Source organism: Coregonus clupeaformis, chromosome 19 (genome assembly GCF_020615455.1).
Source record: "Coregonus clupeaformis isolate EN_2021a chromosome 19, ASM2061545v1, whole genome shotgun sequence".
Lineage (NCBI taxonomy): Eukaryota > Metazoa > Chordata > Actinopteri > Salmoniformes > Salmonidae > Coregonus > Coregonus clupeaformis.
This window is the reverse complement of record NC_059210.1, coordinates 36,176,165-36,320,343: the sequence shown is the minus strand read 5'-3', so window position 1 is coordinate 36,320,343 and position 144,179 is coordinate 36,176,165. Positions and strand designations below refer to the sequence as shown.

At 41.9% G+C, this 144,179-nt stretch overlaps 2 protein-coding genes across 2 annotated transcripts; both read right to left on the bottom strand.

Moving 5' to 3' along the window:
• Positions 1-1,611: 1,611 nt before the first annotated feature.
• LOC121532045 lies at positions 1,612-3,993 on the bottom strand. The gene is made up of 6 exons (XM_041837689.2): positions 3,861-3,993; positions 3,657-3,789; positions 3,050-3,382; positions 2,615-2,810; positions 2,385-2,512; positions 1,612-2,301 (listed from the first exon to the last, which is right to left on the bottom strand). Exons 3-6 carry the CDS (start codon positions 3,188-3,190, stop codon positions 2,137-2,139), a joined length of 630 nt encoding a protein of 209 aa, XP_041693623.1. The 5' UTR covers positions 3,191-3,382; positions 3,657-3,789; positions 3,861-3,993; the 3' UTR covers positions 1,612-2,136.
• Positions 3,994-26,273: 22,280 nt separating this feature from the next.
• LOC121531197 (chemokine-like protein TAFA-5) lies at positions 26,274-136,501 on the bottom strand. The gene is made up of 4 exons (XM_041836461.1): positions 135,649-136,501; positions 99,465-99,614; positions 26,709-26,836; positions 26,274-26,297 (listed from the first exon to the last, which is right to left on the bottom strand). Exons 1-4 carry the CDS (start codon positions 135,737-135,739, stop codon positions 26,274-26,276), a joined length of 393 nt encoding a protein of 130 aa, XP_041692395.1. The 5' UTR covers positions 135,740-136,501.
• Positions 136,502-144,179: the final 7,678 nt, after the last annotated feature.

The window sequence follows — 144,179 nt, the reverse complement described above, 5'->3', positions numbered from 1 at the left end:
GCCATCTTGAAGCATGTGTGGACAGCAGTTAAGTCCTTTGTTTTGTATCCTGGCTTCGGGACCACCAGTAAAGATCCTTGTTTCACCATCTCTGCCTACTGCCTACTGTCTATCCTGCACCGCTCCTGGGTCACACCTCACACCAACCCTTACAATGAAGTGGTATTTCGGTAACAGATTTCTATCAGGAAACAAATACTTGAAAAGCCTTTGATGTTCAGCAATTAAGTGCTTCAGATAGCTAGTCATGCCCTACGTTAGTATAGGAGAAAACACAATATTTACAATTTGTAGTAGTAACAGAAGCAGCTGCCAGTACCAGATCACCAAATATCAATGGCAAATTACGGAGAAGACACCAAGACTGAATAGCATTTAGACCCAAATCATTGCTCCCATCATCCAATTTGACTGCAGGTGGACAATTCCTCCTCTCTGTGTAGCCATAGTTAAATGAATGAATTCTACAGTACACATCTTTATCAGTCACAAAGTTGGCTTGTATATTCTGTAACACAAGTTTTATCTCAAATTGTGCAACTCCTTCTAAAATGTCATGCATTATATCAACAGAAAAATTGTCTGTAGTATTGGAGTACTGCAGAGAGTTCAATAAGAAAGCATGCTTCACACCGTACACATGAGGTAGTGTTGGGTTTGACTGAATAGTTTGACAATGGTCTGAGTGCATGTGTTTTGTTCGTAAAGTCACTCTTGGGTCATCCTCAGAGAATACAGTTTGAAAATCCACTTTCTCAGTGAGGCAAAAACGGCAACAATAACAAGCACTAAATGATTCCACAAAACCAAACAGGCAATGTATACCAAGATTATCTCCAGTTACTTGGACAATACTGCCATGTATACGACCACTGAAGGAGGGAACTTCAATACCCTCAGTCTCAAGCACTTTCAAATCGCTTACTATTGGCTCAAGAATGGAATGAAATCCATAAGTTTTAAGGTCCTGGGTATGGAAGAGTGCACATAAGTGAATATTTACCAAAATTGAATTAAACTTTGGGTGAAAATGTCTCAAAGTAAAGTATATACCTCACAATTTATGAATACCCTTTTTTGATCCCAATGGATTAGCAGTCTCAAAGTCGTCAGAAAATAGTTGAATTTGCAATGCATTTTTTCCTTTAGAAAAGAGAAGATGTCTCTTCATATATAGTCCATCTTCCAAATCAAAGTAAACTCCATCTTTAAAATTGTGCCCTGAGTTAAACATGCCACTCGTTTTGGTTCTACAAAATTGACTGCAATGTCTCCAGAATTCGAACGTAAGAACATTTATCAGTTATGACTATTTGATCATAAGTTTCAGTAGTTTTGTTTCTTCTACTGTCAAATCTAACACCAAGGACTTTCTCAACTGGTTGAACTGTTCCCCATTTTTGTATGAAATAAGCACTTCGTTTTGTTACTGAATTCAACAATGTGAAATGATTTTCAATATCCTGAAAAGAATGTTGGATTTTTCTGACAGTTTCTGTGTCTTTTGAAGATATTATTTTATATGTAAGAGTGGTCGCTTTAGCTTGACCCTGTATCTCTTGAACTGCTTCTTCCATGGAAGATACAAAACTATTTACAGTCGTCTGACCAACACCTGCAGCCTGCAGTTGTGCAATAGCAGACGCACACATATCAAGTGTGTTCTTGTTAGATATTGGTACAACATGGTTACAACTAGAATTTGAAGGAAAATCAGCATTACTTGGCTGATTATCAACGGCTGTATTAGCATCCAAGTTAGCGTTTAACTAAATTTGACAGTCTCCGGAATGTGACCTGTTCAAATACTTCCTAAAGCCTGAAAATGTACCAAATACACGACAACAATCTGCTTGACCACATTTTAATCTAAGAGTTCTACCAGGGCACATTCCATGCATCAACTTGAGATGCCTCACAAGCAAGTTGGTACTTCCATGACTAGCATGGCAAACAAAACATATCATCATAACTTAATCGGCATTAGTGCAGGAGTCTAGCTCTGAGCTCAGCAACCCTTGGAGTCTCCTTAACCTTCCCAATGTCTATGTTGTACACGGTTGACTGTATGAAGGTGTACATGTTGCGCAGCATTTTATTGTAGGCAGTACCAAAAACAAAGCGAGTCTTGAAAAGCTAATCGAAGGCACCAAGACCACTCGTTGACTTGCACGGCAAGGCTCGCTTGTCCAGGATGATGAAGTAAGCATGGATGCTGCTCTTCCTGGTCCCGACTGCAAGAAGATATGGTTGGCGGCTCTGGTCAATCGCATCAAGGTGCTCCTGGATACTGGTTCCTGCCTGAAGACGACAAAAACTAACTCCATCATTAGTTCATCATAACGGCTGCAGCACTGTCCAAGAATGAGAATGCCAATACAAACCTTTTGGAACATCACAAGATGCTGTTCAGCTTGGGATGCAGGCATCTTGCCTGTTTTTTTGCAGCCTTGTGATGAAGGAGGAATCAAATGGAGCATGAGAAGGATGGAGGAAAGGTCAGCGTCCCATCCTAAACAAAGAAGAGATCTTGATTAAAATGGTAAATTCCATCAGTGACATTAACATTTCAGAGTTATTTGAAATATAAATGATAAAATTATTATCATCTAACCATCAGCATTCGTGTCAGCTCCCTCATCAACTGCAGATTCTGCCATCTGGATCAGCTCCTGAAGTTCAGCTCCCTGAGTGGCCTTGCTTAGGGTCTTCCTTAGCATGATGATCTTTTGCTTGAATGTGGTTGGCCACCTTTCCAGAAACTTGGCTGATGTTCCCTCTCCAAACAGCAGCACAAAATCCTGTTCAATCTGAAACAAATAAGACAAAGAACAAAACATTAGTTTTGTGAAAGTCAATTGCTTTCTCACAAAATATTCCACTTTAAACTCCAAAGCAGAGTTTGAGTAAATCACCAGCATACACATTAATTGAACTACTATTTTCGGAAGTGTTGTTTTTGTTTAAATTTACTGGCCAACCTGAATTGGCATCTAGAGATTAAATGCAATTTATACAATTTAAAACTGTTCTTTAAAAAAAGTCTTACCAAGCTCTTCACATCCAGAAAGCGTGGAAATTCGGTTAGGATGGTGGAGCATTTACTCGGGTCGTGGGTCATCTTCTTCCTGTACTCAAAGGTCAATTTCATCTTCTGTTTGACTGTTTCTTCATCAGAAGAATGCTTCATAAGAGAAATGGCCTCTCTGCACTGGTCTTCATTCAGGGTAACCAAGGTGGATGGACTGGACTCCCTCTCAGCAGTTGACCCTCCAGAGTATAGTTGAGTGGGTCATTTCTCAGATGAAGCCAAATTCCTCTGAACGGTTTTGATTCTATACGAGAGGTACCCTTCTCCAATATTAGGGTCATAATAATGATCCTTAAGAAAATGAACATGGTTACTAATCTTGAAAGAAAAAACAAATAACCAAACAGAATCTCCCGTCAGCTACATATCAGGAGTGATTTCTGAAGCAGTATCATGCCCATCAAGTTTGGTACAAGATAAATATTCTACCAATAGTAGCGGATGGTCAGCAGTAGCCTAACCAATTATGTGACTGAGATCCTGATAAGAAGTCATTAACATTCAGCAGATATGGAAGCAAGTAATGCTCAACAATTTTCATTACGAATCTTTCCTTTAAACTTACCTGTCTCTGTCATAGCCGAAACAAGAATGTTGATCATCTTTCGTCTGGTGCAGTCAGTCAGGCTTTTAGTTTTGGAGTATACCTTGATAACAACCTCTCCACCAGACTTTTTCTTCAGTATGCTCTCTTTTAGCTGTAAAAAAAAAACAGCAGTGAAAAAGCCATTTGATGGCAAGTGAATTGAAGAATGAATTACAAACTTACATTTTTTGCTTCATCATTAGATATTTGACGCTTTCGTGAGGGGCTTCCATCCTCGCTCAAAATGATTGTATCATCCGACTCATGGTCTGAACCACCGATCACAGAACTGGCAGAGACAGGACTCATCAGGGAATATTCTGAAATACACAAAGATGACAATACAGGCATGTCAAATGGATGTTTATATTGAAAGTGACCAAGACTTGAAAACCAGCACATACCTTTAGCATGATTGTTCAGTGTGAGCTTGAAAACACCAAGATCTGGCCATTTCACCACCTCCTCAAACACATCCCCATCAACTTCAGTTCCAGACCCATCATCCAGCTTTGCCTCTGATAAACTAGTAAGTGGGATCTCAAATTTCAGGAACGCTGTGACAAACATTAAAACAACAACCTACAATTATAATTGCAATCTTAATGGTAAGAGTAATCAGACTGACTTGTAAATGTATGAAAACAATACATTTATTTCCAATACAAAATTACAAGTTTACCTCCAATCAAAAGGTTTTCAAGTGTCAGGTCAATGATATTGACATATTTTTGTTCACCATTGAATTTCACCCTGATCAGCAAGACTAGGTCTGAAAGCAGTTAATGGTATGAGATAAGGCCAAAATGGATGAAAAAGCATTACATTTCTATTTCAATCATGACAAATTATAAGGATGACTACAAATGTTTTCACCAATACTCCTTTACTTAGCAATGCTAATTTCAAAGTATATTATGAAAATATTGGATCATGACCACAACTTGTATGATATTTCTTGAAGCAGGTCCCAAACTACAGCAAACAGACTATTCAACTCAAAAATATGGACACGGCCTAATTAGTCCAGTAAAATACACTCATAATTCCAGCTAGTCACTATATTATGTTGTCATGTTCTAGGAGCAGTCTTACAAGACCGCCAAAATGAACTGTTGATAAAGCGAGTGGGAAACACAGTTATCTAGACTAGCTAGCTGCCGATACAATGGCCACAATATTTATCTAAAAGCATCACCCACAAGTCGAACATTCAGTTATAATTTGGCTAAATAAACAACTCACCTTAATCAGATTAGTTCTCAATATAAAGTAAGCAGTTGAAACAAAGAGAACAAACTAGCATGAGGCTAAAAAAGCTTGGTGCTGAAATGAGACGCGCCCATGGAACCATCACATGGAGCAGACTAACTGCACAGGACAGGGGCGAGCTAGTTAGCTAACATGCTAGCTATCTAGCAAAGACGTGCAAAAAGTGAAACGCATTAGCTGCACACACACTAACATTAGCTGCACACACACAATCAAAACTGTTAGATATTTTATGTTACACTGCAATCTGACAACCAAGTATCAAGTATTTAAATTAAAATAGCTAAATAATATCAGTGAAATAATTGTTTAAAACTCACCTTTGCGTGGAGCAAATTCAGATTTTGTTGATCCAACAATTGGGTCGAGAAAATAGGAAACTTTTACGCAGAAACTGAATTTATGGGCAGGGTTGTGATGATGTTTACACTTACTGAGTAAAAGTCTACACTTATAGAGTAAAATGTTATACCTTAGCAATAAACACCCATTTTCAGCACTGATGCTAGGGGTCATTTGGCACTGCCAGTTGCTAAAACAACTCTATGGGAGTTGACCACTTTTGACACTGTGAATTTAACACTGTTGATTTTACTGTATAGATATTACTTTAGGATATTTTTTAAGGTCTGTGTTTTTGCATGTACATTGTTTGATTGGTTAATCTTATGCTACACAAAGATAAATAACATATATTTTTCTAAACTCGTACAAACAGTTAGTTAGATTTACTCCACCTGTTACTGCAATGGTTATTCTGAATGGTTACTGAATGGTTTGTCAATTTTCCTGACTTTTACATTCATTCTGAATACAGGTTGCGGGTGAATACAAATCCAACTGTTGGATATCATAGCTCTGGTTGGATTCTAATAGGAATTACATATCACTTTGCAAGACTGCATAATGTAACTTGCAGGCCTGATGTGGCCTGTAAAGCATGAGTTTCAGGCCACTGTATTTGGGTAACACTAGGCCTCAAACTAAGTCTTTATGAGATATGTAATGTATTGTCATAAAGAGGTTTTAATGACATTTGCCTAGGAAATCACTAGCTGAAGGCCACATGATTGAAGATGAATGAATTCAACAACCATGTCTCTGTCACTAACAAATAAAGTATTAAATCCAGTCGAAAAGGCACACTGGGAAATTATATTTGAGGTGTGGCTTAGTCGGGGCGTTGCTGTCAGTTCATTATTTTTGGCCACCCATGAGTGGAAGTGTTGTACCAGTTTAAGTGGTGTATGGTTATGTTCATTGAAGTCTGAGCATGTCTGCTGCCAGTTCTGAAGTCTTTGTAAGTTCTTATGTAAGAGCTTTTGACAATAATGGTTTGTAAATAATATTACATTTACATTTTAGTCATTTAGCAGACACTCTTATCCAGAGCGACTTACAGTTAGTGAGTGCATACATTTTCATACTGGTCATACACGATGTGTAGATGATATATCTCTGTTACATACAGTCTGTCTGTCTGTCTGTCAGTCTACTGGTCTTTCAGTCTGTCTACCTGTCAGTCTGTCTACCGGTCAGTCTGTCTGTCTACCTGTCAGTCTGTCTACTGGTCTGTCATATTGTATTGTCTTTAAGGTTAACCACATTACAATGATTTTGAGCTACAAAGGCGATGTTTTAATATATATATATTTTTTTTTTATATACATTACCAGTCAAAAGTTTGAACACGCCTACTCATTCCAGGGTTTTTCTTAATTTTTACTATTTTCTACATTGTAGAATAATAGTGAAGACATCAAACCTATGAAATAACACATATGGAATCATGTAGTAAACAAAAAAGTGTTAAACAAATCAAGATATATTTTATATTTGAGATTCTTCAAAGTAGCAAACCTTTGCCTTGATGACAGCTTTGCACACTCTTGGCATTCTCTCAACCAGCTTCATGAGGTAGTCACCTGGAATGCATTTCAATTAACAGGTGTGCCTTGTTAAAAGTTAATTTGTGGAATTTCTTTCCTTCTTAATGCGTTTGAGCCAATCAGTTGTGTTGTGACAAGGTAGGGTGGATATACAGACGATAGCCCTATTTGGTAAAAGACCAAGTCCATACTTTGGCAAGAACAGCTCAAATAAGCAAAGAGAAACGACAGTCCATCATTACTTTAAGAAATGAAGGTCAGTCAATACGGAACATTTCCAGAACTTTGAATGATTCTTCAAGTGCAGTCGCAAAAACCATCAAGCGCTATGATGAAACTGGCTCTCATGAGGACCGCCACAGGAAAGGAAGACCCAGAGTTACCTCTGCTGCAGAGGATAAGTTAATTAGAGTTAACTGCACCTCAGAATGCAGCCCAAATAAATGCTTCACAGAGTTCAATTAACAGACACATCTCAACATCAACTGTTCAGAAGAGACTGCGTTAATCAGGCCTTCATGGTCAAATTGCTGCAAAGAAACCACTACTAAAGGACACCAATAATAAGAAGAGACTTGCTTGGGCCAAGAAACACGAGCAATGGACATTAGACCGGTGGAAATCTGTCCTTTGGTCAATGAGTCCACATTTGAGATTTTTGGTTCCAGCTGCAGTGACTTTGTGAGACGCAGAGTAGCTGAACGGATAATCTCTGCATGTGTGGTTCCCACCATGAAGCACGGAGGAGGAGGTGTGATGGTGTGGGGGTGCTTTGCCGGTGACACTGTCAGTGATTTATTTAGCATGGCTACCACAGCATTCTGCAGCGATACCCCATCCCATCTGTTTTTTGCTTATTGGGACTATAATTTGTTTATCAACAGGACAATGACCCAAAACACACCTCCAGGCTGTGTAAGGGCTTGTTGACCAAGAAGGATAGTGATGGAGTGCTGCATCAGATGACCTGGCCTCCACAATCGCCCGACCTCAACCCAATTGAGATGGTTTGGGATGAGTTGGACCGCAGATTGAAGGAAAAGTAGCCAACAGTTGCTCAGCAAAGACTGTTGGAAAAGCATTCCTCATGAAGCTGGTTGAGAGAATGCCAAGAGTGTGCGAAGCTGTCATCAAAAGGGTGGCTACTTTGAAGAATCTCAAATACATTTTGATTTGTTTAACAGTGTTTTGGTTACTAAATTATTCCATATTTACATTTTAGTCATTTAGCAGACGCTCTTATCCAGAGCGACTTACATGAGCAATTAGGGTTAAGTGCCTTGCTTAAGGGCACATCGACAGATTTTTCACCCAGTCGGCTCGGGGATTAGAACCAGCGACCTTTCGGTTACTGGCACAACGCTCTTACCCACTAAGCTACCTGCCGCCCTAGTTTTGATGTCTTCAGTATTATTCTACAATGTAGAAAATAGTAAAAAATAAAGAAAAACCCTTGAATGAGTAGATGTGTGGCCGATTTAAACAACCAGAATATTTTTTTACATTACAACAAATGGCTGCTGGGTAATTTAATATGCGTCAAAATAATTTCGTTCGCAGGTATCGAATTGAGCGGATGCAGCAGGTTCACTGAGTTGCAAACCAAATGGATAGGTTTAGCTCATTGATTTGTAAATCAGACGCAGTTACTACCTCAGATTATGAGCCTAGCAAATGTCGCGAAGGAGCTTGTGGCGGGGCTTGTTGAGTTGGCTACTTCTGCGAGAAGGCAGAGCGGCTCGATGCTGGTTGATGAATTTGACAATGAATGTACTAGGAAATATGTTTTTCTTGACCAGAGGTGACTGAATTAATGTTCAGAATTATTGATAATTGTTATTGAAATAGTAATCAAGCATAATTTCATAACATGAGCATGAAAATAGGTAATAATAAACCTGAATAATCATTATAGTAATTCACAGTAATCTGTTAAAATAATGTTTCAGTCTTTCCTCTGCGTTAGCAGTGTGGAAAGGGACAGGAAAAAAAAGCGTGGGTGTTTTCCTATGAGGAGGAGTGGTGTATCCAGGGAGAAAACGGATCTTATGAAATTTAATTTGTTGTCTTATGCAGTCCTCTATTGGAAGTATTTAGCAATTGCAGTTCATAAAGTTTTTGAAACAATGTGATCAGACATCAAAATGATCAAGGTCACTGAATAAAGTGTAAATCCTTTCTGAAGTAGAATTGCTAAATATAAAATATTGACTAGTTCATTTTATCAATTACAACCATAAAATAACAATTCATAGCATAACAATAAAACTGACGGGCCATATGCATTAACCAAAAACACCATACATTTAGTTAATTATATATATTTTTCAAACATTCTTTACATGGGTAACATTATCTGTCAAAGTAACACCCCCTTAACATATAAACACATAGACACTGGACACAGACACTGAACATGAGCTTTTTTTAATAAATATGGTATCTCTGAAAAAAGCCTTTGCTTTGCTGAAATTCAGGTGTGCAGCCTGCCATCAGAGGAGTCTGCCTGTCTGCGTGCCTGCCATGTCATCAGAGAAGTAAATCTGTGAATAATGAAAAGTGAATAAGTTATTGCCACGCTTTCACATGGAGGCCTAGTTCAAACCACAAAATGTTTAACACAAAAAGGCAAATGGTAGCAGATAAATGTTAAGCTGGTTAAATAAAAGACTGCTATTAGAACTTTCAGATTGCCATTGTTTTGGGGAAATTGGGAGATGTCTGTCTATTTCGCCAAATATCTCAAAATGTATGTATTTTTATGCTTTAAAGTTCAACACCATTTTAATCAGGATAACCTATTCTTTCTAATGATGTAAGTTTGGGCAGCGTACTATGCTGTGACCAATTGCTGGTAGTTAAAACGTCAAAAATATAAAAAATACTCATGGACCTCTGAGGTCGTCCCATTGTTTTCTATAGGGGAAATGTCAGTTTTTTTTCAATTCGGACACCATTTTAATAATGAGAATCTCCTATTTCGAATGATGTAAGACTGGGCAGCGTACTCCGTTGTCATCAAACGCTAGCCCCAAAATACAGTGGGGAAAAAAAGTATTTAGTCAGCCACCAATTGTGCAAGTTCTCCCACTTAAAAAGATGAGAGAGGCCTGTAATTTTCATCATAGGTACACGTCAACTATGACAGACAAAATGAGAATTTTTTTTTCTCCAGAAAATCACATTGTAGGATTTTTTATGAATTTATTTGCAAATTATGGTGGAAAATAAGTATTTGGTCAATAACAAAAGTTTCTCAATACTTTGTTATATACCCTTTGTTGGCAATGACACAGGTCAAACGTTTTCTGTAAGTCTTCACAAGGTTTTCACACACTGTTGCTGGTATTTTGGCCCATTCCTCCATGCAGATCTCCTCTAGAGCAGTGATGTTTTGGGGCTGTCGCTGGGCAAAACTGACTTTCAACTCCCTCCAAAGATTTTCTATGGGGTTGAGATCTGTAGACTGGCTAGGCCACTCCAGGACCTTGAAATGCTTCTTACGAAGCCACTCCTTCGTTGCCAGGGCGGTGTGTTTGGGATCATTGTCATGCTGAAAGACCCAGCCACGTTTCATCTTCAATGCCCTTGCTGATGGAAGGAGGTTTTCACTCAAAATCTCACGATACATGGCCCCATTCATTCTTTCCTTTACACGGATCAGTCGTCCTGGTCCCTTTGCAGAAAAACAGCCCCAAAGCATGATGTTTCCACCCCCATGCTTCACAGTAGGTATGGTGTTCTTTGGATGCAACTCAGCATTCTTTGTCCTCCAAACACGACGAGTTGAGTTTTTACCAAAAAGTTATATTTTGGTTTCATCTGACCATATGACATTCTCCCAAATCTCTTCTGGATCATCCAAATGCACTCTAGCAAACTTCAGACGGGCCTGGACATGTACTGGCTTAAGCAGGGGGACACGTCTGGCACTGCAGGATTTGAGTCCCTGGCGGCGTAGTGTGTTACTGATGGTAGGCTTTGTTACTTTGGTCCCAGCTCTCTGCAGGTCATTCACTAGGTCCCCCCATGTGGTTCTGGGATTTTTGCTCACCGTTCTTGTGATCATTTTGACCTCACGGGGTGAGATCTTGCGTGGAGCCCCAGATCGAGGGAGATTATCAGTGGTCTTGTATGTCTTCCATTTCCTAATAATTGCTCCCACAGTTGATTTCTTCAAACCAAGCAGCTTAACTATTGCAGATTCAGTCTTCCCAGCCTGGTGCAGGTCTACAATCTTTGACAGCTCTTTGGTCTTGGCCATAGTGGAGTTTGGAGTGTGACTGTTTGAGGTTGTGGACAGGTGTCTTTTATACTGATAACAAGTTCAAACAGGTGCCATTAATACAGGTAACGAGTGGAGGACAGAGGAGCCTCTTAAAGAATAAGTTACAGGTCTGTGAGAGCCAGAAATCTTGCTTGTTTGTAGGTGACCAAATACTTATTTTCCACCATAATTTGCAAATAAATTCATTAAAAATCCTATAATGTGATTTTCTGGATTTTTTTTCCTCAATTTGTCTGTCATAGTTGACGTGTACCTATGATGAAAATGACAGGCCTCTCTCATCTGTTTAAGTGGGAGAACTTGCACAATTGGTGGCTGACTAAATACTTGTTTTCCCCACTGTACTTTTTGCCCTTGGAACGCTGAGCTCCCCCCATTGTTTTCCTATGGCGAGGCATGCTGGTCTGTTTTGCCAAATATCTCACAATGTGTATATATATTTTTTTTTTTTTTCAAGTCTGACACCATTTTAAATCAGGATAATCTCCTCTTTCTAATTACATAAGGTTAGGCAGCGTACTCTCCTGTCATCGATCGCTAGGCCAGAAATAGTCAGAAGTTGCAATTTCTTTATATTTCCCCCTTACGCAGACATAAGCACACGTGACAGTATTGAAGTGCGGATGTTTACTTTCTACACAAGTTGTTACTTTTCAGACTCGTCGGGTGGCAGGTAGCTTAGTGGGTAAGAGCGTTGTGCCAGTAACCAAAAGGTCACTGGTTCTAATCCCCGAGCCGACCAGGAGAAAAATCTGTTGATGTGCCCTTAAGCAAGGCACTTAACCCTAATTGCTCCTGTAAGTCGCTCTGGATAAGAGCGTCTGCTTAAAATGTAAAAATAATGTTCTAAGAACAGATTGAAGTGGTACAATAAAAAGGTAGAAATGTTTTGGTGCCATTTAGGGAAAATAAAATTCTAGGCATCACTCCAGTCAGAAGAGGCTCAGCGAAGGTTCGTTTCAATTATTTTGCTATGGCCTTGCGCTAGTGTTCCAGCTCAGCCAATGTGCTTTGGCCATTTTTCAGCCTTGGGTGAATTTTGACTCATTCTATTGTCCAGCCTAACTTTGTCTGCTTCCTCCAAAATGCAACTATATTTTACCCAGGTGAATTGCCCACTTAGTTTCAATTAAGAAACATACTGTAGTTTTAATGAAACACTAGCTTGTGCTAACCAAGTATTATCGACCTTCCGTTACTAGACCTAGCTAGTGGTATGAAGTGCTGTTGTGGACAGGGGTTGCATCCTAGGGCAGTCATAAAGGGATTGTTACACCCACACCAATGATCAAGGACATCCGCTGCAGCTGCAAATCAAAATGAGAGTGAGTGACAACCAAATAAAACAGACAAACAGTGAATGTTCAAAAACCAAAAAATACACTAAACTTAAATCAAAGAATCAACACTTTATTTCATATCATACAAAAATAATGCCTATGTAAATGGTTAGTGGGTTTAGACTTTCATCTTACTCCAAAACAAGAGATGATTGAATATTTAAATGAATAGTGTCTAATACAAATAATAAGCAGAATGTCAGGGCTGGAAAAACTACCTGCACACCCAGTAGCTAGATCTCTAAGAGCAATGTTCTAGGTCTATGCATTGTTACTTTTAACAGTATTTGAGTAGTCCTACAACCAATTGTAACAATAAACCAATAGCATATATAACCCATTGGAGATATACCCTTCAGTCTCTCCAGGACTTGGGACTTTCTTTGGGACCTTCATCTGCAGACAGCTTAGACCAGGACTTGCTTCATTATTCTCAAGTGATATAGCATTTAATATTTAGTTGGAATTGTGTTTTTGTATTTTCATAGTTCTCTCTTTGGGACTAGAAATCTGTTCATTAGCTAGCTAGCTTAGCTACTGGCTAGGTAACTAACATTGTTGTTTTTAGCAGATCAAGCTAACGTTTGTGTCATTAACATAATATTGAATGGCTGTCTATCCTATTTATATGTAGCTAGCTGACGTTATCTAGAATAGATGGTTAACTTGATAAACAACTTACCTGTGTGCTACACATCCTCCTGGCGCCGCCACCTCCTGCTGTTAACGTTCCATGCAGCCCGCAACGATGCTTCTTTGGGAAATCTATTAACTTTAATTTTCAAAAATAGATTCATCCCGTGACGTAAGGACAATCCCACCTGTGAATACTATGGTAATTTTGACCTTGAGAAAACAACTAGACTAAATTAGATATCTTAGCTAGCTGTTTACAGCCGCAATGGAACAGCTGTTGTTTACAAACTCACTGGAAGTTATTTGGGGTTTCTTGGGTTCACTTCTGCTCCTCCTTAAAAAGCAGTAAAAAAGGTCTATATATAACCATTTGTTTTTAGTGTGCATAGCAAAAAAACAAAGGCATTTTTCTGAAAACTTCCACAGCAGCAGATTTGTCTGCCATTGTTAGCCCATTATACTGTCAGAAAAGTCAGCAGATAGCCTGAGGTGATTTGGCTGGTGACTCATCTCACCCCAGTTTTCTAGCTACTTCCTCTCTCCACGCCTCTCTTTTTTTTCTTTCTTCCTGAATCTCTCTCAGCAACTGAGTCATGCAGGGAAGAACAGCCTCTCCCATTTTTTATCTGCCCAAGAACTGGTGGTGGGCACAATTACATGTGCACCATTTTAGATTGCCCATGACACAATATGCAGGTGCAAGCACAAGGAATTTGGTTTGAGCATGATACATTTTTACATTTTAGTCATTTAGCAGATGCTCTTATCCAGAGCGACTTAGAGTTAGTGAGTGCACACATTTTCATACTGGCCCCCCCGTGGGAATCGAACCTACAACCCTGGCGTTGCAAACACCATGCTCTACCAACTGAGCTACAAGGACTGTGTATGATTCAGCACCCACTGAATGACAGAAGACATTGTCTTGCTGTGAGGCACATTAAATCAGGGGAAACAAAAGAGCCAAGAGACAGAGAATGGGTGTACCGAGATACAACAAATCTGCCATTTCCAAGGAAGTTGAAATCATGCTTGTTAATCTCAGTAAAACATGGATCTGTACAATAAATATGGAAATTGAATTGCAGAATATGAAGATGTGCTTAAGGGCCCATATGAGAATGTTGTTGTAAGAAGATCAGTTCAATGAGTCTAACATTGTAACATTCACACTGTAAAAGGCCTTTTTGATAAATTACAGTAGTATGCTGTTAAAAATATATTGAGGCTGTTATTCATTTTTACAATCTCATAAAAACTGAAAAACTTGTATACACATAAATTTAAGCTGCACATAATTGTTTATCATGTACTAAGCTAAAGTATATGTTAAACCTCAAATCAAATCAAATTCAATTGTATTTGTCACATGCGCTGAATACAGCGGGTGTACACTACAGTGGCGACCCGTCATTCTGTTTTGAGATACACCTGTTTAGCTATTTGACTGTTTTGCATGTTAATTTTACATATCAGTTTGTAAAAAAAAAAATCATTGAGTTAGTAAAGCTGCATACAAACATGGTATCTTTCTTGGGCAGCTCCAAAATGCAGGTGTTTCAGCCTAGCTCAGTGCTTCCTGTGGTGGAGCGGCAGCTAGCAAAAGCACAGAGCGTAGGCGTTGGTAATCTAGCCCCCTTGAACTGCCATAGATTTACATTAGAAGTGCCAAGAAGGCTCAAGGTCATTGGCCACAGATAAAATGATGTCAAATCACGTTATATCTACTGTAGCTTTGATTGGACTGATCATGTCAACATCATACATTCAATATCTTAGCTGGCAAGCTAGCTAGCTAGACAAGCAGTCATCACCATGAATCATATCGACAATCTACTGGCAAATCCTTTTCAACCCTTGTCATATCAAGATAAATTATAGATAAAATGTATCGGTGCTCATCGGCCATTGGACATAAACATTACACAACAAGTCAGAAATTGCAAATTCAACAATGAGTGGTTTGGAAGGAATCAGTGGCTAACTGCAAGCGTTGCAAAGCAATGACTATTTTGCTTCCCCTGCCTGCTATTAGGTGGAGAGGATGTCTGGTCCAAGTCTCGATATAAGGATTTAAAACATCTGTCTGAAAGGGTCTCTTTTCCAAGCTTAAAATTATAAACATTCAAACTCAACACCATGGGCCAGAAAAGGTTGAATACATTGGCCATGCTGTCAATCCAGCATGACTTCTGCCGCGTTCAAAACAACAGGGAACTCGAAACTGGGAAATCTCGGACTTCCGACTTCAGTGCTTTCATGACAACTGGGAACTCGAACTGGGAAAATAAGTTTGAACGGTCATCCAACTCGGAATTCCATGTCGGGAACTCGGGCCACTTTCTAGAGCTCCGACTTTCCGACCTGGAGATCACGGAAGTCATGATTCGACCTAATTTCTTTCCCGAGTTCCCAATTGTCTTGAACGCACCATAGATCCAGAGAATGCAAGACTTTGATGACAAAGTTTGATGACAAAGTTTGTCCACCAGAAGGACCGCCTCACCACCTTCCTGTTTAAGTGAGCACAACAACAGTGAGTCCAAAAATATGTATTACATGCTGCATAAATGATGTAATATGCCAGGATATGTATACTGTAGCTAAGAAAGTAATACTAAGTGTATGTTGTGTAGTAAGCTGTTAGTAGCCCATGTGTCTCACCGTAAGAATTTGTCCCTCTCCCCCTCAGGACTTAGCCTACTGTTCTGACTTGGTGGTGTACACTGTTTTAGAGAAATGTCATCATCGAATATTGTAAGAGCTTTCATTATCTGCTTTTATACAACGGGTGGTTCTAAGCCTGAATGCTGATTGGTAAAAACCGCATTCCAGACGTTTTTTTTTTTCCGCACTCCAGTATGGCCATTTCTTTTAGACTAACATTTCTTTTTCAACAGCCGAGATTTGTATATACAGTGGGGAGAACAAGTATTTGATACACTGCCGATTTTGCAGGTTTTCCTACTTACAAAGCATGTAGAGGTCTGTAATTTTTATCATAGGTACACTTCAATTGTGAGAGACGGAATCTAAAACAAAAATCCAGAAAATCAAATTGTATAATTTTTAAGTAATTAATTTGCATTTTATTGCATGACATAAGTATTTGATCACCTACCAACCAGTAAGAATTCCGGCTCTCACAGACCAGTTAGTTTTTCTTTAAGAAGTCCTCCTGTTCACCACTCATTACCTGTATTAACTGCACCTGTTTGAACTCGTTACCTGTATAAAAGACACCTGTCCACACACTCAATCAAACAGACTCCAACCTCTCCACAATGGCCAAGAACAGAGAGCTGTGTAAGGACATCAGGGATAAAATTGTAGACCTGCACAAGGCTGGGATGGGCTACAGGACAATAGGCAAGCAGCTTGGTGAGAAGGCAACAACTGGAAGAAAATGGAAGAAGTTCAAGATGACGGTCAATCACCATCGGTCTGGAGCTCCAAGCAAGATCTCACCTCGTGGGGCATCAATGATCATGAGGAAGGTGAGGGATCAGCCCAGAACTACACGGCAGGACCTGGTCAATGACCTGAAGAGAGCTGGGACCACAGTCTCAAAGAAAACCATTAGTAACACACTACGCCGTCATGGATTAAAATCCGGCAGTGCACGCAAGGTCCCCCTGCTCAAGCCAGCGCATGTCCAGGCCCGTCTGAAGTTTGCCAATGACCATCTGGATGATCCAGAGGAGGAATAGGAGAAGGTCATGTGGTCTGATGAGACAAAAATAGAGCTTTTTGGTCTAAACTCCACTTGCCGTGTTTGGAGGAAGAAGAAGGATGAGTACAACCCCAAGAACACCATCCCAACCGTGAAGCATGGAGGTGGACACATTACTAACCCTTTTCTGCAAAGGGGACAGGACGACTGCACCGTATTGAGAGGAGGATGGATGGGGCCATGTATCGCGAGATCTTGGCCAACAACCTCCTTCCCTCAGTAAGAGCATTGAAGATGGGTTGTGGCTGGGTCTTCCAGCATGACAACGACCTGAAACACACAGCCAGGGCAACTAAGGAGTGGCTCCGTAAGAAGCATCTCAAGGTCCTGGAGTGGCCTAGCCAGTCTCCAAACCTGAACCCAATAGAACATCTTTGGAGGGAGCTGAAAGTCCCTATTTCCCAAATTACAGACCTCTACATGCTTTGTAAGTAGGAAAACCTGCAAAATTGGCAGTGTATCAAATACTTGTTCTCCCCACTGTACCTTGCTGTCTATCTCGCCGACATTTGCAACATTGTTTTAATATTCAAATTCGATCTCCAGCTGTCCCATAGTAATGAACGTGTCAGGAGTTGGGATGAGACAGACAGGCAGCGTTTCTCAGCCAGTCGAAATCATGAACCAGCTGGCATGATTTGTATGGATATATACAAAGAAAAGGTCAAACGAAACTAAGTGCAGCTAGTTTGCAGTCTTTCCAGCTTCAGTTTGAAGTGATTGTGTTAGCTGTGTTGTTGGCTAGCTCCTCTGAACAACACTGTCCTGACGAGAGAGCACATTTTCTATGCCAGGCGCATTGTTATGGATGTATCCAAATAATTGTAACAAAAAAACAGCTTATGCAAATGCAGCTACTTTGTTGTTATTCTGTCTGCACTGTTTGATGTGACTGTAAGTTAGCCGTAGTTGGCTAGCTAGCAAGCAAGGGATAAGAACGTTGCCAGCCAGTATGGCAATGGAACATTTAGAATGAATGACTGGGTCGAGTCCATAGATACAGAACAAAAATACTGAACGACTGGGTTGCGTCTCTGGCAACCGAACCGATAGAACGAATGACCAGCCGACTGGGGTAGCAACCCTAGATTTGTGTCGGGATTATATCTTGTGGAAGGATGAAATAGCAAGAAAAAATTCATTAAAATAACATTTTCTATGAAAATATGTCAATCATTATTTGAATATGTTGGTAAGCCGTTGTATAAAAGTGATAATGCCCTCGAAACTGGTGTTTGGAGGATATATTGGCACGGTCTCGGGCCCAACATCACCCGTGACAATATATCCTCCAAACACCGACTTCGAGGGCATTATTACTTAAATATACCCGCATTATTTGTCCTATGGTTCGTACTTGGTGTACAGGAAGAAAGGCCCATGTTCTGAATTCTTTCGCTGTCCATTTCAAAAGTGCTGAACAAATAGGCATACCGACTATGTCCATCTTAGCTCGCTCATTAATGTCTTAATCGAAATTACAGCTTACCTCTTATCCACTCATCATTCCCGTTATGTCATAGTTTGACCATCTCAATTATTATATTACTTACAGTGGGGAAAAAAAAGTATTTAGTCAGCCACCAATTGTGCAAGTTCTCCCACTTAAAAAGATGAGAGAGGCCTGTAATTTTCATCATAGGTACACGTCAACTATGACAGACAAATTGAGAAAAAAAAATCCCAGAAAATCACATTGTAGGATTTTTAATGAATTTATTTGCAAATTATGGTGGAAAATAAGTATTTGGTCAACTACAAACAAGCAAGATTTCTGGCTCTCACAGACCTGTAACTTATTCTTTAAGAGGCTCCTCTGTCCTCCACTCGTTACCTGTATTAATGGCACCTGTTTGAACTTGTTATCAGTATAAAAGACAACTGTCCACAACCTCAAACAGTCACACTCCAAACTCCACTATGGCCAAGACCAAAGAGCTGTCAAAGGACACCAGAAACAAAATTGTAGACCTGCACCAGGCTGGGAAGACTGAATCTGCAATAGGTAAGCAGCTTGGTTTGAAGAAATCAACTGTGGGAGCAATTATTAGGAAATGGAAGACATACAAGACCACTGATAATCTCCCTCGATCTGGTGCTCCACGCAAGATCTCACCCCGTGGGGTCAAAATGATCACAAGAACGGTGAGCAAAAATCCCAGAATCACACGGGGGGAACTAGTGAATGACCTGCAGAGAGCTGGGACCAAAGTAACAAAGCCTACCATCATTAACACACTACGCCGCCAGGGACTCAAATACTGCAGTGCCAGACGTGTCCCCCTGCTTAAGCCAGTACATGTCCAGGCCCGTCTGAAGTTGGCTTGAGTGCATTTGGATGGTCCAGAAGAGATTTGGGAGAATGTCATATGGTCAGATGAAACCAAAATATAACTTTTTGGTAAAAACTCAACTCGTCGTGTTTGGAGGACAAAGAATGCTGAGTTGCATCCAAAGAACACCATACCTACTGTGAAGCATGGGGGTGGAAACATCATGCTTTGGGGCTGTTTTTCTGCAAAGGGACCAGGACGACTGATCAGTGTAAAGGAAAGAATGAATGGGGCCATGTATCGTGAGATTTTGAGTGAAAACCTCCTTCCATCAGCAAGGGCATTGAAGATGAAACGTGGCTGGGTCTTTCAGCATGACAATGATCCCAAACACACCGCCTGGGCAACGAAGGAGTGGCTTCGTAAGAAGCATTTCAAGGTCCTGGAGTGGCCTAGCCAGTCTCCAGATCTCAACCCCATAGAAAATCTTTGGAGGGAGTTGAAAGTCCGTGTTGCCCAGCGACAGCCCCAAAACATCACTGCTCTATAGGAGATCTGCATGGAGGAATGGGCCAAAATACCAGCAACAGTGTGTGAAAACCTTGTGAAGACTTACAGAAAACGTTTGACCTGTGTCATTGCCAACAAAGGGTATATAACAAAGTATTGAGAAACTTTTGTTATTGACCAAATACTTATTTTCCACCATAATTTGCAAATAAATTCATTAAAAATCCTACAATGTGATTTTCTGGATTTTTTTTTCTCATTTTGTCTGTCATAGTTGACGTGTACCTATGATGAAAATTACAGGCCTCTCTCATCTTTTTAAGTGGGAGAACTTGCACAATTGGTGGCTGACTAAATACTTTTTTCCCCCACTGTATATAGGTCTATCTCATTAGTATCTAATTCATCATTTTAGGCAGTGTTGGAATCATGCATTTCATTGCTTACTTTGTGTATTATAATTAGCTTGTGATTTTCTCCACAAGGAGGGGATACTATATAAGGTTGTTGGGTCTGTAACCATGTTTGCCAGTGACAGTCTCTTCTCTCAACAGTAATAGACCCATGTAATTCCAATTGATATTGCGAGGGTTGTTTTGTTTGCACAATGCGCTGTCTGTGTGTCGGTATATTGCCTATAAAAGTGGATCCTAGTGATTGTATTTTCCATCCTTTTTAGAACACATAGGCCTAATAAAATACTTCAAATGGTAGGCTAACCGCGTCTCCTTCTCTCGCTCTCTCTCTCTGTGTGTGGTGACTTAAAGAAGAGTAAAGTTAAGGCCTCAACATCTTGCTGAGTTTACCTGAACTAACATCTATCTGAATTTCTGTCGGTGTCCATTTTGAAAGTGCTGAACGAAGGCGTACCTCGTCGCAGATCGTTTGCTTGCACTTGCTTATACTTAGAGATAATTGAATTTACTGAATATAAATGTAATAATGTTTGTGTATAGTTCAAAAGTCAAAACTTATGTCGGCATTCGTTATTATTCAAGGAGAATGCGGTTCTTATCGAGTTAGACAAACTTGAAGAAGGTAGTAAATGAGGCTGAATGAACTGTTTTGCTGCCAGACAAGGCTCCGCTGATAGTCAGGTGTAGTGGTGGTAAGGACTCACTCCATGCTGCTGAAAGGAAAGCTCCGCTGTCAGAACAGCTTTATGTAGGCCCTAACAGTTTGTGGGCACCGTCTGTCACCGTTATAATGCAATTCATGAATTGTGTAGTGTTGTGTTGTTGTGTAGTGGCTTTGCTGAGTTTTCCCCGTGAAATGCGTGCTTACGAGCCCTACTATGCAGAGTTAAATAATAATAATAATAATAAAAAATAGTATCACAGGAGGAGTAAAATAAAAAACACAACAATGGAGCTATATACAGGGAGTACCAATAACAGATCAATGTGCAGGGGTATTACATTTACATTTACGTCATTTAGCAGACGCTCTTATCCAGAGCGACTTATGAGGTAATTGAGGTAGATATGTACATGAAGGCAGGTTAAAGTGACTAGGCATCAGGTTAGATAATAATAAGAGTCAAATAAAGAACAGAGTACTCTTTGGCAATTTTTTGGAACTTCCTCTGACACCGCCTGATATAGAGGTCCTGGATGGCAGGGAGCTCGGCCCCAGTGAAGTACTGGGCTGTCCACACCACCCTCTGTAGGACTATGCCATTCGAGGGCGGTGCATTTGCCATACCAAGTGGTGATGCAGCCAGTCAAGATGCTCTCGATGGTGCAGCTGTATAACCTTTTGCGGATACGAGGGACCATGCCAAATTTTTTCAGTTTCCTGCAGGGGAAGAGGCACTGTCATGCCTAGGGCTGTTGCAGTGACCATATTACCGCCACACCGGCAGTCATGACCACAGTCAAATTCCACGTGACCATTGAGTCATGGTAATCTCCTCTTATGCACTCTGGACATGCTTTGGTAGTACCCAACTTGCTAACCACCATCAGGTCCTAATGGCCTGGTACTCAGGGCTCTATTGTCCCTCTAACCACTCTGACATCAATGCAAATGCAATCGAAAATCATATGAAACACTTATCATCAAAACAGCAACCTGCTTTTAAAAATCACCTCACTGCATCAATTTGAAGAAAGAAGTTCAACAGCAGTTTGAAACTGAGTGTAAAATACGGTCATTGTGAATGTTGTTTCAAAGCCTAACACAATGAAATGGACAGCGCGTTCTAAGGTAATGATTAATTCAAAACACCCGTACACATATTAGAGCTTATGCATACACATTGTCTTATGAGCCCAAGCCCGAAAAAAAAACCTGAATTAAAATTATGATTGTGCCTTATACAATACATAGCCTAATGCATTTTACGCATGGCAGCAAAATCATGAAGCAAAACTGATTTTAAGATGTCTTTGGTACATAATTGGTCTACCCTACACTACAAAATTAAACAAATTCAAGCAAATTGCCTTTGAGTGTGGACTATATTATTATGCATACTGGTGCTACGCTCCAAAATGTCTACCAGGAGTCTGGGAGAGAACGTATAGCCCTAGGTGATGTGGTTGGTTCATTGATTGAGCAGGCCGGCTTACAGGTAGGATACAATTATAGTGAATTTGTATTTGATTTTGAATAGCCTAGTAATAGGAAATGTTTTATATTTTCATTATTAATTGGGTGGTACAGAATATCTCACCACCATGCGTTTCCATCTCCTCCTCTCTCTTCTTTATTCCTTTCTTGAGCGTGCAGAGAAGCTGTCAACAGTTTAGTGAAATATGTTTGGTTACGAAAACATGTTACTATTGATGTTCCCAAACAGATTTCACTTGGTTTCCCAAATTAAGCACTGGGTAGCTGTAGAAACAGGGTTGGAGAGCCCATGGCATGCAGAGTTTGGGCTGAATATCACCTGTCACGCAGCCAGAGCATACTCCTCAAACAGTGGTTGATGAGTGGAGTGAAATAAGTGTTCTTATATTTATTTGTCAGCTGGTCATATTAGGCACAGCTCCGCTATAAAACCGAAGTAGCCTACCAATCAAAGGGTCTGAGGTATTTTATATCAAGTGAGCAAAAGCTTGAGATTTCCTTCACATTGGAAGCAGCACACCAGTTGTTGTTTGTGAAGAGGCACACCGCTCCCCCTTTGGACTTGCCTGAGGTTGCCTTCGTCCAATCGAGCTGCTGCATGGAGAAACCACTAAGTTCTATGTACATAGAGTCATACAGCCACGTCTCTGCAAGGCATAGAATATTGTAGCTTTTCAAGTCTCTGATAGGAGACTCTCGAGCAAAGCTCATCCAGTTACTGGACATTTGCCAATAGAATGGAGGGGGGTGCCCGTCGGTTTTCCCTTCGTCTCAATCTCACCAGGATGCCGTCTACACCTGCGGCGCTTTGGTAGCCCATGAAACAAAGAAATGGGGTCCTGTATGAACAAGGGAACTCAAAGTTGAAGTCGGATTTAAAGTCGAAATCGAGGTTAGTAACTGTCGACGGTCAAGTGTTTGACGGTCATATGTGATAATAGTACGAACTTGCTGTACAGAAAAAGTAAAGATAATACCCCAAAAAGTCACTAAATAGCAAAGTTAGGTTGGAACTCATAAGATGTTGCCCTTCTCCGTCTGTGCCATTTTTCATGATCTTTCATGACCTCAGAGTCCTGTAGCAGGGTTTCCCAAACTCGGTCCTGGACCCCCCAACCCCCCCGGATGCCCTCTCTACTAATTAGCTGCTCACCAGGACCTTGATTAGCTATATCAGGTGTGTTACCATGGGGCTGGCTCGGAAGCTTGCACACCTAGACCAATTAGTGGTAAAAATATCAGAATTGGGCTGCCTGTTTAAACGCAGCCCTAGTGGAGCTCCATGACCACTGTTGGATAACTCTGACATTTTGTAAGTATGTAAGGACTGGTTTACATAACCACTCCTTATTTCATGAATTACAAAATAATGTGCAGTTCTTCTGGGTCCTAGAATCATTGTGTACTACTTAGTACTGTATAATCAAGTAAATGTGTAGTAACACTTGGAGAATGCATAAAGTGATTTTGTTTACATGATTTTAATGTAATGTGTTAATGTCCTGTATGTGTTTATAAGATAAATTGAATGCAGTCAAAACCAATCCATAGTTTTGAGACAATCTGTAGAAAATGTCACTGGTTACATTATTGTGACTTGCACAATCCTTTTGCAACGTTGTTTACTTTTCAGTCTTTGGCAAAGGGGTTCAACATAATTGAGTCAAATGTATTCTATAACAACATCCGAGGCAGGGCTTACTTTGGAGGTTTGCTTGTAGTTAAGTTAGAAAAAAAGGCTTGTTTGTTTTTCCCTATTAAAGCCTTGTGGTTACATACAGCGAGGGAAAAAAGTATTTGATCCCCTGCTGATTTTGTACGTTTGCCCACTGACAATGAAATGATCAGTCTATAATTTTAATGGTAGGTTTATTTGAACAGTGAGAGACAGAATAACAACAAAAAAATCCAGAAAAACGCATGTCAAAACTGTTATAAATTGATTTGCATTTTAAAGAGGGAAATAAGTATTTGACCCCCTCTCAATCAGAAAGATTTCAGGCTCCCAGGTGTATTTTATACAGGTAACGAGCTGAGATTAGGAGCACACTCTTAAAGGGAGTGCTCCTAATCTCAGCTTGTTACCTGTATAAAAGACACCTGTCCACAGAAGCAATCAATCAGATTCCAAACTCTCCACCATGGCCAAGACCAAAGAGCTCTCCAAGGATGTCAGGGACAAGATTGTAGACCTACACAAGGCTGGAATGGGCTACAAGACCATCGCCAAGCAGCTTGGTGAGAAGGTGACAACAGTTGGTGCGATTATTCGCAAATGGAAGAAACACAAAAGAACTGTCAATCTCCCTCGGCCTGGGGCTCCATGCAAGATCTCACCTTGTGGAGTTGCAATGATCATGAGAACGGTGAGGAATCAGCCCAGAACTATATGGGAGGATCTTGTCAATGATCTCAAGGCAGCTGGGACCATAGTCACCAAGAAAACAATTGGTAACACACTACACCGTGAAGGACTGAAATCCTGCAGCGCCCGCAAGGTCCCCCTGCACAAGAAAGCATATACAGGCCCGTCTGAAGTTTGCCGATGAACATCTGAATGATTCAAAGGAGAACTGGGTTAAAGTGTTGTGGTCAGATGAGACCAAAATCGAGCTCTTTGGCATCAACTCATCTCGCCGTGTTTGGAGGAGGAGGAATGCTGCCTATGACCCCAAGAACACCATCCCCACCGTCAAACATGGAGGTGGAAACATTATGCGTCGGGGGTGTTTTTCTGCTAAGGGGACAGGACAACTTCACCGCATCAAAGGGACGATGGACGGGGCCATGTACCGTCAAATCTTGGGTGAGAACCTCCTTCCCTCAGCCAGGGCATTGAAAATGGGTCGTGGATGGGTATTCCAACATGACAATACCCCAAAACACACGGCCAAGGCAACAAAGGAGTGGCTCAAGAAGAAGCACATTAAGGTCCTGGAGTGGCCTAGCCAGTCTCCAGACCTTAATCCCATAGAAAATCTGTGGAGGGAGCTGAAGGTTCGAGTTGCCAAACGTCAGGCTCGAAACCTAAATGACTTGGAGAAAATCTGCAAAGTGGAGTGGGACAAAATCCCTCCTGAGATGTGTGCAAACCTGGTGGCCAACTACAAGAAATGTCTGACCTCTGTGATTGCCAACAAGGGTTTTGCCACCAAGTACTAAGTCATGATTTGCAGAGGGGTCAAATACTTATTTCCCTCATTAAAATGCAAATCAATTTATAGCATTTTTGACATGCATTTTTCTGGATTTGTCTGTTGTTATTCTGTCTCTCACTGTTCAAATAAACCTACCATTAAAATTATAGACTGATCATGTCTTTGTCAGTGGGCAAACATACAAAATCAGCAGGGGATCAAATACTTTTTTCCCCTCACTGTAGCTGAATCCCATAGCATCGTCCACAATTGACAGAGATTGGAGTCTGCTGCCGCCATACAGGAGATGGCTCTAATTGTCCACCAAGACACAACTGTGAGTTATTTGAAACATAATTTACAGGGTTAGCAGCTTCCTTGCCCCCTGTCCATCTTTAAAACAAGCCCCATTAAAAGCAATGGTACCTGAACAGAGGATTTCTGCACATAAAATGCTGGACTTTGAAAGCGATCCTTGAGTTGACAGGTTTCATTATTCAGTGACTAGACTGACAGCCCACCAGCCTCCAGTCTCAGCCCACGAACCATGGCACTGAGGACCTGAGCATGCATGACTACCCTTCAGCCTTCAAGACACTTCTGGAGGGAAATTCAGAGAACTCTGCCTGATTCTTTACAATGCAGAAGAATATCACAGTCGGCAGATCACTATATATACATGTTAGGAGGATGTGTATGTTAAATGCTATAGATAGGTAACCGTAATTAATGCAATAACACATTTTTAAATTATACATGAATGCCTTATCTTTGAGCATGTACAAATGTTATTTTTTAAAAAAACTATTAGGTTGATTAGCAGCAGTGCAGGTGGCATAGATTTAAATGCACAACCTTCTGCTACATTTATGAACATCAGACAACATGCCAATGATAGGGATGCAAATTAATGCTGCATAATGAACCTATTGAAATGGAGCTCCTTAATCAGCTGTGAAATTGATGCCCTGACAAGATAGCGACAGAAGCACCATTTAGTGAGTGACATTAAGTGTGCATGAGTGAGAATTATTTCATCAACACACTTAAGTTTTGGTTTTCTTTCTGTTACCACATATAGACATAAATAATGCATACTGTAACACATTCAAATGGCTAAGTGATGCAGTCATACAAACAACTGATTATATCAGGCAATGACCACATAGACATAGGTGGAAAAGTGTTATATTCAATTAAGTTCTCCAGTAAATTAATAGTTGGCAGCTCTGAATGTTTCCACAGGGACCTCTACGCCATTCCCAGAAACACATCAAGGCCAAACACAGGTCTCTGGACAAGTCTTATGACTATACGGACTCTGGTCACACTAACTGTGACATATTGTGTGGTTAAGTAGCTTGGCAGTCTTGTCTTACCGTGGTGGTCTTCACCCGGCCCCCAGGCTGTGTGCAGGTCCAGCCCGACTGGTTTACTAAGAGGTCACAGCCCTCGTCTTCCAAGCAAGGCATCATATCACACCACTGCCGGCTCCTCACAATGCGAGCTGTGGGGAGAGGAGAGGAAGAGGGACAGTGGCTCAGTGGCTGATATACCATTAGCTTATCTACAGTTGAAGTCAGAAGTTTACATACACCTTAGCCAAATACATTTAAACTCAGTTTTTCACACTTCCTGACATTTAATCCTAGTAAAATGCCCTGTCTTAGGTCAGTTAGGATCACAACTTTATTTTAAGAATGTGAAATGTCAGAATAATAGTAGAGAGAATGATTTATTTCAGCTTTTATTTCTTTCATCACATTCCCAGTGGATCAGAAGTTTACATACACTCAATTAGTATTTGGTAGCATTGCCTTTTAAATTGTTTAACTTGGGTCAAACATTCCGGGATGCCTTCCACAAGCTTCCCACAATAAGTTGGGTGAATTTTGGCCCATTCCTCCTGACATAGCCACAACTTTGGAAGTATGCTTGGGGTCATTGTCCAATTGGAAGACCCATTTGCGACCAAGCTTTAACTTCCTGACTGATGTCTTGAGATGTTGCTTCAATATATCCACATAATTTTCCTTCCTCATGATGCCATCTATTTTGTGAAGTGCACCAGTCCCTCCTGCAGCAAAGCACCCCCACAGCATGATGCTGCCACCCCCGTGCTTCACGGTTGGGATGGGGTTCTTCGGCTTGCAATTACCCCCCTTTTTCCTCCAAACATAACGATGGTCATTATGGCCAAACAGTTATATTTTTGTTTCATCAGACCAGAGGACATTTCTCCAAAAAGTACGATCTTTGTCCCCATGTGCAGTTGCAAATCGTAATCTGGCTTTTTTATGGCGGTTTTGGAGCAGTGGCTTCTTCCTTGCTGAGCGGCATTTCAGGTTATGTCGATATAGGACTTGTTTTACTGTGGATATAGATACTTTTGTACCTGTTTCCTCCAGCATCTTCACAAGGTCCTTTGCTGTTGTTCTGGGATTGATTTGCACTTTTCGCACCAAAGTACGTTCATTTCTAGGAGACAGAACGTGTCTCCTTCCTGAGCGATATGACGTTTACGTGGTCCCATGGTGTTTATACTTGCATACTATTGTTTGTACAGATGAACGTGGTACCTTCAGGCATTTGGAAATTGCTCCCAAGGATGAACCAGACTTGTGGAGGTGAATTTTGGCCCATTCCATTTTTCTGAGGTCTTGGGTGATTATTTTGATTTTCCCATGATGTCAAGCAAAGAGGCATTGAGTTTGAAGGTAGGCTTTGAAATAAATCCACAGGTACACCTCCAATTGACTCAAATGATGTCAATTAGCCTATCAGAAGCTTCTAAAGACATTACATTATATTCTGGAATTTTCCAAGCTGTTTAAAGGCACAGTCAACTTAGTGTATGTAAACTTCTGACCCACTGGAATTGTGATACAGTGAATTATAAGTGAAATAATCTGTCTGTAAACAATTGTTGGAAAAATGACAGTACATTTTTACAATAACCCGAAAAAGCTTGTATCTCGGTTATGAGAAACCAGATAAGATGCCTGGAATATGCTGATCTAAGACAGGATATTGTGGCATGTACACACCTTATCTTGGGTGAATATTTTATGTGGTTGAAATACTGCCTGCTTGCATAACAGTGTCAATATATTACGCTACATGTGAGAGGTTATATGCCTACAGTCAGTTACTATTATATTTAACCCATATGAACTTAAATTAGGAAACTTGTGTTTATTCATGGATACAGGGACACTCATGAGCACGATATCAAAAGTGCATGTAAACAGCTTATCCCGAATAAGACCTTAAGCAGGATATGAGTTAATATTCGGAATACTGTATGCATGTAAACATGGTCATTGATGTCACTTGATAAATCCACTTCAATCAGTGAAGATGAAGGGGAGGAGACAGGTTAATGAAGGGGAGGAGACGGTTAAAGCCTAAAGACAATTGAGGATGGATTGTGTATGTGTGCCATTCAGAGAGTGAATGGGCAAGACAAAAGATTTACGTGCCTTTGAACGGGGTATGGTAGTAGGTGCCAGGCGCACAGGTTTGTGTCAAGAGCTGTAACGGTGCTCGGTTTTTCATGCTCAACAGTATCCCTGTGTATCAAGAATGGTCCACCACCCAAAGGACATCCAGCCAACTTGACACAGCTGTGGGAAGGTGTTCCTAATGTTTGGTATACTTAGTGTATGTTTTTAAATAACATTCTTAGAACGTTCTTTGAACATTACTAATGTTTTCGTCTGTTTTTCATTGAACGTTTTCTTAATGTTCTGAGAACATGACTTTAAATAGAACCATGAGGAAACCTGTAGGAAACGTTTTGCTGAAGTACTGAAATAACGACAGAATATCGTTGTTTCTTAACGTTCACTGAACTATTTGAGAACATTCCCAATGGCAAACTAGTTGGAGAACATTCCTAGAACATTACCAAAAATGTAATTAAACATAAACATGTTTGAACTTTTAGGAAACGTTCTGTTAAAGTAATGAAATAACAAGAAAATAATATTTTATATAGAAGCAAACCGGATGGACATCATGAAAATGATCGGAGAGGTTGAGAGTAGAAGAAGTTCAGGAGCAAAAACAAGCAAAATAGAATTCTTGTAAAATTGACTGTGTCCATAAAATGTAGATAGTAAGTATAAGCTGGAAGTAGAGGCCTAAGCATTGTTGTTCACTAATTTACCCCAAGTAGGGAAAGGATGGCGGGGTTGAAAAGTAATAAAGGGGAGTATATATATAAAAAAAACATGGGGGATTGGAAGTGATGCAGACAATTACATTGATGGAAGTTACAATCTATCTGCAATATTAAGCTGATCTACCCCCAAATAGAAAAAAATATAATATATATATATATATATATACACTGCTCAAAAAAATAAAGGAAACACTTAAACAACACAATGTAACTCCAAGTCAATCACACTTCTGTGAAATCAAACTGTCCACTTAGGAAGCAACACTGATTGACAATAAATTTCACATGATGTTGTGCAAATGGAATAGACAACAGGTGGAAATTATAGGCAATTAGCAAGACACCCCCAATAAAGGACTGGTTTTGCAGTTGGTGATCACAGACCACTTCTCAGTTCCTATGCTTCCTGGTTGATGTTTTGGTCACTTTTGAATGCTGGCGGTGCTTTCACTCTAGTGGTAGCATGAGACGGAGTCTACAACCCACACAAGTGGCTCAGGTAGTGCAGCTCATCCAGGATGGCACATCAATGCGAGCTGTGGCAAGAAGGTTTGCTGTGTCTGTCAGCGTAGTGTCCAGAGCATGGAGGCGCTACCAGGAGACAGGCCAGTACATCAGGAGACGTGGAGGAGGCCGTAGGAGGGCAACAACCCAGCAGCAGGACCGCTACCTCCGCCTTTGTGCAAGGAGGAGTAGGAGGAGCACTGCCAGAGCCCTGCAAAATGACCTCCAGCAGGCAACAAATGTGCATGTGTCTGCTCAAACGGTCAGAAATAGACTCCATGAGGGTGGTATGAGGGCCCGACGTCCACAGGTGGGGGTTGTGCTTACAGCCCAACACCGTGCAGGACGTTTGGCATTTGCCAGAGAACACCAAGATTGGCAAATTCGCCACTGGCGCCCTGTGCTCTTCACAGATGAAAGCAGGTTCACAGTGAGCACATGGAATAGACGTGACAGAGTCTGGAGATGCCGTGGAGAACGTTCTGCTGCCTGCAACATCCTCCAGCATGACCGGTTTGGCGGTGGGTCAGTCATGGTGTGGGGTGGCATTTCTTTGGGGGGCCGCACAGCCCTCCATGGGCTCGCCAGAGGTAGCCTGACTGCCATTAGGTACCGAGATGAGATCCTCAGACCCCTTGTGAGACCATATGCTGGTGCGGTTGGCCCTGGGTTCCTCCTAATGCAAGACAATGCTAGACCTCATGTGGCTGGAGTGTGTCAGCAGTTCCTGCAAGAGGAAGGCATTGATGCTATGGACTCGCCCGCCCGTTCCCCGGACCTGAATCCAATTGAGTACATCTGGGACATCATGTCTCGCTCCATCCACCAACGCCACGTTGCACCACAGACTGTCCAGGAGTTGGCGGATGCTTTAGTCCAGGTCTGGGAGGAGATCCCTCAGGAGACCATCCGCCACCTCATCAGGAGCATGCCCAGGCGTTGTAGGGAGGTCATACAGGCACGTGGAGGCCACACACACTACTGAGCCTCATTTTGACTTGTTTTAAGGACATTACATCAAAGTTGGATCAGCCTGTAGTGTGGTTTTCCACTTTAATTTTGAGGGTGACTCCAAATCCAAACCTCCATGGGTTGATAAATTTGATTTCCATTGATAATTTTTGTGTGATTTTGTTGTCAACACATTCAACTATGTAAAGAAAAAAGTATTTAATAAGATTATTTCATACATTCAGATCTAGGATGTGTTGTTTAAGTGTTCCCTTTATTTTTTTGAGCAGTTCCTTAAATGTGCTGATGATGTTGCAAAGCCAAGCAACTATGCTGCACCATTCCCAGAACATTGTGGGAAGGTTGAATGCAAAATAACCATAGGAGAACCACGCTCTCACCAAGCTCTAAGAAACATATGGTTCTCAGAACGTTATGTGCTAGCTGGGTAACTAGAAAAACACCTGTGACAGACAACGAAATAGAGCGAGACAGAGGGGAGAGAGAGGGAGCGAGAAAGAGTGAGTGAGAAAGAGAGGAGAGAGAGAATAATCTATTATATACAGGGACACAGGGACTTCAGTCTCCTTAATGGAGCATGCAAGATAAAGTTTGTGAGAAGAAAGTGATAACATTAGAGAAAATGTAGGATTTGCAGCACATGGATGGAGAGGGGACATGTAATGCATGAAATACCATGATCATTGAAGTTATGAAACAGGAACGCTCTAATGATCAGCACACTGCTGTACACCATCTGAGCTAGGGTTGTAATTATGCATAGCCCACTGGAGGGAACCAACCAATGCTTGGGTTTACATCTCACGATGGGTTGCGGCAAGGCTCCCTTATCTAATCCGTCGTGGACAGATTCACGTGTACATGGCAAGAATCTGTCAAGACTCACGTAGAATTATGTGATTACAAGCAGCAGTTCCTCGTTTTGGGGTTTTCTTAACTTTTTATTTGGACAAATCAGGATGACACAAAGGCGGTGCTTAACCTGGGGCGGTGATTTCAAGCCCTGTGAGCAGTAGCTATTGTATCCCTGACAACAATAAAATTGTGTTTGAAAAGGGTCAGGTTTTTGCTGTGAGCCAATGGAGTAACCTAGGTAACCACATGTTGTTTTCCCCACATGCGGGAGTTCTATCTAATACCGACTTGGACTACTGAATGGACACTGCTAAGATTCGAAATAGCTGGGTTGAAAACATCCTCACTCACTTCTTCCATGTTTACTGCTTCGTACGTGTGTCCACACGGATCATAAACACGGGTGAAATTAGCGAAAGGGAGGGATTTGGCCGAGAGTTTCCTTTTGCGAGGGAGGAGACTTCGCTTCCTTCCTTCAAACAATGGAAATCACAATTGTTAATGTCATTCCCCACAGAAGTTAAATGGGAATGACAACTTTCGCGAAAATTTTACTTCTGGGTAACCGATATTAGATTAGATTTTATCAAACAAAGTGAAAGGTGTTTGTGTCAGTTGCAGAGCGTGGATAAAATAGCTGGGGAAGCCAAGTCAGGAAAAAAGCCATATTACAACCTGTTGTGATAATTTCGTTGTTTGCTCTATAGCCCATTCGTTCATATACATAGATAATAAAAAGACAACAATCACACAGTGGCTAAATAAATTCAACCACACATATGTTTGTTTCATCACAAAACCGGAGAGCAGTATCTGTCCGGTGAAGTCCACAAAGCAAATATTGCATCTAACAAACAGTTACATGACCTACAACATGGTCAAGCATTTTAATGTTTCCGACAGTTTACTAAACAACTACTGATTTAGAACCACGGAGAGTTACAACAAGTCAGCACAAAGCCAAAGGGAGCACTGCCTCCGCTATTCCAGCACCATTTCAACTTAAACATTTAAACATCAAATCAACTAGATTATATATGATTAGTCTAACACAGTGGAAACAAACTTAAAGATACCAAAAATAATTAAGCCCAATCAACGTTGCTAAATATCATGTGGCTGTCCATGGGACTGATTTCTATGTGTGTGCATGCACGCACAAGTAGAAAAGATTTGCCAAAACGGTCCATGGCTGTCATACTTAAGTACACGTTTTTAGCTTTTGATGGCCTTGACTAGCTACCTAGCTAAAATGCTTGCTAGCCTAACTTCCTAGCATGGGCGCCAGGGCTACCCACAGTTGAGCTCAGCTCAACGCTGATTGGCTAATTATTTTATATCTGTTTTTATCAACAGAGGCCAAACGGGGTGGCAGGTAGCTTAGTGGTTAAGAGTGTTGTGCCATTAACCGAAAGTTTGCTGGTTCTAATCCCCGAGCCGACTAGGTGAAAAATATGTCGATGTGCACTTGAGCAAGGCACTTAACACTAATTGCTCCTGTAAGTCGCTTTGGATAAGAGTGTCTGCTAAACGACAAAAAAAGTATTATTGCTGGCATCAATCAATCCAATGCTACGGTGGCAACATGTCTTACTCCTTTTGTCCAGACACCACCTATTGACATAGATAGAGGACTCATCTTTGTATCTGTGCCATTATAGCGTCTGTGACAGCATGGGCATTGCCATTGAGCTAATCTCCATTTGGAAATAGTACATTTTCTTCTTCACGATTGGCTGATCCCTCCTAATGACCCAGTTGGACATGACTCCAACAGGGTCACCAGAAGGGATCAGCCAAGGAATTTTGAAGTCCCACCCAGTTGACTACATACAAATGGTGGAAGCCCTCAATGGCGCTGCCCATGCTAATTCAACCTTTTAGTATTAAAACACAGAGAGACGAAAGCGAAATTGTTAAATCATTAACAAACAAAAAAACTAAACAAAATCGGGGGGGAATCCTGGCTTCCCTTGGCAGCCATGAATACACACACGCCACTGGTGAGACACCTGCTCGACACTGGAGACTGCAGGCCTTCACCACAATACCACAATACCACATGTTGGGAGAAGGTGTGTGTTCAGCCCAATTCCTGTTCACTAGCATGCTCAGGGGTGAAAACAACACACATCAATGACAAAGGGAAAGAAACATGGCAGAATAAAACACGCCAATGAATAATTAGATCTGTATTATGAAACAGATCATTTTAGCTCTACAAAGAGCTTTCTCCTCTTGAAGTAGACCTGTTTTAATACTTGATCATACACAAATGTCTATTCATAGGAAAGTAGGGCATTTGCACACTTGCATTTGCATATCATGACACCACAATTGGCCCTCAGAGCGAGAGAGAGGGATAGGGAGAGGGATAGAGATGGAGAGAGACCAAGAGAGAGAGAGTTACATATTTAGGTCAATGGGAAAATAATAATTGAGCAGAATATAGCTAATAACAAACTAGCACATACAGCAAAGGGGAGAAACGAATCACTGTTGCATGAACATAAAGCCAAGGGCAATGTTATTGTGTTCACACAGAGAGCAATGTCAAGGAAGCAATCTCAATTACCACGACAAGCAGTACAAACAAATCAATTGTACAAACTTAAGCTGTAATGGAGCGATAAAAAAACATGTCTTCCTCCAACAGAGGATCACAACAGAAACATCAGGGTAGAGGTCTGCGCAGGAGAGATTTCTTCACCCCGCTTCCGCCCGCCCGCACCAGCAGCTTTTCATACCGCACCCGCCCGCTCCCGCTGGCTTTCTGTTCACTCCCAACTGCTCCAGCAAGAACTGGTCCCGAATCCAACCCCAGTCCTGAATGTTATTTTAGGCGTATGTGACAGCTCACTTGCCATCCATGGTCCAGCAATTTTGCGTCCTGTAGGCAATATCAAAATGAGCAAAAATAAGAAATAGCTTAAATTACCTGAGATTCTCACGTGGACCATTATATTAGGCTAGCGGTATTACTGGGCTATATCAGCCAATAGGCTAGACGTAGTTTGAAGAGAGCAGAGTTGGAGAGACCATGGGGCGGCGCAGAATTGGCCCAGCGTCGTCCAGGGTAGGGGAGGGAATGGCCGGCAGGGATGTAGCTCAGTTGGTAGAGCATGGCGTTTGCAACGCCAGGGTTGTGGGTTCAATTCCCACAGGGGGCCAGTATGAACAATTAAAAAATAATGTATGCATTCACTAACTGTAAGTCGCTCTGGATAAGAGCGTCTGCTAAATGACAAAAATGTAATGTACATGTAAATGAGAGAAAGCATATAAATTCACATCCCCTCAATGAAATTTAACATTGCCAGGGATGCTGCAGATATACTTCTGGAAATGAACAATTCACATGGGGAGGTATTTGACAGCCAGAGATCTAGATAACACATACAGAGGGAGAGGCAAAAAACATTTATACTATTCAAAATGCACTCGGATAACCTGCACTAAATTACAATTCGGTAGGGTGACCAGAGCATGATGAAGAACATTTCATCGTATACAGACTGCTTAATAAGGAAATACATTCTCCAGTGGCTTTTGAGACAGGCAGTTTGATAGTGACTGTAATAGCCTCAATTATCAATAACATTTTCAGTTGAACAACACGAATGGTCCTTAATTCAATTCTTACATTTCCCCATACCTTTATCTGATGGGGAGTGGGTTGTGGAAGTGATACATATATCACTAATACCAAAGCACCATGGAAACAGAAATAACCTAGATATAAAATGTATGCACACATGACTGTAAGTCGCTTTGGATAAAAGCGTCTGCTAAATGGCATATTATTATTATTATTATTTATAATCTACCTTCATGAAGGTGTGTCAGTGCAGATGGAGAGTAGGTGGGGGCGGATGGTGGCACAGTTCTTAATAATAATATGCCACTTAGCAGACGCTTTTATCCAAAGCGACTTACAGTCATGCGTGCATACATTTTTACGTATGGGTGGTCCCGGGGATCGAACCCACTACCCTGGCGTTACAACCGCCATACTCTACCAATTGAGCTACAGAGGACCACCTTGCAGAGATAAGGCAGAAATAACATTATTACATCCACCAGTGGGGCAGTATGTCTGTGAAATAGCATATCAATCAGCCATCAACAGCTGGCCACCCTGGGTGATAAATACTGCTTAAAGACCCAGTGCTGTCAAAAATGTGATTTTGCTGTCTTTTGAGTGTACAAAACATTAGTAACATCTGCTCTTTCAATGACATAGACTGACCAGGTGAAACCAGGTTAAAGCTATGCTACCTTATTGATGTCACCTGTTAAATCCACTTTAATCAGTGTAGATGAAGGGGAGGGGAAGGATTTTCAAGCCTTGAGACATGGATTGTGTATGTGTGCCATTCAGAGGGTGAAAGGTTTAAGTGCCTTTGAACGGGGTATGATAGTAGGTGCCCGGCGCCTGGGTTTTTCACACTCAACAGTTTCCCGTGTGTATCAAGAATGGTCCTCCACCCAAAGGACATCCAGCCAACTTGACACAACTGTGGGAAGCATTGGAGTCAACATGGGCCAGCAACCCTGTGGAACGCCTTCGACACCTTGTAGAGTCCATGCCCCGATGAATTGAGGCTGTTCTTAGGGCAGAAGGGGGTGCAATTCAATATTAGGAAGGTGTTCCTAATGTTTTGTACACTCAGTGTATATTTCCACACTTTGAGGTGTGGAAGAGCTGTTTGAAAAGACCGCCTGAAATTTCTGTCTCTTTTGGAGGGATGGAGTTTTGGCCTGCCTGGTGACATCACCAGGTGGTACATTTGTAAATAGACCAATAAAAAAGAGAGTTCCATACCTCTCTGCCAATAACAGCTAGTTTTCAGTTTTCCGCTCCCCACTTAGACCACTCACAGACAGTTCTTTCTTGAGAAATTGCTCTGTGCTAAGAAGCTTTATTATTTTCTATTTTTTTACCATTTTAACTGAAAACAATCACAGTAAGGTATTTAATTGTTACCCAGAAATGATTTGATATTGAGATAGAAATGGCTTCATTGGACCTTTTAATATGGTAAGAAGCTAGGGTCTGCCAAGAGAGGGTCTGGGGCTGCTAATCTGCCCGAAGGACAGGACAGGGAATACTCAGAGAAACACCTCTGCTCTTCATATAACACTCTATATTTACTGATTACCAGTCATCACCTTAAATGCCTCTCCAGAGTAGCTCTCCAGGAACAAGGTTCGCAGGCATTGCTCTAGACTCTCAAAAAAAGGTGCTAGTTAGTACCAAAAAAGTGTTCTTCATTTTGTCACTCTATTGGTTCTTTGAATAACCCTTTGTATAACCATTTGTAAATGGAAAAATCACATTTACATAAGTATTCAGACCCTTTACTCAGTACTTTGTTGAAGCACCTTTGCCAGCGATTACAGCCTCGAGTCTTCTTGGGTATGACGCTACAAGCTTGGCAAACCTGTATTTGGGGAGTTTCTCCCATTCTTCTCTGCAGATCCTCTCAAGCTCTGTCAGGTTGGATGGGGAGCGCTGCTGCACAGCTATTTTCAGGTCTCTCCAGAGATGTTCAATTGGGTTCAAGTCGGGGCTCTGGCTGGGCTACTCAAGGACATTCAGAGACTTGTCCCGAAGCCGCTCTTACATTGTCTTGGCTGTGTGCTTAGGGTCATTGTCCTGTTGGAAGGTGAACATTCGCCCCAGTCTGAGGTCCTGAGAGCTCTGGAGCAGGTTTTCATCAATGATCTCTCTGTACTTTGCTCCGTTCATCTTTGCCTCGGTCCTGACTAGTGTCCAAGTCCCTGCCGCTGAAAAACATCCCCACAGCATGACGCTGCCATCATCATGCTTCACCGTAGGGATGGTGCCAGGTTACCTCCAGACGTGACGCTTGGCATTCAGGCCAAAGAGTTCAATTTTGGTTTCATCAGACCAGAGAATCTTGTTTCTCATGGTCTGAGAGTCTTTAGGTGCCATTTGGCAAACTCCAAGCGGGCTGTCATGTGCCTTTTACTGAAAAGTGGCGTCTGGTCACTCTACCATAAAGGCCTGATTGGTGGAGTGCTGCAGAGATGGTTGTCCTTCTGGAAGGTTCTCCCAACGCCACAGAGGAACTCTGGAGCTCTGTCAGAGTGACCATCGGGTTCTTGGTCACCTCCCAGACCAAGACCCTTCTTTGCTAAGTTTGGCCGGGCGGCAACCTCTAGAAGAGTCTTGGTGGTTCCAAACTTCTTCCATTTAAGAAAGATGGAGGCCACTGTGTTCGTGGGGACCTTCAATGCTGTAGACATTTTTGGGTACCCTTCCCCAGATCTGTGCCTCAACACAATCCTGCCTTGGAGCTCTACAGACAATTCCTTCGACCTCATGGCTTGGGTTTTGTTCTGACATGCACTGTCAACTGTTGGACCTATATAGACAGGTGTGTGCCTTTCCAAATCATGTCCAATCAGTTGAATTTACCACAGGTGGATTCCAATCAAGTTGTAGAAACATATCAAGGATGATCAATGGAAACAGGATGCACCTGAGCTCAATTTCGAGTCTCATAGGAAAGGGTCTGAATACTTATGTAAATAAGGTATTTCTGTCTTTTATTTTTAATAAATTGGCATACAATTCTAAAAACCTGTTTTCACTTTGTCATTATGTGGTATTGTGTGTAGATTGCTGAGGAAAAAGTCAAGGGGTCTGATTAATTTCCGAAGGCACTGTATGTTACACAGTATACGACTATGGCAAGTGATAGTGATGGGAAGTTCGGCTCTTTTTACTGACTCAGATCTTTTCGACTGGTTCAGTCCAAAGAACAAATCTTTCTAATCATTTCATTTATTTAAGTCAGTAATGCCCAGAGCATGCAGGACCCCCTACCGGTGAACAATGAACTGAAAACTTGATTTTACAAGCCTCTCGTTCACATGTCGTTCACCATAAGGGGCTTATTAGAGCTGTCATTTGTGGCTAAGACTTGTAAATGTGTGCTTTAAACAATGCATATTTGTTGATTGCTAGGCATACACATACAATTATTTATTGATACATTTGAAACAATGTCTAGTTGTGGCCGCAACCGGACTAGATTGGCGGAATGCATTGCTTGCTGTGAGGGTGATAAGTACAATATCATTCGAACTGCAGCACCCCAAACAATTTGTTCTCGAGTTCAAGTTTGTTGAGCAGAGATTGTGTTTACACTACCGGTCAAAAGTTTTAGAACACATACTCATTCAAGGTTTTTTCTTTATTTTTACTATTTTCTACATTGTATAATAATAGTGAAGACATCAAAACCATGAAATAACACATGTAGTAACCAAAAGAGTGGTAAACAAATCAAAATATATTTTATATTTGAGATTCTTCAAATAGCCACCCTTTGCTTTGATGACAGCTTGGCATTCTCTCAACCAGCTTCACGAGGTAGTCACCTGGAATGCATTTCAATTAACAGGTGTGCCTTCTTAAAAGTTAATTTGTGGAATTTCTTTCCTTCTTAATGCATTTGAGCCAATCAGTTGTGTTGTGACAAGGTAGAGGGGGGTATACAGAAGATAGCCCTATTTGGTAAAAGACCAATTCCATATTATGGCAAGAACAGCTCAAATAAGCAAAGAGAAACGACAGTCCATCATTACTTCAAGACATGAAGGTCAGTCAATATGGAACATTTCCAGAACTTTGAACGTTTCTTTAAGTGCAGTCGCAAAAACCATCAAGCGCTATGATGAAAATTGGCTCTCATAAGGACCGCCACAGGAATGGAAGACCCAGAGTTACCTCTGCTGCAGAGGATAAGTTCATTAGAGTTACCAGCCTCAGAAATTGCAGCCCAAATAAATGCTTCACAGAGTTCAAGTAACAGACACATCTCAACATCAACAGTTCAGAGGAGACTGTGTGAATCAGGCCTTCATTGTCGAATTGCTGCAAAGAAACCACAACTAAAGGACACCAATAAGAAGAAGAGACTTGCTTGGGCCAAGAAACATGAGCAATGGACATTAGACCGGTGGAAATGTGTCCTTTGGTCTGGAGTCTAAATTTGAGATTTTTGGTTCCAACCGCCGTATCTTTGTGAGACGCGGTGTGGGTGAACGGATGATCTCCGCATGTGTATTTCCCACCGTGTAGCATGGAGGAAGAGGTGTTATGGTGTGGGGTTGCTTTGCTGGTGACACTGTCTGTGATTTATTTAGAATTCAAGGCACACTTAACCAGCATGGCTACCACAGCATTCTGCAGCGATACGCCATCCCATCTGGTTTGGGCTTAGTGGGACTATCATTTGTTTTTCAACAGGACAATGACCCAACACACCTCCAGGCTGTGTAAGGGCTATTTTACCAAGAAGGAGAGTGATGGAGTGCTGCATCAGATGACCTGGCCTCCACAATCCCCCGACCATAGTTTTGATGTCTTCACTATTATTCTACAATGTAGAATATAGTACAAATAAAGAAAAACACTTGAATTAGTAGGTCTTCTAGAACTTTTGACCGGTAGTGTATGTTTTGGTTCTACAAAGCTGTGTGCATCATAACATTCAATGATCCATTAATTGAACGGTTAACTAAATCAGCGGTTCTCAATTCTCTCCTCAGGGACCCCAGCCGCTCCAGAGCTAGCACACCTGATTCAACTTGTCAATAAAGACAACAATAACCTATGGAATTTCAACAATATAATATGGCTAACCAGAATAAAAAACCCTGTATGGTTATTCAAAAGGATTTACAAAGAACCTTTGAGATTTAGAAAGGTTCTTTATAGAACCCATCTCCATAAAGGTTCTATAAAGAACCCCCCAAAAGGTGTTCTATATACTGTAACACCAAAAATGGTTGTAACTAGGGCTGTTGCGGTGACCTTATTACCGCCACACCGGCGGTCACGAGTCATGAAGGCAGTCAAAATCCACGTGACATTTAGTCTTGGTAATTAGGCTTCTCCAAGCTCTGATGCTGCTGATTGTCATTAGTACCCTAACAAACTTGCTAACTGCCTGGTCCTCAGCACTCTATTTTCCCTCTAATCACTCTGACATCAATGCAAATGAGTTCGAAAATCTAATCAAACACTTCATGAGAGCCCATGAGCTCATGTTGCTCAACATTTCTATAGGCCATGCAATTGCGCGAGAAAACAGAGTGATGGCCTCTACTAAAAAGAGGAGGATCCCATCAGCTTTCTATAGGCTAAGCCTACTATATTTATTTCTCAACTTTCCTAATATTAAGCACTTTGTTTATCTTTACAACAGGAGTATAGCCTATCTGGCTGGAATGAAAATTAACCATGGGAAAAGCGTCCTCCATTCGCTATCTATGTGATTGATGACGTATTTTTTACACACTGCCACTGTTTCGAGACAGGTGCATGATAATGGTCCATTCTAAATAAAAACGAATTTCACACATATATTATTTAGTATATGTAAAGACAACATTATATCAAGAATAGTCTGATGGGTGACAATATTAGCCTATCACTTGTGAATTATATATTATCACTTGTGATGATAACCAGCATAAGAAACTGCCTTTTTTAGGGCAACTTTTTCGAATCTCAGTCGCACACCTCATGTAGCCCAGCCCGTAGGCCTATATATTTGTATCACAACTAAAGTGGCCAAATAACTACTTAAAATTAAGCACATTAATCCGCTTTACAAGGGTTTTATAGCTTAACTGGTATACAGTGGGGGAAAAAATTATTTAGTCAGCCACCAATTGTGCAAGTTCTCCCACTTAAAAATATGAGAGAGGCCTGTAATTTTCATCATATGTACACGTCAACTATGACAGACAAAATGAGAAAAAAAATCCAAAAAATCACATTGTAGGATTTTTAATGAATTTATTTGCAAATTATGGTGGAAAATAAGTATTTGGTCAATAACAAAAGTTTCTCAATACTTTGTTATATACCCTTTGTTGGCAATGACACAGGTCAAACGTTTTCTGTAAGTCTTCACAAGGTTTTCACACACTGTTGCTGGTATTTTGGCCCATTCCTCCATGCAGATCTCCTCTAGAGCAGTGATGTTTTGGGGCTGTCGCTGGGCAACCCGGACTTTCAACACCCTCCAAAGATTTTCTATGGGGTTGAGATCTGGAGACTGGCTAGGCCACTCCAGGACCTTGAAATGCTTCTTACGAAGCCACTCCTTCGTTGCCTGGGCGGTGTGTTTGGGATCATTGTCATCCTGAAAGACCCAGCCACGCTTCATCTTCAATGCCCTTGCTGATGGAAGGAGGTTTTCACTCAAAATCTCACGATACATGGCCCCATTCATTCTTTCCTTTACACGTATCAGTCGTCCTGGTCCCTTTGCAGAAAAAACAGCCCCAAAGCATGATGTTTCCACCCCCATGCTTCACAGTAGGTATGGTGTTCTTTGGATGCAACTCAGCATTCTTTGTCCTCCAAACACGACGAGTTGAGTTTTTACCAAAAAGTTATATTTTGGTTTCATCTGACCATATGACATTCTCCCAATCCTCTTCTGGATCATCCAAATGCACTCTAGCAAACTTCAGACGGGCCTGGACATGCAGGGGGACACGTCTGGCACTGCAGGATTTGAGTCCCTGGCGGCGTAGTGTGTTACTGATGGTAGGCTTTGTTACTTTGGTCCCAGCTCTCTGCAGGTCATTCACTAGGTCCCCCCGTGTGGTTCTGGGATTTTTGCTCACCGTTCTTGTGATCATTTTGACCCCACGGGTGAGATCTTGCGTGGAGCCCCAGATCGAGGGAGATTATCAGTGGTCTTGTATGTCTTCCATTTCCTAATAATTGCTCCCACAGTTGATTTCTTCAAACCAAGCTGCTTACCTATTGCAGATTCAGTCTTCCCAGCCTGGTGCAGGTCTACAATTTTGTTTCTGGTGTCCTTTGACAGCTCTTTGGTCTTGGCCATAGTGGAGTTTGGAGTGTGACTGTTTGAGGTTGTGGACAGGTGTCTTTTATACTGATAACAAGTTCAAACAGGTGCCATTAATACAGGTGGAGGACGGAGGAGCCTTTTAAAGAAGAAGTTACAGGTCTGTGAGAGCCAGAAATCTTACTTGTTTGTAGGTGACCAAATACTTATTTTCCACCATAATTTGCAAATAAATTCATTAAAATTCCTACAATGTGATTTTCTGGAATTTTTTTCCTCAATTTGTCTGTCATAGTTGACGTGTACCTATGATGAAAATTACAGGCCTCTCTCATCTTTTTAAGTGGGAGAACTTGCACAATTGGTGGCTGACTAAATACTTTTTTCCCCCACTGTAGCAGGGCTGTCAGCCAATTAGCATTTAGGGCTCGAACCACCCAGTTTATAAAGATCCTCATACCAAAGCATTGTTGAATACTCGTTTCTGATTGGCTTGAAGGGCATTCTAGAGCGTGCATTATTTCCCTATAACACACAGTATATTTGCACGGTAGAATTCAATGGCTATAGGTTTTACATGCTTTTCAAAGCAAAAGTTGAATTGAAAACATTATTGGCATTGTTGAATTAGATTTTCAGAATAGCAAGATTGACTGATGGTTTGGTTAGCTAAACTAGCAAGTCTGTTTCTTTGGTTACCAAGGCAACTACTGTCGCTATCTAGTAAACTTGCTAGCTAATTCAGTGGATGTTGAACACATTTCTACCTGCAAATGAACACATTTCTAGCGGTAAATGTGTTAAATTATAGCCATGGTATAAAAGGGATGATCAACTCAGGGCTTTACGGGTCATTCTACAGATTCGGTGCCTTTTGTGATTGAGGAGGATGAAACAATGAACATTAAAATCTTAAGCTTTTTTTTATTTGATGTGACAAAGTAATGTGTGTACTTGATAAAAAATACCTTTTCCCATCTCAATGTAGAGTATTAAGTTATTATTCTGTATTATTTTCTCAAACAAGTCCCAATTTAATTCAACCCCGTCACAGTCATTTTGTTATTCAACTATTCATTTTTCCAATAAGCTTGAGATCAGCTTCTGGCATAATCTCACAGTTTAGATGTCCCTTGTAAATAATGGCATATTGTAATTAAAGAGAAAATCAAGAAAAACTGACCAGCACCATCCTTTCCAGTTTACGATGAAGAAATGTCTAATCTAACTCCACATTTGCGCAAGAAATGTGCAAGAATGCTGCATAATTCCTGACAAAATTGAAATAGCCTTATTTACCCTGATTTAATACACACAATAAAAACACTATTGATGTTATATTTTGTGTATTTAATACAAAAATGTAAAAAAATAATCTCGTAACAGGGATGAATGCACCGCAACAGGGTTGAAAATCATGTAACAGGGTTGAGTGAAAAGCATCACGTGTCATATGTTTTATCTTTTGAGATTACTAACATGTTGCCATTTTTTAAACATTTTAAACATTTTTAAACCTACTGTCAACATAGCTTTTAAAATCTAAAGAATCTAGATGAAAGCTAGACAGAGTAAAACACATTAATGAACTAATAACAGTAACAACATTTCATTGATTTCATAAAAAATCTTTTTCCCAACCTTGTGGGCTCATGTGACATCACCACGTCTCTATCAGGACTTTGTGGAGGGGTGGCAATAGTATTAACAGCCATTTCCCTTTGCTTTTGCCGCTCCTTCGCTTTTCTCCATCCCTTTCTCCTCATCTTTTGACCTCTCTTATCTAGATCTCCTATTCCTTTCTTCTTTCCTGCTAAAACATATTTTGTCCATCTCATGCGTTCACTCCTGAGGTACTTTTCCCTTCGTTCTGGATCAGCATTTCTTCTTGCCCTGTACTCTCTTTGCCTTTCTGCTGCTGTTTTTGCCATTGTTGAATCTGAAATTGTAGGTCAAGGTCAAGTCAATGACCAGTTTACTCTCCAAAACTAATTACTGTATCCTTTTAATCACTATGTAGTAAAATGAACGTGAACTTGCAGATAATACTCCTAAATATGTCAGTACAAACCAGTCGGCTAGTGAACATGAACCCCTCACGCACCAGTTGCCAAGGCAGTATACTGTATGTCTTTTTAGACTAGTCTTCATTTACATTCTCTAGTCTTTTTATGCATTACCAAATTATGCTTTAAAGCAACAAAACTTTATTTTCTGTTGATTGTGTGTCCATGACCACCACCACCTCGTGTCTTAAAGATCTTACATTTCCAGGAGAATTACCTGACCACCGGCGCGCGGATGTCCCTCACCTTCCTCTCTATGTGTGTTTCCTTTCTGCTGCTGTTTTTTCCATTGTTGAATCTGAAATTGTAGGTCAAGGTCAAGTCAATGACCTGCTTACTCTTCAAGACTAAATATTGTATCCTTTTAATCACTATGTAGTAAAATGAACATGAACTTGCAGATAATACTCCTAAATATGTCAATGTATATAGGAGAGAGAACAAATTAATTGTCACTTTTTTTTAAGTTATTATTTTCAAAAATTCCTCGTACTTTTAGTTGATACTGTAAAACCGTAAACAACAAACATTCAACAAGAAAATATGATTGGTATTAAGCAATATACATTAAATATTGCTAAGATTTAACAGCTATTCAACCCTGTAACAGCCATTCAACCCCGTAACATTGAAAAATGTGATGGGGTTGAATGTGACAGGGTTGAAGATTTTGTGCTAATCTGTTGCTAATTCGGGATGCTAGCAGCTAGCAGTGTGCCACATGGCCTTATTCAACAAAATACATTGTTATACTTCATAGCTACAGTGGGGAAAAAAAGTATTTAGTCAGCCACCAATTGTGCAAGTTCTCCCACTTAAAAAGATGAGAGAGGCCTGTAATTTTCATCATAGGTACACGTCAACTATGACAGACAAAATGAGAAAAAAAAATCCAGAAAATCACATTGTAGGATTTTTAATGAATTTATTGGCATATGATGGTGGAAAATAAGTATTTGGTCAATAACAAAAGTTTCTCAATACTTTGTTATATACCCTTTGTTGGCAATGACACAGGTCAAACGTTTTCTGTAAGTCTTCAAAAGGTTTTCACACACTGTTGCTGGTATTTTGGCACATTCCTCCATGCAGATCTCCTCTAGAGCAGTGATGTTTTGGGGCTGTCGCTGGGCAACACAGACTTTCAACTCCCTCCAAAGATTTTCTATGGGGTTGAGATCTGGAGACTGGCTAGGCCACTCCAGGACCTTGAAATGCTTCTTACGAAGCCACTCCTTCGTTGCCCGGGCGGTGTGTTTGGGATCATTGTCATGCTGAAAGACCCAGCCACGTTTCATCTTCAATGCCCTTGCTGATGGAAGGAGGTTTTCACTCAAAATCTCACAATACATGGCCCCATTCATTCTTTCCTTTACACGGATCAGTCGTCCTGGTCCCTTTGCAGAAAAACAGCCCCAAAGCATGATGTTTCCAACCCCATGCTTCACAGTAGGTATGGTGTTCTTTAGATGCAACTCAGCATTCTTTGTCCTCCAAACATGACGAGTTGAGTTTTTACCAAAAAGTTATATTTTGGTTTCATCTGACCATATGACATTCTCCCAATCCTCTTCTGGATCATCCAAATGCACTTCAGACGGGCCTGGACATGTACTGGCTTAAGCAGGGGGACACGTCTCGCACTGCAGGATTTGAGTCCCTGGCGGCGTAGTGTGTTACTGATGGTAGGCTTTGTTACTTTGGTCCCAGCTCTCTGCAGGTCATTCACTAGGTCCCCCCGTGTGGTTCTGGGATTTTTGCTCACCGTTCTTGTGATCATTTTGACCCCCCGGGGTGAGATCTTGCGTGGAGCCCCAGATCGAGGGAGATTATCAGTGGTCTTGTATGTCTTCCATTTCCTAATAATTGCTCCCACAGTTGATTTCTTCAAACCAAGCTGCTTACCTATTGCAGATTCAGTCTTCCCAGCCTGGTGCAGGTCTACAATTTTGTTTTTGGTGTCCTTTGACAGCTCTTTGGTCTTGGCCATTGTGGAGTTTGGAGTGTGACTGTTTGAGGTTGTGGACAGGTGTCTTTTATACTGATAACAAGTTCAAACAGGTGCCATTAATACAGGTAACGAGTGGAGGACAGAGGAGCCTCTTAAAGAAGAAGTTACAGGTCTGTGAGAGCCAGAAATCTTGCTTGTTTGTAGGTGACCAAATACTTATTTTCCACCATAATTTGCAAATAAATTCATTAAAAATCCTACAATGGGATTTTCTGGATTTTTTTTTCTCAATTTGTCTGTCATAGTTGACGTGTACCTATGATGAAAATTACAGGCCTCTCTCATCTTTTTAAGTGGGAGAACATGCACAATTGGTGGCTGACTAAATACTTTTTTTCCCCACTGTATAAAAACAATTCTTGGTAAAATCTTAACTATGAATTCCCCCCCCCCCAACAGAGTTGAATACCTGAGATTGACAAAGCCCATATGTGCTTAAAAAACATGAAATATTTATAAAAAGTGAGAGAGCAGCTTACCACTTGTCACACCAGGCTTCTCTGAAGACTTGTATGATGTCACTTCCTCATAAATGATGTCCACAGGATCAAACCATTATTTAATTGTGAGTGGGGGTATTGTTGCGTTACGGGGTTGAAAGAAATACAAGGACAGGGGTAAAAGCCTGAATTTCTCAGAAAATAAAATGTCTTATGCTGAGAAAATGGATTATGCATAATAAGGGGGCATATACAATTAATTTAACAAAAAAAAAGCATTATTATTTAACACTGTGTACTCAAAATGAGTCACACCATTTGCATGATGGTCAATAGGGACAGGCGAAATTCTTAACACTCCTAAGAAAAGCAAACATATAAGTATTGAAATTAATCTCTGTTTAAAATCATATTCTCTACTCCATATTAAAAACATGTAAAACTTTGAAATGTTGTACTTTAAGTGTAGTTTGATAAATGTTCTGACAAGTTATAACACTAGTACATCTTGGGACACTGACAATACTGAAATGTCACGGAATCTGTAGAATGACCCTTATGCGTTCTCTGGAAAATAATACAACTCCGTGGAAGGTCAGTTCCACTCTGCTAGCATGTCATGGAACACACCCTCCATGTCGTTCATTATTTTCCAGAGAACGCATAGCCCCTCACTATATAACAAATGGTTATAAATAATATGCCATTTAGCAGACGCTTTTTTCCGAAGCGACTTACAGTCATGCGTGCATAAATTTTTCTGTATGGGTGGTCCCGGGGTTCGAACCCACTACCCTGGCGTTACAAGCGCCGCGCTCTACCAGCTGAGCTACAGAGGACCACGTTATATATAGCACTATATATAACCATTTGTTTTTAGTGTTTACTGGTTGTAGTGAAAATACGGTAAATATACAAAAAGTAATTGCATTTTTAGAGCTGGATGAAGGTATTATTGCTGTAAGTAAGGGACAATATGTTGCTTTATTCTGATAACTTGTCAGTTAACCTCACTTGGGATTTAAACTCATAACCTCTCAGTTGCCAGAGACCGGAATTTCCATCTACGCCAATGAGTCTGTGGGTATGATAGATTGTTAAAAGATTAGAACCAATAGACATTCTGTCATTTGTCCCTATGGAGAACCCTTTTAGGTGCCATTAGATGTTTTAGAACCCTCTCACAAGGAACCCTAGGTGGGTTATTTGTTTTGTCCTTGCAACCCCATTTAGAACCCTCTCATGAAGAACCTTCTGCACAGCAAATTGACCAGTGTTAAATTGTCAGTTGAACATTTCTAGTGTTGATTCAGGAGTTAAATTCACTCTGTAAGAGTGAAATTAACACTCAGTGGTGTAAAATACCCCCAAAGTTGGTGTTAATAACCAGAGTATTATTTTACACTTAAAAGTAAAAAGGTCCCATCAAAACCATCCTCATCATTATTGTATTTCTCAGCATGCTCTACTACCGGTTGACTTTTTAGGATAGTTTTTTTAAATCTGTGTGTTTGCATGGACATTGATTGATTGATTATTTCAATGCTACATAAATATTGATTAATCCTATGGACAGTGATGCCGAAACGTTGGTGGTTTACCCAATAAATAACTGGGAGCTTGTATATAGAGTGTGTGACTATCTTTATTTCTTTTTACACAAAGAAGAATGATGTAAAAGGGGCTTTATAAATACATTTGATTGATTTAATAAAAAATCCAACTGTTGGATATATTAACTCTGGCTGGATTCCAATAGGAATTACACATCACTAGTGATGTTATGTTTGATGCCGGCACTCCAAGGTATGCGTTGAAGTACTTCAAAGCAGTGTGCCCATGCCTGTATCACTTTATCAGAAGCACGTGATCAATGACGTCCGAAGCTTCGCTTCATCAAACAACCACCTGATTAGTTTGGTATTGGTTTGGTAGAAAACAAAAGGGCTACACTGAGCACGTGCAACGGGGTGTGGGATGTCGTCTTTAATAATTTGGTTGCTCTAAATTGTTTTGAACATCAGGTGCCACTAGTGTTGGTCAAAGCCTTGAGTAATGAACCTATTTTCAACACAATAGGCTGGAAACCTCAATGATTCAGGAAGCTTTAATTTCTCCATCACTACACATCACATTGCAAGCCAGAATAATGTGACTTGTAGGTCTCATGTGGCCTGTAAACCAGAAGTTTCCGAGTGGTGTTAGGGTAAAATTAGGCCATCATAGTAAGGCGTTATGATATACAGTACCAGTCAAAGGTTTGGACACACCTACTCATTCAAGGGTTTTTCTTTATTTTTACTATTTTCTACATTGTAGAATAATAGTGAAGAAATCAAAACTATGAAATAACATGGAATCATGTAGTAACCAAAAAAGTGTTAAACAAATCAAAATATATTTTATATTTTAGATTCTTCAAAGTAGCCACCCTTTGCCTTGATGACAGCTTTGCACACGCTTAGCATTCTCTCAACCAGCTTCATGACGTAGTCACCTGGAATGCATTTCAATTAACAGGTATGCCTTGTTAAAATTTAATTTGTGGAATTTCTTTCCTTCTTAATGCGTTTGAGCCAATCAGTTGTGTTGTGACAAGGTAGGGTTGGTATACAGAAGATAGCCCCATTTCACCAAGTCCATTATGGCAAGAACAGCTCAAATAAGCAAAGAGAAACGACAGTCCATCATTACTGGAATCACTGATCCTGGCGCCGACGAAGATGGCGGCCTCGCGACTAGCTCTTAGGAAACTTTGCGGTATTTTGTTTTTTTATGTATTACTTTTAACATTATTAGCTGAGAAAGTGTTTTGTATCATTACATACTGCCGGAAAAAACTATTGGATATCAGAGCGGTGGTAACTCACCAGAACTACCAGGATTACGACCAGGAATATTACTTTCCCGAAGCAGATACTTTGTTTGCTCTCCACAGGGCAATTGAACTGATTCCAGCGGCTGACCCAAAACATCGCCAGCGGAGGAGAGGCACTTGGTGTGGCCTGCTGGTTCGACTTAGGAGGCGCGCACACCACCCACCACTTCCAAGTATATTACTCACTAATGTTCAGTCTTTGGATAACAAAGTTGACGAGCTCAGGGAAAGGATTTATTTCCAGAGAGACATCAGGGCCTGTAACATACTTTGTTTCACGGTAACATGGCTCTCTCGGATATTCTGTCGAAATCGTTCCAGCCAGATGGGTTCTCAGTTCATCGCGCTGACAGAAATAAATATTTCTCCAGGAAGCAGAAGTGCGGAGGTGTGTGTTTCATGATTAATGACTCATGGTGTAATTGTAGTACCATACAGGAACTCAAGTCCTTTTGTTCACCCGACCTAGAATACCTCACAATCAAATGGCAACCGTATTAGAATTTTCTTCGGTTATAGTCACGGCCGTGCATATCCCCCCTCAAGCCGATACCACGACGGCCCTCAAAGAACTTCACGGGACTTTATGCAAACTGGAAACCACATATCCTGAGGCTGCATTTACTGTAGCTGGGGATTTTAACAAAGCAAATTTGAGGACTAGGCTGCCGAAATTCTATTAACATATCGACTGTTTTACTCGGGCTGCTAAAATTCTCGACCATTGCTATTTGAACTTCCGGGATGCATATAAGGTCCACCCACGCCCTCCTTTCGGCAAATCTGACCACGACTCCATTTTGCTCCTCCCTACCTATAGGCAGAAACTCAAACAGGAAGTACCTGTGCCAAGGACTATTCAATGCTGGTCTGACCAATCGGATTCCACGCTTCAAGATTGTTTTGATCACGTGGACTGGGATATGTTCTGGGTAGCTTGCGAAAATAATTTAGACGAGTACACTGAAATGGTGAGTGAGTTTATCAGGAAGTGTATAGGAGATGTTGTGCCCACTGTGACTATTAAAACCTACCCTAACCAGAAACCGTGGATAGATGGCAGCTTCCGCGCAAAACTGAAAGCGCGAACCACCCCATTTAACCATGGCAAGGTGACTGGGAATATGGCAGAATACATACAGTGTAGCTATTCACTCCGCAATGCAATTAAACAGGCAAAACATCAGTGTAGAGACAAAGTGGAGTCGCAATTCAACGGCTCAGACACGAGAAGTATGTGGCAGGGTCTACAGACAATCATGGACTACAAAAGGAAAACAAACCGACGTCTTGCTTCCGGACAAGCTAAACACCTTATTTGCCCGCTTTGAGGATAACACAGTGCCACCGACGCGCCCCACTACCAAGGACTGTGCGCTCTCCTTCTCCGTGGCCGACATGAGTAAAACATTTAAGCATGTTAACCCCCGTAAGGCTGCCGGCCCAGACGGCATCCCTAGCCGTGTCCTCAGAGCATGTGCAGACCAGCTGGCTGGTGTGTTTACGGACATATTCAATCTCTCCCTATCCCAGTCTGCTGTCCCCACATGCTTCAAGATGGCCACCACTGTTCCTGTACCCAAGAAAGCAAAGATAACTGAACTAAATGACTATCGCCCTGTAGCACTCACCTCTGTCTTCATGAAGATGTCCCGTGTAGCTCAGTTGGTAGAGCAAGGTGCTTGCAACACCAGGGTTGTGGGTTCGATTCCCACAGGGGACCAGTATGAAAATGTATGCACTCACTAACTGTAAGTCGCTCTGGATAAGAGCATCAGCTAAATGACTAAAATGTAAATGTAATGAAGTGCTTTGAGAGACTAGTCAAGGATCATATCACCTCTACCTTACCTGTCACCCTAGACCCACTTCAATTTGCTTACCGCACCAATAGATCCCCAGACAATGCAATCGCCAACACACTGCACAATCCCATATGGACAAAAGGAATACCTATGTAAGAAGGCTGTTCATTGACTATAGCTCAGCATTCAACCCCATAGTACCCTCCAAGCTCATCATTAAGCTCGACGCACTGGGTCTGACCTCCGCCCTGTGCAACTTCGTCCTGGACTTCCTGATGGGCCGTCACCAGGTGGTGAAGGTAGGAAACAACACCTTCACTTCGCTGATCCTCAACACTGGGGCCCCACAAGGGTGCATGCTCAGCCCCCTCCTGTACTCCCTGTTCACCCATGACTGCGTGGCCAAGCACACCTCAAACTCAATCATCATGTTTTCAAACTACACTAGTAGGCTTGATTACCAACAATGACGAGACAGCCTACAGGGAGGAGGTGAGGGCTCTGGGAGTGTGGTGCCAGGAAAATAATCTCTCACTTAAAATCAACAAAACAAAGGAGATGATTGTGGACTTCAGGAAACAGCAGAGGGTGCACCCCACTATCCACATCGATGGGACCGCAGTGGAGAAGGTGGAAAGCTTCAAGTTCCTTGGCGTACACATCACTGACAAACCCATGCAGACAGTGTGATGAAGAAGGCGCAACAGAGTTTGGCACCACAAACCTTTACAGATGCACAATTGAGAGCATCCTGTCGGGCTGTATCACTGCCTGGTATGGCAACTGCACCGCCCACAAACGCAGGGCTCTCCAGAGGGTGGTGCGGTCTGCCGAACACATTACCGGGGGCAAACTACCCGCCCTCCAGGACACCTACAGCACCTAATGTCACATGAAGGCCAAATAGATTATCAAGGACATCAACCACCAGAGCCACTGCCTGTTCACCCCGCTATCATCCAGAAGGTGAGGTCAGTACAGGTGCATCAAAGCAGGGACCGAGAGACTGAAAAACAGCTTCTATCTCAAGGCCATCAGACTGTTAAATAGCCATTACTAGCACATTAGAGGCTGCTGCTGCTGCCTATAGAAATCACTGGCCATTTTAAGATATGGAACACAAGTCACTTTAATAATGTTTACATATCTTGCATTACTCATCTCATATGTATATACTGTATTCTATAATATTCTACTGTATCTTAGTCCATGCCGCTCTGTCATTGCTCGTCCATACAGTGAGGTAAAAATGTATTTGATCCCCTGCTGATTTTGTACGTTTGCCCACTGACAAAGAAATGATCAGTATATAATTTTAATGGTAGGTTTATTTGAACAGTGAGAGACAGAATAACAACAAAGAAATCCAGAAAAGCACATGTCAAAAATGTTATAAATTGATTTGCATTTTAATGAGGGAAATAAGTATTTGACCCCCTCTCAATCAGAATGATTTCTGGCTCCCAGGTGTCTTTTATACAGGTAACGAGCTGAGATTAGGAGCACACGCTTAAAGGGAGTGCTCCTTGTCTCAGCTTGTTACCTGTATAAAAGACACCTGTCCACAGAAGAAATCAATCAATCAGATTCCAAACTCTCCACCATGGCCAAGACCAAAGAGCTCTCCAAGGATGTCAGGGACAAGATTGTAGACCTACACAAGGCTGGAATGGGCTACAAGACCATCGCCAAGCAGCTTGGTAAGAAGGTGACAACAGTTGGTGCGATTATTCGCAAATGGAAGACACACAAAAGAACTGTCAATCTCCCTCGGCCTGGGGCTCCATGCAAGATCGCACCTCATGGAGTTGCAATGATCATGAGAACGGAGAGGAATCAGCCCAGAACTACACAGGAGGATCTTGTCAATGATCTCAAGGCAGCTGGGACCATAGTCACCAAGAAAACTATTGGTAACACACTACGCTGTGAAGGACTGAAATCCTGCAGCGCCCGCAAGGTCCCCCTGCTCAAGAAAGCACATATACAGGTCCGTCTGAAGTTTGCCAATGAACATCTGAATGATTCAGAGGAGAACTGGGTGAAAGTGTTGTGGTCAGATGAGACCAAAATCGAGCTCTTTGGCATCAACTCAACTCTGCGTGTTTGGAGGAGGAGGAATGATGCCTATGACCCCAAGAACACCACCCCACCGTCAAACATGGAGGTGGAAACATTAGGCTTTGGGGATGTTTTTCTGCTAAGGGGACAGGACAACTTCACCGCATCAAAAAGACGATGGACGGGCCATGTACCGTCAAATCTTGGGTGAGAACCTCCATCCCTCAGCCAGGGCATTGAAAATGGGTCGTGGATGGGTATTCCAGCATGACAATGACCCAAAACACATGGCCAAGGCAACAAAGGAGTGGCTCAAGAAGAAGCACATTAAGGTCCTGGAGTGGCCTAGCCAGTCTCCAGACCTTAATCCCATAGAAAATCTGTGGAGGGAGCTGAAGGTTCGAGTTGCCAAACGTCAGGCTTGAAACCTTAATGACTTGGAGAAGATCTGCAAAGAGGAGTGTGACAAAATCCCTCCTGAGATGTGTTCAAACCTGGTGGCCAACTACAAGAAACCATGTGTGCACTCACTAACTGTAAGTCGATCTGGATAAGAACGTCTGCTAAATGACTAAAATGTAAACATTTTAAGAATGTGAAATGTCAGAATAATAGTAGAGAGAATGATTTATTTCAGCTTTTATTTCTTTCATCACATTCCCAGTGGGTCAGAAGTTTACATACACCCAATTTTAAGTAGAGCGGACATTTCCATATGTTTTTGTTAGCTGCATGTGAGACATAACTCCACCAGTCCTACCGATGATATCATTTACGAAGATTATACCTGTTTTAAACATTTTGTCAAATATAAAAAAATAATAATCAATTAGTATATTTGAGTTCAACCACAATATTTGTTGCATTATTTGTTCTGTCGTTTCTGGAGGATTAAATTGAAATTGCAAACAACTTTCTATGGCTTGTTTTAGAAATAGTAATATTTGGGAGATGCTTTCCTTTTCAAATAACTGAAAGTGAGAGGTTGTAATCTGAATAAAGGGAGAAATACCATTCTTGAACATTGGGTGAGACAATCTTACTAATTTGCTAGAGAACCTTAGCCAAATACATTTAAACTCTCAGTCTTTCACAATTCCTGACATTTAATCCTAGTAAAAATACCCTGTCTTAGGTCAGTTAGGATCACCACTTTATTTTAAGAATGTGAAATGTCAGAATAATAGTAGAGAGAATGATTTATTTCAGCTTTTATTTCTTTCATCACATTCCCAGTGGGTAAGAAGTTTACATACACCCAATTAGTATTTGGTAGCATTGCCTTTAAATTGTTTAACTTAGGTCAAACGTTTCGGGTAGCCTTCCACAAGCTTCCCTCAATAAGTTGGGTGAATTTTGGCCCATTCCTCCTGACAGAGCTGGTGTAACTGAGTCAGGTTTGTAGGCCTCCTTGCTCGCAAACACTTTTTCAGTTCTGCTCACACATTTTCTATAGGATTGAGATCAGGGCTTTGTGATGGCCAATCCAATACCTTGACTTTGTTGTCCTTAAGCCATTTTGCCACAACTTTGGAAGTATGCTTGGGGTCATTGTCCATTTGGAAGACCCATTTGCGACCAAGCTTTAACTTCCTGACTGATGTCTTGAGATGTTGCTTCAATATATCCACATAATTTTCCTTCCTCATGATGCCATCTATTTTGTGAAGTGCACCAGTCCCTGCTGCAGCAAAGCACCCCCACAGCATGATGCTGCCACCCCCGTGCTTCACGGTTGGGATGGTGTTATTCGGCTTGCAAGCGTTCCCCTTTTTCCTCCAAACATAACGATGGTCATAATGGCCAAACAGTTCTATTTTTGTTTCATCAGACCAGAGGACATTTCTCCAAAAAATATGATCTTTGTCCCCATGTGCAGTTGCAAACCGTAGTCTGGCTTTTTTATGGCGGTTTTGGAGCAGTGGCTTCTTCCTAGCTGAGCGGTCTTTCAGGTTATGTCGATAAAGGACTTGTTTTACTGTGGATATAGATACTTTTGTACCTGTTTCCTCTAGCATCTTCACAAGGTCCTTTGCTGTTGTTCTGGGATTGATTTGCACTTTTCACACCAAAGTACGTTAATCTCTAGGAGACAGAACGCATCTCCTTCCTGAGCGGTATGACGGCTGCGTGGTCCCATGGTGTTTATACTTGCGTACTATTGTTTGTACAGATGAACGTGGGACCTTCAGGCATTTGGAAATTGCTCCCAAGGATGAACCAGACTTGTGGAGGTCTAAAAAAATTTCTTTTGATTTTCCAATGATGTCCAGCAAAGAGGAACTGAATTTGAAGGTAGGCCTTGAAATACATCCAAAGGTACACCTCCAATTGACTCAAATTATGTCAATTAGCCTATCAGAAGCTTCTAAAGACATTACATCATTTTCTGGAATTTTCCAAGCTGTTTAAAGGCACAGTCAATTTAGTATATGTAAACTTCTGACCCACTGGAATTGTGATATAGTGAATTATAAGTGAAATAATCTGTATGTAAACAATTGTTGGAAAAATTACTTGTGTCACGCACAATGTAGATGTCCTAACCGACTTGCCAAAACTATAGTTTGTTAACAAGACATTTGTGGAGTGGTTGAAAAACGAGTTTTAATGACTCCAACTGAAGTGTATGTAAACTTCCGACTTCAACTGTATATGTGACAAATAACATTTGATTTGATTTGATCTGTGTGTCTAAACCTTTGTATTGTATTAGAGTAAAACTTTTATGATAGCATTCACCTTGGTACTCACTTGGTGAAAGTCACAGGCCTTTAAAAGGAAATAATTCAATTACCATGTCTCTGTCACTAGCAAATACTGTCATAGGTGGTAAATATGCAATGCACTCAAAGAAAAGGCACCCTGGGAAATAGGCAAATTATGCTTTACACCATACAGTGTTAAAACAACACTCACAATTTCTTACACTGAGAAAGAACAAAGTGAGTCCAGTTTACTCTAAATCAAGTGTGATGTTTTACATTGTAGGTTTTGCATATTACTCTACAGTAGAGTTATGCAAACACCATAAACAACTTCATTTGAACACTTTAAGAGTTAAATGGGGAACACTGCAACAGAGTTAAAGCTTTAACACTTTCAAAAGTGTACAGTGGGACTTATATGTTCACTGAAAATAGTGCACATGTAACACTTTCTGAGTTAAATGTACCTAATTGATTTTGCTGTGTTGTACCAGTTGGAACCAATGACAGGTTCTACAGTTATACTCATAGGATACTTCAGATACTCTTATGGCACACACTGTTAGGTACTCGCATGGCAATGGTACTGTACCAACGCATTTCCATACAGGATTTACCTCAGTGTTTTGCCCAAAAGGCTCAGAATGTTCAGTTTCCATCTCCACGTGTCTCACTGGGCCATGGCTCCGGCGGACCTGCTCTCACTTGGGGCCAAAGCCAGGCCACTGGTACTTTTCAGCTGTCATTTACATAACAATGTCTAACTGTGAACTTCAACATCTTCTCACAAAGCAACTGATTATACAGGTGCAACTCATATTTTACATGTGCAAATCATACTTTACATGCTTGTACACTTAAGGCACTATTTTACCTTCATACTATACACTCAACAAACAAAGGTTATTGAGGGTTCTTTGTCAGGGGTGAGGGTGATATGCGTAACCATTGTAAAAACAAATAATTGCATATCAGGAAGGGTTCTTTACTGCTGTGATGGTTGTGAAGTACCAGTCCGTTTTTTCCCTCTCCACCATGTTTTTCTTTATGCCATGAATTGCTACACTGTTAAAAATGTCCTCAAATTTTACAGTACACTACAGGCTACTGCTTGCAAAAACGTTGTTTTCTTACAAGTTACTTTACAAATGTTTTGACTCCAGGAAGAGTTGCTGCTGTATTGGAAACAGATAAGGGGGATCCATAAAATACTACTAATACTACTGCATTTTGTGCATTGGTGCCAACCGTCAGTGGAAGTGTTGTACCAGTTAAAGTGGTTGATGGTTATGTTGTCAAAGGTTGAGCACCTCATTTAACACTGTCAGTTCAGCACTGTTTTACCTTCATAGTATAGGCACGGTTTATAAACCATGAACATAACATTAATGTTGCAGCCTTTCCTGTTGATTCATTATAGGACAGTAAATACTCCTTCTCATTGTGACTGTAGCCAGATGTCAGTGAGTCATTTGACAGTTTTGTAAATGCTGCTCTGCAACTTGTTTCGCTCTTCAGGTCTTATGAATGGGAGTACCTGCAGAGTTGCAAGAGTAGCATAACCAGTCCCTATAGGGTTAAGGCCTGCAAGTTGCCCCAAATGCATTAGCATTCACCACCAAACTCTGTAATGACAGCTCAATGAGCCTTTTAGGCTAATTCAATGCGTCTTAATTTCACAGTTTAGCCTCTGATGCTAAGACGCTGTCAACTCCTCTCAGAGGCTAGGGTCATTAAGGCCACATTAAGAAAACACATCCCACTCAAGAAGGATAGCTACAAAACAGTCAACAGAAACAAAAACACTCATTCACTGCTCCCTTTATTTGTGGAATAAGTAAAATCTCAAAATACCTAAAAGTCTTTAATTTGCTCAATCATGGTGTTCTGCTTTCCTAAACTGTATGTTGGCCTACAGCTTAAGCCTTTTAGAAGTTAACGTTTGTCAAATTACATTCTGCTTCGATGCAATAAACAGTTCCTGAAGAGCTCAGCCTGGAAAATGCCACAGACATCTATGCTTTCTATGTCACTGCTGCACACAGTAATTTGCTTAATTAACAATGTTCTCTATTCATCAGCTCACTGGTGCGATTCACTTTTCTTTCTCACCAAATCGCAGGGGTTACTATGCAGTGCTGTGTTCGCGATAGGAATAAAGTCCTTCTACATAATTACTCATACATGGCCCCTGTTGAAATGAGATATTTCCACTCAGTTGGTGGGATTGATGAGGGTCCACAAAATGAAGGAGATGAAAATGTATAAATATTTTTGAAGCTACTGAGGGTTCTGTTGAAAGTTGAATGTCTAGTCTAGCTGAGCATCTATGACATAGCATCAGTGTTCCATGGATGTTCTGGTACTTCTATGATGCCCCAGGTCAGTAGACAACACAGACCTTGAAGATTATCTAACAGGCTGCATCTCTACACTAACACTAATCTTCCCTATCTTTCCTACTGTACTGAGCAGGTTCTCAGGTCCAACATGTAAAATTGATAACTTGAAATCAGCTAAATAATAATAATAATATCAATCTATTTGTATTCCTTCTAATGACAGAGTTATGCTGATAGTGTTGGATATTTTTTAGTGGACTATGAGATAAAACTGAGTTAATCATGAACATATAGTTAACATTCTCTGTGGCTAGGCAATAACTTAATCCTGTGGCCTTTTGTCTCTCTCCTCAAACAACGTGATAAAGAGCGGCGCCAGGGTTGAACAGAGTTTAAACTAAACATGAGTGTTTTTACAAGATAAGGGATTGATTGAGTGTATTACTATTGATTCTGAACTGAATTGAGTCGAATTTAGCCGCCACCATAGACAAAGGGAGTGGGCGGAGCAATAAAAGAGCGGGAAACTGAGGAGGGAGGGATTTTAAAAGCTGGGGTGTGTGGAGGGCACTATATAACATGGAGAGAGGGCGGAAGAGGCTACTCTGCAGACCAGCTTCCTTTTATTGAAATTCAATAAAGTAAATCTTGATTCAACAAAAACTCTGTAAGAACTTTGATTGTTAATAAAGTATAGTGACAAATTTCCACAACAATAGCACAATTCATGTGACAAAACATAGCCTAATAGCATATATTTTGAGAGGTATTGAAATATCAATGCAGTCATTTCAGTCATCTGCGATATTCTTTCCAAATGTTCTCAGGTTGGATTAATGAAACAAACAAACAAACAAACAGACTCCCACCCCTATTAACTATCATGGCTACAGAGCCACGCACTAAGACTCCTTCTCTAATGAGACGGCCGCTGTCTCTGCCGCTCGGAGCGCCTGTCACTCAGCGGGGATGCAGCCTATGGAGGAACACAGCTGTTCCCAGTGCAGCCTTTTCGAAATCAATACATCAAAGCGTTGTACTCCACCTGAACCCAGAACTGCCAGCCAAATGCCCACAAAAAAACAGGCGTGTGACAAATCGGAGGAACCAGCACTGTAAGTAACTGGGCTCCTTGAATACCTGAGTTTATTCTCAAGGCACCTACCAGAGCCACTTCATATTGCCTTAGCATACCTGGCTGACTATAGGGGAGAGTGGGGTAAGTTGAGCCAATGGGTTAGTTGCGCCACCCCTCATTCCAGGAAACCATACACAAAATGTTTAGGAAGAAGTCATCATTTTATGGAGTCTGTGAAGGAAGAAACCACATGGCTCTGTCGTAGCTGGCCGTGACCGGGAGACCCATGGGGAGGCGCACAATTGGCCCAGCGTCGTCCAAGGTAGGGGAGGGAATGGCCGGCAGGGATGTAGCTCAGTTGGTAGAGCATGGCGTTTGCAACGCCAGGGTTGTGGGTTCGATTCCCACGGGGGGCCAGTATTAAAAAAATAATGTATGCACTCACTAACTGTAAGTCGCTCTGGATAAGAGCGTCTGATAAATGACTAAAATGTAAAATGTAATGTAAGTAGTAAGCAAGTTAGGTCCAAAAAACAGACTTTCACAAAGTGAAATTAATTTATTGTGTTATATGTTTCATGATAATTGTATCTAAACCAAAGTACACTGAACAAAAATACAAACGCAACAAGCAACAATTTCAAAATTTTTGCTGAGTTACAGTTAATATAAGGAAATCAGTCAATTGAAATAAATAAATTAGGCCCTTATCTATTGATTTCACATGACTAGGAATACAGATATGCATCTGTTGGTCACAGCTACCTTAAAGAAAAAGGAGGGACGTGGATCAGAAAACCAGTCAGTATCTGGTGTAACAACCATTTGCCTCATGCAGTGCAACACATCTCTTTCGCATAGAGTTGATCAGGCTGTTGATTGTGGCCTGTGAAATGTTGTCCCACTCCTCTTCAATGGCTGTGCGAAGTTGCTGGATATTGGCGGGAACTGGAATACACTGTCGTACACGTCGATTCAGAACATCCCAAACATGCTCAATGGGTGACTTGTCTGGTGAATATGAAGGCCATGGAAGAACTGGGACATTTTCAGCTTCCAGGAATTGTGTACAGATCCTTGCGACTTGAGGCCATGCATTATCATGCTGAAACATGAGGTGATGGTGGCGGATGAATGGCACAAAAATGGGCGTCAGGATCTCGTCACGGTATCTCTGTACATTCAAATTGCATAAAATGCATAAAATGCACTTCTGTTCATACCATACCATAACCCCACCGCCACCATGAGGCACTCTGTTCACAACGTTGACATCAGCAAACCGCTCGCCCAAACGACGTCATACACGTGTTCTGCGGTTGTGAGGCCGGTTGGACGTACTGCCAAATTATGCCGGGATTCAACCGTGAAGTGCACACCTCTCCAGCGTGCCAGTGGCCATCGAAGGTGAGCATTTGTCCACTGAAGTCGGTTACGACACCAAACTGCAGTCAGATCAAGACCCTGGTGAGGACGACGAGCACTCAGATGAGCCTCTCTGAGGTGGTTTCTGACAGTTTGTGCAGAAATTCTTCGGTTGTGCAAACCCACAGTTTCATCAGCTGTCCAGGTGGCTGGTCTCAGACGATCCCGCAGGTGAAGAAGCCGGATGTAGAGGTCCTGGGCTGGCGTGGTTACACGTGGTCTGCAGTTGTAAGGGCCGGTTGTTTAAAACGACGTTGGAGGCGCCTTATGGTAGAGAAATTAACATTAAATTCTCTGGCAACAGCTCTGGTGGACATTTCTGCACTCAGCAGAGTGGCCTTTTATTGTCCCCAGCACAAAGTGCACCTGTGTAATGATCATGCTGTTTAATCAGCTCCTTGATATGCCACACCTGTCAGATGGATGGATTATCTTGGCAAACCTTCAGCCAATGGCCACCATACCCCATACAAATGATGATTACATTTAGTCAGTTTTTGCATTATATGCATAGTATTTTTGCCATGTGTCATGCATATGAACTCAAGATAGTGCATTTGTATTGTTACAGAGCAGATATAAAACAAGCAGGGGTCTAGCCCCCCTTGAGGTTCTTGAGAGAGCAGCCGAGGAAGCGAGAGAAGGGATGAAGTCCATTCGAGCAGCAGCAAGAGACGAAAAAATAGACTGAATGACACTGAAGAGGTACAAACATATACCTTTGCGAAAGAGAGGCTATGATAGAGTAGTAAAGGCACACACAGTCTTTTCTGATGACATGGAGTCTGAGCTTACTAAACATATCATGAATCTCACAGACCAGATTCATGGGCTTAGTAGCCTCAAATGCAGAGAATTGGCACATCGAAACAACATCCCTGTCCCAGACATCGTGTCACGAAATGGAAGGGTAAGTGATATTGAACAGAGAGATCTGAATGTAGGCATACATGTAGGATATACAATATACCACACCCCCATTCCATGAATTAAACTTTGACCTACCAGCACCATCACACTCTGTCACAGTACACCAACACCCACTTACCCCAAGGCGGCTCAACTTATCCTGTCCCTAGGCTCAACTTACCCCATACCCGGGGTAAGTTGTGCCAAGAGACCACTTTTTTTTGGACAAGCTATATTTCAAAACTTAGGTTTACATGAACTCTGATTATTTCCAAGGATGCACTCCATCCTGAAATAAATGTATATGTAGATATATTTGTTAGAGAGAATACTATATTTTCCTTGATGTAGTAATGCTGAATGACAAAAATGGCTCAACATACCCCACTCTTCCCTGCAGAGGTAAGTATGGGGAAATATTAGAGTTTCATGGAGAATGTACAGAATTTCCCTCTTTGAAAATATACCATTATAAACTCTGTAATATGTATGGGTATTATTATTTAAATGTGTAAAGAGAAGTATCAGGGGCAAAAGGTTTAAAAAATGGGGTAAAAGACAACACAGCAGTCACCTGTTTTCCCTGTAAGATTTAATCACAGATCCAATGAATTAAGGCTGTTTTGTCCTGTTATTTCCTTGCAAAGAGTGTATTAAACTTGGCAGCATAGAGGGGGTCATTGTTCCTTAATCTAATTCCTTGGGAATGTCTGGAGCTACGTCTCTATACTCCATCATCCCAGGACACCTTCTCTAAGTGCGTGCGCCACACGCCTCCCTTGATAATTCAGTCTCTTGTCTTTGTTAGTTCTCGGAATGGCTTTTATCGGAAGCCTTGCAGCTAGATCCTAAAGCGCAAGCTTTCATGGTGTCGCTGCTTATGGACATGCTTTATGTATATGTAGTAACTTGACAAGGAATGCCCACACGCATTTCAATATTACTTTCCTTTCAACCCAATAAATAAAAGGTGTACAGCCATGTACAAACTCAACCTGTGGTAGAATCACATTGTACAGATCTGACTCTTGGTGATGACATCATCAAAGGGGAAAGGTCACGGTCAATGGCAATAATAACCATGCACACATGAATAGCAATCATACTATACTGCTGGTAAGTACAACACATATTCAATGTAATTACTTATATAGTGTCCACACTATAACACTTCTCCCCAATCAATTTAAATCCCCCCTATAAGGAAAACATAAGGTTAACAAGTAAACCACATCAATGTTTTATTTTCTTTACTTCACAACACTGTAGAACTTCTACTGGTGTTACTGTAAATGTAAACAAAACTAAAAAATGACAGTCCTTATTTATTTTCAACTAGGTCTGCTGCTCCAAACAAACACTAACACCACAAGTCTCTCAGTCTCAACTACAGAGTTAGTCTTTCAGGAGGCTTGTGACTACGCTGTGATCTGCACAGTACTCCTGGTGTGCCACGAGACACAGGTAATGCGTGTCCCAGTGGAGCTGGTTCTGAGCACACAGTAGCGGGTTGGGTGTTTGTGAGAGATGGTCCATCACCCTCTTCTGGAACCACTGAATGCCCCTGTTCCTCAGATATTGTTTCCTGTGGGGTTTCAACTTGTATACTACCACCCACAGCTGTTCCGTCTGAAAACATGGTCTTGTCTTTGTCATAGCGCAGGCGGAGGTGGTCCTGGTGTCTGTGCATGACTCGACCATCAGTCAGTTTGACCACAAAGGAGACGGGACCACTCTGACTCAGAATGATACCTGGCAACCACCGTTGGCTGCTTGTGAAGTTGCGGATGTAGACAGTGTCATTGGGTTTTAACTGTCTCTCCCTCGCGTGGTGGTCATGTCTCTCTTTTTGTTTCCCCTGCTTCCGTTCCACTCGTGCTTTAATGCCCGGACGCAGTAGATCCAGGTGAGCTTTTGGCTTTCTGCCCATTAACATCTCCGCTGGAGCCTGTCCTGTTGTTGTTTGTGGCGTGATGCGGTACTGAAACAAGAACCGAGAGAGCTTAGTTGTGATGGTTCCCCCAGTCATCCTTTTGAGCCCCTCTTTCAGTGTCTGCACAGCCCGCTCCGCCAAGCCGTTTGAGGCCGGGTGAAACGGAGCGCTGCGGACATGGCGAATCCCGTTTCTCCGCATTAATTATTGGAACAAGTCACAGGTAAAGGTTGTTGCGTTGTTGGACACAAGAGAGTCAGGCAGACCTTGGGTTGCAAACACCTGCCAAAGCTTTTCGATGGCTGTGGTCGCTGTGATGTTGCTCATGATGTGAGCCTCCAGCCACTTGGAGTGCGCGTCCACCATGACAAGGAACATGTGACCCACGAAAGGGCCTGCAAAGTCTATGTGCAGCCTGGACCATGGGCGGTCAGGCCACTCCCACAGATGTAGTGGCGCGGGTTGTGCCATCTTCTGGTTACTCTGACACTCAGAACATGATTTAACTTTGTTTTCTACGTCCTGATCCATGTTAGGCCACCAGATGTAAGATCTGGCTAAACTTTTCATCCAGGAGGCACCCAGGTGAGCCTCATGGACCTCATCCATGACTTGTGCACGGCCAGGGGGTGGAACAACCACTCTAGACCCCCAGAGTATGCAACCATCCTGCACACTCAGCTCAGTTTTGCGCTTTGCATAAGGTCTTAGTCCATCATCCTCTATGACAGGAGGCCAACCCTGCATAAGGAATCTTTTCACTTGGGACAGGATAGGATCCCGGTCTGTCCACTGTTTGATCTGTTTGGCATTCACAGGTGAGTTTGACAATCTCTCCATTAGGAAAATTGTCTCGGGAGGCACCACAGTTGTGGCGGGCATCTCTGGTAGCGGGAGACGGCTGAGTGCGTCTGCGTTTGCATTGTCCTTCCCCGCTCTATACACTATAGTGTACTGGTAAGCTGACAGTGTGAGGCCCCAGCGCTGTATCCTTGCTGAAGCCATGGGAGGATTGCATCTTGATTCACTGAAAAGGCTCATCAGTGGTTTGTGGTCAGTGCATATGGTGAAATGACGACCGTAGAGGTACTGATACAAGCGTTTAACAGCAAAGACTATGGCCTTCCTTGTCTAACTGTGAATAACCCTTCTCAGCCCTCGTCAGTGTATGTGATGCGAATCCAATGGGTTTCTCTGACCCGTCCTCCATCTGATGAGAGAGTACTGCCCCGACGCCATAGGGCGAGGCGTCACATGACAGGATGATCTCTTTGTCTTGGTCAAAATGAACCAGAAGTTGTGCTGATTGTAGTAGTGGTTTCACTTCCTTGAAAGCTTTTTCTTGTGCTGGCACTTCCATTTACAGTCTTTGTGGAGCAGCTGATATAGTGGAGCCAACACTGTTGACAGCTCAGGGAGGAACTTACAATAGTAGTTCACCATGCCCAGGAACGATCTGAGCTCTGACACATTCTTGGGGTTTGGAGCATCCTTGATTGCCCTGACTTTGTCCTCCACAGGACACAGACCCTGCGCTGTGATCTTATGACCTAGGCATGTCACACTCTGTGCTTGGAATGTGCACTTGCTACGCTTCAGGCGCAGCCCTGCCTCAGAGAATCTCTTTAACACCTGGTCCAGATGGTGGAGGTGCTCCTTCTCCGTCTCCCCTGTAACCAGGATGTCGTCCAGGTACACTGCTACATGAGGGATCCCCTGCAGCAGATTGTCCATTGTCCTCTGGAAAATGGCTGGGCTGGACGCCACTCCGAAAACCAAGCGGTTGTACCTGAACAAGCCTTTGTGCGTGTTGACTGTGACATACTCTTTTGAGTCCTCGTCCAGGAGGAGCTGTTGGTAGGCGTGACTCATGTCAAGCTTTGAGAACGTCTTGCCTCCTGCAAGCGTCGCAAACAGGTCCTCCACCCACAGCAGCGGGTAAGCGTCTAGCTTAGAGGCCCTGTTGATGGTGAGATTGTAGTCCCTACATATACACACCGTGCCGTCACATTTCAGAATGGGAACGATTGGAGCTGCCCAGCGGGAGAACTGAATGGGAGTAATGATGTTTGTTTCCTGCAGCCGCTCCAACTCATTTTCCACTTTCTTTTTCATGGGGTAAGGCACTGTCCTGAGCTTGAAAAAGCGAGGCTCGGCCTGAGGAACCATGAACAGCTTAACTGCAGTGCCCTGCAGTGTGCCCAGTTCATCTTTGAAAATCTCTGGGTACTTTTGAATGACATCCTCAGTCACTCTGGGGTGTTTTATCTCACCCCAGTTCAGTTGTATTTTGTTTAGCCAGTCACGCCCTAGTAGACTAGGCCCATTCCCTTTCACCACCAGAAGCCATGCTCTCACTTCCTGGCTGTTGTATGCAATGTCCACCTCTAGAGCCCCCAGCAATGGTATGGTCTCCCCGGTGTACGTACGCAGTCTGATCCCTGCTGGTGTGAGGGCAGACGCCTGTTTTGAGCCCCACATTTGTTTGTAGGTCTCCTCACTGATGACAGAGGCAGAGGCCCCCGTGTCAACCTCCATCCTCATCTGCTTTCCATCTACCTCCACTGTAGCATAGATAGCCTCTGCACGCGGCTCACTCACATTAAACATGTTGTAGGAACAATGCTCTTCCGCCTCCTCTGTGCTCTCTAGGTGGTGCGCTGCTGACTGCGGCTTCGGTGCTGTGAACTTGCCCTGCCCAGTCCGCCCACCCCCTGGCTTGCTCCTAGGACCCCTGCATCTTTTTAGCTAAATGTCCCTTTTTGTTGCAATTGTGACAGACAGTATCCTTGAACTTACAGTTGTTTGCATAATGTGTTCCTCCACATCTGAAACATTCCACTGCTATTCCCCTTTTTCCTGCCGCGTCTTTTGTCACCTGATAAACTGCACAATTTCCACTGTTGGCCTTTTGAATATTTTTCGCATTACTAGCGGAGAGGCCTGTAATTTTCATCATAGGTACACGTCAACTATGACAGACAAATTGAGAATTTTTTTTCCAGAAAATCACATTGTAGGATTTTTAATGAATTTATTTGCAAATTATGGTGGAAAATAAGTATTTGGTCACCTACAAACAAGCAAGATTTCTGGCTCTCACAGACCTGTAACTTCTTCTTTAAGAGGCTCCTCTGTCCTCCACTCGTTACCTATATTTATGGCACCTGTTTGAACTTGTTATCAGTATAAAATACATCTGTCCACAACCTCAAACTGTCACACTCCAAACTCCACTATGGCCAAGACCAAAGAGCTGTCAAAGGACACCAGAATCCTGCAGTGCCAGACGTGTCCCCCTGCTTAAGCCAGTACATGTCCAGGCCCGTCTGAAGTTTGCTAGAGTGCATTTGGATGATCCAGAAGAGGATTGGGAGAATGTCATATGGTCAGATGAAACCAAAATATAACTTTTTGGTAAAAACTCAACTCGTCCTGTTTGGAGGACAAAGAATGCTGAGTTGCATCCAAAGAACACCATACCTACTGTGAAGCATGGGGGTGGAAACATCATGCTTTGGGGCTGTTTTTCTGCAAAGGGACCAGGACGACTGATCCGTGTAAAGGAAAGAATGAATGGGGCCATGTATCGTGAGATTTTGAGTGAAAACCTCCTTCCATCAGCAAGGGCATTGAAGATGAAACGTGGCTGGGTCTTTCAGCATGACAATGATCCCAAACACACCGCCCAGGCAACGAAGGAGTGGCTTTGTAAGAAGCATTTCAAGGTCCTGGAGTGGCCTAGCCAGTCTCCATATCTCAACCCCATAGAAAGTCTTTGGAGGGAGTTGAAAGTCAGTGTTGCCCAGCGACAGCCCCAAAACATCACTGCTCTAGAGGAGATCTGCATGGAGGAATGGGCCAAAATACCAGCAACAGTGTGTGAAAACCTTGTGAAGACTTACAGAAAATGTTTGACCTGTGTCATTGCCAACAAAGGGTATATAACAAAGTATTGAGAAACTTTTGTTATTGACCAAATACTTATTTTCCACCATAATTTGCAAATAAATTCATAAAAAATCCTACAATGTGATTTTCTCATTTTGTCTGTCATAGTTGACGTGTAACTATGATGAAAATTACAGGCCTCTCTCATCTTTCTAAGTGGGAGAACTTGCACAATTGGTGGCTGACTAAATACTTTTTTTCCCCACTGTACCTTGAGATAGTTCCAATGCTCTCTTGAAAGTCAGTGTGGCTTCCCCCAGCAACCTGCGCTGTATGCTGTCCTCATTAATGCTACACACTAATCTGTCACAGAGCATATCCTCTAACATAGCCCCAAACTCACAATGTTCAGAGAGTTCACGTAATTCAGCAACAAAGTTAGCAACAGACTGACCTGTTTTCCGAAAATGGCAGTTAAACTTGAACCTCTGGACAATCCCTGAAGGCTTTGGATTGTGGTGAGTCTGAACGAGAGCAACTAGATCCCCAAAATGAATTTCTCCCGGTCTCTGTGGTGTAGCCAAATTCCTCATTAGCTTGTAGGTTTTAGCCTCACGCACACTCAAGAGAATAGAGCGCTGTTTAGCCTCCTCTGTGATTACATTTGCCAAGAAAAAGTGTCCCAACCTTTCCACATATTCCGTCCAGTCTTCATTCTCTTCCACAAACTCAGCGATAGTCCCAAACATTGCCATTATAACGCCAACTTGTCCTTGATCCTCGTTAGCGATTTTCACTTGCTGCTGATTGTCCCCATTGGCGTTTCCCTCCAGCGGCGGCTGCTCTCCGTCGCTCATTAAGCTAGCTAGCTAACTGACTACCTCCTCTGTTTCTTAGCTAGCTAGCACATCGCCCTGTACATGTTAAATAAAGTTTTATCCTCGTCGCCAAAAAGATGTAGTAACTTGACAAGGAATGCCCACACGCATTTAAATATTACTTTCCTTTACTTTCAACCCAATAAATAAAAGGTGTACAGCCATGTACAAACGGTACAAAAACAGCAGAACGATACAGCCCACTCAACCTGTGGTAGAATCACATTGTACAGATCTGACTCTTGGTGATGAATCTAACCCACAACCGTGGTGTTGCAAGTGCCATGCTCTACCAACTGAGCTATAGGAGGGAACATGCACACATGAACAGCAATCATACTATACTGCAGGTAAGTACAACACATATTCAATGTAATTACTTATATAGTGTCCACACTATAACAGTATACTACAAGCACAAGGCTCTCAAAGGGATCCTTGCTCTGCAGCATGATGCACTGACCGACTTCAAGCTTTATCTGAAGAGCACTGAAAGAAGGCATCGGGTCTCCCTTATCTTAAAGGCACCTGGAGTATGTAGCAACTGTGGTGGGCAGGTAGCGAAGATAAAATGTCTACTATACATAAGTTACCAATATAGAGAAAAACTATTCACAAAGAAAAACCGCTTGTGGCACAAATTACATCTTGCCATTAAAAGAGGTTCACATAAAAAAATGCCATTCATTGCATAGTGGAGTTGCACTAAAGGTGCAGTGAGACCCTTTTTTCTCCAAACGGCCCCACCAGATACCCCTGAATTCCTCCTGCATTCTGCAGGTCCCTATTAGGCCTGAGCGAGGGCCCGGTCCCAGCTGTGTTCCACCAGTGTTCTGCAGACAAAGAGGGAGAAACGGTCTCTGGAGCCTCGGCGGTCCTGACCCAGTTAAAGTATGCAATGACTGATGACCGATGCAGAGACCTGCCGACAAGATTTATTGAGACGATAAATGAGAAGGGCTTCGTGTTGCAGTAGACGAAAGATTATTTATATAAAGACTTTTGGCAAGCGCTACACAGCCTTGCATTGCTGTCTGTGGCTTGTGTTAATTTGCATGGAAAGCGAAGGGCCTACGCCTGTGGGCTTTCCTCAGAGACACGGACACAAGGAAACAAGCAAAAAGATGAATCAAACTCTTTTTGATACTGCAACACACTTTGGGAGAGCTTTGGTTAGTGCAACTTCACAAGTCTGTTTCCTATATAGTCCCATTGTTTCTGTCCTGTTAGCAGGTTTCCCTCAGTAAATGCAGTTGATAATAGATAGAGCACAACACTATGGCAGCACAGACTATAATACATCATATGTTATTTGTGTACTATAGTTGATTCAAATGCAGAGAAGATTAGCAATTTATGAAAATCTCAGTTGCACCAATGACATAAACAGTATATTAACTGGCATGGCTAACCATCAGTTAAACTGTACAGTTCATAGCTCAGAAAGTCAGAGAGCTAACATCTGTGAGGACTGACTGCCCGGGTGTTGTACTTGACATTTTAAACAAATCAGCTCGAATTAATAGCAAAGGTTATGAAAGCAACACTCCGGGCCTACTATATGAAGTCAGTCTGCTTAACGCTGAACCCCCTCTAATAAACGTTTGACCGTGTCTGAGCGGGTTCCCTTCCACAAACTATGGGAAATGGCATAAGACGCTCCAAACAGACTGGAAATCCTTAAAGGGCAACTTCATATTCAATCAATCATATTCATTATCTCCAGCACCAAACCAGTGTCTACATATGTGCAAACGGCGCATTTCTATGATCTGTAGTTAAAAAGATAAGAAGAAATGTCCTAATAAATGTTTCTTACTTTTCTCTCCTACATGGTAGGATTAAAAGTAAGAAAAAGTGATTTTCAAAACCTTCTAGCCAGAGGGAGGGTATTTTCTTGCTCCTCACGTCACCGTGAATCTCATAGTGTTTGAAAATCACTGTTTTTATTTTTTAAATGTTTTAACTTTTGATGTCATCGGGTATAACTTTTTAACACACTTTTTTTCTACACAACATAGAAATGCGCTGTTTTCACATACAGTGGGGAGAACAAGTATTTGATACACTGCCGATTTTGCAGGTTTTCCTACTTACGAAGCATGTAGAGGTCTGTAATTTTTATCATAGGTACACTTCAACTGTGAGAGACGGAATCTTAAACAAAAATCTAGAAAATCACTTTGTATGATTTTTAAGTAATTAATTTGCATTTTATTGCATGACATAAGTATTTGATCACCTACCAACCAGTTAGAATTCCGGCTCTCACAGACCTGTTAGTTTTTCATTGAGAAGCTCTTCTGTTCTCCACTCATTACCTGTATTAACTGCACCTGTTTGAACTCGATACCTGTATAAAAGACACCTGTCCACACACTCAATCAAACAGACTCCAACCTCTCCACAATTGCCAAGACCAGAGAGCTGTGTAAGGGCATCAGGGATAAAATTGTAGACCTGCACAAGGCTGGGATGGGCTACAGGACAATAGGCAAGCAGCTTGGTGAGAAGGCAACAACTGTTGGCGCAATTATTAGAAAATGGAAGAAGTTCAAGATGACGGTCAATCACCCTCAGTCTGGGGCTCCATGCAAGATCTCATCTCGTGGGGCATCAATGATCATGAGGAAGGTGAGGGATCAGCCCAGAACTACACGGCAGGACCTGGTCAATGACCTGAAGAGAGCTGGGATCACAGTCTCAAAGAAAACCATTAGTAACACACTACGCCGTCATGGATAAAAAATCCTGCAGCGCACGCAAGGTCCCCCTGCTCAAGCCAGTGCATGTCCAGGCCCGTCTGAAGTTTGCCAATGACCATCTGGATGATCCAGAGGAGGAATGGGAGAAGGTCATGTTGTCTGATGAGACAAAAATAGAGCTTTTTGGTCTAAACTCCACTCGCCGTGTTTGGAGGAAGAAGAAGGATGAGTACAACTCCAAGAACACCATCCCAACCGTGAAGCATGGAGGTGGAAACATCATTCTTTGGGGATGCTTTTCTGCAAAGGGGACAGGACGACTGCACCGTATTGAGGGGAAGATGGATGGGGCCATGTATCGCGAGATCTTGGCCAACAACCTCCTTCCCTCAGTAAGAGCATTGAAGATGGGTTGTGGCTGGGTCTTCCAGCATGACAACGACCCGAATCACACAGCCAGGGCAACTAAGGAGTGGCTCCGTAAGAAGCATCTCAAGGTCCTGGAGTGGCCTAGTCAGTCTCCAGACCTGAACCCAATAGAAAATCTTTGGAGGGAGCTGAAAGTCCGTATTGCCCAGTGACAGCCCCGAAACCTGAAGGATCTGGAGAAGGTATGGAGGAGTGGGCCAAAATCTCTGCTGCAGTGTGTGCAAACCTGGTCAAGACCTACAGGAAACGTATGATCTCTGTAATTACAAACAAAGGTTTCTGTACCAAATATTAAGTTCTGCTTTTCTGATGTATCAAATACTTATGTCATGCAATAAAATGCAAATAAATTACTTAAAAATTATACAATGTGATTTTCTGGATTTTAGATTCCGTCTCTCACTGTTGAAGTGTACCTATGATAAAAATTACAGACCTCTACATGCTTTGTAAGTAGGAAAACCTGCAAAATTGGCAGTGTATCAAATACTTGTTCTCCCCACTGTATGTAAACACTGGTTTGGAGCTGGAGATAATGAATATGAGGTTGAAAAGTTTTTGCTCTGATGGAGATTAAATGGGATTGCTGTGTTGTGAGTGGGGAGGACAGATATTAACTGTGGCTCATAAGTGTTCTTTCCCAGCTAATTCTCTCATATTATGGGCAAAATGTATTGGTGCCCTTTCAGACAGTTTAGCGGTCAAATATGAATAAGACAAAAACATCCAATTTTATTGCAGTTATTCTAAGCACTGGTTTTAGGGAGTTCCTCATTTTGTTCAATTATGGAAAGGAAGTCCCAGAAAAAATGATTGCAACCACATTGATTTCTCTGTAAATTCCAGCAGAAACAGGACTGTAACATAAAGTGTTACCAAATCCTACACTGCCTCAGGTCAGGAGCAGAAAGTCTTACCAAGTGAAAAGTGTGGTTTGAAGAAAGGCCTCAACACTACACACATACAGTACCTGCCTTAACAGAGCCACTCTCTCAGAAACTTTGTATAACAAAGTCCATAATGCCCAAGATATAACTTCACCCAATGGTAAACAACTAATCAATAGTTAATTTGTAATTGAAGTCATGAGAAAGCAAGTTAGGGGAATTCCAACTTTTTCCATAACCAATTAGCCAATACATTTCTAGTTTAGTGAGACTATCAAGGGAAAGGGGTTACAACTCAACTGAAGGCCCCAAAACTCTATTCTTCAGCAAAAACAATTACTACTCTGAGGGAGTGGGAGTCCTGCTATGCCCTGTTGGCATTTGGGTCCAAATGGATGGCATAGTGTCCCCTGTCACAGCCTGAAGATGACTGCAACTGGTAGGTGTATTATTTTTCTGGTTGCCTGTTCCCTTGACCAATTCAAATATTTCAAAGGTGCTGCAGTCGCTATAGTGCCCTCTAACAAATATCTCTGTTCAGTATTGCAACATTTCAAGTAGTGTTCCAAGTTTCCAGGGCTCGCCAAGTTGAGTTGCACTGAAAATAAATATATATTTTTTCTTCTAAATTTGCGCTTGAGTACATTGATCTCAAACTTAGAGCGTACAATGGAGTCTTACTGCACTGGCTAAATCAACGGTCCAGATGTGTCTTAGTCTGAACTGGCTTGCTTTCCATATCTCCTATCCTCTGTCTGTAATTGCCCAAATTGTAACTTTGATTTTAGACATCAGATAATGAAACATCTTCCCTAAATGCTGTCAAAATTATATAGTATCACAATTACCATGGCTAAATGTGAAACATAATTGACCCACATTCCGCTGGGAGAATCATGTGGCTGCACTTGACCCTAAGCTACAGGGCCTTTGCCTCTTCTAGAAAATTACTTGACAGCAAACATAGGCTTCTTCAATATTAATAGAGGCATCCATGTAAATGAGCTCCATTCATATTGATGATGGTTGTAATGTATCCAGATTACAAGGGTTGAGTGTATGTGTGTCACTGGCTTAACGCAGTTTCTCTGGACCCCCCTGTAAGGTCGGAGTTCAGGCCCCCACTGACAAACTATAGACTACTGGTCACTGTCCATGGTGCTGAAATTGTGACATGTCTATGTGACTGCATATCAAATCAATGATAGGTTTATGTGCTGGCAGGGAATGTAGCCTATACCTTTGCTTTAGCTAATGGACATGTTTAAATGCCTATTTGGTCATCATTTTCTCATGCTAAGCCTAAGATTTCACGAAGCTATAGACGGTGTGGCAATGCTGCCATTTAGACTGTTGGCTGGTGGCAATAATGTAATTACTTGTTCAGTAATTCAAGTTGGAAATTTAAACATTGCAGATTGTAAAATAAATGTTCTATGCAACAGCATACTAATCAGCTACCAACATATTTTTTTGAATATACAGTCGTGGTCAAAAGTTTTGAGAATGACACAAGTATTGGTCTTCACAAAGTTTGCTGCTTCAGTGTTTTTAGATATTTTTGTCAGATGTTACTATGGTATACTGAAGTATAATTACAAGCATTCCATAAGTGTCAAAGGCTTTTATTGACAGTTACATTAAGTTTATGCAAAGAGCAAATATTTGCAGTGTTGACCCTTCTTTTTCAAGACCTCTGCAATCCGCCCTGACTTGCTGTCAATTAACTTCTGGGCCACATCCTGACTGATGGCAGCCCATTCTTGCATAATCAATGCTTGGAGTTTGTCAGAATTTGTGGGTTTTTGTTTGTCCACCCGCCTCTTGAGGATTGACCACAAGTTCTCAATGGGATTAAGGTCTGGGGAGTTTCCTGGCAATGGACCCAAAATGTCGATGTTTTGTTCCCAGAGCCACTTAGTTATCACTTTTGCCTTATGGCAAGGTGCTCCATCATGCTGGAAAAGGCATTGTTCGTCACCAAACTGTTCTTGGATGGTTAATCTCGGAGGATGTGTTGGTACCATTCTTTATTCATTGCTGTGTTCTTAGGCAAAATTGTGAGTGAGCCCACTCCCTTGGCTGAGAAGCAACCCCACACATTAATGGTCTCAGGATGCTTTACTATTGGCATGACACAGGACTGTTGGTAGCACTCACCTTGTCTTCTCTGGACAAGCTTTTTTCCGGATGCCCCAAACAATCGGAAAGGGGATTCATCAGAGAAAATGACTTTACCCCAGTCCTCAGCAGTCCAATCCCTCTACCTTTGGCAGAATATCAGTCTGTCCCTGATGTTTTTGCTGGAGAGAAGTGGCTTCCTCGCTGCCCTTCTTGACACCAGGCCATCCTCCAAAAGTCTTCACCTTACTGTGCGTGCATATGCACTCACACCTGCCTGCTGCCATTCCTGAGCAAGCTCTGCACTGGTGGTGTCCCGATCACGCAGCTGAATCAACTTTAGGAGACGGTCCTGGCGCTTGCTGGACTTTCTTGGGCGCCCTGAAGCCTTCTTCACAACAATTGAACCTCTCTCCTTAAAGTTCTTGATGATCCGATAAATGGTTGATTTATGTGCAATCTTACTAGCAGCAATATCCTTGCCTGTGAAGCCCTTTTTGTGCAAAGCAATGATGACGGCACGTGTTTCCTTGCAGTTAACCATGGTTAACAGAGGAAGAACAATGATTTCAAGCACCACCCTCCTTTTAAAGCTTCCAGTCTGTTATTCTAACTCAATCAGCATGACAGAGTGATCTCCAGCCTTGTCCTCATCAACACTCTCACCTGTGTTAACAAGAGAATCACTGACATGATGTCAGCTGGTCCTTTTGTGGCAGGGCTGAAATGCAGTGGAACATGGCAAAGAGGGACTTTGCAATTAATTGCAATTCATCTGATCACTCTTCATAAAATTCTGGAGTATATGCAAATTGCCATCATATAAACTGAGGCAGCAGACTTTGTGAAAATTAATATTTGTGTCATTCTCAAAACTTTTGACCACGACTATACAACTGTCCTGTATAGCCTGCCTGAACCTGCATGACGAGCCGTCCTCACGCTCTCTCCCATCTTGGATAGAACGTTGTTGTTTATAAACCAGTCTATTAATGACAAATAATACAGTCAATACACCCTAAAAAAACTAGCTTACTAGGGATTGTTTAATTATGCAGTGTAGCCTACTATCTATAGCTATATAGCCTACAATATTTAGCTGCTATTTATACACTTTTTATAAACATTACACATCAAATAGCCTAACAATGAGGAAAAAGTAGTTGGCTTTATTGTTGAACATAGCAGGTTTCTGTCTGGCTAATAGCCTACGCAAATTGGCTGCAATATTCAAGGTGAATTAAATCTAACTTGAGAGACTCCCCTGGCCTCCTGAAGTCCTCCTAGCTGCTTCTCTATCTGTCTGTGTCTCATTTTCTCTTTCTTTCTCTTAAAGGAAAGTCTCTCTGTGTCTGTGTCGCTCTCTTTTTTCTATGTAGAGGCCTATAGTAGCTACAGTATGCGACTACGTCGCCTTGCATGTTTGTGAGCAACTGTTTTCACCACGTCCTGCAGGTCCAGATTGTTTTCTATACTGAGTATTGACAACCCAGACAGTCTTTCCTGAGACATTATGCATTATATGTACATGCTCGTCGAACATCTCATTCCAAAATCATGGGCATTAATATGGAGTTAGTTCTCCCTTTGCTGCTATAAAAGCATCCACTCTTCTTGGAAGGCTTTCCACTTGACGTTGGAACATTGCTGCGGGGACTTGCTTCCATTCAGCCACAAGAGCATTAGTGAGGTCGGGCACTGATGTTGGGCGATTAGGCCTGGCTCGCAGTCAGCATTCCAATTCATCCCAAAGGTGTTCGATGGGGTTGAGATCAGGGTTCTGTGCAGGCCAGTCAAGTTCTTCCACACTGAAACAGGAAAGGGCCTTCCCCAAACTGTTGCCACAAAGTTGGAAGCACAGAATCATCTAGAATGTCATTGTATGCTGTAGCGTTAAGATTTCCCTTCACTGAAAACTAGCCCTAGACTATTATTCCTCCTCCACCAAACTTTACAGTTGGCACTATGCATTCGGGTAGGTAGCGTTCTCCTGGCATCTGCCAAACCCAGAATAGTCCGTCGGACTACCATATGGTGAAGCGTGATTGATCACTCCAGAGAACGCGTTTCCACTGCTCCAGAGTCCAATAGCGGTGAACTTTACACCAGTCCAGCCGATGCTTGGCATTGTGCATGGTGATCTTAGGCTTGTGTGCGGCTGCTCGGCCATGGAAACCCATTTCATGAAGCTCCCGACGAACAGTTATTGTGCTGACGTTGCTTCCAGAGGCAGTTTGGAACTCGGTAGTGAGTGTTGCTACGCACTTCAGCACTCGCCGGTCCCGTTCTGTGAATTTGTGTGGCCTACCACTTCACGGCTGAGCCAATGTTGCTCCTAGACGTTTCCACTTCCCAATAACAACACTTACAATTGACCGGGGTAGCTCTAGCAGGGCAGAAATTTGACGAACTGACTTGTTGGAAAGGTGGCATCCTATGACGGTGCCACATTGAAAGTCACTGAGCGCTTCAGTAAGGCCATTCTACTGCCAATATTTGTCTATGAAGATTGCATGGCTGTATGCTCGATTTTATACACCTGTCAGCAACGGGTGTGGCTGATATTGCAGAATCCACTAATTTGAAGATACTTTTGGCCATGTAGTGTATGTCCATTATGCTGCACACAATTTACACTTAGTCTTGAAAGATGCATGCAAAGATATACCAGAGATAAGGGACAGTTGATAATGCAACCACACAACTCAAACGTCAGTTCACCAGCATGAACGAAATCGCAAACCACTTTTTTTGTTCAAGCTAAAGATGATAATCTGTTTGCATCTGCCAATTTATTGGCTGTCCTGTGTTCAGACTAACTTATTTTTATCTTTATTTAACTAGGCAAGTCAGTTAAGAACAAATTCTTATTTACAATGACGGCCTACACCGGCCAAAACCGGACAACGCTGGGCAAATTGTGCGCCACCCTATGGGACTCCCAATCACAGCCGGTTGTGATACAGCCTGGAATCGAACCAGGGGGTCTGTAGTGATGCCTCAAGCACTGAGATGCAGTGCCTTAGACCACTGCGCCACTCGGGAGCACAGACCTGTCCCCAGAGCTTCCTTTACAGTTAATCTCTTTCGGTAATGTGTTGAGGCCAGCAATTAAGGAGAATGAGAGGCTAAATTAAAGATAGTAGTAGTAGTAGTAGTGGGTTTTAAGATGGTGTGTTTTTTTGCGCAGATCTTAACTCTTTATGTACATAATGTTTCCGTCATCGTTTCCTATGACCGAAAAAAGCTTGTGGACATCAAAACAGCAATCACTCACCTCGATCTGGACGAAGACTTCTACTTCAATGAGTCTTCGGCACAGGACATACTGCTCACCTCGGACCAGGCCCTAATCCCCGACACTCGGAAGAAAAAAAGACGTCGCTATAGAAGTCGCCGTGCGGGCACATTGATGAGACTAAAGCAACGAGTGAATAAACCGCCCCTACCCTCTGTTATATTGGTGAATATGCAATCGCTGGAGAACAAACTGGACGAGCTCTGTTCGAGACTATCCTATCAACGGGAAATGAAGAACTGTACTATACTATGCTTTTCGGAGTCATGGCTGAACAAGGATATGGATAATATACAGTTAGCTGGGTTTTCCATACATCGGCAGGACAGAACAGTAGCGTCCGGTAAGATCCGTAGCGGTTGGGTGTGTCTCTTTGTCAACAAAGACTGGTGAGCGATCTCTAATATTAAGGAAGTCTTCGAAGTTCTGCTCGCCTGAGTTAGAATACCTCATGATACGCTGTAGACCATACTATTTAACACCACAAAACGATGCTAGCAATAAGACCTCACTCAACAACCCCCTCAGGAGGCTGAAAAGATGTGGCTTACTTAGCTAGTGAATGCAGCTAGCTAGTTTAGTCTACTCAAACACCCGGCTCAAACAGAGAGGCATGCTATGGGTGTAGCAAATGTCAGGCAGATCTGCTCCTGTCTGCTCTCAAAGGACATGATTCCGAGGGTTTCAAGGGCTTCCTGGTAGCTGATGTACGACCCGCCCATAATTATTCTGCTGCCTCTGTTCTGGACACACTCCAGCTGAGAAGTCAGGGTTTGGGACAGCATATTCCAGAACTGGTCTTACGTAGCCGATGTAGATGGACAGTAGGTCTGCTGTGGTTACAGAGAAGTGTTTAATGTGCTTGAGGAGGAACAGCTTCCTGCTGGTGCTTGTGGTCATGGTGTCAACCTGGCTGCTCCAGCACAGGTCCTGCTGGACAGTGAGATACAGCACCCTGACTAGGAATCTACCAACTTTGCACAACTCTAGGGCAACATATATCCATTGTTTTTTATCAAAATTGCTCAAGCTTCAAGTCAGGACTAAAACTGGACTATTCAGGAACACTTAACACCTATTGGAAAGCCATTCTAGTCTTTGGCATTTCAATTTGTGTAATTGTCCCGCTGAAAAATAAAACTCAACCCCAGGGTTTGGTTTACAGAAGACTATGGCGGGTTTTCCTCTAACTTTTTACGTGGGCTTTGCTCATTTTATATTTATTTTTATCCCGACAAACTCCCCAGTCCCTGCCGGTGACAAGCATACACATAACATGATGCTGCCACCACAATACTTGAGAATAAAGAGGATCTACAACATTGCATTAACTCCACATTACTGGCCTTTAGACAAAGTAAAAAGGAGGAAGCCTGTGTTAATAAAATCAACATTGCAAGAAATTAACTTTTTGGCTAAATTAAAACAGGTTTGGATCAAATCCAATACAACACAACACAGAGAAAGACTCTCTGTATTTTAAAGTATTGTGGTGACAGCATCATGTTATGGGTATGCTGGTCACCGACAGGGGAGTTTGTTAGGATCAAAATAAAAATAAAAGGAGCAACGCCCAATTGTTAGAGGGAAAACCCGCCTCAGTCTTCTGAAAACCTAACCATGGGATGGAGTTGTATTTTTCAGCGGGACAATTAAACACATTCCAATGCTAAAATACACACCGTAATGTCTTTCCAATAGGTGTTGAGTGATGCTGAGTGGTCCAGTCTCAGTCATGACTTAATTTTGCTTGAAAATCAAAGAGAAGGTTTGAATATTGCTGTCCATCAATGATTCCCAACCAAATTTACTGAGCTTGAGAAATTTTGACAAAAACAATTTATATATGTTACCGTAAGAGTGGTGTAAAGTTGGTAGAATCTTATTCAAAATTATTCACAGATGTAATGGCTGCCAAAAGTGCTTCCACCAAGTATTAACTCTGGGGTGTGAAGAGATACGCAATCAAGACATTTTAGGTTTTTATTTTATTCATTTGGACAATTTTCTATAATTGTATTTCACGTTGAAAATGTGGAGCAGGTTGTGTAGACCTGTATAAAACAAATCCAATGTAATCCCTTTTTAGATTAAATTGTAAGGCAGCAAAATGTAGAGTGCCTGCTGAATGAGTCCTGAAAGAGGTGTGCAGACTTTCACTAGGCACTGTATTTACACTTAATTGGCATACATCATTTGCAATACTGAATATATCCTTTAATAAAATACATTTTGGATGATTGATTTGTATTTATGCTATTTGTTTGTGTCTGTACTTCCTGTTACTCATGCATAGAAGCTAAACTCATTGGTGTTACGATAATAGGGAATATCTTGGCGTCTGTTTATAGCACTTAGCTGATGAGTCTGTGCTGATTGAGTGAATCCATTGAGAGGTCTCTCTGGGAAAGGGGGTCACAGGGAAAATAATCTGCCATGATGCTACAGTGCATATTAATTCACAAATCATTTATCCTCTCTCCTTGTAGATATGATCTATAATAATTTGCCTATTTGCCATCCCTCACTTATTTCTCTAAGCCTTATGGGCTTGTCGCTACGGTAATGAAACACATTTTGTCAGCCTCCCCACTCCGTATATGCCATGAACAGCTACTTATGAAAATTGAGTGACAGAATGAAAGGATGTGCACTTTTTTATATGTCCCCAGACCAGATGGATGTTGTGTGGGATAATTATGTATGTCCTCATGCGTTAAGGAGACCGTGATAGTACATCATTCTTTACTGCTGCAATAGCGAACATTCCCAAGGATGAAGGTCTGCTCACCTAATATTCCAATTTATTTTGGGACATAATTTGCCGATAACAAAATAGCATAATTGTAGGCAGTAAAGAGAAAAGTACAAGAAACAACTCCCCAGTGCAAACAGCTGGTTGAAATAGTCTTGTAGTGTGACTTCCCAGCCAGGTTTGCCATCAGAACTGAATAAGCCATGACAAGGGACTGCCAGTTTTTCAATCAAGTGTCAACTCCCTCCCTGGGACACTATGCAGTATATGTCTTTAATTGATTGAATACCGGCAACAGTAAAAGTAAGAGATTCAAGAAAACAGTTTCCCCCAGGAACTTCACTAAACAACAACACTAAATACATTTCATATGTCTATTACGTTACAACAATATAGAAAATAATCAAAAGACAATCAAAAGGCAGGTCATGATAGGACAAATCTGACTATTTGTGTTACAGCAGAGTGCCTGCTGAATGAGTCCCTTATGTAAACATCCTTTAGCTGTACACTAGGGTTTTTCTGAAAAATAGCAACTCTGTGATATTTTGTTTACATCAAATTGCTAAAGGCCTAACGAACAACATCGTTCCAAATTCCAAATGACTAGAAACTGTTGGGAGTCCCATCATATTATCTACACATAATCACATTTTAAATAGACAGACAAAATCCTCAAATCCTGCCTTGTGTGCAGTGCTATCAGACCATTATCTTACTGCTCAGAAGAGTCAACATGCTTGTCTTCATGGCACATTTGAAGCACTTCTAAAGATCATCTCTGAAGATTGATAAATTACCTGAAAAAACATGTCACAATGACAAATGACAGCAATACAAGTGTGCATGTGTGTAATATTTCCCAATACACTAGCATGTGCAGTGTTTTAATCAAATAAAATCAAATTGTATTTGTCACATGCGCCGAATACAACAGGTGTAGTAGACCTTACTGTGAAATACTTACTTACAAGCCCTTAACCAACAATGCAGTTTTAAGAAAATAGAGTTAAGAAAATATTTACTAAATAAACTAAAGTAAAAAATAAAAAATATAAAAATAAGTAACACAATAAAATAACAATAATGAGGCTATATACAGGGGGTACCGGTACCGAGTCAATGTGCGGGGGTACAGGTTAGTCGAGGTAATTTGTACATCTACAATGGGGAAAAAAAGTATTTAGTCAGCCACCAATTGTGCAAGTTCTCCCACTTAAAAAGATGAGAGAGGCCTGTAATTTTCCACTCGTTACCTGTATTAATGGCACCTGTTTGAACTTGTTATCAGTATAAAAGACACCTGTCCACAACCTCAAACAGTCACACTCCAAACTCCACTATGGCCAAGACCAAAGAGCTGTCAAAGGACACCAGAAACACAATTGTAGACCTGCACCAGGCTGGGAAGACTGAATCTGCAATAGGTAAGCAGCTTGGTTTGAAGAAATCAACTGTGGGAGCAATTATTAGGAAATGGAAGACATACAAGACCACTGATAATCTCCCTCGATCTGGGGCTCCACGCAAGATCTCACCCCGTGGGGTCAAAATGATCACAAGAAAGGTGAGCAAAAATCCCAGAACAACACAGGGGGACCTAGTGAATGACCTGCAGAGAGCTGGGACCAAAGTAACAAAGCCTACCATCAGTAACACACTACGCTGCCAGGGACTCAAATCCTGCAGTGCCAGACGTGTCCCCCTGCTTAAGCCAGTACTTGTCCAGGCCCGTCTGAAGTTTGCTAGAGTGCATTTGGATGATCCAGAAGAGGATTTTGAGAATGTCATATGGTCAGATGAAACCAAAATATAACTTTTTGGTAAAAACTCAACTCGTCGTGTTTGGAGGACAAAGAATGCTGAGTTGCATCCAAAGAACACCATACCTACTGTGAAGCATGGGGGTGGAAACATCATGCTTGGGGCTGTTTTTCTGCAATGGGACCAGGACGACTGATCCGTGTAAAGGAAAGAATGAATGGCGCCATGTATCGTGAGATTTTGAGTGAAAACCTCCTTCCATCAGCAAGGGCATTGAAGATAGAACGTGGCTGGGTCTTTCAGCATGACAATGATCCCAAACACACCGCCCGGGCAATGAAGGAGTGGCTTCGTAAGAAGCATTTCAAGGTCCTGGAGTGGCCTAGCCAGTCTCCAGATCTCAACCCCATAGAACATCTTTGGAGGGAGTTGAAAGTCTGTGTGGAGGAATGGGCCAAAATACCAGCAACAGTGTGTGAAAACCTTACAGAAAACGTTTAACCTGTGTCATTGCCAACAAAGGGTATATAACAAAGTATTGAGAAACTTTTGTTATTGACCAAATACTTATTTTCCACCATAATTTGCAAATAAATTCATTAAAAATCCTACAATGTGATTTTCTGGATTTTTTTTTCCTCATTTGTTTCTCAAAATTACAGGCCTCTCTCAGCTTTTTAAGTGGGAGAACTTGCACAATTGGTGGCTGACTAAATACTTTTTTCCCCACTGTATGTAGGGGTAAAATGGGGAGGGGGGGGTCAATGCAAATAGTCCAGGTGGCCATTTGATTAATTGTTCAGCAGTCTTATGGTTTGGGGGTAGAAGCTGTTAAGGAGCCTTTTGGACCTAGGCTTGGAGCTCCGGTACCACTTGCCATGCGGTAGCAGAGAGAACAGTCTATGACTTGGGTGACTGGAGTCTTTGACGATTTTTTGGGCCTTCCTCTGACACTGCCTAGTATATAGGTGGTCCTCTGTAGCTCAGCTGGTAGATCACGGCGCTTGGAACGCCAAGGTAGTGGGTTTGATCCCCGGGACCACCCATACGTAAAAATGTATGCACACATGACTGTAAGTCGCTTTGGATAAAAGCGTCTGCTAAATGGCATATTATTATATTATTATAGGTCCTGGATGGCAGGAAGCTTGGCCCCAGTGATGTACTGGGCTGTACGCACTACACGCTGTAGCGCCTTACGGTCGGATGCCGAGCAGTTGCCATACCAGGCGGTGATGCAACTGGTAAGGATGCTCTCGATGGTGCAGCTGTATAACTTCTTGAGGATCTGGGGAACCATGCTAAATCTTTTCAGTCTCCTGAGGGGGAAAAGGCATTGTTGTGCCCTCTACACAACTTTCTTGGTGTGTTTGGATCATGATAGTTTGTTGGACACCAAGGAACTTGAAACTCTCAACCCGCTCCACTACAGCCCCGTTGATGTGAATAGGGGCGTGTTCGGCCCTCCTTTTCCTGTAGTCCACGATCATCTCCTTTGTCTTGCTCACGTTGAGGGAGAGATTGTTGTCCTGGCACCACACTGCCAGGTCTCTGACCTCCTACCTATAGGCTGTCTCATCGTTGTTGGTGATCAGCCTACCACTGTTGTGTTGTCAGCAAACTTAATGATGGTGTTGGAGTCATGCTTGGCCACGCATTCGTGGGTGAACAGGGAGTACAGGAGGGGACTAAACACGCACCCCTGAAGGGCCCCCATGTTGAGGATCAGCGTGGAAGATGTGTTGTTGCCTACCCTTACCACCTGGGGGCGGCCCATCAGGAAGTCCAGGATCCAGTTGCAGAGAGAGGTGTTTAGTCACAGGGTCCTTAGCTTAGTGATGAGCTTTGTGGGCACTATGATGTTGAACACTGAGCAGTAGTCAATGAACAGCATTCTCACATAGGTGTTGCATTTGTCCAGGTGGGAAAGGGCAGTGTAGAGTGCGATTGAGATTGCGTCATTTGTGGATCTGTTGCTCCGGTATGCAAATTGGAGTGGGTCTAGGGTTTCCGGGATGATGGTGTTGATGTGAGCCATGACCAGCCTTTCAAAGCACTTCATGGCTACCGACGTGAGTGCTACGGGTCGGTAGTCATTTAGGCAGGTTATCTTAGTGTCCTTGGGCACGGGGACTATGGTGGTCTGCTTGAAACATGTTGGTATTACAGACTCAGTAAGGGACATGTTGAAAATGTCAGTGAAGACACTCCATTTGGCAAATTAGTTGTTGTTTGTTGTTATTAGTCCCATCCTTCAACTCCATTCAACACCACCCATCTATCTCTCAACACCATCCATATTGGACTTCTATTTGCCATACATTTTTTAACTGTACTGTGATGTTTTACAAAAGTTCTGAACCTTTCTATTCTCATTGTTTCTACAGATTGTAAATTGAAAATAAACATTTTTGCTAAAATTATTATTATATTATTGATCGATTGACTATGACTTTTCAGATCACCCAGTAATGCTATCTGCAGGGTTAGCTCCAGGTAAATATTGCAATCCTTTAACCATTCCTGGACCTGTGTCCAAAAACAAGCTACAAATGGACAGTACCAAAACAAATGATCTAATGATTCTGTCTCTTTGCAGCAAAATCTGCAGAGCTGGGAAGATTGTATCCCCTATATAAATAACATTCTATTGGTAGCAAGAATTCGATATAAACATTACATAAAAATTATAGGTTTTGAATTCGGCGTCGTTTTGCGCATTAGTTCATAAACAATATGCCATGGAATCGGTACGTCAATCTCTTCCCAACTATTTTACAATCTATATAGGACGGCTGTCAATCCTTTGGTCCTTAAATGAAACTTGTATACTTTTTCATTTATCACAGTTTTCTTTAACCAATTATGTTCTTTAATGCGAGGCCAACAGACATTTTCCTTAATTTTTCCCCCTTCCACTTTCCTCTTCCATTTTTGCGGTAATGCTGCAATTATTTGGTTGTAATTTTTGGTAGAGCAGACATTTCCATATGTTTTTGTTAGCTGCATGTGTGACATAACTCCACCAGTCCTACCGATTATATCATTTATGAAGATTATACCTTTTTTTTAAAAAATTTTAAATAATAATGTTTTTTTTATCAATTAGTATATTTCAGTTCAACCACAATATTTGTTGCATTATTTGTTCTGTCGTTTCTGGAGGAATAAATTGAAATTGCAACCAACTTTCTATGGCTTGTTTTAGAAATAGTGATATTTGGGAGATGGTTCCCTTTTCAAATAACTGAAAGTGAGAGGTTGTAATCTGAATAAAGGGAAAAAGGCCATTCTTGAACATGGGTTGAGATCTTACTAACCAGTTCGGATTTAAGTATAACTTTTGTATGACTGAAGCTTTTAGTGATAGGTCTAATGCTTTAATATTTAATCATTTCTGTCCTCCGAATTCATATTCATTATATAAATAGGCCAATTTAATTTTGTCTGGTTTGCTGTACCAAATAAAATGGAATATATTTTTCTCATAGAATTTAAAAAAGTGTTCGCTAGGCAAGACCATAAGCAAATAGGTAAACTGGGATAATACTAAAGAGTTAATCAGGGTGATTTTTCCACAAATAGACAGGTATTTACCTTTCCATGGTAGCAAGATCTTATATATTTTTGCTAACTTTCTATAAAAATGTATTGGAGTGAGATAATTTATTTCATTTGGGTTATGTATTCCGAGTATATCCACATCACCATCAGAACATTTTATTTGTAAACTACATGGTAATGTAACATTTTATATAGTTCGATTTATTATAATTTGGTTGTAATCCAGAGAGGTTAGAAAATGTATCTAGATCCTCTATGAGGCTGTGGAGGGATTCAAATTGTGGATTTAAAAGAAAACATGAATCATCAGCATACAATTTAAGCCCTGGATTTCTAATCCCTTGATATTATTGTTGGATCTGATTTTAATAGCTAACATTTCGATGGCCATAATAAAGAGATACAGTGGAGAAAAAAAGTATTTAGTCAGCCACCAATTGTGCAAGTTCTCCCACTTAAAAAGATGAGAGAGGCCTGTAATTTTCATCATAGGTACACGTCAACTATGACAGACAAAATGAGGAAAAAAAATCCAGAAAATCACATTGTAGGATTTTTTATGAATTTATTAGCAAATTATGGTGGAAAATAAGTATTTGGTCAATAACAAAAGTTTCTCAATACTTTGTTATATACCCTTTGTTGGCAATGACACAGGTCAAACGTTTTCTGTAAGTCTTCACAAGGTTTTCACACACTGTTGCTGGTATTTTGGCCCATTCCTCCATGCAGATCTCCTCTAGAGCAGTGATGTTTTGGGGCTGTCGCTGGGCAACACGGACTTTCAACTCCCTCCAAAGATTTTCTATGGGGTTGAGATCTGGAGACTGGCTAGACCACTCCAGGACCTTGAAATGCTTCTTACGAAGCCACTCCTTCATTGCCCGGGAAGTGTGTTTGGGATCATTGTCATGCTGAAAGACCCAGCCACGTTTCATCTTCAATGCCCTTGCTGATGGAAGGAGGTTTTCACTCAAAACCTCACGATACATGGCCCCATTCATTCTTTCCTTTACACGGATCAGTCGTCCTGGTCCCTTTGCAGAAAAACAGCCCCAAAGCGTGATGTTTCCACCCCCATGCTTCACAGTAGGTATGGTGTTCTTTGGATGCAACTCAGCATTCTTTGTCCTCCAAACACGACGAGTTGAGTTTTTACCAAAAAGTTCTATTTTGGTTTCATCTGACCATATGACATTCTCCCAATCCTCTTCTGGATCATCCAAATGCACTCTAGCAAACTTCAGATGGGCCTGGACATGTACTGGCTTAAGCAGGGGGACACATCTGGCACTGCAGGATTTGAGTCCCCGGCGGCGTAGTGTGTTACTGATGGTAGGCTTTGTTACTTTGGTCCCAGCTCTCTTCAGGTCATTCACTAGGTACCCCCGTGTGGTTCTGGGATTTTTGCTCACCGTTCTTGTGATCATTTTGACCCCACGGGGTGAGATCTTGCGTCGTGGGATCTTGCGTGGAGCCCCAGATCGAGGGAGATTATCAGTGGTCTTGTATGTCTTCCATTTCCTAATAATTGCTCCCACAGTTGATTTCTTCAAACCAAGCTGCTTACCTATTGCAGATTCAGTCTTCCCAGCCTGGTGCAGGTCTACAATTTTGTTTCTGCTGTCCTTTGACATCTCTTTGGTCTTGGCCATAGTGGAGTTTGGAGTGTGACTGTTTGAGGTTGTGGACAGGTGTCTTTTATACTGATAACAAGTTCAAACAGGTGCCATTAATACAGGTAACGAGTGGAGAACAGAGGAGCCTCTTAAAGAAGAAGTTACAGGTCTGTGAGAGCCAGAAATCTTGTTAGTTTGTAGGTGACCAAATACTTATTTTCCACCATAATTTGCAAATAAATTCATAAAAAATCCTACAATGTGATTTTCTGGATTTTTATTTCTCAATTTGTCTGTCATAGTTGACGTGTACCTATGATGAAAATTACATGCCTCTCTCATATTTTTAAGTGGGAGAACTTGCACAATTGGTGGCTGACTAAATACTTTTTTTCCCCACTGTATGCCGATAGTGGACAACCTTGTTTTACTCCTCTTGACAGTTTAAAACTTTCGGAGAAATAGCCATTATTTACTATTTTACACCTAGGGTTACTATACTATATTTATTCAAAGAGGAAATCATTTAGTCATCAATTCATTCATCAATACAGTCACCTGTTGCTCAGTTGGTAGAGCATGGCGCTTGCAGCGCCAGGGTTGTGGGTTCGTTTCCCACGGGGGGGCCAGTATGTTAATGTATGCACTCACTAACTGTAAGTCGCTCTGGATAAGAGCGTCTGCTAAATGACTAAAAATAAAAAATGTAAAAAAACCAGTTGTTTCTTCCAGAACAATGCAATTTTTTATATTTTCTTTCTTGACTAACAATTTTTTTTTAAATATAAGTTCCTCTTGAGTCAAAATTGAATGAGAGACTTTAGAGAAACTGTACAGTCATATTATGAATATCTGTTGTCTTTACAGCTTAGATTTTTGGTCAGTTGCAATTACTCTTCTCCCAAATGTAACTTTTAATATTCATGATGTTCATAACAACATAGAACCCAAACGTCAGCGGATTACACGCTGTCAAGGCATCATTAGAATGGTGATGTTATGGGATATCATTTCATTTTATTTCAATGGCTGTTTCCAACCGTCCACTAGGAGCATTGGGAGTGCATGTTACCATCAAGTTGACTCTTGACGAGCTAGGGCATTGGGGATGAGAGTGAGGATGGCTTAAAACTGTGATCTACTGCTCTTAGAACTTCACAGGTTAAATCCCAATGCTAGGCACTCATTTTTAAATGTTTGATTTTTTGTTCTAACCTTAACCCAAACCTTAGCCCAAACCTTAATCAGAGTCACCTTTATTCAGAATCACCTTTATTAACCACTAACCCTAATGACTAAACTCCTGTGTAGTCCCGTGTAGCTCAGTTGGTAGAGCATGGCGCTTGCAACGCCAGGGTTGTGGGTTCGATTCCCACGGGATCCAGTATGAAAATGTATGCACTCACTAACTGTAAGTTGCTCTGAATAAGAGTGTCTGCTAAATGACTAAAATGTCAACTTAAAGGAATGATTTTTGGCAATTTTTGCCCAGAGTAAGATGAACTCGTGGATACCATTTTTATGTCTCTGCGTGCGGTTTGAAGGAAGTTGCTAACTAGTGCTAGCGTAATTGCTAACTAGCGTAAGCACAATGACTGGAAGTATATGGTATCTGCTAGCATGCTAGAAGATACCATAGACTGCATGCTAGCAGATACCAAAGACTTCCAGTTATTGCGCTGGCGCTAGTTAGCATTGGCTGGCGAAACTACCTCTAACTTCATTCATACTGGACACAGAGACATTAAAATGGTATCGATGAGTTCATCTGACTCCGGGTAAGTAGAAAAATGTCTTAGTTGCCAGAATCTCGCACTATCCCTTCAACACTTACTCAAAATGCACGCCTAAACTTAACCATTGTGGTTAGTTTCGGTTTCAGTTTCTTTTGCGCAGTTCGACTGACAGCTAACAGACGCAACACACTCCGCCACCATGGGACACTCTGTTCACAACGTTGACATCAGCAAACTGCTCGCAAACACGACGCCATACAACCTGTCTACCATCTGCCCGGTGCAGTTGAAACCGTAAAGAGCACACTTCTCCAGTGTGCCAGTGGCCATCGAAGATGAGCATTTGCCCACTTAAGTCTGTTACTACGCCAAACTGCAGTCAGGTCATGCAGATAAACTTCCCTGAGACGATTACTGACAGTTTGTGCAGAAATTCTTCGGTTGCGCAAACCCACAGTTTCATCAGCTGTCCGGGTTGTTGTTCTCAGATGATCCCGCAGATGAAGAAGCCGGATGTGGCGGTCCTGGGCTGGCATGGTTACACATGGTCTGCAGTTGTGAGGCGGTTGGACGTACTGCCAAATTCTCTAAAACGCTTATGGTAGAGAAATTATCATTTCAATTCTCTGGCAAAAGCTCTGGTGGGCATTCCTGCAATCAGCATGCCAATTGCACGCTCCCTCAAAACTTAAGACATCTGTGGCATTGTGTTGTGTGACAAAACTGCACATTTTAGAGTGGCCTTTTATTGTCCCCAGCACAAGGTGCACCTGTGTAATGACAATGTAAATAGTCCGGGTAGCCATGATTAGCTGTTCAGGTGTCTTATGGCTTGGAAGTAGAAGCTGTTAAGAAGCCTTTTGGACCTAGACTTGGTGCTCCGGTACCGCTTGCCGTGTGGTAGCAGAGAGAACAGTCTATGACTAGGGTGGCTGGAGTCATTGACCATTTTTAGGGCCTTCCTCTGACACCGCCTGGTATAGAGGTCCTGGATGGCAGGAAGCTTGGCCCCAGTGATGTACTGGGCCGTACGCACTACCCTCTGTAGTGCCTTGTGGTCGGAGGCCGAGCAGTTGTCACACCAGGCAATGATGCAACCAGTCAGGATGCTCTCGATGGTGCAGCTGTAGAACCAAAGTTACCTCCTTTGTTATCCAAGACACCGCCGATGAATTGAAAAGAGTCAACAGCAAAGCCACAGCACACAAATCTGCCCTTTCGGTGACCTTTTGTCCACATTTAAAGGTCTCAGCTCTAACTTATTTTATAATCACAATTGGAAAGAGTAATGGGTCTCGATTTAAGATAAACTGTAAAATGGCCCTTTAGTCATTCTCCTGGCCTCTTGGAGTGATATCATTAAATCCAGCTCAGACTTCAACAACACTACTAATCTGCCTGGTGCCTACAGTACCTCATCCCCTGACAATAGCACCTTTTCATCTCTCTCTCTTTAACTGAAATCAATACCAGGCACCCTGTCACTTTAGGGCAGGGTGTCCCCAACAGGTCGATTGTGAGCTACCAGTAGCTCGCAGCCCACCTATGAGTAGCTCGCCAAACAATTCTGAAAGTACATGCCATTTTCACCTGTTCCACCGCAAACTGTCATAAACAAATCTCACAAGTATCAGACACCGTAAGCTCCCAGCTACTATCTAATCAACATCGACATTATCCCACCCCTGGATAGCCACTATTGGCTTAAAAGCTAAGCCTAACACAATATATGCCAATTAATTTCCAGCAATATTGCCCCTGTCTGTCTGTCTGTGTGGTGTGACTGTTTGTTTATCTGTGGGTAGCCAGTTGGCATGATAACAGTCTTGTGGGTTGACAGAAATACTTTCCCCAAAACCTTCTCATTTAAACGTTAACTGCGAAGTAGACTTACCTGGCAGAAGTACATCATGAGTAAGTATATCATTTGTATCTATTATTTGCAAACTTTGCCATGAAGTGAGCAGCAGTGCAGAACCATCGCTAGACTGGCACATTCCTCACTCGCTAGATACACAATTAAAGGGCCAGATGCACAATTAAAGGGGAATTACACTAAAAAGAAATCAACATTTGTTAGTTTTCTTCCAGACCTAAAATTGTTTTATTTTGTGATAAAAAAAAAAAAAAAAAAAAAAGGGGTGGTTGTCCCACTGGCTATCCTAAGTTGAATGCACCAATTTGTAAGTCGCTCTGGATAAGAGCGTCTGCTAAATGACTTAAATGTTAAAAAAATGTTATGTCTGAGGCATGCGACAAAATTATTAAGCAGCTAACTTCGAAGCAGTGTGCCGATACATGGATCACTTTATCAGAAGTATGTCATCAATGACTTCAGATAAAGTGATACCCGCATCGTCACACTGCTTTGAAGTTAGCTGCTCTTGCAAAATTCGAGATCCCACTGATTTTGCTGTGGTTCCGGTGCTTTCTTCGATTCCAAGCTGCTTTCAAACACTGATCTCTACTGGACACCGTACTTACAAATATAGTTAGGTTTTTGTTCAAAATGTTTCCCTTGGCTGGTAGCTTAGCAGGTAGAGTAGGGAACTGTAGAACATTCAAGGACGTGAGGGTAAGAGGTCAAATCGCATTGAAGGCACACTATTTAGAAAATGGTTTTATGTGAAACCACACTTTCTCCGCTGTTGTTCAAATAATTAGTTTTATTTTGTATAGCATAAGCTTCTGTCTTAAGCATCATAAATAAACCAATTTTACTTGAAGGCTAAAAAGGGAAGCATGATGTAAGATGCAAACCTGGTATTCCAAATGATTATAGGCTATTAGGCAACAATTTACCGCTGCGCCTTAGAGTTTTCATGAAAACCAATGAAAAAAACAAACATCTGATAATCACATGATGCTATTTATTGCTGACTAGCAGATGTCACATTGTGCAATGTGAACCGATAATGAAGCTCAGAGTAATGAACAATTTTTCGGCACAATTAGGTGAAAGTAAAAATTCCCTGTCTTAGGTCAGATAGGATCACCACTTTATTTTAAGAATGTGGAATGTCAGAATAATAGTAGAGAGAATTATTTATTTCAGCTTTTATTTATTTAATCACATTCCCAGTGGGTCAGAAGTTTACATACAGTCAATTAGTATTTGGTAGCATTGCCTTTAAATTGTTTAACTTGGGTCAAACATTTCGGGTAGCCTTCCACAAGCTTCCCACAATAAGTTGGGTGAATTTTGGCCCATTTTGTCCCCCACAGCATGATGCTGCCACCCCCGTGCTTCACGGTTGGAAATGTGTTCTTCGGCTTGCAAGTTCCCAATTTTTCCTCCAAACTTAACGATGGTCATTATGGCCAAACAGTTCTATTTTTGTTTCATCAGACCAGAGGAAATTTCTCAAAAAAATATGATCTTTGTCCCCATGTGCAGTTGCAAACCGTAGGCTTTTTTATGGCAGTTTTGGAGCAGTGGCTTCTTCCTTGCTGAGCGACCTTTCAGGTTATGTTGATATAGGACTCATTTTACTGTGGATATAGATACTTTTGTACCTGTTTCCTCCAGCATCTTCACAAGGTCCTTTGCTGTTGTTCTGAGGATTGATTTGCACTTTTCGCACCAAAGTACGTTCATCTCTAGGAGATAGAACGCGTCTCCTTCCTGAGCGGTATGATGGCTGCGTGGTGTTTATACTTGCGTACTATTGTTTGTACAGATGAACGTGGTACATTCAGGCGTTTGGAAATTGCTCCCAAGGATGAACCAGACTTGTGGAGGTCTACAATTCTTTTTCTGAGGTATTGGCTGATTTCTTTAGATTTTCCCATGATGTCAAGCAACGAGGCACTGCATTTGAAGGTAGGTCTTGAAATACATCCACAGGTACACCTCCAATTGACTCAAATTATGTACATTAGCCTATCAGAAGCTTCTAAAGCCATGACATCATTTTCTGGAATTTTCCAAGCTGTTTAAAGGCACAGTCAACTTAGTGTAACTTCTGACCCACTGGAATTGTGATACAGTGAATTATAAGTGAAATAATCTGTCTGTAAACAATTGTTGGAAAAATTACTTGTGTCATGCACAAAGTAGATGTCCTAACCGACTTGCCAAAACTATAGTTTGTTAACAAGAAATGTGTGGAGTGGTTGAAAAACAAGTTTTAATGACTCCAACCTAAGTGTATGTAAACTTCCGACTTCAACTGTATGTTTCAGTAAGATTGGATTTTTGCCATTTATAGCAATGGTTATCAACTGTAAGTCGCAGAAAATTGACGTTGTGGTGGCAGCTGCAGAGAGGTATTTGGGTGTAAGAGACTTGACATCAGAAGAGTTACATGGTATGTTAAGTGGCAGTGTCCCATCCTTTCAGGTTGTTTAGATTTAAATAGTGGAGTATGGTATTATTTTTTTTTTTATGTTTTGTGAGTGTAGTGTTAGATGGTAGGGTATTAGCATTATTATTTAATTTTTTATTATTATTATTTTTAAAGTGCGTTATAATCCATTCTGTGAAGGGAGTAGTACACAGCATTGTACGAGATCTTCAGTTTCTTGTCAATTTCTCGCATGGAATAGCCTTCATTTCTCAGAACAAGAATAGACTGACGAGTTTCAGAAGAAGGTTCTTTGATTCTGGACATTTTGAGCCTGTAATTGAACCCACAATTGCTGATGCTCCAGATACTCAACTAGTCTCAAGAAGGGCAGTTTTATTGCTTCCTTAATCAGCACAATAGTTTTCAGCTGTGCTAACATAGTTGCAAAAGGGTTTTCTAATGATCAATTAGCCTTTTAAAATGATAAACTTGGATTAGCAAACACAACGTGCCATTGGAACACAGGACTGATGGTTGCTGATAATGGGCCTCTGTACGCCTATGTAGATATTCCATAAAAAATCGGCAGTTTCCAAGTACAATAACCATTTACAACATTAACAATGTCTACACTGTATTTCTGATCAATTTGATGTTATTTTAATGGACAAGAAAATTGCTTATCTTTCAAAAACAAGGATATTTCTAAGTGACCCCAAACTTTTGAACGGTAGTGTACATTGTGTATTTTGACCTTTTTATACCCCAGGGAACAATATCGTACCCTTATTTTTAAGAGTGTAGACAAGAAAGTAGACACGCTCAGGGCGAGGATCTCCTTTCAGAGAAACACAAGGGACTGTAACATACTCTGTTTTACGGAATCATGGCTCTCTCCAGATATATTGTCCCCGTCCATACAGCCAGCAGGCTTTTCCGTTAATCGCGCAGACAGGACGAAAGAACTCTCTGGGAAAAACAATGGTGGAGGGGTATGTCTCATGATTGTGGTAACTTACAGGAACTCAAGTCCTTTTGTTCTCCCGATCTGCAATACCTCACCATCAAATGCCGACCACATTACCTCCCAAGATAATTTTATTTGGTTATTGTCACTGCCATGTATACCCCTCCCCCCCCCAAGCTGACGCCGTGATGGCTCTCATGGAAGTACACTGGACTTTGTGCAAACTGGAAACCGCATATCCTGAGGCCGCATTTATTGTAGCTGGGGACTTTAATAAAGGAAATCTGAGGAAAACGCTCCCGAAATTCTACCAACACATCTGCTGTGCTACACGCAGAGAGAACACGGTTGACCATTGTTACTCTTCCTTCCGGGATGCGGTGGGCTTTGATCAGCCCAACGCAGCCCTCTGCTCTAGCTATTTTGTTTCCCATCCCTGTTGTGTTGTCTCAGAATCTTCTCTGCTGTCACTCTGTTCTTCTTCTTGTTATCTGTCCTTCTGTCTGTCTGTCTGCCTGTCTGCTTAAGCCTTATATGTTATAAAAGCCAAGCTAATAACTTAGGCTATATTGCAAATGAGTGCCTGTCATATGTGTTCCCCTTAACCCTTTGACTCGTGTGATCATTCTACAGTGGTCCCTGCAGCGTACGCGCAAACCGGTGTGATTAGAATGCTTATTTAGAACGTCCAGTTTCGATTGACACAACAGTCTGCATTTGAGCTGGCAACACTGTTTTCTTCACAGAAACATTTTGCACAAACACAGTCCTTGCAACATTATGTCCTGAATGTGACCAGTTTATTTTTGGATGCAATGTTCAGACATTCACAGAAGTTGCGACAGGATAACACAATCATCCAAACCGGAAAATGTAGGCTACATTAGTCCTAGCACTAACTGAGGAAATATTGACGTAACACAAGCGGTCATATTTAGCTAACTTTCAGTTGACAGAAACCATAATATGAATTAGCTAATAGAAATTACTATTTACAATTCATTACATCACAGGTGAGCTCACCATTGATCTAAATAATTGAGTAAAACATTTCTAAAAATCGAAAGTAAACAGATGATGGGTAGTTTGTGCGTGCCGCCATGTTTGTTTTTTCGGGTCAACCAAAGATAAGAAGAGGAGAGAAGATGAGTTTGGTCTGTTTGCAGTATGCATGTTGAAGGGGGGGAGGGTTGTCGTCTACCATCATTCACTTCCCTTCCTTCACTTCCGGAAGTTTACTTGAAAGATAAGTGAACCATCCCTCAACTCATTTGTTATATCATCTTTCGTCTGACAGACGTTTAAGTGACACCCAGAATGCATTGTATAATATCAACAAACATGGTGCCACATATAGCTGGCAATTAGCTTAGCATTAGCTCATCATAATCAGTACAACCTTCAAAAAAGTATTACATTCTATGCAAAAATCGGAATGCATGATTTGTCACCAGTACTTGAAATGTGAATAAAACAGTAAATACATTATGCTCCATACATACATACATACATACATACATACATATGGTATGCTACAGTAGTAATGACAATACAATATACAGAAAATAAGGCACTTACTTTGATAGGAACGCACATATGTCCAAAGTTATTATTTGTAAGGAAAACAACAATGAAGGCAATGCGAGCACCAGCCAGAAAATGTGCCAGAGGGAAAAGGTTTGCGCTAGACTGCGCAAATGTCTGCATACTTGATCTGAGGAAACACTGGGGAGGTGCTTGGGCTGTCATTAAAGGGAGAAGTATGTCCGGTTCAGTAAAGCCTCAAACATAAATTGTCCGCAAAAGTGAAATGGGCTACTTATATGTGAATGAAAGAGGAAGCGGAACACACCTCAACTCAAACTGTTGTTAGAAAATCAAACTTGTTAGAAAATAATTTCAAATTGACAAGTTGAAATATAGCCTATAGTTAATTAGCAGGCAGCATGTGTCTTGGTTTGAGGGCAGCGGAGGTTAACTGTCCTGTTGCGTAACAATCCTATTTTGGAACAGTGAGTGCATTCTGACGTCACGTGTATAAAAAAACTTACGCTGGGGCAACCGTTAGAGATATTTGGGGGCTGTATTTTACTGTCAAAATGGGACTCTAGAATGTTGACCCCCCAAAATTGTTGAATAGAGATTCATTATTATTTCCCGCAATTTTTAAATGTTGTACAATCAGAACACATTTTTCTCTCGAACACATGGGGGAGAAGAGAGTGGCTCGCTCATCACAGCAGCAGGCCCCAGCGAGGGAACAGGTACAGCGGCAGGGCAGACACTTTCATTAAAGGAATCATGAGGATAATGCACTTACTGTTTGACCAAATCATTTAGCCGCCCAGAACTCGTTCTGACATTGCTCGTTCTGACATTGCTCGTTCTGACATTGCTCGTTCTGTTATTACTTTGTTGTTGTTGATTATGTGTGTATTGTTATTGTATTGGTAGATATTCCTGCACTGCTGGAGCTAAAAACATAAGCATTTCGCTGCAGCTGTCATAAAATCTGCAAATGTGTGTACATGACCAATAAACTTCCATTCTTGATTTGAAACGGTGCCCCTTTTTTTGAGAGTGAGAGTGTGATTTTATATATTCAAAATATTGGTTAGAAAAATGTACTGTTATACTCTTTATGTACCCTAAAAGGCACTGAACAGTACCATGTGAGATCATTATGTGTACTGTACCTCTGAAGGTACATTATGTGTATTTTAATATTCTTGTAACCCAGGGAACAATACTGTACCCTAAGTGTATCTTTATTTCTAAGAGTGTATGCCAACTACTGCTTTTTGTTGATTCTGCTGAATTCTCTATTTCCTTCTGAACTCATACACTGAAGGAATGTTGCACTCATTATTTATTTGAGAGTAATTTGCGACTGCAAATGGCAGGTGTTCCTTGTGTAATTCAAAAAGGCCTTGAGGGTCTTTCAACGAGATCAAAATCACAGGTGAAACCATTACATGGCAACATTTCCACAAAGGCAGAAGCAATCTACTCTCTGATTGTGCCTTTCTAAATATTATCCAACTCATTATGAGCAAAAGACAACACTGCATGAAAGATGACTGATTTTGCTGATTTTTGTGATATTTTTGCACACATCCTTGCAGTTTGGCTGAAGCAGAGGACTTAAGCTGTGATGGATATATGGATTATCCTGTTAGAAATGTGACCTCTGTGAAATAGGGATAGAGGAAAGAGACATTTGCAGCATTTGCTACTGCAGTCTGAGGACCTTGAGAACTGAAGGGAAGATTAAAAATAACTTAAATCTAATTTGTTTTCCCACACTGATGGAGTAAACCCTGCTCTATGGCTCACAAATGTATATTTGGAACAAACAACAAAAGAAAGTGAGTGACCGAGCTAAGATGCGACCTGACATAAATACCAAGCCTGCAAAGATGTGGCATGCTCTAGGTAAGTAAAGGTCACCCAAGATGTATTGCCAACATCTTTTTAAATACAATGACAACCACCAGCCACCTCAGGCGTTAAACCTGTCATTAGGATGTTGTGCTATGTGCTTCACTCAGGTATCATAGCAACAACTGCAGCAGGAAGAGTGTCAAAGGCAAGTTGTCAACAGTAAAGCTGGAAAAACAGGTCACAGCGATCAGGAGCATTCACAAAATGCCAAAACAATGTCGACGGTGCCTAAAATAATCACTTTGGTGCCAGGTAACATTATAGAAAGGATACAAATCCCTGCAAAATGTAAATTTCAGCCTTTATAAGTTAAGAACTTTTTGATCCATGATGGCTTTTGTCAAAAGTCTTTGTTAGTATCGCACAAAGGGAGAGAACGTATTTCAAATTGATAAAACATCCAAGCGTACCCTCTGAAGCATAGAAAGTAATATAAGCACAAAGCAATCCCCACAGAGAGAGACAATTCAATGTGCATACAGCAGCTGCTTTACAATTCTCCCCAGATGGCAACCAGGACAAGGACAGCAGGTGATGAAATGCAATGCAACACTCCATTCCCTTACGACATGCCTAAACCACCTTAACAGAGATAACGGAGTAATCCACAACATATGAAATGGTCATAGATGCACAGGGGGTGGTGGCCCAAAGAGGCCCTTGAGGAAAGCTCTTAAAGCCCCTCAACCCCCATGCTTCGGGGGTTCTCTCTGAAAGTGAAGGATGGAGGTGGATCTTGGCTCTTACCGTCTACACAAGCCGGTCTGGCTCTCGTGGTACCTGCAATCTGACCCTTTTTGCAGGCACACCTCGCCGTCTGTCGTGCTATGGTCCGCCGTGGCTGACTGCTGTCCCGGTCCAGAGTGACAATCTCACACGTACCCGCTGCCAATTGACCTAAAGACAGAAAGAGTAAAAATAAATTATTTAAGAGAGCGATAACAGGTGGAAGTGAAGGCTATTCCACATGGCGGAATTACCATTTAAATACAAATATTTCCATCGTAGAAAAATTAACGTGAAAGGTTGCATTGAATGGATACATTTAGCAAAGCTAGAACATTGACCAATCAATCATTCACCACCAATCATAACCGATCACAAAGATCCTTTCCAATTACCTTTCCCCTCACCTCATATAGGCTAACACCATCTCTGACACCATCACACATGATATAATTGCCTATAGAGGTTTCCCTAGAAATCGACTTATACATCCCAGTCAGTGCATGGATGAGGTGGGCCAGTGGTTTGATTAGACACCAGAGTTGTTGATGTATCTAAGTCCTGGGACCTTTTAACCCATCTCCTGATTGGAGATTGACCTTGTGAGTGCACTGGCCCTGGGGCATTCTCCATAGGGACTCAGTGTGCTCTCAGAGTCAGTGTTTCTAATTTGCAAGCACTGTGGTGTGGTGATTTAATCTGTCCCCAAGTCACAGTGTAGCGGTTCGGGGGAGTTAATTAAGTTTACTGCAGAGACACATTCAGAGTAATGGTGGGCTGTCTAGGATAGTGATTCTAAAGTACAGGGAGAAATGTTAAAGTCTCTCACAGGTTTCCCAATTTAAAAAAGGAGACGGAGAGAAGCACAACACGTGGGCCCGTATCCACAAAGCGAGTGCTGATCTACATGTACAGTGCATTCGGAAAGTATTCAGACCCCTTTCCTTTTTCCACATTTTGTTACATTACAGACCTTATCTCAAATGGATTTAAAAAAATTTTAAAAATCCCCCAATCACACAATACCCTATAATGACAAAGCAAAAGCAGGTTTTTAGACATTTTTGCAAATGTATTACAAATAAAAATATCACATTTATATAAGTATTCAGACCCTTTACTTAGTACTTTGTTGAAGCACCTTTGGCAGCGATTACAGCCTCGAGTCTTCTTGGGTATGACGCTACAAGCTTGGCACACCTGTATTTGAGGAGTTTCTCCCATTCTTCTCTGCAGATCCTCTCAAGCTCTGTCAGGTTGGATGGGGAGCATCGCTGCACAGTTATTTTCAGGTCTCTCCAGAGATAATCTTGCTGGGCCGCTCAAGGATATTCAGAGACTTGTCCTGAAGCCACTGCTGCATTGTCTTGGCTGTGTGCTTGGGGTCGTTGTCCTGTTGGAAGGTGAACCTTCGCCCCAGTCTGAGTTCCTGAGCGCTCTGGAGCAGGTTTTCATCAAGGATCTCTCTGTGCTTTGCTCCGTTCATCTTTCCCTCGATCCTAACTAGTCTCCCAGTCCCTGCCGCTGAAAAACATCCCTACAGCATGATGCTGCCAGCGCCATGCTTCACTGTAAAGATGGTGCCAGGTTTCCTCCAGATGTGACGATTGGCATTCAGGCCAAAGAGTTCAATCTTGGTTCCATCAGACCAGATAATCTTGTTTCTCATGGTCTGAGAGTCCTTTAGGTGCCTTTTGACAAACTCCAAGCGGGCTGTCATGTGCCTTTTACCGAGGAGTGGCTTCCGTCTGACCACTCTACCATAAAGGCATGATTGGTGGAGTGCTGCAGAGATGGCTGTCCTTCTGGAAGGTTCTCCCATCTCTGTCAGAGTGACCATCGGTTCATGGTCACTTCCCTGACCAAGGCCCTTCTCCCCCGATTGCTCAGTTTGGCCTGGCGGCAAGCTCTATGAAGAGTCTTGGTGGTTCCAAACTTATTCTATTTTAGAATTATGGAGCCACTGTGTTCGTGGGGACCTTCAATGCTGCAGACATATTTTGGTACCCTTCCCCAGATCTGTGCCTCAACACAGTCCTGTCTCAAAGCTCTACGGCCAATTCCTTCGACCTCATGCTTGGTTTTTTCTCTGACATGCACTGTCAACTGTGGGACCTTATATAGACAGGTGTGTGCCTTTCCAAATCATGTCCAATCAATTGAATTTACCACGGGTGGACTCCAATCAAGTTGTAGAAACATCTCAAGGATGATCATTGGAAACAGGATGCACCTGAGCTCAATTTTGAGGCACATAGCAAAGGGTCTGAATACTTATGTAAATAAGGTATTTCTGTTTTCTATTTTTAATACATTTACAAAAAAATCTAATAACCTGTTTTCACTTTGTCATTATGGGGTATTGTTTGTAGATTGATGAGGAAAATATGAATTTAATCCATTTCAAAATAAGGCTGTAATATATATATATTAGAATTGGACCTCCTGCCTTCCATACAAATATTTCCATATAATGCAGACCACATCCTTTGATAAGGCATGACATTTCCAAGATGTTGTATTTGACTTGTTCCACTCCTGTTAGTACACTGTAAAAAGTCACTGCCTAACTCATTAAAGAAATTGAGTAGTGTTACTCAAACATCTACAAAGGTCAGTAGAACTCAAATCATAAAAGTGGTACTACGTCAATAACATTTCTTATTACTTAATGTTTTTGAGTACTGTTAACAAATATTAGGTTATTGAGTAAATATAACTTTATTTGTGTTCTACTAATCTAAAGTTATTGAGTTTTTACAAGTTATGATTATTTAATATTTTAAAGTCAATGTCGCATTTATTAAATAAGTTGTTCTTACTTGATTCTATTATGTTTTACGTCTTTACTTAAAATAATAAAGTAGTAGTCGTACACATTGATATTTGGGTGAAAAACACTGGATTTTGTTGTGCTGATATAGAATTATATATTTTTTAGCAAGTTACGAATACTTAATCATCCCACGTGGCTCTGTTTTTAGAAGATTTTGTGTAATTCAAAATGTTTTTACTTTCTGATACTTTTACACAATGTATGTTTGAAGAAATAAAAGTATATTTCTAAAATAGTTTTAAGCAGTTGGTTGTGCTATGAGGTATAATTGATCATTATGAATGGATATCAAAACCGTTGGGCAAATTGACGTTCAATAATGAGACGAGTCATTCCCACCAGCAACAAGGTCATGTGCACCACTTTTAATGACAGAGCCTAATGCATCACTCTAAAATGCATACAGCTCTACCACCAGTTAATGTTAGAGGAATGAGAAGTATACTCAGCAATGCCTGCTAAGGTGTATCACCAAATACATAAAACAATGCTAAAGATTTTTTTTATTTCACCTTTATTTAACCAGGTAAGCCAGTTGAGAACAAGTTCTCATTTACAACTGTGACCTGGCCAAGATAAAGCAAAGCAGTGTGATAAAAACAACAACAACACAGAGTTACACATGGGATAAAACAAAACATACAGTCAATAACACAATAGAAAATCTATATACAGTGTGTGCAAATGTAGTAAGTTATGGAGGTAAGGCAATAAAAAGGCCATAGTGCAAAATAATTACAATTTAGTATTAACACTGGAGTGATAGATGTGCAGAAGATGATGTGCAAATAGAGATACTGGGGTGCAAATTAGCAAAATAAATAACAATGTAAATAACAATATGGGGATGAGGTAGTTGGGTGGGCTAATTACAGATGGGCTGTGTACAGGTGCAGTGATTGGTAAGCTGCTCTGACAACTGAAGCTTAAAGTTAGTGAGGGAGATAAGTGTCTCCAGTTTCAGAGATTTTTGCAGTTCATTACAGTCATTTGCAGCAGAGAACTGGAAGGAATGGCGGTCAAAGGTGGTGTTGGCTTTGGGGATGACCAGTGAGATATACCTGCTGGAACGCATACTACGGGTGGGTGTTGCTATGGTGACCAATGATCTAAGATAAGGCGGGGATTTGCCTAGAAGTGATTTATAAATGACCTGGAGCCAGTGGGTTTGGCGACGAATATGTAGTGAGGGCCAGCCAACGAGAGCGTACAGGTCACAATGGTGGGTAGTATATGGGGCTTTGGTGACAAAACGGATGGCACTGTGATAGACTACATCCAATTTGCTGAGTAGAGTGTTGGAAGCTATTTTGTAAATGACATCGCCGAAGTTAAGGATCGGTAGGATAGTCCGTTTTACGAGGGCATTTTTAGCAGCATGAGTGAAGGAGGCTTTGTTGCGAAATAGGAAGCTGATTCTAGATTTAACTTTGGATTGGAGATGCTTAATGTGAGTCTGGAAGGAGAGTTTACGGTCTAACCAGACACCTAGGTATTTGTAGTTGTCCACATATTCTAAGTCAAACCCGCCGAGAGTAGTGATTCTAGTCGGGTGGGCGGGTGCAAGCAGCGTTCGATTGAAGAGAATGCATTTAGTTTTACTAGCGTTTAAGAGAAGTTGGAGGCCACGGAAGGAGTGTTGTATGGCATTGAAGCTCTATTGGAGGTTTGTTTACACATTGTCCAATGAAGGGCCAGATGTATACAAAATGGTGTCGTCTGCGTAGAGGTGGATCTGAGAGTCACCAGCAGCAAGAGCGACATCATTGATATAGACAGAGAATAGAGTCGGCCCGAGAAATTAACCCTGTGGCACCCCCATAGAGACTGCCAGAGGTCCAGATAACAGACCCTCCGATTTGACACATTGAACTCTATCTGAGAAGTAGTTGGTGAACCAGGCGAGGCAGTCATTTGAAAAACCAAGGGTATTTAATCTGCCAATAAGAATGCGGTGATTGACAGAGTCAAAAGCCTTGGCCAGGTCGATGAAGACAACTGCACAGTACTGTCTTTTATTGATCGCGGTTATTATATTGTTTAGGACCTTGAGCGTGGCTGAGGTGCACCCATGACCAGCTCGGAAACCAGATTGCATAGCGGAGAAGGTACGCTGGGATTCGAAATGGTCGGTGATCTGTTTGTTAACTTGGCTTTCAAATACATTCAAAAGGCAGGGCAGGATGGATAAAGGTCTGTAACAGTTTGGATCTAGAGTGTCACCCCCTTTGAAGAGGGGGATGACCGCGGCAGCTTTCCAATCTCTGGGGATCTCAGACGATATGAAAGAGAGGTTGAACAGGCTAGTAATAGGTGTTGCGACAATTTCGGCCAGATTTAGCAGCTCTTTCAGGACATCAGCTATCTGAATTTGGGTGAAGGAGAAGTGGAGGGGGGCATGGGCAAGTTGCAGCGGAGGGTGCAGAGCTGGTGGCCGGGGTAGGGGTAGCCAGGTGGAAAGCATGGCCAGCCGTAGCAAAATGCTTATTGAAATTCTCGATTATCGTGGATTTATCGGTGGTGACAGTGTTTCCTAGCCTCAGTGCAGTGGGTAGCTAGGAGGAGGTGCTCTTTTTTGAGTTAGTGCTACAGGATGCAAATTTCTGTTTGAAAAAGCTAGCCTTTGCTTTCCTAACTGCTTGTGTATATTGGTTCCTGACTTCCCTGAAAAGTTGCATATCGCGGGGGCTGTTCGATGCTAATGCAGTACGCCACAGGATGTTTTTGTGCTGGTCAAGGTCAGTCAAGTATGGGGTGAACCAGGGCTATATCTGTTCTTAGTTCAGAATTTTTTTTATGGGGCATGCTTATTTAAGATGGAGAGGAAAGCACTTTTGAAGAACATCCAGGCATCCTCTACAGACGGAATGAGGTCAATATCCATCCAGGATACCCGGGCCAGGTCAATTACAAAGGCCTGCTCGCTGAAGTGTTTTAGGGAGCGTTTGACAGTGATGAGGGGTGGTCGTTTGACCGCGGACCCATTACGGACGCAGGCAATGAGGCAGTGATCGCTGAGATCCTGGTTGAAGACAGCGGAGGTGTATTTAGAGGGTAAATTAGTCAGGATGATACCTATGAAGGTGCCCATGTTTACGGATTTAGGGTTGTACCTGGTAGGTTCCTGGATGATTTGTGTGAGATTGAGGGCATCTAGTTTAGATTGTAGGATGGCCGGGGTGTTAAGCATATCCCAGTTTAGGTCACCAAGCAGTACGAACTCTGAGGATAGATGGGGTGCAAGCAATTCACATATGGTGTCCAGGGCACAACTGGGGGCTGAGGGGGGGGCTGTAGCAAGCGGCAACAATGAGAGACTTATTTCTGGAAAGGTGGATTTTAAGAAGTAGAAGCTCAAACTGTTTGGGCACAGACCTTGATAGTATGATAGAGCTCTGCAGGCTATCTCTACAGTAGATTGCAACTTCACCCCCTTTGGCAGTTCTATCTAGACAGAAAATGTTGTAGTTCGGAATGGACATTTCTGCATTTTTGGTGGCCTTCCTAAGCCAAGATTTAAACACTGCTAGAACATCAGGGTTGGCAGAGTGTGCTAACGCAGTGAATAACTCAAACTTGGGGAGGAGACTTCTGATGTTAACATGCAAGAAAACAAGGCTTTTACGGTTCCAGAAGTCAACAAATGATAGCGGCTGGGGGGTAGGAGTGATACTGGGGGCTACAGGGCCTGGGTTAACCTCTACATCACCAGAGGAACAGAGGAGGAATAGAATAAGGATACGGCAAAAGGCTTTAAGAACTGGTCTTCTAGTGTGTTGGGTACAGAGAAGAGGGGCAGATTTACGGGCGTTGTAGAATTGATTCAGGGCATTATGTACAGACAAGGATATGGAAGGATATGAGTACAGTGGAGGTACACCTAAGCATTGGGTAACTATGAAAGAGATAGCTTCACTGGAGGTACCGATTGAGCCGGTCTCCGCGTGTATGGGGGTAGGGGGGGGAGGGGGGACAAAGGAGCTCTCTGAGGCTGGTTGAGCTGAACTTGGGGCTCTACAGTGAAATTGTATAATAAGAACTAACCGAAACAGCAATAGGCTAGGCATATTGACATGGGAGAGAGGCATAACGCAATCACATGTGTTATTCGAGAGGGCTAAGACAACAACTGGTAATGGCGATGAAAGTTTTGCTGAGGCTAAACAGATAAACAGGATGGGGTACCGTGTAAAGGAACAGTCCAGCAGGCATTAGCTGTGTAGCTGAGTGATCATAAGGTCCAGTGAATAGCACTAAGTAAGTCCGGGAGTAGATCGTAGGCTGCTAAAGCACAGGCGAGCAGGAGGCACGGCTGTTGATTGCACGTGCTAGCAGGCCAGGGCTAGCACATGGATCTTCGTGGTCGTCGCAACGGGAAGCCTGTTGAAACCACATCAGACGATTACGTCGGCAGACCAGTCGTGATGGATCGGTGGGGCTCCGTGTCAACACTAGGAGGTCCCGTCCGGTTGACAGAGAGGTAGATAGCCGGGAGATGGGCCTGGCTCGAGGCTAGCTCAAGGCTAACTGGGGCTAGCTTCAGACAGTGGTGATTAGCCAACAACAACAACAACAGCCACGCAGTTGCAGCTAGCTAGTTGCGATGATCCGATGTTAAGGTCCAGTGATTCCGGCAGAAAATCCGATATGCTCTGGCTCGATAGCGCGATTTGCAGACTGTGCAGACTGGCCGATAATTGTCCAGGCTAGAGCTGGCTGGTAGGTAGTGCAGGCCACGGACAATGGTGAAGACCGCTAACGGTGGCTAATAGCAAGTAGCTAGTTAGTTGGCTAGCTGGCTAGTTTCAGCCAGAGGTTGTGGTTAAAAATAAATAATAGAATCCGTTCCACATTGGGTGAGGCGGGTTGCAGGAAAGTATATTTAGTTAATGGATGGAAAGTGAGATTGAGAAATATAAACGAAAATATATACGAAAAAAACAAAAAACTGGCTATTTACATGAGGACACTATAGAAAACACGAACGCACTGCTACGCCATCTTGGATAGCTTAATACACCACCACTGCAAATTACTAATCAGAACTACTTACTACTTACACTTGAAATTGTTAACAGAACAATTTACTTTTTACAGTGTACTGTATGTGCCATATTCATTAGATCTGTTCCTTTGTAGTTACATTACATTTAGATTCAAATAACTGAATATGTAGATTCACTGGTACTTAGACCAAGACTCAATACAGTAGCTATCAGTGTTGGGGAAGCATATAGTTTACCAAGCTACCAATTACTTCACAATGAAATAAATTAAGCTACACTAAAGCTACCCTTAAGAAAAATATAAACTGAACAAAAATATCAATGCAATTTCTAAAGTGTTGGTCCCATGTTTCATAAGCTGAAATAAAAGATCCCAGAAATGTTCCATACACACAAAAAGCTAATTTCTCTCAAATTGTGTGCACAAATTTGATTACTTCCCTGTTAGTGAGCATTTCTCATTTGCCAAGATAATCCATCCACCTGACAGGTGTGGCATATCAACAAGCTGATTAAACAACATGATCATTACACAGGTGCACCTTGTGCTGGGGAGAATAAATGGCCACTCTAAAATGTGCAGTTTTGTCACACAACACAATGCCACATACGTCTGACATGCTGACTGCAGGAATGTCCACCAGAGCTGTTGGCAGGTTATTTAATGTTTATTTCTCTACCATAAGCTGCCTCCAACATTGTTTGGCCTCACAACCGCAGACCTCGTGTAACCACGCAGTAAACTAATTGAAATTGTTGCATGTTGCGTTTATGGATTACATACATGTTTTAAGACATTTTACACATTTATTGAAAATTAAATACAGATATCTCATTCACATAAGTATTCACACCCCTGAGTCAATACATGTTAGAATCAACGTCATCCTGGTGAGCAATTCCAGTGTATATTTGGCCTTGTGTTTTAGGTTATTGTCCTGCTGAAAGTTGAATTTGTCTGCTGGAAAACAGACTGAACCAGGTTTTCCTCTTGGATTTTTGTTTCTTTTTATCCTAAAAAACTCCCTAGTCCTTGTCAAAGACAAGCATACCCATAACATGATGCAGCCATCACCATGTTTGAAAATTTGAAGAGTGGTACTCAGTGATGTGTTGTGTTGGATTTGCCACAAACATAACACTTTGTATTCAGGACAGAATTTCTTTGCCACATTTTTGCAGTTGTACTTTAGTGCCTTATTGCAAACAGCATGCATGTTTTGGAATATTTTGTAATTATGGACTCGCTTCCTTCTTTTCACTCTGTCATTTAGGTTACTATTGTGGAGTGACTACCATGTTGTTAATCCATCCTCAGTTTTCTCCTATCACAGCCATTCAACTCTGTAACTGTTTTAAAGTCACCATTGGCCACATGGTGAAATCCCTGAGCGGTTTCCTTCCTCTCCGGCCACTGAGTTAGGAAGGACGCCTATATCTTTGTAGTGACTGGGTGTATTGATACACCATCCAAAGTGTAATTAATAACTTCACAATGCTCAAAAAGATATGCAATACTTATTGACTGGAGACATTTTAGCTTTTCATTTTTTATTAATTTGTAAAAATAATCTAGAAACATAATTCTGCTTTGACATTATGGGGCATTGTGAGTGTAGGCCTGTGACAAAAAGTCTAAACGTAATCCATTTTAAATTCAGGCCGTAACACCAAAACATTTTGAAAAAGTCAAAGGGTGTGAATACTTTACTGAAGGCACTGTACATGTAGTTCACTACTCCCCAACACTGGTCGCTATAACACAAATCACTGTCATCTACACTGTCCATGAATACCAACGGCCTCTTGAGCTATGTCCATAGCCCTAGGGTACTCTGTGGGAAACAGTGAAGGTTACAATCCATTCTCACCCTACCACATACTGTTAGAAATGCACCGGGACATGTGATCCATGAGGCTGAGGAACAATAACCTGTGCTACACATGTATCTCGTCCGCCACCTGAAAGGTAGATGGAGTCCCATCACTCATGACAAGCGAGCCATGAATATTAGCCCATTAGAATTGGCCATGCCTTTTATGTTGCTTTAGGGAGAGAAAGTGAAGGTCCAAGTCTGCCATAAATATACATTATGCTGCAATAAAATAGACCTGTCACGTTAATGACGGCTAGATTGAAATACACTGAGTGTACAAAACATTACGAACACCTTCCTAATATTGACTTGCACCCCCTCAGAACAGCCTCAATTCGTCGGCGCATGGACTCTACAAGGTGTCGAAAGTGTTCCACAGGGATGCTGTCCCGTGTTGACTCCAAAGCCTCCCCCAGTTGTGTCAAGTTGGTTCGATGTCTTTTGAGTTGTGGACCATTCTTGATACACACAGGAAACTGTTGAGCGTGAAAAACCCAGCAGCATTGCAGTTCATGACACACTCAAACCAGTGCGCCTGGCACCTACTACCATAACCCATTCAAAGACACTTAAATATTTTGTCTTGCCCAATCACCCTCTGAATGGCACACATACACAATCCATGTCTCAATTGTCTCAAGGCTTAAAAATCATTCTTTAACCTGTCTCCTCCCCTTCATCTACACTGAAGTGGATTTAACAAGTGACATCAATAAGGATCATAGCTTTCACCTGGTCAGTCTATGTCATTGAAAGAGCAGGTGTTCCTAATGTTTTGTACACTCAGTGTATGTGGAGTTTGTTGGGGAAATTAAAATGTCAATCAAAAGCTCAAAGATGGAGATGGATTTGTAGTCTCTACTGTATAACTACATAATCAATATGATTATTGACATCTCACTCAGGCACTTTCTGGGTATGTGTATATTCCTGCCTTGCTTCGCTTTTATTCTCAATTGGATTGATTTGTAGATTGCAAATGAAAACTGGCATTTTTGTCCATGAAAATTGTTTTATGCTGCATACTGTCCCTTCTTTTCAAGGCTTCCAAAAAAACAACCTTCAGCAATGAAATAAAAAAATGTCAGCAGATTATTTTCTTTAGCATCACAGTATGCCTATCTACAAAAAGGGGTTGGTTTGTCCTTTTGCTGTTCAAATTGAGATAAAGAAAACATTGGTTAGCTACAGTTGAAGTCGGAAGTTTACATACACCTTAGCCAAATACATTTAAACTCAGTTTTTCACAATTCCTGACATTTAATCCTAGTAAAAATTCCCTGTCTTAGGTCAGTTAGGATCACCACTTTATTTTAAGAATGTGAAATGTCAGAATAATAGTAGAGAGAATGATTTATTTCAGCTTTTATTTATTTCATCACATTCCCAGTGGGTCAGAAGTTTACATACACTCAATTAGTATTTGGTAGCATTGCCTTTAAATTGTTTAACTTGGGTCAAACGTTTCGGGTAGCCTTCCACAAGCTTCCCACAATAAGTTGGGTGAATTCTGGCCCATTTCTCCTGATAGAGCTGGTGTAAATGAGTCAGGTTTGTAGGCCTCCTTGCTCGCACATGCTTTTCCAGTTCTGCCCACACATTTTCTATAGGATTTAGGTCAGGGCTTTGTGATGGCCACTCCAATACCTTGACTTTGTTGTCCTTAAGCCATTTTGCCACAACTTTGGAAGTATGCTTGGGGTCATTGTCCATTTGGAAGACCCATTTACGACCAAGCTTTAACTTCCTGACTGATGTCTTGAGATGTTGCTTCAATATATCCAAATAATTTTCCTTCCTCATGATGCCATCTATTTTGTGAAGTGCACCAGTCCCTCCTGCAGCAAAGCACCCCCACAGCATGATGCTGCCACCCCGTGCTTCACGGTTGGGATGGTATTCTTCGGCTTGCAAGTAACCCCCTTTTTCCTCCAAACATAACGATGGTCATTATGGCCAAACAGTTCTATTTTTGTTTCATCAGACCAGAGGACATTTCTCCAAAAAGTACGATCTTTGTCCCCATGTGCAGTTGCAAACCGAAGTCTGGCTTTTTTATGGCGGTTTTGGAGCAGTGGCTTCTTCCTTGCTGAGCGGCATTTCAGGTTATGTCGATAAAGGACTTGTTTTACTGTGGATATAGATACTTTTGTACCTGTTTCCTCCAGCATCTTCACAAGGTCCTTTGTTGTTGTTCTGGGATTGATTTGCACTTTTCGCACCAAAGTACGTTCATCTCTAGGAGACAGAACGTGTCTCCTTCCTGAGCGATATGACGTTTACGTGGTCCCATGGTGTTTATACTTGCATACTATTGTTTGTACAGATGAACGTGGTACCTTCAGGCATTTGGAAATTGCTCCCAAGGATGAACCAGACTTGTGGAGGTGAATTTTGGCCCATTCCATTTTTCTGAGGTCTTGGGTGATTATTTTGATTTTCCCATGATGTCAAGCAAAGAGGCATTGAGTTTGAAGGTAGGCTTTGAAATAAATCCACAGGTACACCTCCAATTGACTCAAATTATGTAAATTAGCCTATCAGAAGCTTCTAAAGCCATGACATCATTTTCTGGAATTTTCCAAGCTGCTTAAAGGCACAGTCAACTTAGTGTATGTAAACTTCTGACCCACTGGAATTGTGATACAGTGAATTATAAGTGAAATAATCTGTCTGTAAACAATAGTTGGAAAGATTACTTGTGTCATGCACAAAGTAGATGTCCTAACCGACTTGCCAAAGCTACAGTTTGTTAACAAGAATTTTGAGGAGTGGTTGAAAAACTAGTTTTAATGACTCCAACCTACGTGTATGTAAACTTCCGACTTCAACTGTATCTTCTCCAATTTGATATGGATATGAAACCTTCTGGAGTAACTGTATTCAATATTGCTCAAAATCCCTTTCACATCATGAGCAGTTTAGATCTAATACAATGGCTTACATTTATTTTCAAGTGAATGACCATATGACCATGCATCACATGCTTGCTTTCCAGAGGTGGAACATTCTCAAAAGTGGCAATTGAAAATAAGAGGCCGCACACTGTGGGGAAAAGGTATGTAATTTTTATAATTCCATGCTTTATTCCAATAGGCTTTTTTTCAGGTGCGCAATCTCTGCTTTCCATTGTTGCTGTCTATTTTCTGTCCTATGCCTGCTGATCTCCAATGGATGTGAGAGTTCTCACCTCAACACAAAGTCGATCTGTTTTATCATGGCATATCGCAAGAGATCCATATCGCCAGGCCAGACTCAAGTGATTATGGAGTTTTTCTGCGTATTTGAGCTGGTGAAATTACTGCATTATGTGTAATTCTTACCGTCCACTAGGGGCAACGTGAGTGCCTATTACCATCTTTTTTATTATATATATATTTTTAAACCTTTATTTAACTAGGCAAGTCAGTTAAGAACAAATTCTTATTTACAATGACGGCCTACACCGGCCAAACCCGGACGACGCTGGGCCAATTGTGCGCTCCCAATCTAGTAGGCTCCCGACGAGCTCGGGTATTGTGGCTGGGGTTGAGGATGGGTTTAAACTGTGAGCTAAGGCTCAGAGGATTGTGGGTTCAGTGCTAGGCATTTTATTTATTTATTATAAAGTTGTTTTTTTCCTATCCCAAACCTTAACCCTTACCTTGAACCCTGTTGCCTAAATTTAACCAACATTTCGGAATGAATTCCAAAACTTAACCGTCGAGGTAAGCTTCGGTTTCACTTTTGCGCAGCAAACATACGGCAAAATATGCCGTAATTAAAATGGTTACACAGTCCATAATCTACAGATGTTACCACAAAGGGCCCTACATGTCATAATTCAAATGGCCAGCGATGTCATATTTCTGTTGCTGCACTTACAGAGAGGGATGGCGTTTTCTTTGGAGATTGTGTTGCATATAGTTAAAAGTAGTCCTTGTGCATAGAGTTGTACGTTTTGTTAAACTTGTTTGGCATACATTTTAACGTGAAAAACCAATGCTTTTGGTTTGGTATACATTTTAAAGTATGGAATTGCCCATATCTCATAGCCAGTTAGAAGTCCAATGTTAAATCATTTTTGTCAAAGGCTGCATTCACTACTGCCTATGTCCACAATGGTGCACAATGTCAGTAACAATGTGATACATACATCATATACATCCCAAAACCCAACAGATAAACTCCCTGTTGGTGTTCATCCAAAATACTTCCCTTGTCTTCGTTTGCCTCATCAACCATTCTGCTGAATCCAAGGCAGAGTTTATTACTCATCATAATTCAGCCTACATTTACAACGGCTAATAAATATTACACCTCTATCAGAGCTGCCAAAGAAAATCTAAAAAGTTCTCTGGACGAACCTTGTTGCAACTGTTCTCATCATAAAACTGAAAGTACTTTCAATCCAATCTATTTCGGGTGGCTGAGTTGCTCGAGCGCTTCAGTGATTATTGGAAGATTTTCAAGAGGTGATTTGATTTCTCTCTCTCCTCTCCCTTTCACCTCAACCAAGTATCTCTCATAGTTATTTCAATGTTCACTCTCTTCCAATGTTACTTCCCTAATGACCTTGCAGCCTTTTGCAATAATACATTTCTGAATGCCCATGTCTGTAAGTCTTGGTATGTTACCTTTGTTCAGAAGTTGTGTAGGTGAGTGTGCAGCTCACCCATAAAGCCCAAGCTGTACACTCAAAAAAATGCTGGGTTAAAAATACCCCTATTTGGATTATTTGGTAACCCAGCGCTGGGTAAATATTGGACAGAACACGTGCTGGCTTATTTTGAGTGTTGGGTTGTTGTGATTACCCAAACATCGGTTGATTTAACCATGAGTTGGTTATTTTTTATTCTCATGCTGGGTCTTTTTTAATGTAATCCATAGGTTATTTTCAGGAGGCATGGTTTATTAAGGGTGTGGCTTTCAGCTACATCTTATTGGCCACCCGTGAGAGTAAATGTAATTATTGTTCATCATGTTAAATTTACATACTGCAAATTGAAGTTTCCCTTAATTTTGTTTAACAGTTTACACATTCTTCTGTAAAATTAAGATAATCTCTACATATTTTAATACAGTATAGCACCTACTAGCATCCCAACAATGCAGTTTACACAGGTTTTTAAGAAACTCATGCACTTCTGTAAACCTCATTGAAACTACAAAATTGTCAATGTTCAACCTTAGTATGTAATTAACTATACAACAGAACCGATAAACAGGAATGAAGTTTACTCTCATGGTTCGAAAAAAAAAAATTATCCCTGAAAACCACGCCCCTACTAAACTACACCTCTAGTCTTCTGATCTGACCCACTGGGTCATATTTCAATAACCCAGCATCAATAACCCAGCAGTTTTTAACGCCCAACTAAGTGACCAAACGCCTGCGACCCAGCAGTTGGGTCAACCAAACAACCCAGCTTTTTTTGAGTTTACCTTTTAGTTACATTTTAAGTCAATTTTCCAGTAGAAACAAGGAGGCTTATTGTACTGCATGACCCTCGCTCTAGGAGCATTTGTGGGCCCAGGCCCCACCAATGTATCCAGCCAATGTAGAGACAGAAGTGCCTTATCGGAATGCATTCATAAAATTGTGTGGTCCAGAGACGAAAACTTTACCATCTAAGGCAAAAGCCTGCGCTCCTGACGGAAACAATAGAATTCTCATCCCACTAAGCATTTACCTTCAGGCAACGTCTTTTGTAGAACCAGCCTTTTTTTGGTCCGCTCTCGACCGGCCCTTGTTTTGACCCCCAAAAAGACATCTATGAGTGGTTCAGATTTGGTCCGGTCCAGACGGGCCTTGATTTGGCCCAAATATAGACATCTATGATTGGTCCAGTAGGGTGTTTGCCTTTCACGCCAGGACCCGGGTTTGTCATTTGCTATATTGGTGTCAGAAATGGGATGGCAGCCATGATCGTGAAACATCATGACTGGTAGCCTAAGCAATATGGTGGAATCTCTTTCTACCAGCCCAGAATTCCACTGATCATGCTTTTAGATGCGTGAAGTACTGTAGTGAACGAGTATATGCCCACTAAGCATTTATCGATGGCGACATCTTTTGGACGCCTTATTGTGGTCCTGTCTGGACGGGATGTCTTTTTTTGGTGTAGTCCGGACTGGCCTTGATTTTATCGTCCAAGGATGTTGATACTTGGTCCGGTCCGGACCAAATCTGAACCAATCATAGACGTCTATAATTGGTTCAGATTTGGTCCAGTCCAGACCAGCCATGATTTGGCCCAAACATAGATGTCTATGTTTCACATGTTTGGACAGCACAGTAAAGTACAGTCGAGCACAGCAGAGTACAGTACATTACAGTACAGTACAAATAACAGTAATGAAAAGTATAGTACAGTACAGTAGAATACAATACAGTAGAGCACAGTAAAGAAAAGTACTGGACTGTACCGTACTGTACTCTACTGTACTCTACTCTACTGAATAGAACTTGACTGTCCTGTACTGTACCATACCGTACTGTTCTCTACTGTGCTCTACTGTACTAAACTGCCGTACTGTAATGTGATGTTCAAAGTTGTGAAACATAGCCTAGACGTCTATGATTCGTTCAGATTTGGATCTGGTCCGCAACGACCAAATGTGTACTTGTTTGGGGGAGGAGCTCATAACAATAATACCCAGCATGCTTTGCAAGTGTTTACATTTTGGTCATTCAGCAGACACTCTTATTCAGAGCGACTGACAGTCAGTGCAATTATCTAAGGTAGTTAAACAACAACATATCACTGTCAAAGCAAGAAAATAAAAAATCTGTAACTATTACTGAGAATGTTATTGTAGTTGAAGTGGTCTGTTGATTTATTCTGTTGGACTACTTTTAACATCATCGCTGACAGTTTTAAAGCTTTTGAAAACTTCAACTTAATTGCATGTGACAGAAGAAAGCAATAATAAATATTCTGTTGCAACATTCAGTTGGCACCTCTTTCCTTTATTATTGTGATTTAATGCTTACTTCATTGAGAGTGTATGTGCAGTTGAAAATTCTCCATTGAATCAATGACTGAAAACCTCTGTACATGACGTCTTTTCAACATCCGTATAAGATGTATTTTCAACGTCCGTATAAGACGTATTTTCAACGTCCATATAGGATGTCTCTTCAACATCTGGAAAATACATATTTTCAACTTCCTGAAAATACGTCTTGTATTTTTTACATCCGGAAAATTCGTGTTTTTGATGTCCGGAAAACACGTCTTCTAACCTTTCATTCAGCACTTGAAACGCACGTGACATCAACGTCTGGAAAAGATGTCTAAAAGACGTATTTTCAACGTCATTTTGCTTACTGGGATCACTGCATGTTACGATAGTAAAACATAATCTGTTTGTCACCTTTTCAACTGTAAAATGCACTAGACTGTGTAGACTGTGTAAGACAAAACCCACAAAGAAAATACAACATGCAAATGCATATGTGGACTCAATGTCTAATAGTGACGGCAGGGCTAGTTCAAACTGCAGTAGGATGGTTCTTCGCTCAGGTGAGAATCAGCTGAGCCCATGCTTAGTGAATAGCACTTGGTTGGTCTCTGGGAGCAGGACAGAGGGGAGGAGAGCTGAATAGATCATGGGAGACAAATGTGAGAGAAAAATTAATCAAAGAAATCATCATAGCTAAGGATTGTAATTTATGAGCTGGAAATGAACATCCTGACAGTCTAGAAAATTACAACTAGGCTACTAGGATAAGGATAGAGGCAGGGTGCTCTGCATCCTACTCCAACTTAGCAACAGATTGTACACCAGATAATGAGTGATACACGAGCCCTGCCCATACACTAGTTATTGATGAAGAAAAGGCCCTACCCGGCCCTAACCAGATGTCGGGGCCCGTCGGGCTCTGGTAGAGTAGCAGAGCTATACGCTTCACATAGTGCTGCCAAAATAAAGATCTACACACATGCAAGAGGCATATCTCACTTGATACAAAACATGGATTTACTTTCTTTCTGAGTTTTCTTTCTGAGTTTTCTTTCTGGTGTTTGTAGAACCACCTGCAACTGGACACAGACATCTATAAGATAACTGTTTTACAGAATCAAGAATGACGAGAGTATCGCGAATACCAGGTTAGTTGAATCATTTTTACATTATTTAGCAGACGCTCTTATCCAGAGCGACTTACAGTTAGTGAGTGCATACATTCGTTTTTTTTTTTTTCACACTGGCCCCCCGTGGGAATCGAACCCACAACCCTGGCATTGCAAACGCCATGCTCTACCAACTGAGCTACATCCCTGCCGGCCATTCCCTCCCCTACGGACGAAGCTGGGCCAATTGTGCGCCACCCCATGGGTCTCCCGGCCGCGGCCGGCTACCACAGAGCCTGGATTCGAACCAGGATCTCTAGTGGCACAGCTAGCACTGCGATGCAGTGCCTTAGACCACTGCGCCACTCCAATAATCTGTGGCAGCTCTCTGTATAGGCAAACCTGTAACATCCAGTAATGGAGCTACACCTCCAGTCTTCTGATCTGACCCGCTGGGTCATATCTCAATAACCTAGCGCCAATAACCCAGCATCAACAACCCAACCTTGCTCTTTTTAAATAAAACAACCCAACTAAGTGACCCAATGGCTGCAACCCAGCAGTTCGGTCAACCAAACAACCCAGCATTATTTAGAGTGTATTACGTTTCCATTTCAAGAAACAGCTACACAACTACAAACACCATTAAAGAGGGGACAAAAATAACAATGACTGAACCCCCCTCCATAAGAAATGTTGTTGTTCGCTTTTTTCCACCACCTTATTTGGACCCTGGGGAACCCTGGTCTCTCTACAGAGAAACACTGCCATTTTTTTTGTGGTTCTTTGCTGCATATAGGCCATAGTTGTTGGGGCCTGGTATATATTGGAGTGGGGAGAGTCCATGGGGCCATTCATGGGAGTTCATCAGCATGCGAGAGGGCACCCGCGGTCACTGCAGTGACTGAATGCAGACTTCCCCATGCCTTTAAGCTCTCCTCTCGCCTTCATCCATTCATTCAGACTCAGTCATGGTGCTTTGGCTCAGCTGTATGGTAAATATACTCACACACATCCTCCCTCTTTCCCCCTCTCTCTCTGCCCCTTTCCTTTTTTACTCCCCATCTCTAGCTCTCTTTTCCACACCTTTTCTTAGTACTTTCTCCCGTGTGACTTTCCCTGTCCCTTTTCTCTCACTGTTCAATCCCTTCTCTCCATATAACTTTGGATAGAAAAAACACAGTCCAAAGCGCAACACTCCATAAGCATTTCATGTGAAGAGCATGTATTAAGAACATTTGGTGAGCTCTGACCTTGTATAGCCTCTTCAAATAAAGCGTCCCTCTACATAACCTTGGGAAAGATCTGAGGTGTTTGCCAAGGACAGGCTTTAGACTTCAGGGTTTAACTTGCTTGAGGGGTCTTATTTCAAACATGTAAGATGCTCAAAATGTATTATTTCTCTCATGGGACTGGTGAAAAGAACTGCTTAACTAATCAACCCCCTTAAGATGTCCCTATTGTACAGTTTATGTACTTACGAATGACGTTGGAAACACAACACAAAAGTATTCCATATTAAAAATGGCAAACACTCAGTTGTTCACTCTTCCACAGAAAAAAGCTGTTTTGTTCTTTGGTAGAAGTAGAAGTCCCAACCATGTAGCTTATCAAACATACACTAATCCACCCAAATGGCTTGGCGTGATAAAGCAGAGCCCTACTAAGTACCCCAAAGTCCTGATGGACGATAACAGTGACTTTGACAAGATAAACGTGTCTTGGGTGTGTGTACGTACCGAGTGACAGTGAAACTGCTTGCTACCTCAACCACCACTCTCCACTTCAGTTAGCTCATCGTTTATATGGACGTCAAACTGACACAACAGTGTCATCCAGAAGAGGCTTTTGCCCCTGACAATGTCATGTAATTCAAAAGACGTGACAGTATGAAAAGCCATCTTACTGTTAAAGGACTAACGCTACCCATTCAAACTTTATATTTCTTTCTGGGAGATCATTTATTTATCAAATCACATTTTATTCATCACATACACAGCAGGTATAAAAAGTGCAGCGAAATGCTCATGTGCTAGCTCCTGTAACAATGCAGTACATTAGTCAATATCAATAATAACAATAAAAAGGGTCAAGTAAAAAATAACAGGTAACAGAAGTAATAAGCGAGGTAGTATGCATAGTAATAATGGACTGTATTTACAAATATAAAGTGAGTAGTATATAAATAGTATATAATAGAACAGCAGTGTTGACTGTGTGTGCATGTGTGTATGTGTGTTAGTGTGTCTGTGTTTCTGATCTAATGAAATACTGTCAAGGACAATTATATGAAATGGAGGTACAGACAGAAAATACACGCTAATAGCCTCATCTGACACAACAACAATCATGGAGATGGAATGCAACAATCGAACATGGATGTTACAGGAAAACATTAGCATCAAGTTCATCAAGCTTGAAAACCAAACCATCCTTCCTGTTTTGGCTGCTGGGATATAGAGAGGGCTGCTTAGAAAAGGAAGTTTCCGTGGTGACCCCTTGGAGGCCTGGGTATACTGTGGCGGAGTCTGCCGGTTATCTTTCCCCTTGCCAGATCATTTTGGCAGATATACGTGGCCTACCACAGCCAAATGCCAGCACTGACAGTGATACTATTTACCACAGGAGTGGATTGCAAAACTGAACACAGTAAAGTATTAGAAAATATATACTGAACAAAAATATAAATGCAACATGTAAAGCGTTGCTGCCATGTTTCATGAGCTGAAATAAAAGATACCCAAGTTCTTTCATACGCACAAAAACCTTACTTCTCTCAAATGTTGTGCACAAATTTGTTTTCATCCCTGTTAGTGAGCATTTCTTCTTTGCCAAGATAATCCACTCACCTGACAGGTGTGGCATATCAAGAAGCTGATTAAATAGCATGCTCTTAACACAGGTGCACCACCAATAAAAGGCCACTCTAAAATGTTGAGTAGATGTTTAACAAGGAGAGGTAGACATCGGTTGGGGCTTGGTGGACAGACTACAGACTAGTGTGAAGGTCCTCTGTAGCTCAATTGGTAGAGCACGGCGCTTGTAACGCCAGGGTAGTGGGTTCGATCCCCGGGACCACCCATACGTAGAAATGTATGCACACATGACTGTAAGTCGCTTTGGATAAAAGCGTCTGCTAAATGGCATATTATTATTATTATTAAAGAAAAGCTACTCCTAGAGTCTATAGGCAATACTGACTGCTATTCCAAGACATAGTTGAAAAGAGAGATGTCAGCCTTCAAAACAAATTCTTGAGCAAAACGCAGCATAAAAGGTCATTCTAGGATAAATTAATCAGCAGGATGAGGCCACAGCAAAAGTGCCAAAAAATATATTTTTATGTCAGAGAGGGCAGTCTTTCTGGCTTTCAGAATAATTATTCCAATACGAACCCAAAAAGCATGTCGAAATCTGCAGTGTGAGTGTCTGTCATGCCATAACCTTAACTAACCTCGTAATTGCATTTGTCAGCCTGTATTAAGATATGACTCTGGGCCACTCCAATCAGTGCTGGTCCTTTCTATTGTTATTCCCCAGCCTCAGGGCTACATGGGAGCTAATTACATAAACAAAAGTATATGGACACCCCTTCAAATTAGTGGATTCGGCTATTTCAGCCACACCGTTGCTGACAGGTGTATAAAATCGAGCACACAGCCATGTAATCTCCATAGACAAACATTGGCAGTAGAATGGCCTTCCTGAAGAGCTCAGTGACTTTCAACGTGGCACCGTCATAGGATGCCACCTTTCCAACAAGTCAGTTCGTCAAATTTCTGCCCTGCTAGAGCTGCCCCGGCCAACTGTAAGTGCTGTTATTGTGAAGTGGAACGTCTAGGAGCAACAACGGCTCAGCGGCTCAACGGTAAGCCACACAAGCTCACAGAACGGGACTGCCGTGTGCTGTAGCATGTAAAATGTGTCTGTCCTTGGTTGCAACACTCACTACCAGATCCAAACTTCCTCTGGAAGCAACAAATGAACTGTTCATTGGAAGCTTCATGAAATTGGTTTCCATGGCCGAGCAGCTTTACACAAGCCTAAGATCACCATGCGCAATGCCAAGTGTTCGCTGGAGTGGTGTAAAGCTCGCCGCCATTGAACTCTGGAGCAGTGGAAATGTGTTCTCTGGAGTGATGAATCACGCTTCACCATCTGGCAGTCCGACAGACGAATCTGGGATTGGCGGATGCCAGGAGAACGCTACCTGCCTGAATGCATAGTGCCAACTGTAAAGTTTGGGGGCTGTTTTTCATGGTTCGGGCTAGGCCCCTTAGTTTCAGTAAAGGGAAATCGAACACTACAGCATACAATTACTGTCACGATCGTCGAAGGAGGAGGACCAAGGCGCAGCGTGGAATGCGAACATATTTATTAAATAATGATCACACGAGCAAAACAACAAAACGATAACGTGACGTCCTTGGTTACATACACAAACCATACACGGAACAAGAAACCACACCAAAGGAATGCCTAACGGCTACCTAAGTATGGCTCCCAATCTGAGATAACGAGCTACAGCCGTCTCCGATTGGGAGCCACCCTGGCCAACATAGAAATACAAAACTAGACTATCACCCTAGCACACAAAACACAAAGAAACAACACACCCTGGCTCAACAAAACAGAGTCCCAGAGCCAGGGCGTGACAGTACCCCCCCCCAAAGGCGCGGACTGCGACCGCGCCAAACATAAACCGAACAGGGGAGGGCCGGGTGGGCATTCCTCCTCGGAGGCGGTTCCGGCTCCGGGCTTGACCCCCACCCTCCAACCAACCCCCCAAAGCGCCCCTGGTCCGGTCTGGCCCTGCTGGCTGGAGCTGGACTGAACACTGGTGGAGCGGATTGCTCTAGCTCCGGAGTGGAGCAGCTGACCGGTGCCGGACCAGGCACCGGTGGAACAGGCACGGGCTGTGCCGGACTGACGACGCGCACCACAGGCTTGGTGCGGGGAGCAGGGACGGGCCGGACCGGGCTGACGACGCGCACCATTTGCTTGGTGCGGGGAGCAGGGACGGGCCGAACCGGGCTGACGAAGCGCACCACTGGTTTGGTGCGGGGAGCAGGAACAGGCCGGACCGGGCTGACGACGCGCACCATTGGCTTGGTGCGGGGAGCAGGAACAGGCCGGACCGGGCTGACGACGCGCACCATTGGCTTGGTGCGGGGAGCAGGGGACGGGCGAACCGGGCTGGACGAGCGCACCACTGGTTTGGTGCGGGGAGCAGGAACAGGCCGGACCGGGCTGACGACGCGCACCATTGGCTTGGTGCGGGGAGCAGGAACAGGCCGGACCGGGCTGACGACGCGCACCATTGGCTTGGTGCGGGGAGCAGGGACGGGCCGGACCGGGCTGGCGACGCGCACCACAGGCTCGGTGCGAGGGACAGAAACAGGCCGGACCGTACTGGGGACACACACCACTGGCCCTACGCGGGGATCAGGAACGGGCCGGACCGGACTGGTAACACACCCCAGTACCTCTCGCCGTGCCTCTACACTTTCCTCCCCTTTTGTGACCAGTGGCCCCCGTAACCTGGCGGCCTCCTCTACTAACCGCTCTATCGCGGCCTCCTGCTGCCCCGTCGTCCACGGCGTGAGCCCCCCCCTAAAACATTTCTGGGAGTCTCTCCTCCCCGTGGACCTGGCCTCCATAGTTCTCGCCCAACTCTCGCTCTTCTGCTTCCAACTCCAGCCTCTCTCCTCCTCACATGGCTTGACCCAGTCGAGGTGGCACAGGAGATCCGCTAGAGATTCCCCTGGCGATGGCTCCTGGACACGCTGCTTGGTCCAGTTTTGGTGGTTTCTTCTGTCACGATCGTCGAAGGAGGAGGACCAAGGCGCAGCGTGGAATGCGAACATATTTATTAAATAATGATCACACGAGCAAAACAACAAAACGATAACGTGACGTCCTTGGTTACATACACAAACCATACACGGAACAAGAAACCACACCAAATGAATGCCTAACGGCTACCTAAGTATGGCTCCCAATCAGAGATAACGAGCTACAGCCGTCTCCGATTGGGAGCCACCCTAGCCAACATAGAAATACAAAACTAGACTATCACCCTAGCACACAAAACACAAAGAAACAACACACCCTGGCTCAACATAACAGAGTCCCAGAGCCAGGGCGTGACAATTACATTCTAGAGGAGTCTGTGCTTCCAACTTTCTTGCAACAGCTTGGGGAAGGCCCTTTCCTGTTTCAGCATGACAATGCCCCCGTGCACAAAGCGAGGTCCATACAGAAATGGTTTGTCGAGATCGGTGTGGAAGAACTTGACTGGCCTGCACAGAGCCCTGACCTATCAAACAACTTTGGGATGAATTGGAATGCCGACTGCCAGCCAGGCCTAATCGCCCAACATCAGTCCCCGCAGCAATGTTCCAACATCCCAGAAGAGTGGAGGCTGTTATAGCAGGCATCCACATACTTTTGCTCATGTAGTGTATCTCATCACTCTAATTCACACTGCTCAGGTGGCCAGTGAAAGAGAGTCTGATAACGGTTATCAGACTCCCTCCTCCTCTTTTCACTGCTCACATGGAGATATCAAAGCGTGACAGCTTCTTTCCATTAAGAAACGTGTGACATAGAGGTCAACATTTCAAAATGGTAGCATTTGAGTGGAAAAGCATTTTTCATGTCGCTTGTGTGTACATGGTTAAAGGTAAACATGAAAGATGTGTCATCAGAATATGCACTCCATCTACCAATATGGTTTCAATTAAGCACTAAAATCGACAGAAAGGTCTTTATTTTTGACATGAACATACTGTGACATTTCTAAACCCAGAACCAGTCTTAAGCTGCCATCCAAAAGGAATTGGCCTCAACAGACAATTTGGGAAATTCATGCATATACCAAGCTCTCTACCCCATACATTTTCTGAATGCCACAAGCAAAGCTTTTTAATTCAATTATATTGCATCACATGTCGCAGAAAAGGCCTGGTTCAGCACCAGTTGAAGCCCAAGAGAAAAGTAGTTATTTGCAGTAATTGGCATTCTGTCAAAATGTAGATGATGTAAGATGTGTCGAAGAGCCAAAGATGAAAGTCTGTAATGGGTATCCCATGGTAACCACAGAGAATGGCAGTAGCGTTCCTTCTATCTGCCCATCTCTCCCTGCTCATTACTTCCAGTTCATTGCTGTCCTTCACTCCCCTATCTACCATGCTGCACAGCAAGAAACCAAGAGTTGTTGTCTCCAAGTCTCAACAGACAATAACTACAGGAAAAAAAGAGGCGCTCAATAGGGTGGTGTAAACAAGATTAAAGAAAGGCAGCAGCTAACGAAGAAATGCAAAAGCCCATATTCACAACCACTTTAAGTTAAAATGTTGTGTGCCATTTTTGACTGGTCACTTTCTTCTTGAACTTGGAATGAATTCAAACACTATCGCATTTAATGTATGTGTTTGCGTATATGCATGTATTTTCTGACTGACCATATGACTTTGAAGTCTATCATTTGTACTGTTTTTAATTCAATGTATTGCCAGTTTGACAAGGGCACATTCACTTAATCTCCAAAGACTTGTTCTGAGTTTTTGTTGAGTATAACATTTTATTTTTGTGCAGCGTACAGTTATGTAATCTACTCTGTTAGAATATGCAAACCTGGCATATTTCTGCTTATGGTGTGAACATCATTATAAAAGTGTGCCACTGTTGAGAACATTCAGCAAACATCTGACAATTTGTTTACATTTTATCACAAACCATTTGTGGGCAACAATATGATAATAATTTTGACAAATGGTCCATGGAGTTTTAACTTTTTACAGTCAATACAGAGTGTAATGTATACTGTACATGTGCACCTGCAAGTTACACCACCATTAACAAAGATAAAGTTTCCTAATAAATGTTGTTGTTTCTTAGATACACCAATGATTGATGGATGGATGGATGGATGGAGGAAGGTTGGATGGGTGGATGTTTGAAAGATGTATGGTAAATTCAATTTGGGTGGATAGATGATAGGCAGGAAAGGTAAGTGAGTACAGCTATGCAATTCAGAGCCATTTGTCAAGGGCATTTCCTTGTCTAGTCTGTGTTTCAGTTTGACATTTACTAGTGGAGAAAGCCTTGGTGAGTTATTCTTGAATATACTAACTATCTAACATTGTGCATGCGTTACTTTATAGAGATCTTAAGTGTAAGAAAATAAGTTAAGTTGATGTACAGTGAGGGAAAAAAGTATTTGATCCCCTGCTGATTTTGTACGCTTGCCCACTGACAAAGACATGATCAGTCTATAATTTTAATGGTAGGTTTATTTGAACATTGAGAGACAGAATAACAACAAAAAAATCCAGAAAAACGAATGTCAAAAATGTTATAAATTGATTTGCATTTTTAATGAGGGAAATAAGTATTTGACCCCTCTGCAAAACATGACTTAGTACTTGGTGACAAAACCCTTCTTGGCAATCACAGAGGTCAGACGTTTCTTGTAGTTGGCCACCAGGTTTGCACACATCTCAGGAGGGATTTTGTCCCACTCCTCTTTGCAGATCTTCTCCAAGTCATTAAGGTTTCGAGGCTGACGTTTGGCAACTCGAACTTTCAGCTTCCTCCACAGATTTTCTATGGGATTAAGGTCTGGAGTCTGGCTAGCCCACTCCAGGACCTTAATGTGCTTCTTCTTGAGCCACTCCTTTGTTGCCTTGGCCGTGTGTTTTGGGTCATTGTCATGCTGGAATACCCATCCACGACCCATTTTCAATGCCCTGGCTGAGGGAAGGAGGTTCTCACCCAAGATTTGACGGTACATGGCCCCGTCCATCGTCCCTTTGATGCGGCGAAGTTGTCCCGTCCCCTTAGCAGAAAAACACCCACAAAGCATAATGTTTCCACCTCAATGTATGACGGTGGGTATGGTGTTCTTGGGGTCATAGGCAGCATTCCTCCTCCTCCAAACACGGCGAGTTGAGTTGATGCCAAAGAGCTCGATTTTGGTCTCATCTGACCACAACACTTTCACCCAGTTCTCCTCTGAATCATTCAGATGTTCATTGGCAAACTTCAGACGGGCCTGTATATGTGATTTATAGACTGATCATTTCTTTGTCAGTGGGCAAACATACAAAATCAGCAGGGGATCAAATACCTTTTTCCCTCACTGTACAGATTCACAAAGAGAAAGAGCCTAAATAATTTGCTGTAAAAAGTATATTTTAAGAATGAAATTCAAACATTTCCACCAACTAAGGTCTGATCGTATATTAATTCATTGAAATGAAGGTCACTTTGCTATCTAGATATAAATAGTAAATGTAACCCCACTAACAAAGGCCATGTTTTCTCTTAAGGATTCAAAGGGGGTAAGCATTTATTCAGATGGTTATTGAGGATCTAGACCAACTGCTAGTTCTTACATATCCTAATCAGGCACACTTTCCGTACTTTCCATTTCTCCTATTTCAGGTAGAGAGATGTGAATCATGGTGCCCATGATCCATTAGGAAGACAACTGGTGAAAGGCAAAAGGCAAAGAGAGCAAATTAACAAAATATGATGCTCTACATTGTGGAATGAACCTCTCAGGCATAGCCAGGCCCACTCATTATCACAAATAATGAATAGTGATAAATAATAATATTGCTTTTCACTTGTTACATAGCCTAAATCATAACATAATAATACAATTGCAACTGGCATGCAATTTATTCAAGGATGAGGGAATAAGAGAAAGTGACATTCATTGATATGGGATATTCATTAAACTTTTTCATTAAGCTTTTATTTTATTCCCTTCAAATTGAAAATAAGAATAACAATCACGCAATGCATGATATGGCCATGCCACAAATGAAGGTTCCCTAGTTTGGCCTTTAAGTCGAGACCGGGAAATAATGATTAGGTTGAAATTGCTTTTGACATCATGCGTCGTCGGTTGATGTTCTTCTTATAATGGTTAATATCTCTATTATCATGGCATATAAACAAACCCAGACCCTATCATCTATGTCATGATGCTTCTTGTACCCAAAGTCAGAGCCGGTTTTTTTTCAGAACACATTGAAAGTCAGCCATTTTGGGGGTGTAACTGCAACTTAAGACTGGTGCACACAACTAGCTCAACATAGCCTCACTGCCAGGTCTGCTGGAAAATGTGTGGCGAGGCAGCATTTGCCACAGCACTTTCAATCAGGTGTGGCAGTTCCACACCACTTTTGATTTGGTTTAATAAAATATATTGATACAAAGCTTTAAAAAGAGGGGCAAAGTGATTTGCCTCATGGTTTGTCAACTCATGCACAATTTCTCTGTCCTATTTGCATGTCTTGACCAATCAGATTTACAGAAATCACAAGTCTCGCAGGTCGGGCACATAGCTCAAGGTGCGCTCTCCACTTTCCTCCGCTATTTATATAGCAAGCCTGATAACCCATCACTCCCGATAGACACAAGCAAAAATTCTTACATAAATGTAGCAGCTATACACCTAAACATTAGTGATCTGACATGCTGTCTTGCATGGAAACAATACTATTTTTCAGTCTGATCAACTGTTGGCTACTAACAACAGCAGCTGCATAGTCTATCCTACTATGCACCCTGTTCCTCTGGCCAGGGTAAACAAATCGGTAACATTGTGTATTTAGTTATAGCCAATTTCTTTGTGAGAAAATGTGCATGGGATCAAAACTTGGGCTGACTAGGCTACCTAGACTTTTTAAATCCTAGACTTTTTAAATCCAAAATGACTAACTGGAATTAATCAATAAACACAATAGCTGACATAGACAGTGAGTTAATTTGTAATTAGGTCTACAGATGCATAGGGCAGGACTAAACGAAGCAAACCTGCATAAAGCAACCTAAGCCACATGAGTTTTAAAGTCAACCATGATGCTTTCTCTGTGTCTGTGTAGAGGAAGCACCCAGTCCTTCTTTAAAATATAATTCACACGAACAAGTACAAGGTTGCTGCAGTTTGACAGGGTTTTCATCCTCCCCAAGGCCAGGAGTCTTTCCAGGATTCTTTAAAAAAGTCATGTGACCTGATTAGAAAAATTCTGGTCCCATCATAGCCCATATTAAAACTTTTTATAACACACTAATCACGTCATACTGTATAAGGTCCGGAGTTTTACTTGGTTAGGTTACCAGATCAGGAATATCTATGGGCCCCAGAAATTGTTTTTTGCCACACCACTCTGGAACCTGTGGTGCCACCTTTGCTCACAGCATAGTGTGGAATATAGCACTGTTGTATCACAACAGTGTATGACATTCTCTCCTAGTCTCCATTCCCACATGTGCACTGGTCTAGTGATCTTAAAATACAGGAATGGTTAATTAAATATAAGGCACTAACTTAACTGCCCAATTATTCATGATCAGTACAGGAAGAGACAAGGAAAGGAAGCCACTTTGGACTATCAAGACAAATCACAGGTTTTCAACCTAGTTTTTTAACATTGGTAATTTGCTAAACTGCTACCAATTATTATTTATGTTCTACAAAGACTGGGACTGCCTAATACAGCTCTAATACATTCAGCTATGCCACTTTTCTTCATCATGGAGGGCCATTAGAGATCCTTAAAGCTGATACAGTCCTTGAGCTGAGGCATTGGTTAGCGAAGTTGTTGGAGTGTGAAAAAAGCACATTGCCAATTCTCTAAATGAAATGTTATCATTATGTGACTTAAACATAAGAGCTACTCCAGAACAAAGTTGCCACATTCTTCTTTTAGTTAACAAGCATTATACAGTCCTTTGATCACTCCAATGTTAACTGTGGCAATTCTAGATCTAATACATGCCAAAGAACGTTGACCTTCGATGATGCGTGCATTTATCAAACCCAAAACCCATGTGAGGTCGTCTTGGGCGCCCCCGAAATTGTTTGTAACTCTAGATAACCTCAAGGTGATTGCATGCCCTTTGTGGCTGCCCTATCAACTTTTGATGCTACTTCTGTGCCTACTGTGGTGACCACGGGAAATGGGGAATCAGGGTTCGATTCCAGAGAGTGAGCCTGAGAAAACGGCTACAATACTCAAGGATTAAGGCAGCAGGCGTGCAAATTACCCACGGCCGACACGGGGAGGTATACTACAAATAACAAAACAGGACTCTCTCGAGGCTCTGTAATTGGAATGAGTACACTTGTTAAATAATTTAACGAGGATCCATTTCTAATGTTTAATAGTTGCATTTTACAGTGGTCAGAAACCTCTGAAAGTGTCATTATGTTTTAACTGTAAACTTTGACTGCCTGTTGTGTATTGTCCAACAGTGTGACGTAATATCCTATGAGGTGACGCTGATAAATGAAAGGGGGGGGTGAAATGTTGTCTTGGACAAAATGTACAAATAATTGTTAAGCATATGGCAGGTAACATCATCATAATACACAAATAAATAAATACTTTTTTTATATACGTTTGGTAAAATTCCACTCAATCTTACACATCATGTAATGTTATCGTCATTGTACAAGGAAATTATGTGTTTTTCAATAAAAATTCTGGAATATGATGACTGATTTATTTACTAATAATGAGTACAAATTATTTTCTTGTCCATTTCGGAATCATTAAACTTTTTCTTTATAGTAACATTAATAATGATTTCACACCAGAGCCAAATTCAAAGCACTATTGCATGAAATGGTTCATTAAATTGGATATACAGTTGAAGTCAGAAGTTTACATACACCTTAGCCAAATACATTTCAACTCAGTTTTTCACAATTCATGACATTTAATCCTAGTAAAAATTCCCTGTCTTAGGTCAGTTAGGATCACCACTTTATTTTAAGAATGTGAAATGTCAGAATAATAGTAGAGAGAATTATTTATTTCAGCTTTTATTTCTTTCATCACATTCCCAGTGGGTCAGAAGTTTACATACACTCAATCAGTATTTGGTAGCATTGCCTTTAAATTGTTTAACTTGGGTCAAACATTTCGGGTAGCCTTCCACAAGCTTCCCACAATAAGTTGGGTGAAATTTGGCCCATTCCTCCTGACAGATCTGGTGTAACTGAGTCAGGTTTGTAGGCCTCCTTGCTCGCACACGCTTTTTCAGTTCTGCTCACACATTTTCTATAGGGTTGAGGTCAGGGCTTTGTGATGGCCACTCCAATACCTTGACTTTGTTGTCCTTAAGCCATTTTGCCACAACTTTGGAAGTATGCTTAGGGTCATTGTCCATTTGGAAGACCCATTTGCGACCAAGCTTTAACTTCCTCACTGATGTCTTGAGATGTTGCTTCAATATATACACATAATGTTCCTTCCTCATGATGCCATCTATTTTGTGAAGTGCACCAGTCCCTCCTGCAGCAAAGCACCCCCACAGCATGATGCTGCAACCCATGTGCTTCACGGTTGGGATGGTGTTCTTCGGCTTGCAAGTAACCCCCTTTTTCCTACAAACATAACGATGGTCATTATGTCCAAAGAGTTCTATTTTTGTTTCATCAGACCAGAAGACATTTCTCCAAAAAGTACGATCTTTGTCCCCATGTGCAGTTGCAAACCGTAGTCTGGCTTTTTTATGGCAGTTTTGGAGCAGTGGCTTCTTGCTTGCTGAGCAGCCTTTCAGGTTATGTCGATATAGGACTAGTTTTACTGTGGATATAGATACTTTTGTACCTGTTTCCTCCAGCATCTTCACAAGGTCCTTTGCTGTTGTTCTGGGATTGATTTGCACTTTTTGCACCAAAGTGCGTTCATCTCTAGGAGACAGAACGCGTCTCCTTCCTGAGCGGTATGACAGCTGCATGGTCCCATGGTGTTTATACTTGCCTACTATTGTTTGTACAGATGAACGTGGTACCTTCAGGCGTTTGGAAATTGCTCCGAAGGATGAACCAGACTTGTGGAGGTCTACAATTTTTTTCTGAGGTCTTGGCTGATTTCTTTTGATTTCCCCATGATGTCAAGCAAGTTTGAAGGTAGGCCTTGAAATACATCGACAGGTACATCTCCAGTTGACTCAAATTATGTCAATTAGCCTATCAGAAGCTTCTAAAGCCATGACATCATATTCTGAAATTTTCCAAGCTGTTTAAAGGCACAGTCAACTTAGTGTACGTAAACTTCTGACCCACTGGACATGTGATACAGTGAATTATAAGTGAAATAATCTGTCTGTAAACAATTGTTGGAAAAATTACTTGTGTCATGCACAAAGTAGATGTCCTAACCGACTTGCCAAAACTATAGTTTGTTAACAAGAAATGTGGGTAGTAGTTGAAAAACAAGTTTTAATGACTCCAACCTAAGTGTATGTAAACTTCCGACTTCAACTGTACATTTAAAATAGATGGTGGCCACGTAACATTTTGAGTTGTTTAGACATAATTGTTTGCAACTATAATTGTTTTTTACTTCAATTTTGGAATATATAGTTTTTTCACTTTTGTTTTGGGGCAAATTCCACGGAAACAGAATTGCGCTGAGACTCTGCTTTTTCACTTAAAATATATCCCAAACAAAAACCATTGATTTCAATGTTTTCAAACTATGAATAGGATTACTTTTAACAATTTACATAGAACATTTTACAAAAACACATTTACTGTAAGAACTGTGCAGATGCCATTTACAAAATAGCCTCCAACACTCTACTCAGCAAATTGGATGTAGTCTATCACAGTGCCATCCGTTTTGTCACCAAAGCCCCATATACTACCCAACATTGTGACCTGTACACTCTCGTTGGCTGGCCCTCACTACATATTCGTCGCCAAACCCACTGGCTCCAGGTCATCTATAAATCACTGCTAGGCAACTCCCCGCCTTATCTTAGCTCATTGGTCACCCTAGCAACACCCACCCGTAGTATGCGCTCCAGCAGGTATATCTCACTGGTCATCCTCAAAGCCAACACCTCCTTTGGCCGCCATTCCTTCCAGTTCTCTGCTGCCAATGACTGAAATGAACTGCAAAAATCTCTGATGCTGGAGACTCTTATCTCCCTCATTAACTTTAAGCATCAGTTGTCAGAGCAGCTTACCGATCACTGCACCTGTACACAGTCCATATGTAATTAGCCCACCGAACTACCTCATCCCCATATTGTTATTTATTTTGCTCATTTCCAGGACCGACTTTGGGTAACCCTGCAGTAGAGTATAGTTCAGTACAGTACATTATAGTGTACTCAACTCTACTGTACTATAATGTACTGTACTGTCCAAACCTGTGAAACATATACATCTATGATTGGTTCAGATTGACCGGTGTCAATTGGTGCTCAGTGGGTGAGGTTAGGGAGGGGCTCATGGGTAGGTGTCAGCAAGAGCCGGAAGATGTGACAATTGGAGAGAGAGAGAGAGAGAGTCCAGACTTTTCACACTTGCATTGACCACCAGACGACAGAAAGAGAAAGAAAACAGTTACTGTAATGTGAACTTTCATTATCTTCCCTCCTGATGAGGGAGAGAAATTAGAAAATATCTTAAAGATATGGGTTTTTGTAATGACATTTCAAGGCACAAGGCAATGTTTCTTAAACTTATAGAAGGCAGAAAATGTATAATAAACTAAATATAAGTGTTGATATTAGTTGACAGGGGTCTTTACTTCAACATTATTGTGTTTTTATGTATTTCAAATACCTTTTAAGACTTTTTCTGGTAGATGTTTTCTAAGACCCATTTTCCATCTGTTTGACAAGAAATCAAAGCCTTTGCTTATTCCTAATTTTTGGGATGGAAAATGGTTGTAAAATATATATATGCCTTAATTTGTCAAAAATATAGACTCAGCTTTCATTTCACACATAATTTGAATGCTCCTATGAACTTCACATGTTAGTGCACATGGGGTACTTTTATATGAAAATGACCTTAGGCCATTATGGCAACTACCCACTACCCTCGTCCATTCCAATAAATCTTATGAAGAAATGTCTCTAATCTCGAAATGAAGTTGGGAACTCGCACTTAATCTCTTGGTGAAACATAGGGCAGGCATGGGAAAGCAATTACTGCTCACAATGGGTCATTCTGCACTGTAAAAATAGAAAGGTCTCAAAACACCATGATTGTGTAATGAAACCTTGAAAAGTAGTGCACTTAAGATGAGAACTGGTGTTTGGAGGGTGTTTGAATGTAAACCAAATGTAAGTGTTTTAATGCACAGAATGTGTTTTAAAATAAAAAATGACATACCCTGAAACACCCAAAGTGGTTCTTCAACCTGAATATTGGTGTTTTTAAGAGATCGTTGTGAAAACACTTTGAGGTTTCAGTGCACGTAAAATACAGCATCAAAACACAAATTAATGGTTTAGAAATGCAAATGGTTTATAGCCTAAATATTGACTGATGATGAGGAGAATGTTTCACCTTTATTTTTTCAATGCTTTATTTAGACTGATTATAGACAGGAGGGGCAGTACGGCTGTACATTTCATTGGAATTTTACCCACTCAACCACAATGTAAGACATTAATTTTGGGTGAATTGAAATTGTAAAAGAAAAACAAAACATATACTTAATAAAAATGCAAGTCGTGCATAGCCCGTGGTCTATTGAGAAAGCACACGGCTTAGACACGTCGGCCACGTCACCCCTCTCCCCACTGAAGACCGGGGTTCAATTCCATCCCTTCAATCTGTTTATCCCCTCTGTCATTTCATACCTGTCTCAATAAAGTGACAAAATATCCCAAAGAGAGAGAACATTTAGTGATTTAACTCAATGGAAGTCTTTGGTTTAAAATGAATCCCCTTGCATTTTATATCTTGCCACGTGACTCTGATTTTAGAGGATTGTGGGTAATTTAAAAAAAAAATGACTTTATGATTCTTTCACACAGTGTGGTATACATTGTTGAAGAAAGACAATTAGATGTCTATATTAGTATTAAGCTTGTTGTGCCATGAGGTGTAATAGATCATGATGAATGGATATCAAATCCGTCCGACAAATTGTTGTTCGACGAGGACAGCACCCATTCCCACATTCATGATTGTCAATGGAAGAGGCAAGTGCACATCAACTTCCAGTTACTGCTGGTGGTTTGAACACTGAGATTGACAATACATGCCATAATGGTATAAAATGGCAAATGATCAAATACATGAAACAATGTTAAGACACTTCAGACAAAGGGATCTAATTCTGCACTAGACAGGATTCAAAACATCATAATGGTGTTTAGAAGCTTTAGAGAGAGGAAAAGAGACCTGAGGAGAAGGTATCTAATTCTGCACTAAACAGGACTCGAAACACCAACATAATGTTTTCAATATTTTCTGTTAGTTCTCCCAGTCCCTGGCAAGGTGTTGCACAACACTTGATTAAGTGGTGTTACAACACACCATGTTATGTTTCAAAACATATCTGGATAATGTGTTTCAATACTCCAGCAAAGTTAAGGTTTTGTTTAATTCAAGTTAGTGGCAGCTCAGTTGACACTAGTTTTGGTGTTACAAAGCACTTCATTTTACCAGTGTGCTTTTCTCGCCAAGATACAGAAGAAACACGGGGCGAAGGGGGATTAAAGAATGGTTGTGCCATATATTCCCACAAAGCCCACTTGCAGGGGAAAGAGACACTGTGATTCACCCATTCTCCCATTCCAGGTACCCCTCACAAAGCAGTGGATTACCCACTCACCCAGGAACAAGCCAAGTTTATTGTGTTTGCTTCGCCTGCAACAGCTCTCACCATCACATTCATTGTGGACTCCAATCTCCAGATTTGATGTAATTGATGTAATTTTCTGGCACAATTGCATTAGTGTCCACCAATCTTATTGTGAATCAAAATTATGATCATGAAGTGTGTGCAACCACTAAATGTATGATTACAACAGACCCTTTCAAAAGCCTGTGGCTGGCATTCTCTGCAAATGTGAATGTCAGTTGCAACATCGAACTGTATGTACTGTGTGTATCGAACTGAGTACTGTATTTCTTAGCCCCCCCACAAAAATTCTGATAACATATAATTACAATTGACCCCTGGCATTGCACTTCAGTATGACTCTGGTGTCATCTATTGAAGAATAACTAAATAAATCATTTAACCAAATACCTCTCTACTCTCTAGCTCCCAACCCACTGCCCTAAAACATAGCTCCCCCCCACACACACACAAACTGACACAACACACACACACACTGGTCATATATGCACCTGGCATGTTATTTACTGTAATAATACCTGTTGAAATGTTTATATTTTATTAACAAGAGCTTACAAATCTATGCATACTTAAAATCAGTATTTGAGGGGACAAAGAAGTGTCTAATAGTTGAAACACAGACCACCAATCATCTTCACAACCCATGTACTTATACCAAATGGTATGTAATAAAATTGCATGAATACAAGGTATTTGAAAAGGATGCCATAGGCTTTGTAAAATATAAAATGTGTTTCAGAATAGTGGTCTAAAAAGGCAAGAAGAGAGATAGATAAGGAATTACCTTCTTTTAGAACGTGTGAGTGAATAAGGAGGATAACAAAACAGCAGATTGCGGCTCCCGTTAAAGCCCACGCTAATCGGAGGAGCTGCATCGTTGAGAAAAACAATTCAAAAATACCCGAAGGAGCGCGCGGTCTTCAGCAGCAGGAGTAAGCTACAATGACAAATACATTCTGATCCAATGCAGCAGTGTTGAAAAATAAAATAAATAGTCAGTTGACAAGTCCGTAAGGCGACTCTGTGGGCTTGAATTCAAAGTAAGATACAAAATAGGCACAATCCACGAGAGATAATTGATATGATCCCTTCAATTCCAAATGAATGCAACCTTTTCGTTCTTTAGAGATAGTGGAGAGAAAAGTTCAAGTCGTTAGACCATCATTCACATAATTTGAAGTGAGATATTTTCTCACGGGCAATTCAAATTAACCTGCCTGTCACCGCAAATTCTTATCTGAGCTTCGAGCACAGTGACTCTGCGAGACACACACTCTCCAGGATGCCTATATGAGACGGCTGCGCCACCGGACCACCTTGCAGCAATTCGGTAAAATTAATTTTGTGTCGATATTTTCCGAATGAGAGATATCACTAACTAGACCGTAGCTGGTTTGCGATACGTCCATCTTCGCTGTCTCCAAGTTAGATCAATCTTCCTTGTAAATTCCCACAACTGATGGATATGAAGTCAAGATGAAACCACATCAAATAGGACCTCATCGCTCACCGACAACGGTGAGCATCAAGTACAGTGCCATTCAACGCAAAGCCCCTGATAACTTGTGAAACGAATGATGGGAAGCTCGTGCGAGACACTGCTGCGTCACTATGCTGTTCAACGTAGCCTACCAACACCTCACGGGCTTGCCCGGTTCTAGCTTCACGAGCGACTTTCACTGCGCTCTACCTGACGGTGACGTCAAAGCCATTTAAAGTCTTTATCTCCGGGCAATTCCACAGACTGTTTACGGTTGAGGGCAGACCGGGGGACATAAAAACAGTTAGCTGCTGCAAGCATGAACGGTGCATGCTCAGGTTTAAAAATAGACGTTTAATGCATGGCAAAACTCTAAAGTCCACAACTACTTTGAACAATATTTACTGTAGTGCCAGCAAAAGCATATTTTGGCTTGTAAATGGTAAATGAGAAAGTTGTATTTAATTAAAAAGTATCATATAAATTGACAAAAGGACACATTCATTCCCAGTCAGAGGATTGGGAGAAAATCCACACACACACATTAATGCAACTAACCTTGCTAGAATCCTGGACAACAAGGACAAAAAATGGAGCAGGTGAAAGAGGGGGTAAGATAACTGTTGGAACATGAAAAATCAAATGAAAATCAGTCTGGGAAGGACAAATGTATGAAATCATAACTAACAGTTAGTCATACCGTTTTTATGTCAGTGCTATGTTACCCCTTTACACTTGTACACAGCAAATTTCAGATCAGAAGTTTAACACCCACAGTGTTACATTTAACATTTTCTCAGAAATTGTATGTGACCCACCAAAATAGTATTTAACTAACCAGGGGCGCAACTTTGGTTTTAGGAGTGGGGGAGACATAATATATATACATACATATATATATAATTTATTTTATGTCAGAAAAACACTCCAAACCCGACCGCTCGTAGGCATCCGCATGGTCCTAAAGCACACCGTCGCCTGGTTTTGTATAACATTCCATTGATAAAATGGGGGGGACAAAAATGCAATGTCCCCCCTATCCCCAGTGTAAGTTGCGCCCCTGTAACTAACACCCCTATAGTTTTTTTTTTTTTCAAGTGAATGTGAGAGATACCCACCCATGACTGTACTAGTTAGTGACAGAGATGTGGTTGTTGCATTCAATAACTTATATTCCTGAAGCATTCACCAAGTGACTGCCTAAGTGAGTGTTTTTGAATTAAAACTAACTTAAAGCCAGCCACAAAGGCTCTTTGTTATGCTGGACATTAAAAAGGTTGTCCTACTCATCAGCAATTCTTTATTTTCAATATTTACAGTATTTCCTCACAGAATGTAGATTTGACTGGCCTAAGAGTTAATATTCACTTAATCTTTGTCTCAGCAAAAATGTGATATAATGAATAGGTCTGCTGCATAATGTATTCGTTTATGAAGTGGTCATTCAAAACTTTGGATGGTGTCTTTCCTTTTATTGCACTACTGTGTATTTTTATGCTCTTGTCCAAAGCTCCCTTTACAAACACATACCCATATAGGGTTGAAAATGACAGATTTGCGCACTGATACATTGGAACACAGTGGCTGTAGCAAAATACTATAAATTATGTCAGAGCTCAGGCTCTGCGCCTCATAGCGCTGTATGGGTTTTGACTGACAGTTACTCTGAACTTGAGCACCGAACGCAACATGAAGTTGTCCCCATCCCTCTCACTAATTGGGCAACTTTTGCAAATGTTTAGTTGTCTGTGTGAGGCAAATGCTGTAAATTAAGAGGACTCGATTTGATAGATGAGATGTTGAGGATAATAATAAACACCGCTTTGATGTCATACAAGCAAGCGAAATGCCCATGAGTCCAAATGTGCACTTCACATTTCTATATCATTAAACTCATGTCATATACAGTGTCAATGTTTATGATCACTATGTTTGATGTAAAGTTACATGATGACATGGCGTCATATCCTGAGTTGTTCTGAACAAATTGAGCCTATGTTTGTCTATTGTGAGAAAATAAAATCGCTGCGGAACACGGACCAGAATGCGCTCATGACTCCTTTCGATGTGCACCACATTTTTGGCAAATAGATCAAGCTTTCAAATTATGCCATAATGGGGTGTTTTTGGATTAAATAAATAACATCCACAATTGTGTGAAGGCGGGGATACAAAGTACACACACTAAAATATAAAAAAAAAGATATGTTTTGAGCAAAATCCTTTTTTTTTTTAACACAACTGCAAACTTCAAGGAGTAGGGCATTCAAGGAGTTGGTCTGATGGGAAGCCGTGATGTCATCGGCCTCCCCCTTAGCTTGAGGAACAATACAGCAGGGTTTCCCAAACTTGTCACCTGATGGTCAAAAGATTTTAGATCAGTCAAATAATTTTAGATGACGTCCCAAACCCCGTAGCGCGTATGCAGCAGAGCCTTTTTGTCTTCTGATAAAGCGATACAGGCAATGTCATACTGCTTCAAAGTACACTGCTTAGCAATTTCGACGCATTCCTCGGAGCTCTGGTATCAAACGTAACATCACTAGATACCACTTTATTACTACATCTAATACATTTTTGTAATGAAAGAACCTCCTGTATATGGTTCTACCTAGAACCCTCTACGAAGGGTTCTGCCTAGAACCATTTTATAATCTAAAGGTTCTTCCTAGAACTGTCTGTGAAGTGTTCTACCGAGAACCCCTTTATCGTGGTCCTCTGTAGCTCCATTGGTAGAGCATGGCGCTTGTAACGCAAGGGTAGAGGGTTCGATCCCCGGGACCACCCATATGTAAAAATGTATGCACACATGACTGTAAGTCGCTTTGGATGAAAGTGTCTGCCAAATGGCATATTATTATCTTTGGAGGGTATCTTGTTGTAGCATAAAATTATATCAACCAAGCAATGTGCATGAAAAAACAGAGATATTACAGTAAAACAAACACTTCAGAAAATCTCCCTGCAATAGAGCATGCTGGGAAATATTATATATGGTTCTATGTAGAACCCTTCTTGCCTTCTGAAGAATCCGTCTTGCCTTAAAAATAATAATCAAAAGAACCCTTTCTACCAAAATCGGTTCTTAGCATGTAAAGGTTCTAGGTAAAACCCTTTGCCATACAAAGAACCCTTGTCTTTCTTGTCTTTCTTGGTAGAACCCTATCCCTCCGCAAAGAACCCTTTTGGAACCCTTTTTTTTCAAAGAGTGTATATGAGATTCAGCAAGTATCACAGACAGATGTTTCGACTGTTATAATATATGAAATTATATCGAACCACATGTTTCTCCTTTATGCATCACGAAACTAATTAATAAAAAAATAATAACCCACTGTCACGCCCTGGCTCTGGGGACTCTTTAATGTTGAGCCAGGGTGTTAGTTTCTATGTTTTGTGTTTCTATGTTGGCCGGGGTGGTTCTCAATCAGAGGCAACGTGAATCAGCTGTTGCTTGTTGTCTCTGATTGGGAACCATACTTAGGTAGTCGTTTTGCATTTGTGTGGTGTGGTATCTTGTTCCGTGTAGGTTTGTGTTTGTGAACCTGTGGACTTCACGTATCGTTTGTTGTTTTTGTTCATGTGTTGTACATCTAATAAATCATGTACGCTTATCACGCTGCGCCTTGGCCCGTTTCATCGTATGACGATCGTGACACCCACCCTGCACAAGCTGATTCATGTGTAAAGCACCCTATTTATCAGGTAGTGTTGGTTAACATATTTAAGTTCCCTCCACCTGTCAAACCTCATCTTCATATACTCGCCATGGATTCATCTCCTTAGTATACCAAGGGCACTGATGGCTGTTCCTGTTATGTGGGAGATGCTCAAATGACACAGTGTCATTAATGTAGTCTACACTGACAGGAATCTCAGAGAGTAACTACTTTTTAAAACTATTTAATACAGATCGGAGAAAGCAACTACTTTAAAATGACTACTTTTCAGAAACTATTGGATTGGGTGCCTTCAACTAATTGCTGGGCTGTATCTGGAACTGCATGTTGAAGATGTTGTACAGATAAGTATAAATAAGTTGTGATGCTCAACTACTGTATGACTCTTTCAACATGCCAGTAACCATGTTTCCATCCACAGTATTTATGCGAGTGAAGTCATACCATATAAAAAAATCAGGACAGCTGTGATGGAAACAGGTAGTTTCGTAAATGTTTTATCAATGTCGAAAGATAATTTCTTCGTTCAACATGGTGGGATCTTTTTGTGTCTGTAAAGTTAATTATGCTTTAAATGGTGGTGGAAATGCCTTTATGCACAAATATTGATATAACCAAAGTAAAGTAAACTTTGATTCACGAGATGATATGGTGTGTGGTCCTCCCACTACGACACGGGAAACCATGCAGTTTATTTGGATACAGATAAAATAAGTTATGATGAACTTCACTGGGTGGTGAAAGTGCATAGTTATGATGAACTTCACTGGGTGGTGAAAGTGCATGGTGATGTTGATGCTCCTTTCCAATAAATATTGAGAGTCTGGTGACATGATGATCGATGCTTGACTGGCGTTTGACAATTAACATGTACATGCTTACATTTTCGTCATTTAGCAGACGGTCTTATCTAGAGCGACTTACAAATTGGTGCAGTGGAGTCACTCACCACCTGTTATCCTATCCCAGGTATTCTTTAAAGAGGTGGGGTTTCAAGTGTCTCCGGAAGGTGGTGAGTGACTCCACTGTCTTGGTGTCGTGAGGGAGCTTGTTCCACCATTGGGGTGCCAGAGCAGCGAACAGTTTTGACTGGGCTGAGCGGGAACTGTGCTTCCGCAGAGGTAGGAGGACCAGCAGGCCAGAGGTGGAAGAACGCAATGCCCTCGTTTGGGTGTAGGGACTGATCAGAGCCTGAAGGTACGGAGGTGCCGTTCCCCTCACAGCTCCGTAGGCAGGCACCATGGTCTTGTAGCAGATGCGAGCTTCAACTGGAAGCCAGTGGAGTGTGCGGAGGAGCGGGGTGACGTGAGAGAACTTGGGAAGGTTGAACACCAGATGGGCTGCGGCGTTCTGGATGAGTTGTAGGGGTTTAATGGCACAGGCAGGGAGCCCAGCCAACAGCGAGTTGCAGTAATCCAGACGGGAGATGACAAGTGCCTGGATTAGGACCTGTGCCGCTTCCTGTGTAAGGCAGGGTCGTACTCTGCAAATGTTGTAGAGCATGAACCTACAGGATCGGGTCACCGCCTTGATGTTAGCGGAGAACGACAGGGTGTTGTCCAGGGTCACGCCAAGGCTCTTCGCACTCTGGGAGGAGGACACAACGGAGTTGTCAACTGTGATGGCGAGATCATGGAACAGGCAGTCCTTCCCCGGGAGGAAGAGCAGCTCCGTCTTGCGGAGGTTCAGCTTGAGGTGGTGATCTGTCATCCACACTGATATGTCTGCCAGACATGCAGAGATGCGATTCGCCACCTGGTTATCAGAAGGGGGAAAGGAGAAGATTCATTGTGTGTCGTCAATGATAGGAGAGGCCATGTGAGGATATGACAGAGCCAAGTGACTTGGTGAATAGCGAGAATTGGAGAGGGCCTAGAACTGAGCCCTGGGGGACACCAGTGGTGAGAGCACGTGGTGCGGAGACAGATTCTCGCCACGCCACCTGGTAAGAGCGACCTGTAAGGTAGGACGCAATCCAAGAGTGAGCCGCGCCGGAGATACCCAACTCGGAGAGGGTGGAGAGGAGGATCTGATGGTTCACAGTATCAAAGGCAGCAGATAGGTCTAGAAGGACGAGAGCAGAGGAGAGAGAGTTAGCTTTAGCAGTGCGGAGAGCCTCCGTGACACAGAGAAGAGCAGTCTCAGTTGAATGACCAGTCTTGAAACCTGACTGGTTTGGATCAAGAAGGTAATTCTGAGAGAGATAGCAAGAGAGTTGGCTAAAGACGGCACGCTCAAGAGTTTTGGAGAGAAAAGAAAGAAGGGATACTGGTCTGTAGTTGTTGACATCGGAGGGATCGAGTGTAGGTTTTTTGAGAAGGGGTGCAACTCTCGCTCTCTTGAAGACGGAAGGGACATAGCCAGCAGTCAAGGATGAGTTCATAAGCGAGGTGAGGTAAGGGAGAAGGTCTCCGGAAATGGTCTGGAGAAGAGAGGAGGGGATAGGGTCAAGCGGGCAGGTTGTTGGGCAGCTGGCCGTCACAAGTCGCAAGATTTCATCTGGAGAGAGAGGGGAGAAAGAAGTCAAAGCATAGGGTAGGACAGTGTGAGCAGGACCAGCGGTGTCATTTGACTTAACAAACGAGGATCGGATGTCGTCAACCTTCTTTTCAAAATGGTTGACGAAGTCATCCACAGAGAGGGAGGGGGGGGGGGGAGGAGGATTCAGCAGGGAGGAGAAGGTGGCAAAGCGCTTCCTAGGGTTAGAGGCAGATGCTTGGAATTTAGAGTGGTAGAAAGTGGCTTTAGCAGCAGAAACAGAGGAAGAAATGTAGAGAGGAGGGAGTGAAAAGATGCCAGGTCTGCAGGGAGTCTAGTTTTCCTCCATTTCCGCTCGGCTGCCCGGAGCCCTGTTCTGTGAGCTCGCAATGAGTCGTCAAGCTACGGAGCAGGAGGGGAGGACCGAGCCGGCCGGGAGGATAGGGGACATAGAGAGTCAAAGCATGCAGAAAGGGAGGAGAGGAGGGTTGAGGAGGCAGAATCAGGAGATTGGAGGGAGAAGGATTGAGCAGAGGGAAGATATGATAGGATGGAAGAGGAGAGAGTAGCGGGAGAGAGAGAGTGAAAGTTGCGACGGCGCATTACCATCTGAGTAGGGGCAGAGTGAGTAGTGTTGGAGGAGAGCGAGAGAGAAAAGGATACAAAGTAGTGGTCGGAGATATGGAGGGGAGTTGCAGTGAGATTAGTAGAAGAACAGCATCTAGTAAAGATAAGGTCAAGCGTATTGCCTTGTGAGAGGGGGAGGTCAAAAGAGGAGAGGAGTGGAAAGAAGGAGGCAGAGAGAAATGAATCAAAGGTAGACGTAGGGAGGTTAAAGTCACCCAGAACTGTGAGGGGTGAGCCATCCTCAGGAAAGGAACATATCAAGGCGTCAAGCTCATTGATGAACTCTCCAAGGGAACCTGGAGGGCGATAAATGATAAGGATGTTAAGCTTGAATGGACTAGTGACTGTGACAGCATGTAATTCAAATTAGGAGATAGACAGATGGGTCAGGGGAGAAAGAGAGAGTGTCCACTTGGGAGAGATGAGGATTCCTGTGCCACCACCCTGCTGACCAGATGCTCTCGGGGTATACGAGAACACATGGTCAGACGAGGAGAGAGCAGTAGGAGTAGCAGTGTTTTCTGTGGTAATCCATGTTTCCGTCAGCGCCAAGAAGTCGAGGGACTGGAGGGTGTATATAGGCTGAGATGAACTCTGCCTTGTTGGCCGCAGAATGGCAGTTCCAGAGGCTGCCGGAGACCTGGAACTCCACGTGGGTCGTGCGTGCAGGGACCACCAGGTTAGAGTAGCAGCAGCCACGCGGTGTGAGGTGTTTGTATAGCCTGTGTGGAGAGGAGAGAACAGGGATAGACAGACACATAGTTGACAGGCTACAGAAAATGGCTCCAAGAATGCAAAGGAGATCGGAATGAAATGAACTAAACATCTGGGAAAGCGAGAGAGCGGGGCCTCCCTCACTTACGTTTCACTTAAACACTCAAATATAACTCTCCCAACTTCCTCTTTAGAAATTATAATTGTTGTAAACTACAGCGGTTCAATGTTTTCTAAGAATAGACTAACTTAGTTTATTCAGCTAGCTAACTTGGTACAGTATTCTTCCGTGAAACCGTCCAGGGCACCGATTCCTATGACGCCATAGCCAACTAG

Coding starts and splice junctions, on each gene's coding strand:
- LOC121531197 (XM_041836461.1), bottom strand. CDS start 135,739: ATGCAGCTCCTCCGATTAGCGTGGGCTTTAACGGGAGCCGCAATCTGC. Junction 99,615..135,648: donor CTCACACGTTCTAAAAGAAG/GTAATTCCTTAT, acceptor TTCTGTCTTTAG/GTCAATTGGCAGCGGGTACG. Junction 26,837..99,464: donor CAGACCGGCTTGTGTAGACG/GTAAGAGCCAAG, acceptor CTCTCCCCACAG/CTCGCATTGTGAGGAGCCGG.
- LOC121532045 (XM_041837689.2), bottom strand. CDS start 3,190: ATGAAGCATTCTTCTGATGAAGAAACAGTCAAACAGAAGATGAAATTG. Junction 2,811..3,049: donor TTCTGGATGTGAAGAGCTTG/GTAAGACTTTTT, acceptor TATTTGTTTCAG/ATTGAACAGGATTTTGTGCT. Junction 2,513..2,614: donor AGCTGACACGAATGCTGATG/GTTAGATGATAA, acceptor TTCTTTGTTTAG/GATGGGACGCTGACCTTTCC.